Source organism: Rhinolophus ferrumequinum, chromosome 19 (assembly GCF_004115265.2).
Source record: "Rhinolophus ferrumequinum isolate MPI-CBG mRhiFer1 chromosome 19, mRhiFer1_v1.p, whole genome shotgun sequence".
NCBI lineage: Eukaryota > Metazoa > Chordata > Mammalia > Chiroptera > Rhinolophidae > Rhinolophus > Rhinolophus ferrumequinum.
The window spans coordinates 56,831,042-56,970,294 of NC_046302.1; the positions used below are offsets into that span (position 1 = coordinate 56,831,042).

Here is a 139,253-nt window from a genome sequence, read left to right on the forward strand (position 1 = left end):
AGGAGTTTCCAAGGGGAAGCGAGAGAACACCCACCGGGGAAAAGAATGTCCGAGCTGAGACCTGAAAGATAAGGAGTGACCAGGTGGGAGTGGGTGGGGCAGGCGTAGCGTGTACATCCCAGGACCTTCCCACTCGAGCCCCACCCTTCTGTCCCAGCCTCGTTTTCTCCTATTCTCTCCATGCCTTGTCCTAGGCTATAATTGCACACAGCTAGGTATGTCATCATAGCATTTGTTCAACACGCAGATACTGAGTGTCTAAGGGCCCGGGGTGACATTGACAGATACAGTCACTGCCCTCAGAGTGTTCACTGTCTAGTGAGGGAGTGAGATCACTTCACCCAACAGTGTTACAAAGTTCCCTGTAAACCTTTATTCAGTGGGAGGATGCAAAGATAACTGTCCAGCACATGGGGCCCAAACCCAAGAACATAAGAAGAGCAGGTTTGAAAAGATAAGGAGAAGATGAACTTCTTGTAACAATTCAATTCAAGACATCCAACTGGCAACTGAAAATAAGGATTGAAGAGAGCAGTGCGGGTTGAAGATGGCAGCACCCTGGGGATCGCACAGCATGGTGGCACTACAACATGGTGATAACGTAAGACACTGACAGCACAGCACGGTGGCAGGATGACACAGTGCCTTCGCACCCACGTACTGGCATCAGACTGAACTGAGTTCAAATCCAAACTTCACCACCTCTTAACAGCCTCAGTTTTCTCATCTATAAAATGGGGATGCTAATGGAATTGCTTCCAGAGAATAAAATAATGATGGCTATTGTTATTTGAGGGGCATGTTGTTTATCATTATAGGATGACTTAAACTTACTGTTTAGCATTTGATACGAGGAAATAATTTGTCTCCTTTGAATTTGGGCATTCTTCATACCAGTTGAAGATAATTATACAACCCCCCTATGCCTTTCGATGCTGGCTGCTGGGAGACTGAGTCAACTGTCATACTCAGTCAGGATGAGCAGCTCTAGCACATTGAGCACAGACAGTGTTTAGCTTCCTCTGCTCCCCTATTGTTTTGATTTTCTAATTTAATGTTTTCCCTGAAATACTCACTTTATACCAACTTGCCGCCAATCCTTTTTTGGAAGCAAATGTAATATAATCATAAATATAAATAAATAAAATTAACTGATGGAAAATAATTTCGAGATATAAGAAAACACAAAATGTTTCTGCAATGTCTATTTGAAAAAATGCAAATGAAACTGCACTCCTTACTTTGACAGCGGCACTCTAGCACACCAGCACACACACACTCGTGCAGGCTTGCATGACTGCACGCTCAGCTGGCAGCACCTCCTCCTGGCCTGGGAGACCCTCTCCCCCCAGCGTGCTTCCTCAGCCCTCTCCTCTACCTATACTCTCCTCCTGGAGATGTCCTGTTTTGTGGCTGTGCATTTACAGAAGTAGGATTCTCAGATCTCAGTCACCAAGCTTCTCCCCTGAGCTCGAGTCACACATGCTTCTGGATCCTTACCTTTCCACTCGAGAAGATAATTATTATTTTAAATTCTACATGGCTAAAACTGAACTGTTGATTTCCACCTTGTCACCACTGCCAACCCCGACCAGACTGTCTCCTCCCACAAGCTGACCACTTCCGTTCGTCTGCACTATTTCAGCCTACCCCAAGCTGCCATCGTTGCTAATCTGAACAGCTGCAAAAGTCCCTCTCCATACAGCCGGGGAAAGCTGTTACAACACAGCTTGGTCCACAGCGTCCTCCGGTTAGCATCCACTCGCAAACAGCGTAACATCTGAGCCTCAGGTGCCCACCATGAACAGAGCAAAAGCTAACCGTCCTGCTGGAATCTGGGAGGTCCCACATAACGAGACACTGCCAGCTTCTCACTTTCCTTCTTCCTCACAGACTCCCACCAGCTCCCTGCTCTCTGCATCTCTCTCTCCGCCAGGCTCGGCTCTGTGTCAGGTCACTGTGGTCAGAATGTTCTCTGGGCTCACCTGGCTGCTTCCTCTCCTCACCTGGATCTCTCAGCTCACATGTCACCCACTCAGAGAGACCCTGCTTGTGACACACTACACCTGCCCATTCCTGTCCAAAGCATCACCTGACGTCTCTGCTACCTTTCCCACTTCGGGGAACTCTCAGACTGCTATGTGAAGGTGAAGACATGAGAAGGAGGTATTCATTCTCCTGTCCCTGCCGGAGCTGGGACGCGTGCCCATGACCAACTGTGTCCCCACCCAGGACCCTCCCAGGAGGGACTGTCCCCCGCTGAGGGTCAGAGATTGGGGCTTTGTATGGAGCTGAGACTTAAGTGCTGGCCAGTTTCCACCCTCGGCAACGTGTCGCCGAGGCCGGAGGAGAAGGCGCCCGCAGCGACTGAGCGTGGTTTGTACAGCGGGGTCACGGTGGCACCTCCCTCCTCTATTCCTGGCGTCGTCTAGTAGATGCTCTGAGCAGCCTGACAGGCCTCCAAACTCCCTCCCGCGTCAGTGAAGCAATGTGTGTTGTTGCTCTAAGAACTCTGGGTGGTTCATACTTATCATTATCTAAACTATCTGGTCTAGCTGTTTGTTCCCATGTTTATTATCTCTCTCTCTTCCCCTCTAACCGGCAAGCTCAGGGACGGGAACTGTCATCACCAGTGTGACCCCAGTGCATTCTGGGTTCTCAATAAATATTTGTCAACTGATTGGCTGAAACGACCCTAAGTCTCTCATGAACAGAAATACTGTGTATTTCATATGTTCCCTTATAGCCCCTAATGGACACATAGAGATTTAAAAAAAAGAAAGACACCAATTCATGTTTAAGTCCTGGAGAACGTAAGATTAAAAAAAGTTTTGGAAGAATTTTCAGATGGTAAAGAAACTGAGGTCAAGACCAAAAGCTGCCTATCTCTGATTTTTCCATGTGAATTCAGGCCAGAAACATTTAAAATGAACTACAAGCCTGGGGACTGGGAAGGCATCTAACATCTGCCAGTACAAGCCATTCAGCAGCCATGTCCGGGTGTCACAGGCTCTGTCTACAACGTCCTTTCTTGGGGAAAACAGCACACCACACTGTGAAGCCGCCATGAGCTTTTGCTTCTGGTCCCCATCACACTGAGTGACATATGAGGAAGAGCGGGAGCAGGACGGATAGTGAGCCGCGTACGTGTCCAAACATGGACGGTACCAGGCACACTGGCCCTGTGTGCCCTCGCCTCCCGGGTTTTCCAGCACTTTCCATATTGGTGCTCACCCAGAAGACTGGCAGGTTTAGAGCCACGCCCTCAGGATGCTTCAGCCAGGTGAAATGAAGTACGCTGCTTCCAGCAGACCAACTGGAACTGACCACAACAGAGATCAACTAAACTGGAGGCTACACAACTGGGGACAATACTCGACTCCTTTACCAGAACTACAGAGCACCAATCAACCAGCACAGAGTCAGACACGCTGTCAGCGTTAATAAAAAGCTACTTGAGGAAATGAATAAAAAACCAGAGTTTGCCCAGCCCTCCCTACGTGGGGGCACCTCCCTACTTGAGGGCACCTTACGTGTTTTAGGTCACAGAGTCCTTTGAGGGACCACAACGACTGCTATAGAGCCATACTCCAGAGAAGTGCACATCGGACAACCTTTACGAATATGTCATACAATGCAAGTGCCGTCACAGTAAATCTGAAGCAAATCCTGGAGTCCATAAGGTCTTCAGACCCAGTTTCAGAACCCACAGCCCAGATTCAACCGACATGAGAAGAATATGAGGGAGGGAGGGGGAGGTGGGCTGGGGGATGAAGGCACGAGAATCGGAGCGTCCTCAGTCTGCCCACACTTGCAGGGGGACGCTGGAGGGACCCCTCACTTTCAGCACTTCATCTCTCTTCATCTGTAAAATAATGGCAGGTGGAAGGAATGATTCCTTCCGGCTCCCAAATCCAGCGACACTCCACAGTCCTCGCTGAAACTTTTTCTCTTTGTCAAGCTGTCATCACGTTGACAAAGTTCTCCAGGAACAACAACAAAAAGTTCTGAAAGTCTCTTACCCTTTTAGGAAAAAAAAATTAACATTTCCAAATATAAAGTGTCCCCTTAAATCAGGGGTGTCCAAACTGCGGCCCGAGGGCCAACTGCGGCCTGCAATCCATTTTTAATTGGCCCGCAGCAAATTCCAAAAATATATTTAGTTTACTTAAATAAACCAGGTGAGGCAATACGTACTTCACCTCGAGTGAGTGGCCCGGCTGTTTGAGTATTTTACCGCCTATGGCCCTTGGTGAAAAACGTTGAAAAAAGTTTGGACACCCCTGCCTTAAATAGATACCTGCCTGTCTCAGTAGGATTTGTTACTCAGAAATTAACGTAAAAGAATCAATCAAGAAGCTTCCTAAGGATGCCAGCCCCTTGCCTCCCACCAGCTCTGGGAAGCACTGAGAAGCACCCACGTGAAGAAGCGCCCATGTGACAGCAAACACCACATCTGTCTGTCTGTCTTCTCATGGGGAGGTGACTGCAGAGCCAAGCGCGCTACCTCGAGTTAAGTGGTGGCAGCAGCTTCAACACCCAGTTCCAGCCAGAAAGGACTCCAACTTGTGTCAGAAAGTTTGTGTGACCTGGAACACAATGCTTGGCAGGTCCTGTGAGAAACTGAAGTGCGGTTCAGCCGCACAGGCTAACAGGTCCCACAAAGTCTATGGAGCAGACGCCAGCATTAACCTTGACGTGTGTGACGTGGTCTTGCTCCACGGGAAGGGTGCACCTGACGTTACCGTCCATGGAGGCTAACGTCGTGGAGACGGCCCTGTCCCTACATGTCTGCACTGATGTTTTAGGTAAACGTAAATATACGTTTAAAGGATCTCTCTTTTCATATAGGCACTTTTGAGGAAACAAAAACTGAGATCAATCCATCGTCCTAAGAGTAAAAAGTAGTCAGTGAAAATTCCCTCATGTCATGTTTTCCTTCTTTCCTCGCGGGTGTTATGTTCAGACCAAGAGTCCAGTGGTTTCACCTCCACGAGGCTTCCAGTTCTAAGTTTGTGGCGTTTCCTTTCACAACAGGTCCCATCGCGCCACGGGGCTGATAAATAATAGCAGAGTTCCCTCTTCCTATCACTCAGTTTTATTTCCTAAAGAGAGGTCCCATGGAGCTGCTGGCTCACAAACAGTCATTTGTTTCAGGGCTATCAAGGAGTTTCCATGAAAATAAATAGACCGAGGCAGGCATCATGTTTCTAGGATGAAAAGAGGAATTTTCACGAGATGTAGAACAGTGGAGTCAGCGGGCAGGTGGAGGGTCACCCATCCTCCCTGGGCGTCCCTTGCAGGGGGACCGCTGTCACACTCAAGGCCAGGTCAGGGCGCTCAGAACTGGTATGCATCCAGGACTTGTCTAGTCATGCCAATCGAGCAGTGCTGCCCTCTCCTTCCTGCCAGTCTCACCGGGTCTCTCCCTCACTCTGAGAGGCTAGATGGCTCAACTGAGTGAGAAATTCTTTGGACAACATCGGTGCGGTGTCCATGGGCTCAGCACTGTACAAGGCACAGGAAGCTCAGAAACAAACTAGACACACATGTCCAGGGGCCGACAATCCTGGTTGGTGCCTGGAGTTGCAGGGAAATGTTAATACACACACAGTCCCCAAAATGGACGAGTGTGGACTGTAAGCCATCTGTTCATCCTGAGCCCGTGGCTTGGGCCTGTCTCTACCCTACTCCCTCACCCTGTCCTCCTCCAGACGTGACCTTAGGGACGATCTGCTTCCACAGCTTCGCTACTATGACGAGTGCCGCCATGGATTCAGCAGTGCTAACACTGCTTTGAGATCCCGATTTCAATTCTTTTGGATAAACACTCAGAATGGGATGGCTGGGTCAGGTGGTGGTTCAAGGTTTAATTCTTTGAAGAAGCCTGACTCCTCTTATACGAGGTCAAATTCCCATATGCAGAGAGCAGGCCGGTGGTGGCCAGGGGCTGGGGGAGGGGCACTCGGAAGTTACCCATCAATGGACGTAAAGTCCCAATTAAGCCAGATGAGCAAGTCCTAGAGCCCCGCTGAGCGGCACTGTCCCTAGAGTCACCAATGACGTGTAAGTGTTCTTACCAAAATACAACTGAAAGAGAAAAGCAAAAGGATTTGACAACTAACTCACGCAAAGGTGTTAGGAGCACTGGTATTCATGAAAAGAAAGGATTCTCAAAGGATGGACCCGCAGGATTTCAGGCAGGGCTTGCATCTTCCTGGCACGCCTCCAAACGCCCATGAAAACACTCCTCTCCTGCCAGCACAAACTGTCCCCAGCAGAGGCTCAGTCCATGCGTTATCCCCTGCTGCCAGACAGCCCAGGTGACACAGCCTCGCAAAGGGAAGTTAACCAAAGCCAGCAGCTGTCTCAACTTCTTGTTCAGTGTGCCAGTCAGCTGGTCCGCTGGTCAGCGGCCTTCACTGACCACCCACCCTGTGATGCAAACCTTCCAAGACATGGAATCCAGCAAATTTCATGGTGAATTTCGAGATTCCACACCGTACGTACATTCTCTGAATGAAACATGCTTCCATATGATGTAGCACATCTGACTAATTTATGTAGCTTTCTTCTAACAGCGATTATAAGGAAGCAAAACGAGTTTGACGGCAGAGGGCTCAGGTCTAGAGGTAATTTATTCAGACTTCACACTCTCTAAGGATAATAAAAGGCTGTAAATCCTCTGCTAAACAAACTCAGCAGCAGGGAGCCTCAAAATGTATTCCATTCTAGATTAGCAACGATTAAATCATACCGTGATCTATTTTAAAATACAGTGATTTTCAGGACGGCCTATGTTTAAAACATTCAGTTTTCTCCTTCAGCCTAAAATGAAGAATACAATTCCTTCATTTCCTCGAACAATTGTTCTTCGATTTTTCTTCTGCTCCACAGCTGAGAAGGCGCTTTCTGCCTGGAATACCACTCCTGACTCCATAAAGCACGTGCATTTATCCTTTAACCATCTTGCATGAGATATGCATGGCCGTGCATACTGGGAACTTTCCGAGAACTGAATGAGAAGTTGAAGAGCCACCTGCACAGGTCAAGTGAAGAGATGGATTATTAATGTAGAGCCAGCTAGAAAAGTGGGCTGCAACCCTCCACCCCCCTCGATGGCTCCTCGTCGTCTTGCACAGGCACGGAGGAGGACATGGAGAGGGAAGCAGTCCAGTCTGGACGGAGCAGGAGCGGGATGAGCTCTGAGACCCAGAAACGAGGGGGACAAGCAGCTGGCGGCTGCTGCCTCTACCAGCTGCCCGCCGGAGCCCTGACATCTCCCCCAAGCCCTCCCACACGGTTTAGCTCTCTTCATGTTGCTACTGACATGGGGAGCCCTTTGTACCCAGCACAGTTCTCAGTAAGTATGACTGGGGTCTAATTCGCTGCCACTTGAGAAACGTGAACTGAAGAGACCAGAATTCTCCCGAGGCCTTTGTGCTGTGAGTCAGACGATGTGTCAACACCAAGTGCAGTCAGTGCATGTCCTCATGTCCGTTGGACACATGTGACACTCGCCTACACGTTGTCGTGTCCATCAGACACTGATACTCGCTTACTGGTGACGCCATGTGGTGCCATGCACACACGTTTAGGAACACTCGGCTGACACACGGCCATTTCTCTGTCCTTTCCGGCACCACAGGACTTCCCACACCCCACCCTCCGAGGCTTTCCATCCAGTGACCCACCCCCTCTCCACATAGTTACTTCAGGCCTAATTTATGGTAATTAGGGCAATGGCATTCTATTTATATCAGACCCCCATGGGAATCTCTATAGTGGTTTTTATATATTCACTGTATAGCAAAGTTAGGTAGCTCTTGTTTTACAATATGAGTTTAGTCCCTCTCAACAAAGCTTTGTGTCCTTTTTCTATCAAGTCCCAGTGTAAAGAGCCTTCATCTCAGTATTGCTAACAGGTAGTAAAGACACTTGGCCCCCAAAGCAAGAGCACCAGGTACTTAACAGGTGGGTTTGCTACTCATTATCACTGTGAAGTATGGACCTGAAGACACACCTCTGGTGGGAGGACTCGCCAGGAAGTGCGTGGAACATATGATTTTCCTCATAGTGTCTCAAATGTCCCACGTCCTATGTCCAAAAGCACTAAGGAACGTGTGTTAGGTGACAAATGAAGAGATACTAAAAGAGACTTTGGGAAAGTTCTATAAGTGTGTATCTGAAGTGGCTTAAATACAATCCTTCTTAACGACAGGACAGTGCCTAGATGACTTATTAAAATAACTCCTCACAGATGTATTCCTAGGTACAAAGACGGCTCAATATACACAAATCAATCAATGTGATATATTGCACTAACAAAATGACAAAAAAGAACCATAAAATTAATCACATGGTAATCATATGATTATCATATCATTATCTCAGATAAAAAGCATCTGACAAAATTCAACATCATTCATGATAAAAACTTAACAAATTTAGCATAGATAGAACATATCTCAACATGATAAAGGCCACAAGCCCACAGCTAACATCACACTCAATGGGGAAAGGTTGAAAGCTTTTCCTCTAAGATCAAAAACAAACAAGGGTGCCCACTCTCACCACCCTTATTCAATATGGTACTGGAAGTCCCAGCTGGAGCGATCAGGCAAGAAAAAGAAATGAAAGGTATCAGAATTGAAAAGGAAGATGTAGAATCACCTCTATTTGCAGATGACATGACTTTACACATAGAAAGTCCTGAAGACTCCACCAGAAAACTGTGACTTGTGGATACCAGAGGCGGAGGGATGGGGAGCATTAGAGCAAGGTGGTCAAAAGGTACAAACTCCCAGCCATACGATAAAGAAGTCCCAGGACTGTCACGTACAGCGTGGTGACTACAGTTAACAGTGCTGTATGATACGTAGGAATGCTAAGAGAGTAAATCCTGCATTCTCATCATAAGGAATTTTGTTTCCTTTTTTCTTCCTTTTCTTTTTATTGTGTCTATATGAGAAAATGGATTTTAGCTCAACCAATGTGGGAATAATTTCACAATATATGTAAATCAAACCATCATGCTGTACATTTTAAACTTACACAGTGATGAACGAGTATGTCAATTATTTCTCAATAAAATGGGGAAAACAAAACTCCGTACAGTAATATATATGTAAACCATTTCAAACCAAAGCATTCTAATTTTTAAATGCCCTACAAAAAAGATTCTACATGCTTCCTTTATAAGCTCTTGTAGCACTTAACAACCCATCCTTGTTCTGCTGTTAGTAACAGTAGTAGTGGCAGCAGTAGCGGGGGTGGTAGTAGTGGTGGAAGTCCTACCTTTAATCTGCAAGTGTTTCTTAGCTTTTCTGTCACTCATACACCTTGTTGAGAACCTTTTCAAAGCCATGGACATCTTCCTAAGTGCGGTGGACTGATGTGCATACATAATTTGATTAAATAAATACAAACACATATTGATCGCCTGCTAATAAAATAAATGATATGGGTTGAACTGTGTCCTCTCACGATTCCTACATTAAACCCCTAATATCCAGCACCTCAGCATGTGACCTGTGGAGAGAGGGTCTTTACAGAGGTGAGCATGTTAAAATGAAGTCACGAGGATGGACCCTTATGCAGTATGACTGGTGTCCTTATAACAGAAGGAAATCTGGACCCAGAGACACAGGTAGAGGGACAACTAAGTGCAGATAGACAGGGAGAAAACAGATATCTACCAGCCAAGGACAGAGGCCTGGAATACACCCTTCCCTCAACACTCATGAGGAACCAGCCCCGCCAGAATTCTGCCTCCAGAACTGTGAGACAGTACGTTTCAGTTGTCCAAGCGGCCCGGTCTGTGGTACTTTGTTAGAGCAGCCTTAGCACACGAATACAATAATTTCGTGAGATCCCGTCATGTTGATATATGTACCTGTAGTTCATTTTCACTGCTGTCTGAACATACCAAAATTTATGTGTCCATTCTGTTGCTGGTGGATGTTTTCCAAAGTCCTGCAGTGTTGAAGGATGCTGCTATAAACAGAAATGCCTGCCTCCCAGTGTGTCTGTACAAGAGCTTCTCTGGAATGTCCAGGACTGCAAGTGCTGCATCAAAAGAGACATGTGTCTTTTATGCAGACCGTTTGGAAAGTGGATGTACCACTTTATGTTGCAACTGCCAGTGTATAAAGGGTTCCCTCTGCTCCTCAAACTTGCCAGAACTTCATATCATCAGAATTTTTCATTTTTACCCATCTGCCAGGTGTCAAATTGTATCACATTCATTGGAAGCAAGGAAAGAAGGGATGAAGGGAGGGAGGGGGAGGGAGGCAGGGAGGGAGGGAGGAAGGAAAGAAGGAAGGAAGGGTTTCATTGATTGACTTACATTTAATATTATCATCATTATTCGTCTTTTGTTTTTTTTTTTCAACTTGTAAAAATCATGCAATATGATTTAATGTTAGTATTTTGTATCTCAAAAGTTGTCAGTTTATGAATGAGCATAACTCCAAATAAGAGAACATTGTTCACTCCTAATGACTCCCCAAAATGTTTTTTTCCATGCAAAATTATAAGTTCAGGGTAGTAGCCACAATAACAAGATGCAGACCCAACCTGGAGAATTTGTGGAAAACAAGTACTATCTGATGTATTACTGTCTCAGTCTAGTGAGTGTTAATGCACATCTATGGCTACAATTTTTGGTTATTTTCCTAGAGATTCTTCATTAATGATAAAATGGTATACAGCCGTTAGAAATCCCATCTTTTTTTGATAATGTTATTCTTTGGAGAAAATCACCTCATAGCACTCTCTTGAAGTAAGAAGAAAAATTGCTCTTGATCCATACAGATGTAAAGCACACAGACAGGACTTAATTTCCCAGCCGTCAATATGCAGGTCAGTGGTAATATTTACAACAGAAGCCAAGTGCCGAGCCCCACTTCGCTGCCCCACGCATTAGAGGACACCAGTTCCCTTGGTCAGTATTTGCCTTCAATTCTCACTCCAAAGAAACAGCTTTCACACACTTCATCTAGTCTTCTTGACATGAACTTAAACTTACAGAATCGATATTTTAGAGCTGAAAGAAGCTTTAGAAATCACTCTAATCCAATCTCTCCCACCTTAAATATTTCAAAAACAGAAGAGAGAAAATGGCATCCCTAAAACCACGCTGCTATTTAGCAACAGAACCAAAAGAAGAACCTGGATTTTCTGAGTCCCAGACCCAGCCCCTCCCAGAGGACCACCTGTACAATTCACACTGTATACCAAGCAGCCCGACATTTCACCGTTAACACCTGTGAGAGAAAACCGTGGCTCTCTGGACAGGTCTGCATAGACCTGAATACGTAGCACTGAATGATGGAGATTGAAGAATTTCTCATTGGGTAAGAAATGTTGCATTACCAAAGAAATGTGCTCTGTTTGAGCAAAGAATCCCGAGAGCAGAGAAGCCCACGCCGACCATCAGCTAAGCCCAGTCGGGCAATGGAATCGTGAGAGATAATAACTATTGCTATTTTACGGGATAGATGACTAAGCCTTCATCCTCAGACACATTCTGTCCGCTTGAGTGTATGTCTGCGTGCATGAGCATAACTACTCCGTACTCTGTTTGTGCCACTTAGAAGTGCTTTGCATTTCCACTAACTACTCACATTCTTTTGTAACATGACTTCTATCGTGGTTCACGTCATGATTCCTTATTTCTGAGCAGTTAGGTGACCTCCACATACCCGCTATTACACATCCATAACGAGCATTCTTGTACACAAATCCGTCCATGGATATGTCTCTGCATTCTGCGGATGGATGACGGACATGTAATTACAACATCCAAGCGTTAAATACTTTTTATGGTTCTGGTCAAGTTGCATGGAATAAAAATTGTCCCAATTCCACTCCCACCAGCTGTGAAAGAGGATGCTAAACTCTGCCTCCGTGGTCTGACGACACCACATATTGTTTGTTTTCTATTACTGTTCCAATTTGGTAGATGCAAAATAGTTTCTAATTGTTGTTTTAATTTGCCTCTCATTAATACAGGGTTAGACCTGCCTTCGTGAGTGTGAAAGGCCTGTGGTCACCACACTTTGCTGCCTCAACCACGCAATAATGTCTTACGCAATGTTATCTGACACTCAAGGTTAAATGGACAATGCGACCAGGAAAACTACATGGAAAGAATATTCATACACGCACAACAGGAATAATTTTATAGTCGGGCCTAAAAAGTCATAATCAATTTTCCTGACAGAAGAACTTCACAATCCATTGATTTTAAATCACATGGATGGATGATAAAATGTCTAAAACATTTGTACCTATCTATTTGTTACCTATCTTTAGAAGAAACAGTAAATCATTTCTGGGCAAACCATTAATTGGGGAAATAAATTTCAACCTGATTAAAGTTCTAAAACACTTATTTTATACTACGAACTATTAGTAATGGGAACTAATTCTCAAATTCGTCTTCCACACAATTTTTAATTAAATTGAATATGTCTGGCCCTCAACAGATATTACAGCTAAACAGCTCCTGCTGGTGCTAAAGGTTAGCAATATGGTCAAATAAAGAGCAGATGTGAGCAAACGTCATTTATAATGTGATGTGTTAGACAAACAGAATTTTTAAAACCGCAATGCCATACAAAATATTTCTTTCATTTTGCCTCCTTTGAAATATAATAAACAAAGAATGAGAACATGTTTTAAAAGACTGAAATACTTAAATTGAACTGAAAGTTATTTTTAGGAGAAAGTCACAAATATAACTTTAGATTTAAGTTGCATTTTCACATTATTGTTAAGAAGAAAAACAACTAAGCTTTTGCTCACTTTCCTCCTCTCTTTCTACTTCTTGCACGCACCCCCCCCCCCGTTACATATTTCCCCTGGGTTCCAGTTCTGCCCTTGTCTTTTAGCTACTATTTATCACTGGTGTACTATGGAGGCTATCAGGCTAAGCTCCGTGTAGACATCAGTCTCTGCAGCTGTTTAATAATCACAAGAGCCCCAGGTGGCTGTCACTAGCCTCAGCTGACAAATGAGGAAAGTGAAAGTGAAAGAGGTTAAGAAACTCGGCCAAGTCACAAACACTGTCTCCCTGAGTAGCACCGTAAACCAGTTTCACCAGCTAATTCTAAGATGTGATGCCAGCCAGCTCCCATTCCTCCAGGGACAGACTGCATTCAGGGGACCCTTCCCGACGCCTGCCACACTGACTTGTGGTCCTGGGCTCCACAGTGTTAATATGTGTGGCGTCATCCCAGGCCCTGCCAGGTGAGCAGCGAGGGGATGGAGGACGGATTCCAATCCTGCAGGCAATTCCGAGTACAGACCCTTCACGTGAGCTGCCTTTTCTGTGTTTCTACCCGTAGGCCTTCTGTTTCCACTGCCCCTTCCAGCTCACCCCGAAGGTCAGCGTGTCTCCCTTAGAGGGCAGCGAGCCCGAGCTCGTGAGAAGGGGAGAGCACAGGGTCGGTCCCCGTGTCGAGGGGTCTCCACTGCCGTGCTGGGTGCTGACATGTCCCCAAAGAGCTCTACTGGCCCCTGCTGTGCCGAGGCAGCCATGTTGCTTGGAGGGGACCACGCTTCGTTGAGTCTTTCTATGGAGTCACCCCCTGAGGAGAGGGTCTGGGATTAGGGAGACGGCAGACGCCCATTCCTCCTGCCATGTCTATAACATGGTGTGCTTTGAGGTGCAGGCTTTAGAGGAAATACTAACCTAAGTGAGACTTCAGTTGCTTAGTGATTAATATCAACTGTAGGGAGCAGAGGGAATGTTCCAGAAGACGGATGCTGGCCTTTGGTGTCAGATAACCTGAGTGACACATACGACCTCTGTTGTTATCAGCTGTCTCATCTGTACAAGTGGGAAAAGCAATGTCCACGCCCCAGGGATATTGTGAGGATAAACTCAATAATCACATGGCTTGAAAGCATCTACACATAACAGGTGATGATTTCTGTTCTTTTCTGTTAAGCTCTACAGAGGTTTCTACATTTGCAGTCATTCCAAACAGCAAGTTGTTGTAAATTCTTCAAAGCAAAGAAAGGGGCAGTTTTTACCTCCCATGTAACTTAGATTGGGGAGAAAAAAGAGTAGGCACATATTCAAAAGTATCAAATGTGTTAGAAATGGGAGAAAATACTGAATCATCTCTAGACATAGACTCTCATGCAATTTCTATTGTTCTAATAACGCACTTTTCTGGAGAGATCAAGCTATCGTCAAGAAAATGGTATCCTGTTAATGTCTTATTAATAACAGCTACATTCAGACGCTGATGTGTAAGAATTCAGTTTGTTCAAAAAGATACATCTTCAACTGTTTCGTTTGGTTAGAAATGTTCTGGCCACACAATGTCCATAATTACTGTAATTCTCTTCCTTGTTTGAGTCTGAAATTACACTGCTGACATCCCTTTAAGTGACAAAAGCACTTTCAACAACCAAAAAGTTTTAGATACGGCTTGTGCGTCTCTTTTGATTGGAAGTTGGTCGAATGCAGCTGCAGTGTTTCTGAGTTAAGCTCTGTTCCAATGTCCTCATTCCGGCTGGAACATTTCAGTCTCTGTTGCTTTGATTGCAATATTGTCCACCAAGATGGGCTTATGATTAATCCACGTTATTAAGATGACTCACGCTCCTTTCAGATGGCAGTTGAAAATCCACAGCAAGAACAGCCTTGAAAGTGATTTGACTGCGGATTTAGGTGAGTGATGGTTCTGTACTTTTCCCTTCCATAATTCAGCAATGGTTAAGCAGGATACACTTAACATCCTGTAGGCTGTTGTGGGTTCTCGAGGGCCCTTCAAGTGGCTGGGAGAAGAGTCAGAACTGCCGTGTTCCCAGGTGGGGCAGGTGAATGCCTGGACACAGTCACTGACCAGGTAAACAGACTGGAGGCCCGGGCGGAAGTCAGAAGCAGGGCTTCTGGGGACAACACAGCTGCTGTGCCTGCCTCACCTGTGGCTGCTGCAGAATTCCACCCATATCGGGTTGGGGGGTGGCTCTAGGACACACCCAGCACTGTGCCAGGGTGGCCACTTGCTCCAAGTGGATCTAGGAGATGTTTTTTTTTTTTTACCTTAAAAGTTTAAATTAAAAATAAAAAAAAAATTTAAATAAAAATCCACCGAGATTAGTTTGTGCTGGGTATTATGTGAGCGCAGGTAGCGGTGGGGGCACATCTCATACCCCAAATCCACCTGTTTGCCAATGTTGTGAGGGGCAAGAGCCAAAAAGCCCACAAAAGTCACACAGAGCAGATGCACACGAGAAACGAGCTTCCTGGGGACAGAGTGCCCAGGACACTGTCTGCCACCCCCAAGGTCACTTCCTACAACTGGGAGCTACAAGACTCTATCATTACCATGGATCCTCACGTACCTCAAGACAGCATAACTGTGAAACCCCACGTACCAGAGCCAAGGGCCACCCCGCCCGCCCACAGCCACAGGACAGCTGGAGGTCCCGGGCGCAGCAGAAGGAAGCCTCCGTAACTCTAAAATGACCCGCACGAGTCCCTTGGCAGCTTTGGGTGTAACTAAGGCCTGAATCACAACTCTTTTTGGTTTTTAATTGGATGTTCTTCCACTATCTTAAAATTGCTTATTCTGGATAATGCAAAAGTGCAAAATTTGAAACCAGAACATGGGGCTCAACTCCTGGCTTTATCACTTCCTGTTTCTTCGTGATGGGAAATTACTTAATCTTCCTGAATGTCTATTTCCTCCTTTGAACAGAGAGATGACAGCCATAGGTGTCGTGTCACTGTCTGACTGGATGGTGTCCCAGGGGTTTGGTGTTTGTGCCTCTGGGAGCTGGAAGAAGATGTGTGGAGCCGGAGGCAGGCAGAGCAGACATAGTTTATGCACAGGCTTCTGGGGACACGGCCAGGGGGTTCTCACTGTTGTACACAGCTGGCCATTCTCAGGTTACAACCTATGGCCGGCAGCAGTCTCATAACTCATCTGCCCACAGCAGCAGCCCTGGGCACAGTCCCCAAGGGCCCATTTCTCAACAGCCCCGAACAATACAGCCCATGGTCTCCACCGTGTTTCTGCCTCAGCCCATTCCTGCCTCAGCCGTGTCTCTGCCTCCTCAGCCTCTGCCCTGCCCCCTAAAATGGCTGCACCCCTTTATATCAGACAGAGACAAAAGAGGCGCACAGCCAAGGTGCTTACCTAAGCGTATAAACAACATCATCTTCAAGATGGACGGCGCTTGTGCGACATTCTATCTTATTGGACCGGTGGGCCGGTCAGGGTCAGGGCCAGCAGCTGGCCGGGGAGGGAGCCTGAGCAATTCTATTTTCCCTAATATGTATCAGCTAGTTTTACTGTTACTTCCTTTATAAAGCTTTCTCTAATTGTCCAGGATGGAGTTGGTTTGAATGGAACTTGGTTTACATCTCTGTACTAACAACAGACACTGGGATAGCTGATTTTATGTGTCAACTGAACTGGGCCACAGCGTGCAGAGACAGTCGTCAAACATGATTCTGTGTGTGTCTGTGAGAGTGTCTCTGGGTGACGTGCACATTTGACTCAGCGCAGTAAGTAAAGGAGACTGGCCTCATGCCATCAGTTAAAGGTCTGAATGGCACACACACACACACACACACGCACATACACACACGAATAAGAAGGAACTCCTCCCGCCTGACGGCCTTTGAGCTGAGACATCAGTTTCTTTCCTGCCTTCAAACTCAGACTAACATATGGGTTCCTCCTGGGTCTGGAGCCTGCTGGACCAGACTAGAATCACACCTCCAGCTCAGCTGGGTTTCCAGCCTGCCAATTAGAGATCGTGGGACATCTCTGCGTCCGTAATACGTGAGTCAATTCCTTATAATAAATCTCCTTCCATAGAGATGCACATCGTGTTTGTTCCGTTTCCCTGGAAAATCCTAATGCAGACATACTATATTATAATTCTCTGCCTATTGGTTTTCTCCATCAGACTACAAGATCTACAGTTGTGGGAATTATTTCAAAAGCATCTTTGTAAGCACAACACAGCACAACATCTGGCACAAAGTAAGTGCTCAATAGACATCAACGAATGAATGCCCACCTCTCCAATTGCTTTGTGGCTGTTGGGAGGCATAAATAAAACATGTGGAAGAACTCTGAAAACAGTACAACTCGACACAGAGATTAGCTATTTCTCCGCATCAGTCCCAGAATCCAGTCTTACTGGAGAAAATCAAACCAAACTACGACTCGTGTATCTCTAACCTCTCTCTGTTTTTCACTAATCCCTTGTCACCACGCAGCAGCCTACCCACCTGTCTCCTCGTACCTGCCCCTAAAGAAAGGAGAGTCTGTGAGACGGATCCTTTCAGGGACTTTGCTTCACCTTTGTGCTTGCACCTTATGTTGTTGGGGAAACTGACCTTAAAATGGTTCCCTGCCATGTGGAACTGAGCTAAAATGGTGGCCCCAGCGCAGAGAGAAGTCCCCAGCCTAAGCCCCAGCCCACGTCCGCATAACCCCCTCCAAGCCACACCTTGAGCCAATCACCAGAGGACACCTACCCCTTCCCCGATTCAAGGAAGTCCCCAACCCATAAAAACCTGCTCAAAACCTTGCTAGGGGCTCAGTCTTTTGGGAAGCATCCCGCTGAGCCCGCCGGGCCAGCACCCTGCGTAATAAAGCTGTGTTCTCCCTGATCTCCGCGTGCCGCTTGAGCTTCTCGGTCCTCGCCATTTTTCTGCACCAATGTCTCCCTGTTTGGCCCCAGAAAGATGGCTGGTCAGCCAATGACGAGTAAGATTCCCCACGGTGGGGGAGCGGGGGGAGGACAACTCAAGCCAGGCACAGCCGATTGGGGACCAACAGGAGAATCCACAGGGTTCATAGAGGTGGGCAGAGCCCCCCACCTTCCCCCTGCTAAGCAGAGCCTCTGCCTCTGTGGCTGCATTCCTTCCCACAACCTTCAAGGGAAGAGATTCAATGAGGTGCTCTCCATCTGTTCATACGCATAAAGGTTTTGTCCCTTGGGGAAGAACGTACATCCTGAGACCTACGGTTCCGCTGCCTGCAGGCAAGGGTGACTGGCGTGAATCAGTTTCCTATTATGATGTATGGGATTCACAGATCTTGAGATTGACAAGCTTTATCTCCTTTACTTCCCCACCTAAGTAATAAAAACTATGCATAGGCCCCAGGGGGCTCAGTCCTTGAGGCTGCAGACCCTTGGCTCCGCTTGCACTCTATTCATGGCTACTGTCTTTTTTTAACCCTCCGACACCCTCCTCGCTCCCTACAACGCTCTTCAAATCCCTGAGGACAAATAAGGTGGATGAGGACCTGATCCCCCATCCCCAGGGTGGGGGCGAACTTTAATAAGTAAGCACGTAAACAAACAAGATCATCGCCACTGACAAGAACCAGGAAGGAAACAGTGCAAAGTCATCCTGGGAGCAGAGCCTGCTTTAAATTGCACCAGTGTACCCACTAGGAGAGCTGTCCTTTCCTGGTTTTTTCCAGTATCTTCTGAGCTCATTTTCAGTTTCTCCCACCTCAGGAAGGAACTTTAAGCAAACTCTGAATTCATCCAAATTAATGTTCCTAAAACAGAGTTATGATCACATCATTCTGATGCTTAAAAATCTGTGTTGGTTTCTCTTTTCCTACGAAGTAATGTACCAACAACTCACTCACACCCAAGGTCCTCCGCTGTTTGGTCTAAACCTGTCTACACCTTTCCATCTTGTTAATCTTTGGATATGCCGGCGCGCTTTCTATTTCCTGAACATACTACACCTCCCACCTCAACCATGACTTCACTCGCTCCACTCCCCGAGAAGTCCCTCCTTACGTCCTCTGACTGTCAGTCCCGCCCATCAGCACAGAGTCCAACATTTAAGACCCGGATTACACGGATAACGGGTCTTTGGTATGTGTTCTCTGCTTAGTGAACATCAGGTGCTTCCTTGCCAGCTAGCAGGCAATCTCTGCTCCGCCACGTCTCGTAGTGCTTGGTCCAAAAACTCCCTTATGGCATGTATCTGGCTCTGCCTTGTGTTATTATTTTTTAGGAACATGTCACATCCTCCATCTGGGTTATTACTTCCTTAGGAGAACAGACTATTTTATTCAACGATGTTTTTCCTGCAGTCCAGTACAAAACAGTCTTCAATAAGTGTTTGCTAAATGGATCAATTTGGTGAATAAAAATGGCACAGCAAGTAAAATTGGAACAGCCCAAACTTTTTTTCACATGTTTCTACTTCAGCTGCTGACATCATGTTTCTAATAAGTCTCATGTAGATACTCTGATCACTCCTACGGAGTCTGTAATATGCAGTCACCACAGAAGTTCTCAAAGTGAGGATCCTGCCTTTTTACCAAGAGTGACCACTTTGGTGACAATGCAGAAAATTATATGATGGGTATAATTATGAGCCATTTCAACAACAAAAAGAAGTACTTTTAAAGTTCTCTTTTACAAGAAGTTCTAAGTTTTTGACTGGTGAGTCTACTACACAGTTACCATGACAACATCCCCGGATAGGGACACCCAAGACTGGAAGCAGCATCGGAACATCCTGCCGAGGCTGGCACGAGTGGCCCAGTAGACAGCAGGCATGGTGGTGAGGCCATCTCAGGGGACCAACCAAATGACCACGGCCACACAAGGAACGCTAGGCCAGACCGGAAGAACCACTCAGTTCTCCAACTGTTGTCCCACAGAACCATAAGCAAGTAAAACAGCTGTTTTAGGCCCAGACTTGTGGGGAGTTTTGTTACGTAGCATGAGCATGAGATCACTGACTGCTGTCTATAACTAAGGGAATGAATAAGAAATACGTGAGGAAATGTACACTGTGGATCAGGACACTTTAGATAAAAGCAACAAACTGGTATATATTCAGCAAGATGAATAGATGAGGGAAAAAAGTATGAATAAGAGTGACATTTATAGATCAATACCATTTAGGTAAATTAAACATTTGGTGAGTAGACTAGATAAAATTTCAATTTTATCATGTTTTTTTTTTTTATCTCAAAAAAGTTATATATTTCTGTCTCTTCTCCAAATGTGCCAATGCATTTTCCATTACACACACACACATACATACACACACACACACACACAAGCACTATCCTTACTACCTGTCATAATTTTTTCTTTTTTTTCATTAACTCAGTAGAGGTCTCCATATTTTCACTTCATCTTGTCTCCTAAGAAGAAACAAGCAGCACTGCACCAAATAATGACAGACAGACCACTCCAAACACGCTCATATAAATAGCAGTTGTAAACATATTTTAAGAATGTAGTCTCATGAAAATATCCCTCCTAAAATTCTCAGAGTACTAATTACAGAGCTCAGCTAAACTAGGCAGTGTACAATTTTGTCATATCAATGCAGCGTCACCCTCAGCGTCCCCAAGCCTAGGGGGCCACCGGAGTCCCCCTTTCTTCCTGCACCCCCACCAGCAAAGGCAGACTGGCTTGTCACATCCACGTCACACAGTGGAAGCCACACCTGGAAGTACAGAACGTAGAATAAAAACATGGTGCTATCAGCTGCCGTTTTACACAACTGAGAAAGGCAAAGGGAAAGTTTAAAATCAGTGGAACTCGTCCACAATTCTATCATGGAAACAGACACACAACTTATCAGAACATGAAGCCCTTAGTCCAGTACTGAGCAGTCGGCCAGTCCCATGACGACTTAGTTTTCTCCTGTACATCCAAACTTTTGGCTCCACATCCACTCATGTCCTACCTTCCCTCTAGAAGAGAAAAAGAATGGATGGAGAGCAGGTGTCTTACCTACATGGTCCCTGGGAGAGGGAGTCACTCTTGGGAGGCAGGTGTCATCTCCTTTGGGCAGATGAAGAACAAGGGGTTGGAGAAGTGACAGACGTGACCCAGATAACATCGCAGGAACTGACCAGGTCACACGAGGAATCTGGGTTTGGTGAACTCCAAGGTGCCCCTGCTTTCTGCTTCACCCTCCTAACTTTATAGTTCAGCAAATTTCTCTAAGAAACACAGATGTTTGAAGTGACTTTATTTCAACGCACCCAACAGACACAGCCCAAGTGCAAAGCTGGGGGATACGGCTCCTCAATCTCCTCTGGGGTCGAAAGCTCCTCAATCTGCACATTCAGTCAGACTCTGTCCCCGGACCAGCCCCTCCTCACCCCACTCCCTCTGACTCTCCACGCCCCACCCAGCAGAGGTCCCTTTCTCTCCTTCCACCTGCCACCTCGCAGGTTTTAGCACCCAAAAGCATATAATGGTGCTTGTCCATTTCCCATCACCACTAATAAAATATGTGATCAAAATTATCAGGCCACGACCTTTCATTTATAAAATGTTCTTATCTTCTCCAAAGCACCTGGGGACATCATTGTATTTCTTTCCAGGTTCTTCGGGGTTTTCTGACTGATACTGAGCAAAAAAATGGTCAGAACCAAAAGGACAAGTCAGAAAATGAAAGGGGGGGCAGGCAATGAGATAACAAAGCTTTTTATAAGTGTGAAGCCTCGGGACCATCCAAGACATCTATTTGCTTCTCAAATATTAAACAGCAATTATCTCCTTGACCTTCAGAAAGTATGAGACTGTTAAGGAACTTGCCAAGCGTGCTAAAACAGGCTGCTCTTCGTTCAGAAATAATGGTCATTAATGTGCTACCCACTAAACCAAATCGGCCATGGTGGCAACTAATCATGGATTTCATTCATTTGTTCATTAAGTAAATTACATTTTTATTGGTCATTTACTGTGTGCCAGGCACCAGGGGTTCTCAGTGCTCCAGGGGGAAAGAAGAAGCCCACAAATCTCGTCTCCCTGGCTCTTCAGCCTCACTCTTCATCCAACAGATGGACTGGGCCTCTGGCTGTACCCAAACACGGAGGTGGGACAACTCTCCCGGGAGGCCAGATACCCCAACTCTCCAGTCCGCTTACTTCGCAATGCCCGTGGGGACACACAGCTGCTGCCACACTGGCCAGAGGACACGCAGCTCACGCCGCACTGGCCGGGGGACACACAGGCGAATATGAGAGGGACGCTTTGGGAGCTTTAGGAAGCCAGTCGCACTTATCAGGTTAGATGTTGTCCAGTATTTGCATCTAATTTTCCTCCTTGCCACTGCAAGGCAGCCTGGTCCTGCTTCCAGGCCCTTTACAGAGAATCCAAAGTTGCTGTCAGCACCTTTGAGTGTGTTTCTACCAAGTGGGCAACAGGAAGTGAGCCGTGGGGGCGCCCACAGCGACCCCAGGTAACTCACCCACCACCGAAAAGGACTCTGCAGGCTGGCGTGTAATGACAATGGGTAGTCTGACGTGTAATCACCGAATGTACAAAGAAAAACACATACAAGCAAGTGATGGAAATGTTTGCAATCACGTTATCCTCTTGTTGGCCTAATAAATGTGTATCTTAAAGCTCAGGCCACAGACTCGTTTTTCCAGACTGTTCTTAAATCCAGTGTTTGTATTTCAGGTTTTATTCAAGCTTCAGGTGTGAGGGGTTGGCATGGAAGGGCTGGGTTGGAGGGGATTACACGCAGTTCAGACAGTGCCTTACGTCCACATTTTGTTTTCACCGTGTTCCTGAGAATTGTCCACTGGTGTAGCAAATAAGATTATAGGTGTATGTATATTAATATATTGCTAAGGTTTGTAAAAATTTAAATATACCCAAACTTTATATATATTAAAGTACAATCAGGGAATCACTATTTAATATAAGTTTATGAAATACAGCAAGCCCTTACTAAGGAATACTGGAGATCTTAAAATTGAAGACAGAAGATAGATAGATGGATGGATGGACGGATAGATGGATAGATATGAATAAATGAAAAGATGGATGAATAGATGGATATATGATGATACATACTGATGATATTTTTAACTTCCATACAAAATATTTCAAGCATAATCACTTAGTCACTTCTTAATATTTTGCCATGTTGGCTTCATAACACTTTTTTTTTTAAGGATTCTCAGTCCCTTTACCATTCTTCCCTTCCCCTCTATCCAAATTTAAACACTCACTTGACTTGATATTTATCATTCCTATGGTTGTTTTTAATGGCTTAAAGTGCATTTTCAATAAATGCATGTTTCAATAAAATACATGGGAGTTGCTTTCAAAGGTTTTTAAACATTATATAAATTGAATCACACAGTAACACTGTTTCTGAGATTTATTCATGTTCTTGCATATACATAGCTCTGGTTCATTCACTTTAACTTCTGTATAATATTTGCATTTTATGAATATACCTCAATTTTTACTCATTTTCCTGTTGAGGAACATATAGGATTTTTCCAATTTCTTACCAACAGTATTATAAATATTATACATCTCTCCTTATGCAAACGTGCACAAATTTGCCACTGATACACTTAGAAACAGAATTGGTTAAGAGTGTGCAAGTTTTCAACTTATTAGACAATACAAAATTATTTCCCAAAGTGCTTGTACCAATTTGTACCCTCACCAGCAGCGCATACAAGTTTCTAGGCAATACATTTTCAGCCGGTAGTTGAAATCGTCAGATCTTCACATTTTTGCCAGTTGAGGAATGTGAAATGGTATCTCACTCAGGTTTGTTTTTTGTTTTGTTTTTGTTTTTTTTTTAGTTTCAGGTGTACAAAACGATGTATCCCAAAGAGATAACCCCCTCCCCCAATCTACTACCCCTCTGACACTGAATATAGCTGTTAAAATTCCATTGACTCTATGCCCTATGCTGTACTCCACATCCTGTGACTATACATTGTTTCCCCAAAAATAAGACCTAGCCAGACCATCAGCTCTAATGTGCCTTATGGAGCAAAAATTAATATAAGACCCGGTTTTATATTATATTGTATTATATTATATTATATTATATTATATATAAGACCGGATCTTATATTGTATTAAAATAAGACCAGGTCTTGTATCAATTTTTGCTCCAAAAGATGCATTAGAGCTGATGGTCCAGCTAGGTCGTATTTTCGGGGAAACATGGATACATTATAGTTGACATTCATTATTATTCAGCTTCAGCTTCAGGTGTACAGCGCAGTGGTCAGGCATCTATACCATCCATGAAGTGGTCTCCGTAATAAGACATGTGCCCATCACTAGGTTTTTAATTTGAACTCTGAGGACTCATGATTTGGATTATTTTTCATATGCATAGTGGCCACTCGTTCCTCTCCTGTGACCTGTCTGTCCACGTACTTTGTCATTTTCCTGTCGAGTTTCTGGTCTTTGGCTTATTGCTTTGAAGGAGTTTTAGTATATTCTGGATAGCAATTATTTTATCAGTCATTTTATCACGATTTACAAATACCTCTCCATCTGTGGTTTGTGTTTTCATTTGTTTATGATTGGAAGTTTCATTTGTATATAGTCAATTTGATCCGCATTTTCTTCTATCGCTTGTCTTTTTATTTAAAAATCCCTCCCCTACACAGAGGTCAGATATTCTCCACTGCTTTCACTTCAAATTTCAAATTTTGCTTATGTCTTTAGTCTACTAGAACGTACTTCTGTGTATGGTGTGAAGTAGGGAGTCTAATTTTAGTTTTTTCTTATGGGTCTCCAATTGTCCCAGCACCATTTTCTGAATGTCCTATAATTCCCCAGCTGATTTATAATGCTACCTTGCCATAAACTGTCTCCATTACGCATGAGTTTGTTTCTGGGTTCTCAATTTTCTGTGTTCATAAATCGATGTTTTACCCTCGAGCTAATTTCACAGTTTTAATTACTAGAGGTACCAAAAAAAAGTCTTAAAAGCATGTCCCACTACCTACTTCTTCACAACTGTCTTCTCCATTCTTAGCCTTATAGTTCTCTATTAGCTTATTAAGAGTAAAACATTTTTGCAATTAGATTGCAATGGTATTGAATTTGTAGTTTAATTTATTGAGAACTGAAATTGTTAGAGTGAGTCTTTCCATCTATGAAAATAGTTAACTCTATTTATTTACATAAGTATTCTCCATAAAGGTGTTCCATGTCATTTGTTGGTTTGTTCCCAAGTACCACAGAGTTGCTTTTGTTTTGGGTGGATTTTTTGACAGTTACAAATAATACATTATTTAATTAAACTTTCTGATTGTTGATTTTAAAAGGAATTAAATTGATTTTTTACCAAGATATTTTATCCAGGAACTCTTCTGAATTCTATAATTTTAATAATTTTCCAGTGGTTTAGTTTGGGGTTTTGATGTAGAAAATCAGATTATTTGCAAATAACAGTTTCTTTCTTTCTAAGCCTTATTCATTTTTTCCCTTTTTCCAGTCTTACTGCACCACCTCATATCTCTACCCAAAACATTTGCACAAAGTTCACAAATGGACAAAACTAAAACGTTTAGGAATGTATACTTAGATTATTGAAGTACAAAGAAAAATGAGGATGTAATTACCCGGAAGTCAGAATCATGGTTATCTTTAGGGAAAAGAGAGGGAGTTTTCTTTGGAAAGGTACTTGAGGACTCGTGGGGTTATGGCAATATTGGGAGGAGGTTATACAGGGCTTTGAATTATAGTAATTCATTAATCCGTACGTTTTTCCTTCATACGATTTTCTATATGTACTATAATTTACAATTTTACAAAGATTTTTAAACTGTTTAAAATGAATTGGAGAGAATTCTCTTTGCATGTGCTCTAAAACAGTTGGTTAAATATTGGTATTATCTGTCCTTGAATATAAAGTGAAAAATAAGCTTTGAATTATTTGAACTTGGTGGGTTTTTTAATATATGGTTTTTTGATTAAGTGAATTTCTTTAATATTTAATTCGCATGTTCCATTTCTTACTGAATCCATTTTTGGAATATTTTTCTAAAAAAAAGTTTCCTTTGTTTTACCATTGAAATAGATTAATGCATGATGCTCTCGTATTTTTAAGTCTCTGTCAAATAAGTACTTTCGTCCATTTTTTTATTGCTAATATTATTTACATCTACCCTTTTGAGGGTGATTTTTACTTTCCTTTGTATTTTGTTCTGTATTTTTTAAATTTCTTATAAAAGCCATGTATTTCTTCTATAATCCGTAACAATCAAAGAAGTCTATTTCAATTTTTAGAGGAAAAAAAATAAGGCCTCTGGGAATTCTTTCATAATGTGAAGAAGCACCTTATGAGGCAAAAAAAAAAAAAAAAAAAAAAAAAAAAAAACCTCCTCCTAATATATCTAATGAGCAATCTAACATTTCACAAAACAATGCACGTAGAGACGCGTGTTGAAGGAAACAGGCACCTTTGTATCTGCATCTTGCCCCACGGACGGCCTGACGCTGTGACCCTGCACGTCCTCACTCTCTTGGTCTCCTGAAGACTAAGCGTTGCTTTGTTTCCATCTGGGTATTGGAATGAAATTTTTGGCAACATACATAGAAAGATCACATCCCTCAATGGAAAAGAAATAGCTTAAAGCCTTTTCACCAAACCCTAATATTCTGCGAGACTGTAGGGACACCTACCTACGTTTGTAGGTAGAAAAATGATTTCATTGGCTTTCAAGCAGGAGTCACTTACCAATGACTTGAATTCATGTCATGCCCTTTAGCTGCACCTCAGTTTTTATTTTAAATAAAACGTAGTGCCACAGGATCTCCACTTATCTTTATCTTGTTCTTTAAGCTACAGAGCTAATAAGTAAAAACATCATCCTCCTAGGTCAGCATTTGACTGCCAATTTCTTTTTTACTTCTTAGGGACAGTCTCTCCACCTTGTAAGCCCATCTGCCACACTCCACGTACTCTGCAGTTGGTAGTTTGGAAGGTAATCCTGCAAAAGATAAGAGTGGTGACTTGTCACCTGTATGGTGCACAGACTGCTGAAAGAGGACTTCTCCCAGTGTTTCTTAGGAGAATTTCATCCCAATTACATACATCTTCAGAGACTGGCTCTGGAATTTCACGAGAGCTATGTTCCCAAAAATGAAGCTATTAACTTCTCTGGACACACACAGCTATAAAACCTGCCGTGAACAAAGACTTGGGTACAACCACTTGCCTCTGAAATGACTTGCAGAAGCACATAAAAAAGCACCATTTCTCTGAGGATAGAAGCGCTTGACATTCTGCGTGAAGTCAGGACAAAACTTGTAATTGTACTCACATCAGCAAACACATGGGGCTGGACTTTGGTTGTCTACCTACTATGTGAAGGGTGACATCAGCTCATCATTGTAACTTCTTTCCTTGGACGAACTTTCATCAAGTATGAAGCTTTATCAATTCAACATGTCCTCTTTGTAGGCTTTATTTAGCCTGGGGTCTTGGTTAACACGATTCTCTTCTGCATGGAATCCTAGAGGTCGCGTGAAGGCGAACCACCAGGTTAGAACCGGGACACAGCATCCCCCACGCCCTCCTCAGTGCCCAGCTGATGGCAGCAAACACTGTTACTGACGTCTGCGCAATCACAACACCCTTCACGTTCTAAAACGGAACGTTTTCAGCTGCATCCTGCCGTCCCCAGCCACACAGCTAACGTCTTCCTTAGTTTAGTTGCTGAAGAGGGAGAACGATGCTGCAGCTGGCTGTTATATATGTCGGATTTCCGATGCCAGGACGGGTGTAAGTGACTTCCGTTCGCATGGAACAACTTCTCTAAGATTCCAGTACAGCAAGTGGAGAGCAGAGTCAGGAACCCGTCTTTAATTCATGGGGAGTTTCAATTTCATCACTGAAAGTTGTCCGGGAGTTTTGAGCTCTGAAAATGTAGTCATATCTTCAAGTTAAATAGATACTGAAGGTTGAAAACAGGGAAATTACTGTTGAATCACAAACAAGTTTTATTACAGACTGTGGTAGCATAAATGTTATTAAGAGACAGGTAATCACCTGTGTGCGCTCTGCACTCAGTAAGCATCTCTTGTATTAAAGTCACGGCTTGGGAAGGAGACTGCATAAAGGCAGCTCTCCACTGTCACAGCTGTGGTGTCTTCTGCACTTGTGCCTGGGTCCCTATCCTCCACCGGACTTTCTCAGCAGGGAATGAGCTCCCACAGGGATTTCTCCTCTCACCTCCATGTGGTCTGTCACACTGTATGTTCACTGTGCCGATGGGACAGTAAGAACACAGTGAGCTACCTGAGGGCCTGGATTACGATTCAGAACCCTTGGGATTATCTGCCCAGAAAACTAACCCTGCTGATTTCTGGAGGAAAGATTGTGGAGGGGAGTGTGCAGGCACAAGATATGCTTGTGCCTTAAGGGTGGCATCGTGGCTTTGTCACTGAAAGCGATGACATTCACACCGACCTCCACCTCCCACAAATCTCCTTCAGGGATGACCTCCAGAAGGAAGCCAATAAACAGTTGTTGAGCAGCTATTAAAGGCACGAAATGAGACACTGGGGTGGGCAGCATGTAAGACAGAATCCTTAACTTGAAGGTCACTGAAAGTCATTATCATAACAAGAAATCTGAGTTTGACAAATGTTAATACATGCTGTTCCTCGTTAGCATATCAAATACTTCAGCAATTAATCCCACCCCAAAAAATAGACAAAGAATTATGCCTGGGGGTATCATCTCCTTTCCCAGCATTTGTGGAGAAACCTGAAAAACAGACAAGGAGTTCTACCCCAAAATTTTATTAGGAAGCTCAACTGTCAGAAACTACTAGGTACATAACACAGATGTTAAATCAGAAGTGCTTGTGCTCACCTGGGGGTGGGGCTTAGACGCAAGGCCATAGGTGAGGGGTCTGCCTCCTCCCTCCCCAAAGTCTTATCATCAAGTTCAAGGTTGCACACAGCTAGTTCGGAAACATGTCCTGTGCCAACTAACCAGCCCCACTGTCTGTGCGGAGAAAGTGAGAGGGGGCAGAGGACAGAGGCCTTGTCCTGCTGTGCCCAAGGCAGGAAGCACACAGGTGACAAGACCCTGGGCTCCTACTTAGCTTCAGGACCCATGCGGGAACCCTGCCCACCAGTAACATAAGCCTTCCCTCTGCCTTGTGGCCTCACCGCTCCAAGTGTGGCTCCTAGGAGCTGGTTAGAGATACAGAATCTCAAGCCCCACCCCCAAAACCACTGGATCAGAAGCTATGGTTAAACAGAATCTGCAGCTGCTTCACCAATGTATCAAGACCCACCGAAGCGCTGCCTGGTAGACAGAGTCCAGGTTTGAGCTCAGACAGCCTGGCGCCGGGCTTTCCCCTCTAGGCCACGGACTTGACACATGAAGCCTCCTAGACCATGAGCCACGCACGCCCTATCCAGTCTCACTGAGAAGATGGAGCATTGCACTTTTGCTCAAAAACTTGTTTTCACTCTGTTTACACAGAGGCTACCACGTGGCCTACGTGGCATGAGGTGTTCACATTCAGGGCCATTTACAAAGGAAAACATTATGGTTTAAGGCGTATCCTGTGTGAAATCAGAACTGGATGCTATAAATGATAATGAACTGTATAAAATACAAACTCTTCCCGTGTTACTTCCCGAAACTGTGCCCACCTGAACTGCTGGACGTGAACCTCCTATGCGGACAATTGGCTATTGTCCAGAACTCGGCACTGTCCATCGCCGCTAAGAACACACACTGAGTGTTTACGGCGTCTATGACAACTTCCGTATGTGCGACACAAGCAGCATGCACCGACTGGACCCGTGAACTGCCCGAGACGATTGACAAATATCAAAATAACATGGCACATATATCAAAGATACCTCCCTGTGCGCACGAGACAGTGTAAGAGGGTATTAGAATACCTGAGTCCTCTTAGGCAAAGAAGAGGAGCGTCTGTTTCGTTACCCAGCCACACCTCCCCTCCCCACGGCCCAGGGCACGGAGCGCGGTGGGGCGAGCCGCACGACCTATTCCATCAGTGAATGTGCGGAAGGTCCACCTTTGTGTCGCCAGCCCCCTGGGCACCTCCTGTACTGAACAGGTGCACGATAAATGCTGACCTTCGTTCCTGGGGTCGGTGGACATTGTTCAGGGGAGAAAAGATTTCCTACCCGTGATTTATTATAATAGAATGAGTGCCATGAAGTACGAGCAAGAATGTGCAACTGAAGTGTGAAGTACGAGCTACAGCTCAAGGAGAATTTCTAGGTCTCAACCCCAGAGCACGTGCGAAAGCCTGAGACCAAGAATTTGCATTCATCGGCTACATAACAATCTCACCCCTTTCACGTATCTTAAAGAACTGAAGTCAACCCTCGGTATCCTATCCAAGAGGTCATGTTCAAGTCCTGACACAGGACCAAGTTTCAAGCCTTAATGTGAAAAATTAAGGGACAATTTTCTCACATAGCCCAGCCACCTACAGATTTGGCGGTGGGGGATGGACAGGGGGCACGCCACAATGCCACACACAGAAGTCATGCTCTCTGGGGCTGGTAGGTTTTTAACATAAATCATAGTGATTAAAATACACAGTGACACTTGCTAATTTAATAACACCCTTGAGGACTAAACGTGAATGGTGACATAAATCCATGAGATTTCTTTACGCTCTATGCCTCCAAAATGAATCTTTTAACCTTTTCCTAATACCACTGTACAAGGCTTTCCATTTTTGCCCCTCCATGAAACAAAGCTTTGCCGTCCAGGGTCTTTTATTCTCAGACTGCTCTGAGAATCTCTTTAAAAAATAACTACAAACGTGCCACAATTATCTCCTTATGAAAGAGAGAAGTGCCCACAAGTCAGGATGGGCATCACGCAGGCCCACTTTAGCCCCTCAGACTGCGTGGAGTAAACAGAGAAACGTTAGCAGAGCTGTTCGAGAGGCCGGCTTCAGGAACCAATTTCTGCTGCGGGCCCATTCATTCCACTTAAGCAGAACGAATAATAGGGCAAATGAGAGATTTCGTTGTGGAACTGTGGCCAACAGTCTTATTACAGAAAGAAAGAATCTTGTTCTGGGAAACTGGGTGGATGGGGTTTATAAATCTGTAAGCAGATACGCTTAGTATCTTATTCCATGGCAACTGCAATTTCTTGTGCCCCAACCAAAGGCAAGAAATCAGGACGTGTTGGAAAAGCACAAGAACCAGGGGCAACAAAGGACTATGGGGGGCGGAGGGTTGTATGTAAATAAAAGATAAAATAATTTTTATCGCAGGCTCCACAATCTAGTTATATCAGAATTTATACAGAGTCAACGCAACTGCAAACTAAATTTCAGGTTTTTAAATATTGATTGCATTATGGCCACATTAATAGAATTACAAATGGAATGTACTCACAATGCCATGACTTCAACAAATCAAACCGCATTTATTTGTCCATGTTTCCTTCTAGTCCCTGTTATAAAAGTAGGTAAGTTTTGCTTAGCTTAAAGCACACTGCAGTTACAAAGTACTTGACATTTGAAGTCAATACAGGATGTTTTAACTCCACCATTATGACCCCAGGATGTTTACTCTATTTATCAATAACAATATTTTTCTCAGAATTATAGCAACATTAAATGCCATTAAACCAAAATAATCCTTTGATTAGTTTCGAGACTGCATAAGTAAACTGTCTGCATTTTTTCATTTTCATCAGGACCAATCCCTTTCCATGTAAATTTCACAACACAACTTTGATTGATTCTTTGGTCTCTATCAAACTTTGCAAATCAGCATTTTTGCCACTTGGCATTTTCTTAGGTGCCCATTACTCCTTCCAAGTCTATGGTTCTTATGGGAAGTTTCAGCTACTATCAATTTTAGGTTAGATTTATCATTTCCACCAAGTCTAAATTTTCCAAATGAGGTACAGTCAACACATCACTGCAGCTAAAACAGTAGAGTTCAAAAATTCGGGTTTATTTACACATACGTTATGTAACAAGACTTTCCTTTTCTTTTTCACTGGGATTGTCGTCCATGACTGCGTACATCCCCTAACAGACGCAGCCTGTGCTATCAGTCCTACAGCTTCTTCAGGTGATGCTTTGAACCTGCCTCCACTTCCCCTTTAACAACAACAGAGGCGGGGCCAGGTGGGTCCAGACTTACTCTGTGCTTTTCAGGTGAGGGCACTGTAGCCTCTCTTCCCCCACGGCCCTGGTAAGACCTTTATCAGGAAATATGTGTCTAAACAGAAGTCTGTTTCCCAGCTCTGTATCCTGCTCCATTTGTCTGCTGGTCCTCTTCTTGCACCAAAGGACTGTCTCACCTTTCCTGTGGCTTGACGGGAAGTCCTCCTGCACAATAGAGCAGGCCCTGCCTACTTGTGCTTCTGCAAAGTGCCTTGGTGATTCTCAGCTTTTTACATTGGTGTACACCAGGTTCATTGATTTAAGGCATGATTCTTTTAAACATTTTGATCCCTTCCTCACACTTCTCACCTGTGTTTGCTGACTCTACGCTAAATACCTACTTGATAATATTCTCTCCCATAATGGTCCTTCTACCTCCCAGCACCAGAGTCTGTAGCAGGATGCAACAAGTTAGGGTGCAGGCTTCAGAAACAGGCGAAGCCTAGCTCTGTCTGTTCCCAGACGTTCACCTCTGTGTATCTTAACCTCTCTGAGCTTCAGCTCCTCACTGTCCTACCATCTACCCCATAGGGTTATCGAGGATTTGAAAAGATCCAGGAAAAGCTGTTGCACAGTGCCTGCCACACAATAAGCTCCCAAGTTTGAAAAATCAAAGTTCTTACTTCATGGGGGATTCTCACGTTCTCCCTGGCCAACACTAGATCAGCGAGAGATCGCAGCAGTTTCGTCTTGAGTCTACAGGCACGTAAAAAGGAATGTATTTTTTACACCCATTTCACTGTGACTCAATCACGTGACTTACGTCAACCAGTAAACACACACTTGCCTTTGGGGCACTTTGGGAGTTCACTTTATAACCCCAAGAGGCTGGAAGGTAAAGTGAGAGGAGAGCTAAGGCCGCTGTCCAGGGTGAGGCGGAGCAGCCGAGAAGACTCTAACATTTCATGGTCCCATGCAAGACCCAACTTCCACACTTTTCTCAGACGATGCACTCACCCACGCATCGTTTTCTGGAACAAAACATAATTTTAGGTACACTGAAGTGATCGCGGTGGGAGCCTGGGTTGCTGCCTGCGGACTCTTTGTTTCTCTTGTTGCTTTTGGGGGCTGCGATGTCGTTTGAATCCTCCTTGACCCTGGATCAGCTTTTTCTTCCCGACCTTCCCGGGAGCCTGGTGACCTTGCACTGGTCAGCAGCTCTGAAACCTGTGTCATGACCCTTGCCCGCAGCAGCTCCGTTTCCCTGGGCACCCTGCTGTCCGCCTTTCTTTCCTTCTGCTCATTCTGCTGAGCTCACTCAGATAGCGTGGCTCTCAGCTCCAGTGGCTTCTGCAGCCCCGGACTAGACTGGCAGAAGTTCATGGAAAATGCAGGTGTGACTCCTTGAAGCTGCAGGAGACCACAGAAGACTTCTTCTGCTGAAATTGAGGGCCAAGTTCTTCCACGTACAAAATGCCCACTGTAGCATAGGACCCCCTTTCACAGCCAGTGCTTTCAAAGTGCATTTCCTTACATGACAAGCATAGGAAAAGCATTTTGCAAAGAGTGATTTTCTCATGTGCATACTTTCTTTCTGCAGCTGTTATAATCATTAGACTTAGGAGCTGTTTATGACAGTAAAACTATCAGGTCACATGTAAAAATCATAGCTGCTCAATCTTTGGTCTGGTTTTTAAACCAGTCAAGATTTTACATCTGGAGAACACACAGAATAAAAACATGTCCTTTGATTCTACACTAGTGTGGGTACGTTTTTCTGTACCTCACCCTTGTTTCTTTGCCAACTGCATAATTAAGAGTTTGCACCTGGTCCTGAGTTGACTGAGGATCCCTGCTTCTGCTCCTCGGGATGTAGTTAAGATGCCCCAGCACAATCACCCTCCCACTTTGCAGACAAAAGGCTTCCTCTCAGACAAAGGAGTGTGATTAGCAAATGTCTTTATTTCAAGTGTCTGACAACTTAATTTCAATACAAACAACTAAGATAGCCAGCCCCCAAAAAAGGGTTATTGGGTGTCATTTATGACACACAGAAGTAATATAATGGCAGTATTTTCATCCTTGAGGTGTCTCCCTGCCCTCACTGTTGATCCCCACAACCAGCAGTGAGGTGGGGTGAGGGCTCCTGGGGGCAGCCTGGTGTGAGAGAGGGGCAGCGCCTGGGAGGGCAGAAGGAGACCCATGCAGAGGGTTGGCTGTAAGGTGGCGAGTTTGGGAATCCGTAAATGCTGTCTTGCGCCAGTCTTGAGCTGTTGATGAAGCCCACACCCACCCACCGCCCTCAGCGGGCTCGCACCCTCCAGGGTCCCTCTGCGCCTGCTCCAATGGGCCCGGGCCCAGGCACCACCAACCAGAGACAGACAGCTCATATGCCAGGAGCCCCTGGAATTATTCAAATTTTCCAGTCCACAGGGAGCGTTGGAAACCTAGCTAACCCCAGCTGCTGGCCACACCAGAGACGCCCCCTGCAGCGCCAACGTGCTGTTAGGCCTTCTGCCTTGCCTTCCGGGGTACAGCCCCCTGCATGGCCCTGCCTGGGAGTGTTCTCTCCTCTGAACTGCCTGTCATCTTCCGAGCGCCAACATGTTGTGTCCTGGCATCACAAGCATCTTTAAATCTTATAAACAGTGGCCTACCGTGAGGTTTGTTTCCGGGCGGCGGCGAGGAGGCTGCACTGCAGGCGTGGGCGCACCGAGGCAGGAGGTGCCGGGGCCCTGGCCGAGCATCCAGTCACAGTGTAGTCAGAGCGGAGGGGAGGAGGAGAGGCAGGGGGTGCGGGGGCAACCGGAGACTCGTTCACGTTCTCTTTCCTGGTTTCTCTACCATGAACTTACTCTTTTTTCCTTTGTAAACTGGACTTTGTGGCAAGATACTCTGAGGTTCTATGTCAATACCTTCTCGTCATTACTTCACCCACCAATTTTAGCATCCATTGATGATTCTTGCCTAAATTTACTGTTACAGTTTTGCCAAATGGTGAAGACGAAAAGTTTTTGGAAAATGAAAACTAGTAACCTCAGAGATTTTGTGCAGGGTCGCAAACTACAACCTGAAGGCCACATTCAGCCCGCTGCCTGTTTTAGTAAATCAAGGTTTTTGGAACACGACCAGGCCCACTTGCTTGTGTGCTGTCTATAGCTGATTTCATGCTGTGATGCCACAGCTGAGTGGACACGAAGGACACCGTATGTCTCACGAAGCTGCAACTATTATCAGGCCCTTAAAAGTTTACCAAACCTGGCTTTCAAGAAAATATTACATTTCTCAAATAGGTACCGAATGTGTTATAAGAAACTAGAAACATAAAAAGAATTCTAATAAAGTAAAAACCTGATCATCAAAATAAATAAAATTCAATGCAAGGGTTGAAACACAAAATTGAGGCAATATTCCAGAAAGCTGAAGAAAAGACTAAAAGATGGAAGACAGAAGAGATAAGACACTTGAGATGATCAATCCAGAAGGAATGACAGTTGATTAATAAAAGTTACAGAAAAGACACAGAAAATACTGGCAGATTTTTTAATCCAAAACTGAAGTACTCAAGTTTTTAGATTAAAATGACCCATAACAAATGAAAAAGACCTACTTCAATGCACATCATTTTCCAAATATCAAGAAAGTATAGTAATTCTAAAAGCTTCCAGAAAGAGAACAGAAAGAGACCAGATCATATACCAAAGAACCACCAAACTGGCATTATACACGTCAACAACAGTGGGATAAATATAAAAAAAAGTCTTCAAAGTTCTAAGAGACAATATCTTCATCCTACGATTTGTACCCAATTAAACTATCCATCAGACATATTCAGAAATTCATGGATCCAAAATGTATCTCCCACCTCACTTATCTTAGACGCTGCAGGAGAAGGTGTGCCACTGAACAAAAAGGATATAAATTGAGAAAGAGGAAGACCAGATTCCAGAAGACAGACGATTCAAATGGCAAAGTCCCCAGGGTAAGAACTGTCCAGCAGGGCTACAGTGATGTTTATAGTAAAGCAAACAGAGGCAGAACTCTGGGAATGAAATAATCTGGGAGGGACAAAAAGTAGAATTCATACATTATTTAGAATGTTTAAGCATTTAGGGGAAAAAATATTAACCAACATATGAAATATTGAACAGAACATTAAGGACAATTTCAGGTTCCTTGAAAACCACGCAAGTAAAAAGGAAAGACAATTACTCATCCAAGAAAAATAAAATGTTGTAAAAGAAAGAAGCATCACAGTACTCTATGTGACCCTGCAGGGAACAGTGTCACAGTTACAGCAAATCATGACAACTTATCTAAAATTGCAGTGACTATTTGGTATGATGCAAGAGGGAAGGTGGCTGGTGTAACAGAGCTTATCTAGCGTAAGGCAACAGATGCCTAACATTGCTAAGTCCAGAAACAGCCACATTTCTATTTAAAATATGGAAGCAAATACGAGAAAAAACAGCTTTGAAAGGCTGAACATTATCTCAGACCTCGAAAGGGCAAGTGGAGGCAGAGTGTGTCTTCCAGCTCTGGGAAAAGACAAATGCCAGGACTATGAATGCCCTTCCTCTGCTTCACTCCGCCCTCCCCCGGCACTGCCTGACACCCTTTCCTTCAGAGTCAACTCAGCTATGAAGGGGCTCCCACAGGCATCAAGTCAGAATTGTCCCACCTCCTTCATCCTCCCTTATAGCAGTTTCCACTGATTCCGAAATAGCGACTGTGTATGGATTATGAGCCTGGCATCTTGTTAGGTGCTGGAAACAGAACAGTAAACAAGACATCACACACCTGCTCGCACGACTCTCAGTCCGGCGGGAAGACAGATACTAAGCACACGTTGAATTCAGTATGGACAAGTGTTGTGACACTGAGCCCTGCTCCAGGACTTTCCCCGGGTATCGCCATTCCGGAAGTACGAGGCTTCCCATTCCATCCAAATATCATTAAACTGGGGGTAAAGAGACGAGCACTCTTTCTCTGGCTCTATCTTGCTTCCAATATTTTCAGGCCATCTATTCCCCCACAAGTGAACCCACTGAGTTCAAGGAGTCACCACAGTGTTTTGTGGTTGCTTACCAATTCAGTCCTGCAGGTGACAAGTGGCTTCTGCCAAGCGCCTCCTGAATCTTGTCCTCTTCCATTGTGACTCACTGCTCAAGCCACTGCCTCTCCATCTGACTCTCACCCAGGTGGGCCAGGTGCTCTACGCCCCCTTTTTGGTGACACAATGAAAATAATGCATTATGACCACCTGTGCGCTCCTTCCTAAGGGCTCTGCCCCAGGCCTAGGAAGTCTGGAGGGTGCCAGCAGCAGGAATCTTTTCAACATTTTTTTGGCCAAGGACCTAACACCTGTCCCAAATCTTTGACTGCTGTCTTCAAGCTCTTTATCCTACACTCATACCACACACACCTCAAAAGAGAAAAATGATCAGATCATTCGCTGAGAGAAGAAGGAGAAATAAAGAAGAGGGACGTCTAAGTATGGGTGCCCCAGTGGGAGCAATATGGCATTTCAAAAATCACTTCTGGGAATAACTATAAGTGGAAGATAAAATATAATCAAAAAAGAATCAGTATAATCAAAAACAAATTTAGAACCAAATCCCTAAAAAGCGTATGCTTAGATACAGGATATGTTACCTCTGTGTGAACCGCAAGCATCTGTCAATTCTCTGAAAACATTTCTGCAGAGGAAGCGATCACACTCCCTCATGTCTGTCCTCACTGACTGGATCGCGTGTCTCAACCGCATTTCTATCACGCTCCGCTCTTTAAGCAGCAACATTTCTCCTGATGATTTCAGATACATCTTTCCTTGTGCAATAGGCTGTTTGTTTTGCTTTGTTTTATTAAATACTAGTAAATACCATGAAGTTGTATTTAAATATATTTTCATTTGGGGTTCTAACCAATAAAGAAAAAAAATGTGTCTACACCACACACATACACACACATACACACACACACACACACACACACTCACATAGACAGCGATTGCATGCTTAAGTAGAATACCTTGGTTTTTTAATTGTCAGGGCAGAAGAGAAGTAAATATCTTTTTCCTTTTTATTTTATATAAATTTTCATCAGAATGTGTTATTTTCATGTATTTAAAATTTAACTTAGTCCTCTAAACATTAACTTTAAAATGACCCAGGAATCATCATTTCTAATGTGAAATAAGAAGGCATCAAATGGACTACTGCTTTATTTTAACTTCCAACACCAAGAACAGAACTGGTTAGTCCAAAATAAACCAATAAACAGCAACATAATTTGCCAGCTCTGCTCGTATTTAGTACTGTGTCCCAAACCAGTGGTTGATTTTTGCCACACTGAGATAAAGGACCAGGCTGACGATAAAGTGCTCTTCCGTCTCTGTAATCCACACCAGCTCCATGTGCAGTCTTCCGGACGCGTCCGCGTAGTCAACATGATACGTCTGTCCCCAGAAATGAGGACCATCCGAAGGCCTGGGAGAAGACCTCATGCAAACGGGGGAACTGAAACACCAAAAGGGTTGCCCATATTCATCCAAAAGAGTCATGTCCATTATAGAACAACTCTACAAAACAAGCACAAATATTCACAAGTGTAAGGATAAAATGTCCACTTAGACCTGACTTTCAGGTCTAGTTAATAAATCGAGAAATGTACAAGTGAAGCCTGTCATGAGGATGATACGAGTCAAGTGAGAGGACGGAAAAAAGAATAAAACAGCAAGAGGAAACAGCATGTGCAAAGAGCGTGAGAGAACGTGGCACATTTGCTAGAAACGACTCAGTGTGGCTGGGCAGGAGGGTGAGTCGTGAGGGCCGGGCCGGTCAGCTCTGTCCATCATGGCACCTCTGCCACTCGCTTGCAGCAGCCGGTACCAATAAAGGCATGTTGGGTAAAGGAAGGACCGCACTACCACGGGTGGGAGCAGGGAGAATGGTGGCGTGGCTACTGCTCATTGTCATACTAGTGAAGAGACGTCAATTATCAGTGCTAGTAACTCACAGGAAAGAAGAGATGGAAGAACAATTTGCAAGACTAACTGAGCAGAAGCTGGTATCTGGAGGTGAGAGGAAGGGAGTCGGGGGTCTATCTCCTCCTCTGTCCCATTACAGAAGAGGAGGATTTGGGGAGAAGAAAGGGGTCAGGTTCAGACATGCTGAATCTACAATGCAGGGGGGCAGACATCACTGTTTGGGGACTGGACTCGGGGAAGAGACAGATGGGAGACACTGATAGTCATTAATATTACTAATGAGCTATATTTTACATTTTATTTTTGATTACGGTAAAATACATATGACATCAAATTTACCATCTTCACCATTTCCAAGTGTCCAGTTCAGTGGCATGAAGTACTTTCACATGGTTGTGCTACCATCATCACCGTCCATCTCAGAATTCTTTTCATCTTGCAAAACTGCAACTCTTGACCCAGTAAATAACAATACCCCACCCCCTCCTCCAGCCCCTGGCAACCACCCTTTTACTTCCTGTCTCTGTGAACTTGAGGACTCCAGGTACCTCGTAAGTGGAACCCTACAGTATTTGTCATTCTGTGCCTGGCTTATGTCACTTGACATAATGTCCTCAGGGTCCATCCATGTTGTAGCAGGTGTCAGAACATCCTTTTTAAGGCTGAATCATATTCCATTGTGTGGAGAGGCTCCATCGTGTGTGTCTACCCATCCGCTGATGGACACCTGGGTTGCTCCCACCTGTTGGCTGTTGTGGAATAACGCTGCTATGAACACGGGTGCACAATGTGGGCTGTATCTTCTAACACGTTCTATGTACCAGACATGAATCCAAGCAGGTTATTTACACTATTTTAGTTAGTTCTCAAGAAACTAGGCGGTAACAACAAGGCTAAAATCTACTAACACTTTTTCAGATATGGCTTATTATTCACCGTGACTTGTGCCCAATGTTAGCGTTTTATTAATGACAACACTTTCTCTTACAGACCAGCATAAACTGAGCATAGACATCAGCATAATTATAGATATCGAGAAATACTATAGATATCGGTATGAACGTACATTCAGAGGTCTATACGCTATTAAATGTGGATGAAAGTACTGACCATTTGGACCTGCATATGACCAGGTCAAAAGGTCTTGACTCAGAAAATGTGTATCTTAGAGAAATTTAAGGAACACAAACATTCCAAAAGTTGAAAAACATGAGACGTTTACTAAGTGATGGAGGTGACCTGGTTCCAGATCCAGAGGAGACCAGAGGGAAGACCAGCCCCGTGAACCTTCCCTAACCCCTGACATCAGAGAGCACAGATAAGAGCAGAAAGCTCCTCCTCCCACGTCAGGTGGGGATGGCCCGGGGGGCCTGGACCTCACTGCTGATGCCATGCCAGGTCCTGGAGCAGAGCAGGGCAGCCCCACGACAGCCCTCTCCATCGCACCCTCTGCTTCCTCTACAACAGGGACCACAGCTCACAGGTGGAGGAGAAAGGCCCCTCCACACTGCAGCCTCAGGGGCTGAGAACAGGGAATGGAAGCCGATCCTGAGAGCTGGGAGATGTCTCTGTCACTGCTCAGGTGGCTGGAGCCCTTCTGGAAGCGGCAGCTCTCAGAAGGGCCATTGGACGGAGGCTGTTGTGTGGCCATGACAACTCCCAGATAACCCAGCAGGTGATGAGAAGCCAAGCCTTTCTCTATCCCCTCACTCTTCACCTAACACTGGTATAATGGTCTCTTGGTTTTCTTATTAAAACCTCACCAAAACCCACCAGGACAGAGATGGAGTTCAGAATCAGGACCAAGGAGGTCTCGCCCATGGGGGCCGAACATTTCAGAGGAAGGTAGAGAAGAAGGAACCAGGAAGGATTCGCCAAGGGGCACACACTCCTAGACCAGGATGGATACACTCATTAGCCTCATGCCCTGCAGCAAATGACTTAGTGTCTCCGCTTTCAGCCCCCTCAGCTGCCCGATAGAGGTGTGAGCTGACCGTCCCCAAAAGCCCTCCAGTTCTAAAGTCTAGCATCATCCACTTCCTTCCCAGCCTAGAAAACAGCAAGGCACACGAAACCCTTTAATAACCTCCCACAGACACTGAAACCCAAATCCAAGTCCGTTACCATGGTGCTTAGGCCCTGCATGAGCTGCCCCAGCCTGCCCAGCTCCCCTCCTGCCATCCATCCCTCTCTCCGCACAGCAGGGAGCCATGTCACACCGGGGAGTGGCAGCCTGGGAGCTGGCACCGGAAGCACAATGCATCCAGGTGGGTGGATGACCTCTCCTGGGCTTATCCAACCTGCCTCCAGCCTCAGCAGGCACCCAATCCCGTGTCACAGGGCAGAGGCCATCTCCTCCTTTCTTCCGGACCGCGCGCCTTCCTCGTCCTGAGCTATCTCCTTTTCCATAGCAAATCACTTCTGTCCTTGGGGGACAGGGGAGGTAAGGCAGGGGTGTGTGCTTTACAACTGCCCACAAACCTTCTACCACTCACTCTCTCCATCTTTCTCCTCGAGAGAGCTGTTTCCAATATGTTTTCCTACATCAGTCTCCCTGGGCCAGACCTTCTACAATGCTCACCCCGAAGCAGGAAGCAGAACTCTAGTCCCTGGAGTAGTAAGTCGGTTTTTCTCAGCTGCACCCCACTTACCAGTGAATTCTGCCAGATTCAAAATTCGGCGTCTGGGAAGAACGCAGCGCTGGCACCCACGGGAACACCATATTCCTTTAAAGGTGTGGATTTTGCAGGCACCATCGCCTGTTATCACCCATTCCGTGGCAGTACTCATCAGCAAACTGGCCAAAGCATCTTTCTTCTGGGGGGAGGGGCACCACCACAGCAACAAGCTGACCCTGTGACACACCCATCGGCGGTTCTACTGAACTCAACTCGTAGCAGAGAGTAAACCGGAGTTGGACATACTGAAACACCCAGCTTAAATTAAAACTGAGGCCAAGCTCCACATAGGAGCCTAACAAAAGAATCCCCACCAATCAGCACTTCTGATAGGAACTGAGAGCAGACAGAGCAGGAGAGCATTTTATTTTGAATTAAACTGAAGACTGAAGGCGAGCTTAGCTGTTCCAAACAACAGTGAAATAGTGCGGTAACCAGTCACCGGGCGACTGCATGGGTTCACTACTGACACCTCAGCCGGTAAGCATCTCTACGTGTATCTGACATCATAACCTGGCTTAAGGAAAACAGGAAAAGAAGGATTTGCTTATCATGTGATTTTTTATGTTGAATAATCTCCCATACAAAATTATGAGCTGTTGAAGTTAAGACTCCAGGCGCTGAAGCTATAGCAACATCCCATCTGAATGACCTCCGTGCCAGGGAGCGTTGGCTGGGGACCCCAGCATCTGGGCTCCTCTGACGAAGCCGCTCCTGGGAACAGTAAGCCAGGGGGGCCTCAGAGATGCCTTCCTGACCTCGAATCACTTCAGACAATGTGATGCGGCAGGCGGCCATCCATCTGTCATCATTATGCATGTCACTCCCTCGCCGTCTGTCCTTGTGACCAGAATCACAGGTGTGGATGACGCGCTTTCTCACTGATCTGGGCTCTGACAAGCGTTGTACGAGACAGTCACTAGGAGACTCCTTTTGGGAGGCGGTTCTACAATTTCCAGGAGAAGCAAGGTTCTTTGTTGGTTGGTTTTTAATAATTATATGTTCCTAGGAAACTTGTTCTATCACATGCCCTTGCTTATAAAGAGTTTTTAACTCCTTGAAACTGATTCTTAGTACAGTTTAGTTTCCATGAACGTGGGGGTGAGGGGGGGGTCAGGTAAACTCCTGACTGCAGGGCAAAGATTAGGGACATGGCACCCCGGCCTGACTTCTGTTCTCTGGGAACTCGAAAGACATTTCAGTCTTAATACTGAACCCAAAATTACCGGCAGCACCATGCAAACTGGCCAGGGCCCAGGGAGAGGGCGCGCACTCTGCAGCAACTCTCACCTCCACCCAAAGCCCACCTGAGAGAAGGGTTTCGAGGGAACACTGTCCAGGGGACACGCAGTCCATTCCCGCATTTCATGACTCGAAATCCTGGGTTTAGAGCCAGCCGTTCTGGTAGAAACCTGCAAGCATGAGTCACACTGGTTCAGCACCATACAGAACCACGCTGTAGTTCGTACTGAAGCCCTACCCTCAACCACCGTCTCTGAGAGCTGCTGGAAGAAATCTGTCACTGCCTTTTGCTGCTAAACGCTACTGAGCAGTGGCCCATTCTGTGGCTCAGTCTGCCCTACATATCCGCCCACTGGGGACTGTGTTTTTAATGATTGGAGCCAGAAAGAAGCTTTGTTTCTCGGTATAATTACTACATTTCCCTTTGAGAACTAAGGAACAGCTCTCATCCTGCTCTCAACTACCCGAAAAGACAGAACAATGATTTTTTTAATTATGCTGACCCTCACAGTCTATTTTTATTTCAATGTTCCATTTCAGTGCATATTTTTATAAGACCCATCTAAATCCATTTTTGAAAGGTCAGGTCTGTGGTCTTGAACATTCTTTTGTGTGCAACAAACATAATCTTTACCAAAATTTAAATATTTGCTTACATGCAAACAGAACAAAATATCTCATTATACCAACCAGCAAGTGGCCGGAGAGTTGACACAGCTGACCTGAACAGCCGGGCTGGGACCGCACACGTCCACCTATACGTGGGTTATCTCCAATAAATACTGTAGATGTACTTTCCTTTAGATGTTCTTCGTAACATTTTCTTCTGTCTGGCCTACTTTATTGTAAGAACGCAGGATAAGACACATGTAACATACAAGATACATGGTAACTGACCGTCACGTGATCCGTAAGGCTTCCAGCCACCAGCAGGCTATGAGGAATTAAGTTTGGGGGGAGTCTCAAGTTCCACGTGGATTTCCAGCTGCGCGGGATTCAGTGCTATTCAAGCAGCAAGTGTCCTTGGGGATAGGTAAGTCCTTCTAACGCTCAGTGGTCTCACTGTCTGTGGCCTCAGTCCTCATGACTGATGGTTCTGACAGGGGTGCAGACCCGTGTGGCAAAGAAAAGCCACGTCACTGGAGGGTCCTGCGTTCACAGGACATGGGTCCCCCTCAATATGAAGATCCTATTCATCCCACACAAAAAAGCTGGGGAGTAACCAAACCAGGGGCAGCCGTGAGCACAAAATCCCAGAAGAAAATGAAACCATGTCACAACATCCCACGTCCTCTCCCTCTTCCTCCCCCTGCCACCAATTGCCAACCACTAAACCAACTCTCCCATCCACAGGCTAATTTTTGATAGGGGTATAAACTGGTTTAACTGTTCAAGGAAATGACTGTGTCCTGGAAGTCATAACTGCAATAAGTTTTAAATTGGTGGGTAAGTAATTAAGACATTTTGAGCAAATGCTTCTTTGCCTGGTCCAAGCCACAAAACGAACAGACAGAGGGGCCCCGAGCTGTGCAGTGCCGGTGCCACCAACGCTGCCCAGCCTGCTGTGGCACGCCCCTGCCTCCGCCGCTCTCCACGGAAAACAGAAGGTCCTCAGGAAGCATCTGAGGGACGAATCACCTGACTGCCAATGGCTGCGGACACACATACCCCTCCAGACGCCAGCACAGGAAATCCAGGACTGTAAAAGCTGCATCACACACGTGCATCAACAGACATTTTTATTCTACAGAAACCAGGTTACTTTAAGAAAAGAAAACAAGTTACCTTTATACAGCCATCAAAAACATCAGTTCTCCAGGAGAGGCCAACTTTTCCAACAAGAGGAAGGTGTTCTGTGTTATTTTTAAAATGGATCACAATGAGCTTCGCATATCCATTTTCAATATGTCCTGAAAAGATTTAATAGTTTTCAATTACTATAACCATGGCAGGACAAGCTGAGCCTCTTCAGGTTTGCCGCTCCATAAAGGATGGCTCATCTGCAAGGCCCAGAGTCACTGACGGAGGGGGACACTGCCAGAGCTAACCGGCGCCTAGCTTGAGGGCAGGGCCACGCACCTGCACCCCAGAGACAGAGAAATGAGGGGGAGCTCTGGAAAAGTGATCCCAAAGGCGAGTCAGGGAGAGGATGGCAGGAAGCTGGACTCCCACCCACCCCATCACTGGTAGAGAGCAGCTAAGGAGGCAAAGGTTCTGCTGATGTGTTAAGCTAACAGCAGTGAAAAGCGGAAAGCCAGAACTGGGGAACCGAAGAAAGCAGACCCCAGGAAAGGGCCCAGGAAGGGACACTGAACGTGAGGGAGCACGGAGAGAGATGTCGGAGGAAGGAGGGGTTTGGGAGCAGCTCAGCATGGGCGCACGTGAAGGAAACATCGCTGCACACGCTTATAAATGGGTCGGACTCCTCGCACATGCTCACCAACAGCTTGAGAGCAGAGGCCCTGCCCCCCCCCATTCTGACCAGCGCGCAGCTAAGAGCAACCTCGCCACGCAGGGCCCAGCACAGCCCAGGCACACCCGCCTTTCAAGGCTCTTGTGATGGGGCGCCTTCCGTACAGCTACGCTTCACACAACCACGTGCACACGTCCCGAAAAGCGACCGATAGCACCTTCGCTCGAATCAAAGACCTCCTCAGAGAGCGACACCTGAACAAAGGTAAGATGTAAGTCACGGGGCAACGCAGATGGAAGAAGGATAGAGAAGAGCAAATGTGTTTTGACCCTAGGTTGGTTATTTCACGGGACAAAGTAAAACCAAAGCTAAGCTGCCGTGGCAGCCAAAGCCCTATTCTAGAAATTCTATATGGTGTTCTCACTTAAGTGTAGCCAGAAGATTCAAACCAGGGTTCCCCCAGCCAGAGCCAGCGGCCTGTTCTGTGACACAAGGCACTGTAAGTGACAGCCCCCATTAGAGAGCGAGCGCTTGGGGCCCTGCAGGAGGGCGCGCTCAGCCTGGGCTACACACAGCCATTGCCCAGGTTCGCTTTTATTCCAAGGACAGAGGCTACCGAGTAATTAGCAGGAACTGTGAAGCTTCCCTCCTCCCCGTCGGTGCAGGAGTGAATGCCAAACGACACTGACCCTCCCCGGCAACAGCGCTCTGGTTCCGCGGGAAGAGGGAGGGCTCCGAGGGGGCACAGTAATGACAATCTGAGTGGACCAGATGCGGCTCCGTATTACTGCACAGCCATGTGCAAAAGCAAGAGGCCTCCGACTGGCCACGGCCCAGGCGGGCATGCGTGCTGGCAGCTGGACGGTGCCGGCCAGAAAACCGGCATTTCATTGTCCATGTGGCTTGTCCTGAGGACATTGCAAAAATCGGGCCCCAAAGTACAACAGCCAATAACATCTCAACAGCAACTGTCTGAGCTAATGAGCACGAATCTCGGCAGGAAGCAGGGGCTGCCGTTATTCTGTCATTACCAGATATGCCCCCTTAGAACAACTACTATGACATCTGCAGTGTCGGAAAAGGTCAGAGCCCTTTCCAGCAACCCTCTGTAACCACTATTTCTACAAGATTTTTAAAAAGGTAACGCTCTTTCCACATTTAAACAACGGGCACCCAGAATGTATGTGTGCACGTGTATTTAAACTGTACACCAGGCATGGCGGCAAGCACTTTGTATAGCAGCTGCAAAGACTGACACGAACACCTTAGATAACACTATTCATTAGGCATGCGAGTTTTCTGGACCCACGGGGGAGAAAACTGGGCACACAGAGGTGGACAGCACCTTGTCCAATGTCGTACTGCTGATAAGTGGTAAAGACACGATTCAAACCTTGCTCTGAGTTGAGTCCATGTTGTAATCGAAGAGAACACACAAAAAAGGGAAACCAATCACCTATTAGTTTAAGTGCTGAGAGTTCATAATATGGGTTTAAATTCTCATGAAATTGTGCTTTCATATTATGGCCAATAGGAAAAAATCTATAAATGAGCAGGCAAAATATGCTGGGGAATCATTTACAGCTCCCCAAAATGTTTGGTAATTTCTCCATTTGTGAGTCCCACACTCACTATTGCCCGTTCCCAACCTGCATTATAACTAAGTCAAGAGGGACCTGGATTCCTTGGCTGTGAGCAAACGTATCCTTAGTGAAGTCCTGTGTTTCTTAAACCATTCAGAAAAAATCTTAACCTTAACCTATCAATATATAAGACCATCCCCAAAACGTAGAAATGCCATTCGACGCTCACTGCCTTTAGCTTCCAGGGACAGGCACTTAAAGCATGGCCTGGAGAGTTGCAAAGACCTCATTGTAAACCCTGCCCAGCCACTCAGTAGCTGTGCAACCATAGTCAAGCTCCACGCTGAGGAAAATAAGGACACAAATAGAAAGGACTTTATAAGCCTTTGTGAAGAGGAATGGAACTAAGAATAAATATTAACATTACAGATATTTTATTACATATACCAGGCTAAGTGTGCTAAACACCTTATAAGCATTATCTCAACAAAATATTCTATCTAAAGAGCCAGTATACAGCTAAGCAGAAAGTAGAGATGTACCATGTTCATGGACTGCAAGGTTCAATACTATGAAGATATCCACTTACCCATATTGATCTATAGATTTAATGTAATCTCAATCATAATCCCAGCAGGCATTTAAATAAGTAATTTATAAATAATCAGAATTAATAAATAAATAATTAAACTTGACAAAATGATTCTAAAATTCATACGGAAATAGTAAGGACCTAAAACAGCCACACAATCTTGAAAAGAAGGAAAAAGTTGACTTCAAAGCTTACTGTAGAGCTACAGTGATCAAGACAGTATGGCACTTGCTATAAAGACCCACGAATAGAGAAACAGAATAGAATAAAGGCATTCAGAAAGAAAACAACACTGTTACAAGCAACTGACTTTTGACAAAGATATCAAAATAATGCAATGAGAAAACAAAGTCTTTTCACAAATGGTGCAAAAAAAAAAAAACAACTTACTATCCACATGGGAAACTAAAATGAACCTCAACTCTCATACTTTATACAAAAATTAATTAGGGATGGATCATAGACCTAAAATGTAAACACTAAAACTATAATACAACTGGAATAAAGGATATTTCTGTAACCTGGGGCACAACAAGCTTTTAATATAGAAAAAAGAAAACAATGACCATAAATTTTTACAAGTGATAGATTTCATCAAAATGAGAAACTTCTGCTCATTAAGAGATATCATTAAAACAATGAATAAGTAAGCCACAGACTGGCTAAAAATATTTCCCAATCTATCTGACAAAGGACTGGCATCCACAATACATAAAGAACATCTACAATTCAGAAATAAAGAGATAAACAACTCATTTTTTTACAAAGGCAAAAGAATTAAGAGATACTTCAAAAAGAAGGTATGCAAATGACTAATAAGCACATGAAGAAGTGTTTAACATAACTGACCTTCAGAAAATGAAAACCAAAACCACCATAAGGTACCACTACCACCACACAGAAGATCAACTAAAATAAAAGACGAATCACATCAAATGTTGGTCAGGATATGGGACAACCAGAACTCATACGTTGATGATGGGAGTGTAAATGGTGCAACCATTGTTTAAAAAAAAAAAAAAAAAATCTAAAAAAATAATTAGCAATTTCTTACACATAAAATTTTCTTATACATAAAAAAAAATTTTAATACATAAACCTACAATAAGACCCAACAATTCCAGTTCTAGGTATTTAGCCAAGAAAAATGAGAGCATGTGTCCGTAAGAAGAGACTTTCACAACAATTCTATAGCAGCTTTACTTATAACAGCCCAAAACAGAAAATAAACCATATTTCATGTCCATCAACAGGGAAATGGGTGAGCAAATTGTGGCATATTCAGTCAATGGAATACTACTCATCACAATTAGGAATGACTAACAATGCTGCAACAGGACAGCTGAAACACAAAGACATTTTGCTAAAAGAAGAGTCTGGACGTAAAAGAGCACAGTGAAAGAATCCAGGAACAAGAGCACATACTGCATGATCCCATTTACATGAAGTTCTAGAACAAGCGAAACTAATCTAGGGTGAAAAAAAATCAGAAAAACAATGTGGAAGTTCTTATACTAGTCTTGCAATTTTTCCTAAGTTGGAAACTATATCAAAATAATAAGTTACAGAAGAACTGGTACTCAGGACGGGTGAGCTGCTAGCTGGGTCAACCTTCCTGCAATGGCCCTTCTGCTTACTGCACTGGCTGCTCCTTTCCTACCCAACCTATAACTGGGCAAGCCCCAAATCTGTGTCCCCAGATCCGCACTCACCCTTCTACCTCCACTAATCTTGTCCTTTTCTAAACCCTACTGCACACGCTTTAACATTTAATTATACTGCACTGTTTCTGCGTGTTAGATCTATTTCCTCAAGTAACCTACACTTTTTGGGAATAGAGGTCACGTCTTCTACGGTATGTTAATGGCTTCTAATAACATTTCTCATTTCTCAGCTATGATTAGAGTTCATTTTGCTGCCTCATAAAGAGAACACAGAAAAGTTGGGAAATAAAGCATGTGGGGAGGACTGCCTGACTGACTGATTTTCCTAAGGCAAACAACGAAGAAGGGAGGGGGTTAAATTAGATCAGAACTGCCTGAAGCAGGAAACACAGAACACAGTTTAACTGAAGAGATAAACCCAATTTCACTGGGGAAATTGAATGGGATAGAACCCGAGGTCGCCATCTGAGAGACCAACTCAGTAACACACGAATAAATGGGACAGACATCAGTAGCCACGCTGAGGTGTGTGTAAATCTTGGGTAAAAAGATAGGGAGACCTTATAAACTCAAAAATATTTGCCAGAATATTAACATTTTACAGTTGCAGAGACCTGATACTGCAGAGGAATAATTAATAACCAGATAGTATAGACTCTGATGATCAAACAGAATCGGCACTAACTCTTACGGATAGAAAAATCTTTAGTATTTCCCCATTTCTGTTATGAGTATTTATAATATTTATGTTATGAGGTGTCCAACATAAATCTCCTCAAGGCACATACAGCACGGCTTTCCTCTTTTTCTCAGCTAATTATCTTCAGATGCCTCTCTTGTTTTCCAAACCCCTGAGCTACGTGAAATTTACGTAGCTATATGTAGACATAGATCACGGAATATCAAAGAGAGGTGGTCTCTGAGCATAAGGATCAGAACTCTCTCTTCCCTTTTTGTTTGTTATACAAGTTGCAAACGTCAAATGAACTGGAGCTGTATTGGTGAGAGACTGAAAAAATAGAACTTCCAATTCTTTAGGAAATTTCTGTCCCCAGTTCAGGCTTGGTGGATGTGATGACACCAATAAAATCTCCTATAATCTCGTGAGCCACAGGGTGTCTACTTCTTTCATATTAACTGGACCCTAGAAGTCTACATTTGCTGGTGGTATTGTTTCTGATACTGGTGACAACTACCTTGATTTTACAGACAATAAAGTATGTACTTAGACTCTTTAAAAATTCACTGTTCATTAATTCAATTGTGTTTGAAAATCGCTTTTTCTATTGATTTATTTAAATGTTCAGATTGGTATTTTCACAAGACCCAGCTCTCTTTTCCATGCCTTTGAGCATAAATTATTTTTTCTAGACTAGTCCTTCTGAAGACGTTTACGGGCACAGTATGTGGTTATTTGTGCCCTCCAACACCTGTCCTGCTTCTCTTGCTGAGCATTGTCCAGTGTTCCTCCGAGAAACACACCCAGGGAGGTCAGCCCCGTGCTTCAGGTGGGCAAAGGGAGGCTCAGAAACTCAGAATCCCCTTGTCCTGGCCCCAGGACCAAGTCAGGGACGATTCACGACCCGACCAGAGCCACGGAGATGCGATGAGACGAGGGCGCGGGACAGGGCGGGGAGTCTTGGAAAGGACAGCCCCAGGGGACACGCATTTACAATTGTCCCCAAAGAACTGCTGATTATTCAAGAAGTTAGAAAAACAACATCAAGGTGAGCAGTGCTCTGTTACCAAAACCTAAAGAAAATAAAAATATCATATCCTTCCTTTTGAATGATTACAAGAATTCAAATCACCGAAAAGAACAAATCGAAATCTGAGGTCCAATCTCAAACAGAAGCCAGAGGCCAGAAATGCAAGTAAAGATGGGAAAGGCTCACCTGAAGGACTCCAGAACCATGAAGCTCCTCCTTGCGTGTCCCATGTCACAGCAGAGGCAGCCCCAGGGACACAGCCTGTGAGCCGCAGAGGCGCCTGGCGGCTGACTGCTCTGCTGTCACCAGTGTGAAACTCTCACTCCTGTTCTCACGAGGAGCCCTGTGGCTGCACTTCACACTGGGCCCCACAAATCATGCAGCCTGTCGTGCCTACACATGAAGTACCACCTACTCCTGATGTGTTCTGACCCAGTACATGGTTACTGGGAACTCCTGGCCCGTGAACAGAGGTTTGTAATGCTGAGTTTTCATGGGTCACCAGATGCACGAAGCAGGAAAAATGAACTAACAATCAATGATGAAGATGCCATAAGGAATTCTCTGTTCTAATTTCTCTAGGTAATCACCACCCAGACGGGACTGCACTGTTTCTAATGGCTCCCTGTTATGATAAATGCTTAGAGAGAAGATGCTGACCTAGAAACACAGAAAGTAATTAGTATCAAGGAACAGAGGGAACAAAAACAGTCATCTGTTTTTAGAGTCGCAACATTAAAAATGAGATAATACACTGTATGTGAAAAATATCGGAAAGAAACGATGACACTCTAAAGGACTTTCTTAGAGAAGGTTACCTGGCCTTATCAGCTTGTGCTGCTAAGGACTTGACAACCCTGTTTTGGACAGGAAGAAAGAAGTTCCTGAGGCCCACAACTTCTTTTTATCCCCTCAACACTTTCTATTACGTCTTACAGAGTAAGCACTGAATATTTATCATTTAATCAGTATTTTAATGGAAAACATATTGCAAAACTCTACAGGACAGAGAAGAAATCTACCAAACATAATGGAAACAATCTGAAAGAATTAGTCACCACGCAACGCGAACGTGCAGCATCAGTGACTGGAGGACGGTACAGGGTCGACATAAGGAACATTTCTCCCAAAGGCCGTGGAGGAAACTGAAATCAATGGAGACAGTCCAAACCCCTCAACAAAAACATACCAATTCCTTCCAAATGAGTGTACACACTTCATAGAAATCTGATCAAAATCCAAATGAAATATTTTAAAATCTGGCCAAGTAATTATTAAATACATCTAAAATAATACATGGATGACAAAAACTGAGAAATCTTTGGTAAAAGTTCATTAGTAAGAAATTTCATATTTGGGGAGGGACATGTATTTTCATAACAAAACACACAGGTAAAGCTTGAAACATCCCGTCTGGTCAGGACACAAGCAGAAAGGGAGCTGATCCTCAACAGAGAGAAAGACTGCCGAGAGGGAAGGGTATGGATGGAGTCTGCAGGCTGTGCAGAATTTTCATGTGAATCAAAAGGAAGCATGGGTTTACATACAATGAAAAACACCGCCCGAGTGATCCAAAACAACATACTCGTATACAAGTTAAAAGGCAAAAGACAAAATGGAGGAAATATTTGCCAAGAATGTAAGTCGTAAAAATGCTGTAAGCATTTAAAACAATGGAATCCATCGAACAGAAACATTTAGAAATTCAGTTAGAAAAGAACTGTAAAAATAATGACAAGAGCAGCAACACATGCCCAGCGTCCTGGAGACACTCCTGATTGCCCCACTTTAGTCCTCGGGGACCTTGTAAGGTAGGTGATGTTACTGCACTCTGCGAATGAGGACGCTGGCTGCCCAGGGCCACACGCCTGTGGGAGGTGGTACTGACGCTGGGCCCGAGGAAGATGCCCCTGAAACAGCCCATGTGATGGCCGCGTGATAACTATGAACCTCTGCTATCATCAACTGGTTTTTAAACAGTCAACCTAACTTTCAAAGACATATGCAAATTTAAAACAGACGTCACTTTCACCTCTCAAATCATCAAAGATTTTTCAAAGTAATGCTCATAATAGTGCTACAGTCATGAAAAATGGAGACCATCATTGAGCGAACGGGTCAATAAATCATGATCAAACCAAACAATGGAATGTCATACAACTTTTCAAATCAAATTTTCAGAGACCACTCACTGACATGGGAAAATGCTGACAATGTAATTATACGGGGGAAAAGCAGACACTTCCCATAATATGGTCCACAGATAAAATCTAAAAATGGAACAAAATTATAAACAATCGTTGTCCCTGGGTGATTTTTATTTGCTTCTGTATAAACTTCTATAATTCAGAATTTCAAACCACAAAATAAGAACAAGATGTTAGTTTCTAAATGCATTTTTATAACAACGCCAATGAAAAGTCAAATGGCAGAAGCAGCACACTCTGTTACGTAAAAAAAACCTTTCTTTTATGCTTCTCTGTTCTCCCTCTCAGTCCTGATAAAAAGACTACAACACAGTGTACTACGCAAAACCTTTCTCCTTCAGCTTCTGAAATTGGTAATAATTAGTTTGATGCAAAGATCAAAATGCACACTCCTTCCTCCTTTGCATCACTGATCACGCCCTTTTTCAAGTTCTGTTTACACTTCTAGGACACAACCAGACTATTTCCGGTCTGCTCCTTCAGAGGCTGCCCCATTCTCTTAGCCAAGTGTTCATGGAACCTCTGTGCAGAAAACAGTTACGACAGCAGGCCTTGGCTGTCTGTTCTCAAGACGGCCTGCTTGCAAGGGTGGCCCCTGCCAGCATCTGGGGACGTGGACCCGCTCCTACCTGATGAGGGCACCTCCATGCTCCGTGCCAACAGGTGGTCTACAATCATCTTCCTTCCGGGAGTCTGCACTCTGGATAGTACCCCGCAGAGGGCACCAGTATGACCAGCCCCCAGGAAAATCCCTGGGCGCTGAGTCCCTGACGAGCTTCGCAGGCACATAACATTTCACACGTGTTCTCACAACTCATTCCGGGAGCAATAAGCACATCCTGTGTGACTCCCCTGGGACAGAGCTCTTGGAGCTTGTGCTTGATTCCCTTGGACATCACCTCATGCACCTGTCCCTTTGCCAACCCCGCTCTGCCCCCTCTCACCGTCATGAATCTCAGCCAACTCTATCCTGAGTCCTATGATCCTCCAGCGGTTCACTGAGCTGGGGTTCAGGGTTGGTCTTGGGGACCCAAGGCCAACAGTCCATCCACATTTCCAAAAGAACAGAAAACCCACAAGGCACTTTTATAAGCTTACCTCAAGTTTTCATTTGCAAATTACTCGTTCAGTATTTCCTTGTCTGTTTATCCTCCCCTCCGTCTTACTTCTCATAAATCCAATTCAGATGACAAAATATATCTTCACCTAACCTTCCTTTCAGCCTAATTATAGTGGCAACACACTAAGAAACAGGTAGCAAATACGCACAGGTTCAGGGATCACAACTTTTTTGAAAACAGATCATTGGGATCCCCTTCCAAAAGTCCTTAATGCAGCCATGACTTGTCAAAGTGGCAGAATACATACAAATACAAGGAGACAAAACTCCCCAGTTCTTGGGGGAGGAATCCGACAAACGTCCAAGGAGCAAGTCAAAGGAACCTTCAGGGAGAGAAGAAAAGCCACAGATCCTCTTAAGTGACTGGCAGGTAGGCTCAGAGGCAGACAGTCCTATCCCCTGACCAGTGGCTGGCTGAGGGGGAATAACGTAGGCACTCTAGTAGGACAGTATGTTAGGAAATGAGGACCGAGGCTTCTCCTGACACGCCACAGCAGCCCTGCTGGGACCTGGAAGGGCAGTGTGGGTGTCACCACGCCAGGAACCGAGCCCCCAGATCGTGCTGCAATCCAAAGCCAAGAGCCTCAGCCGTGGCTCTGTGTGGACCAGGACCGCACTGCCGGGAGCTAGAAACCCTTGAGTGTCTCCCATCAGGCAGCTCGGGTGTGACCAGCCCCTGTGACTTGGGAATCTCACCCCACGCACCAACAGTTAACCTGGGTCTCCTGGTTTGATTTTAGTAATATGTATTTTATTTTTTTAAAAAAACCCAAAGACCTTGTAGCAAAGAACACAAGACAGAGTTAAGAAAATAGAACAAAGGGGTATTTTGTTCCGAGAAAATACTCTGACCGTGAGGCAGAGAGCATCAGCTGGCTGGCACTCACTCCGAATGCTCCTCTGGGAGAGTTCTGTCTGAATGTAAACATGGCTCAAATCCTTCGATTATTTGTGGTCCCTGCATAGTTGAGTCTACAGATCTTTTAGTTAATCTTAAGTAACTTCTTCTACACAATGCATTCTATCCCAACACTCTAAAAATACATACATATCCTCTAAATGATGATGTACTCAGATATATAGATATATCATGGCACAATTAACTAAAATAGCTTCTAATTGCTTTGCTGTGAGTCCAGTATTTATCAGAATAATTTGACAGAAGAATCTGAAACCGCAAAAGATGTATACAGGTATTTCGCTCCATCCATCTGGGAATCTATTACTTCAGTGACGCCATACCGTTTCCTGGTTACTGTAGTTTATAGAGTCTTTCACATTTCATAAGGCCAGTCCCCTCTTACTACTCCTTTTCAAAATTTAATCAAGACCTGAAGGGGATCACACAGGTGTTTGCTTTATGATAATTTGTTTCATGCATTTCTCTATGTCATTTCACAATTCAAAGCAGTTTAATTAAAAAAGAGAAAAGCAAGGAAACAATTAACATGATATACAGAACAGCAGTGACACAATGTATAGAACTGGCAGAAAGAAAGGTACCTGAGAGCAGGAAGGGACACACAGGTGACTTCAAAGTTATCAGTAATGATCTATATTTTAAACTCTGTGGTGGCTACCTGGGGTTTTGTATGTTTTTCTGTAGCCTATACACACATCACACATAGAAAAGATTATTCCATCTCATAATGAAATTTTGAAAACAAAAATTGATCAGCCATTCCATATGCATATGTATATGCATATTTTTCTAAACGGAGTTTAGGCTCACCTTCGTTAAGTTTCATGATAAATTTCCACTGGGATTTTTTCATAGAACTACAAGGAATTTGTGGACTAAACTGGTACATCCTCAGAATTCTTATTTAAAGATGGAATGATGGGAACGGCCCCTCAAAAAGACCAAATTCGGGCTGTTTATAAATTATGTCATATTGAGAGCTGTGTCCTTTCTGCTCTACCTGACCCCTACTACCTCGCCTGGACCACTCCCCCTTGATCCGCGCAAACTTCGGGCACCCTCAGCTCTCCTTGGGCTGCCCTTCCTAAGAAGCTTCCAGGAATCCCATGCGCCTGTGACGTGGCTCAGCAGGCGTTCCTATACCCACCCCATGGAGGGCAGGCACCACGTCCCTGTCTGTTAGTGAACAAACCACATAAACAAGCCGGCCTAGTTCCCTTTACTTCCTGCCACTCCCTACAGACGACCTCCTTAGAGTCAGGCCAAGATCTCACTTCTCACTGATGACAGCAGATAGAGCCACTCAATTCTAGGGACAAGACGATAAAACAGTTTATCCTTGATAGAGAGCAAGTGTTCTTTAAAAACAGGGGCAGAGTGCTGTTGTGCCCAACTGCAATGACATAGCTGGAATTTACTAAATATACAGCACGGTACCACAAGAGAGTTTCTCAAAAACTGTAGAGGACGTTTGTTGTTGTACTTGGTTAGAATGTGAGAATGACTCTGATGGCAACAGCGCCCTCTGCTGGTTCCAAATCAAAGAACCACATGCAGAGGAAACGCATCTGAGTCTTGTAAAGTCTTATGGTGAAAATTTGTTTTCTTGCTGTGAAAACAACTGATGAAAGGTGAATTACCCCATCTCAGTTTCCCATCATCCTTCATTTTACTTAGCCTCTTGCACATTGTAACAACCATCTAATCTCCATGGGGGTTTATCAGCATTACCAGAAAATTGGCTTAAAGCTGCTTCAGAAGCCAGCTGACAAGGCCCTGTGTGACTACACTTCCGATGCCAACACGTTAGAGAGAGAGCCACATACACTGAAAAGTACAAATACACAGGAGACAGTGCGGCCGAGTGGTTGGCTCTCAGCTCTGGGGCAGCCGCCATGTGTGAATGGCACGGAATTGGAGCGCCGAGCGCCGCTGTCGGCTTCAGCCACTTCGTCAGTAACAGCATGGGAGAGACAGCAGGACCCAACGCCCAGGCCTGCGACTATGAAGGGTAAGTTCAATATTAATGTAAGTATAAGCCGCTTGGTGAGAACCTGTGTGTGCCCACAGTGCTCCCCCACTTGCATCTTCCTCACTATTAAGGGCACAGCTTGGGTAGGAGGAAGGCACACAGAGCTACGTCAACATTAGCCTGTATTTGCTGAGAACTCAGAGAGGGTGAGTCCTCGCCTCTGAAGTTCTAGATGCCACATAAGACACACCTAGACCTAACCCCTGGAGAACAGAAAGACTGCTCTCAGGAGACTGCAGATCACATCTGACAAGAAAGGCTGGCAGTGAGGGGCACGTGAGGACAGGAGGTTGGAGCCACCGAGAGGTGAGACTCAGATCTCGGCTACCCCTAGTGCAGAGGGCTAAAGGCGCTTGTATCCTGGGTGTAGACTGGGGTACGTTAGGAGCACACCCAACAGCATACACTGGGAAGAGGCACGAGTTCTCTCATTTAAATAACAGAAAAAAGGGTAAATGGGTCGAAGTCCAGAGAAACTAAGGAAAGGCAGAATCCTATGTCTTCACACCTAAAGTGGGGTGGGCTGCTCCCAGGGCAGGGCCCTGACCAGAAGCTGCACAGTGAATTCAAGCCCAGGGGGGTCACTCTCTAGATGGCCTTCCAGCTCCTTCCTAATTCTGAGAGTCCAAGATTCTGGGCACAGCAAAAAGAGCACCGAAAGAAAACTAGAAAACTTGAAAATTAAACAATGTAAGCAGTCAATTCAAACAGCTATAAAAACAATCAAAAGGAACCCAAAAAAACCCAAATGATTTTCTAGGAAATCATATAAATACTAAAAATGATTCAGTGAAAAGTAGAAAACCTGATTGCAACTGGATCAGAAACAGATAAAAGAAAATTAAAACTATAGATGTTCTAATCTGTGAGTGTAAATGAAAAAACACTAAATGCCAAAGAACTGAAACCAGTAGCTTAAAAGTCAGCACACACATGACACGAGGAGCTTGTCTTAGGGATGCTAGGATGTTTACTATTACAAGATATTTTAACAAAATTCACTACATTAATAGTGTAAAAGAAAAAAACTTATGCAGATCAATAGTTGCCCAAAATGTTTGATAACGTTTAACAACTATTTGTGAATTCTTTTTAAAAAATATCCAACTTTTCTAGGAATAGAAATTTCCTTAACTTGTAAGAACACAGAACAAAAACCTAGAACAAACATACTTCAGAATAAAACATTTTATTAACCTAACACCCCCATTAATTGGAAATACACAATGATTCAACCTCATCAAGGGGAATTTGCTCGTGTCTTTCAAGATTACATATGCATTCATCTCTGGACCTAGCAGATGACCACTGATGGCACAATCCTCTGTCTAAGACAATAACCCACAGACAAGCTGGCAAACTATGAAGCGAGCTCTGAACAGAGTTGGCATTGTACCACTGTCTGTAACAGCAAAGATTGCAAAGCACTGAGAGAAACCATTAACAAACTACCTACATAGCTGTTGTGTTTATTTTATTTTACTTATTTTATTTTCAGAATACCTGTTAGAAAAAGAAAGGTATCTATCTCACTGTAAAGAAAAATCTTCAGAATGTATTATTAATTGGGGAAAAGCAAGGAACTTAAAAGTGAGTATAGTGAGCCTCATTAAAAAGCTGGGAGGAACATGAATATGTTGATGTATAGCATTTTATATTCAAAAAGAAACATTTAAAGAATAAGCCAAATACTCATAATAGAAAGGGTCACCTCTGGAGGGAGGGAAAGAATAGGGGTCAAGGGACAAGGAGAGAAGTAAACCTCTCTGAACTACTTTGTTTTATACTTTCAACTTTGGAACTATGTAAATGTGGTAATTTAATGTACCAAAAAAAAAAAAAAAACCAAAAAAAAAAAAAAAAGCAATCCTGAAAAATAAAAAATCAACTGAAACAAACAAATTGTATATCAAAGTGGTAGCATAACCACACAGAGAAAGATTATTTTAGGTAACTTAATTTTATATCTCTAGGATGATATAGCATAAGCAAGGAAATTCTTAATTAAGAGAGTATTCAATAAATTCATTACTAATAATGATATTGGTTTTGTTATTTTGAAATTATTATATATTGTGATGTTGTTTAGAACAAACACGTTTAATCTAAGAGAAAAAATACAAATATATAGTCAAAGAAGTAAATTAAAAACCCTAAGATCTTTAAACAAATGCATGATTTATTTCTTCACATTATAAAATCTACAAACTTCTTAGCTCTGTCTACTGAAAACTCTAAAAGGAATGAAAACCTAAGTAACGTGCGTCTCGAGGATGCAGACTGTGGTCTCTAAACACCATAGTGTAGTAAGAACTGAAACGAACCAGAGCTCCGAGGGAAAATGGCCAATCCCAGGTCTAGACAGGAAACAGACAAGATGAGCCCCAGCTACTTTGTCACGCTAAACAGGCAAGCCACCAAAGACAACTAGAGTCATGTCAAGTCACAGGAACAGATGACCAACCCATGACAGGACAACTTGAACATTACAACAGCAATGTACAGAATAATGACTGCAAATAAACTAAAATACGTCAACTATATTTTTTAACCCACGATTTCATAATAACACCCCCACTGCTAGAGCATTAACTCACTATTCTGTAAATTAATAAAGAGAAGGAATCAGGCATATACCTGGCCTTTCCTGTACTAATTATACTTCATGGTAACTAAATAGTTAAAAGAAAATGCTCCTTTGTAGAAGAAGCCTGGCTATTAGATGTAGAAGGAATGGCAGAACTAGGGAATCACCGTTTTCCAATCGCTAGTAACAACGGACACAGGTACCCACCAACTGGTAAACCATCTGGTCAACATTCATGGGAAAATTCATAATAAAAGGAGCAGGCTGAAAAATCCCTGAACTTAAACTTGAATCTATGCAAGCTTTTACACCAAACCTCAAGTCTACAGGATACAGAGAAATGATGTCAAGAGTAAAGAATCAGACAAAGCAGAGAGGGGCGTTCTTTCCCTTGGCTGAAGCCCCTCCAGTCCTTGCCTCAGCTCTGGTGACCATAAACACTGCTGTGGAATGTAGAGGGCTGGGCTGTGTATTCTTATCCTAGACAGACAGGTGCTGCACTGGCCCTATTGCCAAAGTCACCAAATTCCCTGGAGAGAGAAGGGAAGACATTGGGGGAGAGGGCATGGTGGGGCACAACAATAAGGAAAGCATCAGTAGAGGTGAGTGGAGAATATCCAGAAGGCAGAGAGATGGTGGGTGATGAAGGAGACAGCCAGAGCTGAGGAGCTTAGATCTGGCTGAGGGATTTCACAAGTCCCAGAGTGCACAGGGGTCTGGGAGGATACAGTGCCAATGGATGATAAGTGACCAGTTAGGAGGACAATTCTTAACTCCCATGTAAAAACTGGTCCCCTGTCCCCTCCAGCCTTTCAATTTCGTGCTAAAACAAAAACTCAGTTAAGTGTCACCTTTCTTGGTAAAGAGATTGCGAAATGTACTACACAGGTAGAAAATTCCACCGCTGTGCATATCAACATGGAGTTGGTAGCCATGCAGTCCATACTCTGGGGTGTCATCCAAACGGGGGGTATGAGGAGGCAGCTCGTAGGGGCTAAAAGGCAAAACAGAACATACACACAAATTTGTCAACACCAGAGATAAAAGAAACTTGAACTGCAAATACTCTTTAAAAAATTCGCATCCATCCACAGCACCAGCCCCTATCAACCCTCCGCGGTATCCCCAGTAATCTGCAATACCATCAACTCACTGCTCCGTGTTCCTTCTAGCAACTTCTATAAAAACAGGCAAAGACAGGAGTCCGGTAAGTATCCACCAGACCACCGCGGTGCACGTTTCTGAGCCCTGCCTGGGACAGCAGCTCTGCAAAGGCCACCCTGCTCCTCGGTGGGCACAGATGCCCAGCAGAAAACGCACCTCCAGACCTGCTACTGCAACAACAGCAGCCCTACCGGTCAGGGGTCTGGACGGAGTGGTCAAGGCCCGATGAACAGAGTCGTGTTCAATCCGGAAAACCTTAGTTACCTTACTACTAAGGTAACAGTCGCAGGCCTTCAGGAGCTTTGCGGGTACTGTTTATAAAGTGAGTAAGAGAGCTGTAGGAAGGTGGGCAACCTGTCCCCACCTGAAGACCTTCGAAGTCCTTAGAAGACACACAGTGGACAGACCAAGCACAGCCTCCTGCGCAGGCCAGCCGGAGCCCCCAGGCCACGGGTCTGCGCGCAGCCTAAGCGGGAGCCACCTCAGCGCCTTCGCAAGGGCCTTGTGCAGTAACCAGGGGACCCGCCCTGGGAATGACGTCCTCCGGGCCCCAGCACAGGTGAAGCAGCTGTGTGCTCATGAGTAAGTAACATGGTAGCAAACGCTAAGGACGTGCACCTGCTGGCCTGTGTCTGCTGACTGAAAACAGCGTCTGCAGCCACGGTCAGGGCGGGAAGGTGGTTTCGGTCTAACTGTGGGCCCTGACGTCACACACTCACACGCGGCGCACGGATACATACAGAGCAGCCGAGCCTAACGTGCTCCTCTCCGCAAGGTGATGGAGGTGCAGATTCGCAGTAACAAAGGCCAGCTCTTCCTCCCTCTGAAAGTCAATTAGAAAGAATACGTTTTTCAAAGGACATAGTTGAGCCTTTCACAAGGTCGTCGTGGAGACGGCAGCGCGTTCACCGTCCACACGACTCAGTCCTGACTACGAAGGCTGCGGTCACCACGGCGCCGACGCACTACCGGTTCCTAAGGAGACGCGTCCGTCACGTGCCAGCAGCCCACGTCCCCCCGCGTGTGCAGAGCGTGCAGTGCCGAAGGGACTGACTCCCTAGTGTTGGGAGAGACCAAAAGCCCGAGGGTGGGACACGCGGTGACTCTGAAACTACATCTCGGCAGTTCCGAGCTGTTGCAGACTCTTCTCAGAGATGAAGATAATTCTGCTAAGAGCTTCACAGACACAAGATTAATTCCACAAATACTTAACATTCGTGGCACAGCGTTCCTCCCTCAGAAGTACCTGTTTGAGCTGGCAAACCCAGTGGGGATGATCAGGTTCCAAGTCTTCTTCACTTGCCCGTCAGGGGGACAGACAGGAAAATGTGACTGTAGGGGACCTGACAGCCATCTCTCCCCAAAGGCACAGCTGATGCGGCCCCATCTGAAGGGGCCGCTCCCAGGGGCCAGACGGAGGCCAGTGGGTCAGCCAGAGCCCCTGTAGCTACGCAGGCCGACAGAGATGGATGGATTCGGGTGGAGAACTACAGGCGGGGAAACTGTGGCCTGGCCCACTGGTCCCCTCACACAGAGAGGAGGGAGAGACGGACGGCGTGCTGGGCTGTGAAGACAGGGGCAGGAGACGAACCATGTGGAGGTCCTGGCTCTGCCTAGTCCTTGTATATAAAAACACACTGCTGTCGTCAGAATCACATTTGTGAACTGCTATCTTCAAATGTCCGCCGGCCAAAGCCACAGAGGAACCTGTGGTGTACACAGGACATCACACTGTGCTCCTCACTGAAGTGACCGCCCAGAAAAGAACCCAGAGGAGGGAGCTGGCTCGCAGCCTGACCCTCATGTGGTGGGAAAGGCAAAATCCTCAGCCACTTTACCCTGAAGGGTAGATGGCACTCGGTGCCCCATCTACAGGAACACGTGGAAGACACTCCTGGCTTAAACAGACAGACTTTGGCAGAGAAAGGACATGGCAAGACCAAAGAAAGGAGCATGGATTGACCGGAGGAGAAGGGAAGAGGCCTATGATTCAAGGAATACATGAGCAAAATTATCCAGGCAGGACAGGTTGTCTCTTGTGATGGCAGAGTGGCAGAGGAGCCTCTCGTTCAGCTAGAAAACGAAGTTGGTAAGGTGGCAAGATGGAATGCACTCGGTGAAAGGTCTTAAAGGACTGTCCCTTGACGTGGTGCCCAGGGGTGAGTCAGTGTGGGGTTGTGAGTGAGGAAATGCCACAGTCCACGCAGGGGCTCGAGTCTTACCTTCCACAGCCCCACCAGGAGGCCTGGGTTTAGATGGAAGATCCGAATGAGTCTGTCACAGCCAATCATGGTGGATTCAGGGAAATGACTCAGACTGTACTTTGCAATTAGAGAGTGCCATCTAGGTCTTTGAACATGCGTGCCAAAGAAAGGAGAGAGAGACGTGAGCGTTGGCATCTGCAGCACTGTCCATTCTACGGAATGTATCTAAAAATACTCTGGAAGAGCGTGCCAGTAACGTGCGCGTGGCTACTAAGGGGCACACTGAGGAGCAAGGCACACAACAGACATAAATGAAGGGCCAAATGCGCACATCCCAATTCTCACCCAAGTCTGTCTTCCTTCTTTCTCCTCCCTCCTACTGTTTACTCCGTGGCCCAGGCAGAAGTAAGCTGAAGAATCACGCAGGTGAGGAAAAGGAAGAACCACCCGCTATTCTCTTCCCCTCAGATCCGAGCACAATGCTACAGTGTAAAGTATGTTCTCTCCGTGTTTCTGATCGGGTGAAGTGATGCATAAGCCAAGGTGAAATACTTTCGATGACAAAAGAGCAGGTGGCCTCAGAAGGCTACCTGAAAGGAAAGGCACCTTCTAGAGCTATCCTCATATCACTCAGAAGGTGAAAGCTGTAACTTAGAAAATAAATTTAAACCACAGCCATGAGTGTATTCCTGAGGAGACACACTGGGACTTCTATGAGAACCAGTGCTAACAGTCAGTAACTCCACTGTGTACAAACGCAACTCAACTCCGCGACTCTTAAGACTTAAAACCAGTAGAGTGAAGTACTCTAGAAGCACTGCAATCGTGGACAGATGTCTGTCATCCCAGGAACCTAGAGAAAGTTCAGGAAACATAGGGAGAGTAGAACTCAATGGTCCTTTAACATAGCTTAGCGAGGCCAAACTCCCTACGAGGCTGGCCCCTTGCATTCAGGAGTCGCCTCCAACCCTGAAGAACAAGCCAGCAGGGGATAGGGATTCAGAAGTTCACCCAGTAGGATAACGTCCCTGTGGCACTGTTTCCAAGTGAAGGGGGCTGTGAGTACCAGAACCAGGCTCGGCCCCTCCAGAGTCCAGAGAACTCCTGTGCTGCGAACCTCCCCGGTGGTTAGGAGAGGTGGTCAGTGAGCCCCATCTGCCTTGCCCCACAGGTTAATGACACGGAAGGGAAGGTGACATTTATCCAACACTTCTCAAGAATTAGGGGAGTGACAATATAAGCAGCAGAATGGAGAGCACTGGGGCAATGAAAACAATTTAACGAGTCTGACTAGAAAGGTATAAATTACAGGGAAATTCAAATTGCAAATTACATAAATACAGCTTTCATGTTCTTGGAAAAAAGTCCTCCTGGAGGAAACAAACAAGAAAAAACACCAAGCCTCAGCTTTGCTGTCACCCAGAAGCTCACAAGGATTGTGTTTCTGCGAGATGAAAGTATCCGCTTACAAACCTGCAATCAGAGTGCCAGCAAAACAGATTCCTGAAAAACGCTGTCAGTGTTAGCTCCCCAGTGGATCAAATGCTGGCTGAAGTCCACTGAGTTTTAATGGAAATAAATTACATTCACTGAATTTTCCCAGTGAATTCTAGCGTTTCTGTCACTGTGCCGTAGGTAGTATTCCCGGCCTGGATGACAATTTTCAGGACCATAGATAGTATCTTTAACCGAACTTTACAGTTCAACACCTTCCATTTAAATGAGTCTTTCATAATCATTTTCATCCATGCTAATAGTTGTGTCTAGTTCTGTAAACAGAATTTCATGATATGCAAGTAACATCCTGTCCAGTGAATCTCACCCTCCAAACATAATCTCACGGTGGCGCACAAAACCTGAGCGCTGCATTAGGAAATTTCAGAGATTTATCCAAATAAAGGCACCATTTTAAAAAGTAACCGTTAGCAAAATAGCTTCAGTGATATACTCAGGGGAAATGGTTCACACGTTTTTCATCAGGGCAGTAAGGATATTTTCAGAAAGCAATAAAACCTGGATTTCCCAGCACTGAGAAGCTCAGTGCTTGTCTTCACAACATGAGCACTAGATCAGGGCTCACTGAAAGGATCCTCCAAGAGCCTGCAGCAGGGAGAGGAACCAAAAACAAGGTCCCAGGTGTAAAGTTGCACCAATGTGTCTGTACCAGGGAAACCATGAAAGAATGGCATCCCTCCCTGCCTGGAGACAGCAGGCCCTGAGGTGAGCATCTCAACACCTTCCATAGAAACCTGGGGGGGAGGGCGTGGCGAGGGGGAACTGCAGCACACAAGGCCCGTGAAAACCATGACGTGCAAATGGCACCTTAGGGACAAAGGACACCGAGACTGTGAAGGAGGTGGTCCACCGGTGGAGGGCAGGGAACCAACACTGGAGACTGCAGCTGTGAACTTTGTAAGCTCCGGATGCTACACATGCCATAGACCAGCTGTTAGGAGAAAACGACTAATGGTGAGAAGAGTGAGCAAGACGCAAGCCTTGTGATGAGTATGGGCTCAGAGCAAAGCCACCGCGGACAGAGTAATAAGTACTCAGGAAGCACCAGCAATGTAATCGCACGTATCTGCTCTGTGCATCTGACAGTGAAAGCCTATGATCTTCACAGCAGCCATGCCTGCGAAATGCGCCAGTGTCACCCCCCCTTGTTACAGATGAGAGAATGGAGGCACAGAACGAGTAAGCTACCTGCAGAAGGCCACAGAGCTAGAAAAGCACACAACAGGAAAGCACACAAAATTACTGGTAATTATGGCTTTATGATCAAATGTTTATACTATGGTTATTATGCCATTTACTAAAGAAGGAAAATATTATAATAGATAGATTTATATATCTTTGTGTTACAATGGTTAAAGCTAAAGACCTCAAAAGGTTAGCCATCAATCACCTAGGAAATTTTGTTAACTGGAATGTCATCCCTAACTGTTACAGATCGCCAAGATATGAGGAACCTAAGCTGAGACCTAACGTGATGAACCCATTCTTTTCCTGTTCTACAGTGACCCAGAAGAAAGAGAAGTCGCTAACATGCCCTCCAATTAAAAGGCACTGGTGGTATTTTTAAATTACAAAGTCATACTAACTAGTATTTACACATAAGATGTTCTCACCCCAAAGTTCTGCTGAATTAGTACTTACCCATTTTTGGTGGGGATTTTGGACCGGTCCATAAAAACTGGTGTCACACCACACAGATTTAAAGTTGACAATGTGGCTAGACGTGGCCAATTTTTGCCATACCACACAATCGTCACAGATGAATCATTTACGGAAAGCTCAACGTGGTCCATGACATATTCTCTTCCACTCTTTTCTTTCAATATAATTACCCAACCTAGACCAGATATTCTGCAGAAAGAAAAGCAAGCTAAAAATGTTTGCCTCGTTGAAAAAGAAAAAAGGAAAGAAAACAAAAAGCTCAAGTCTACCTCACATATCATCTCTGAAGCATCTAGTTCCCTAAAACCAACGCCAGAGTTCTGAGAACATGAGTTTTCATTTCACCAACAGTTTTCTCTTTGGACCTTGTTTCCGCACCTAACACATCCTCACTGAACATCCACCAGGCTCTCGGCACTGGCAACGCACAGGGAAATAAGACAAAGGCTCTGCCCAGAAGGAGAAATGTCTGCAGTGCTCTTTCCTTACTAGAGCACATTACTAGGTTATTTCTGCTTTTCATAAAAACTTTAGATCATCTGTATGGAATAGGAAGATACTACACATCTTACAGATGCACAGAAACACATAAGTATCTGGAGACAGCCCCTCTCGGTATAAAGTGCACATATGTCCTATCTGCACAGTTGTCTGAGCTTATGCCACCCTTCATTTTAAGGTGAGCTCTACTGAAATGTTTAACAGAACTCTCGAGTAACCGCTATGCCCACTGGTAAAGAAGACACGCGTACCTGATGGCCTCTTTGGTTTTCACCGGAAGGCCAGTGTAAGGGCTAACAGGTTTCAGAAGCTGAGCTAGTGCTGCTTTTACAGAGGCTATTTGTTTTGTGATATATTCTTTCTTCCAATATCCAGCTTCTTTATCCTCAACTGACAGTAAGTTCGCAGACACGGCGGTCTTCGCTACTGAATTAACTTTCCAACTAGATCTCTTAGGTGAAAAGGCAGTTGAGTAGATTCTGATCCAAATAAAACTGGGGGGGAAAGAGAAAATGAGTAAACTGTCTAAGAGACATTGTCACGGACCTGTAGTTGCAATATATTAGTTTGGAGGTGCACAGGAATTTGTAAACGGTCTAATTCTAGGAATATTCAGACTGAACATTTACAGTTTTTCCCATGTCAAGGTGAAGTGCAGTCTGAGGTAAGTGCTGCAGATTCGCCAGCCCCACAAACACTAACTAAAAGGAAAAGCTTGTTTCCCAGCATCAAGTTAAGGTGAGTGACCATCCAAACCACTGCCGTCTATACCAATAATTGAACAGCAGGTCTATTACAGAAAAACAACAAGAAAGGTGTGGTGTGATTCCTATCTTGTTATTTTGAATACATTCATGGTTTTAAAAGGTCAGAAAGGAGATATATATATATATAAACACACACACAGAGAACTATCAATAGTGTGTGACTAAATTGTTCATTCTTTTTGCTCTCTGTTTTAATGTTTCAGCCATGTACATGTACGGCTTGCACAGAGTTAAAAAACAGATCGTTAACAGCTCCAAATGACAGTTAACATTTCTGAGCACCTGTGCTAAGCACTGAGTCTGTGCTTTGTACACAACCATTCATTTAACCCTCACAGCAAATCCATGAGACAGCTACTGCTACTGTCCCCGCTGAACAGACGATGGACCTGAGGACCTCATGTGCCCGTGCCTGTGGACGGGAGCCAGTGGACCCGGGACTGAATCCACATCACCTGGATCAGACCCCACACCTCAGGCCCTGGCTTCCCCGCCTCTGCAGTAACAGACAGAAATGGACTCAAAGGACCTCAGCAAGTTATCCCGACACAGCCAGCCGGCCACAGTGCCGGAATCCAAACTCAGCTCTGACCCAGTCTCGGGTCCTCCAACTCCCCAATGGCAGGCCATAAGAAGTCACCCAACAGCACAGTTTTGGGGGCCAAAGCTGAGCCAGGGTGCCTCTCTCCTAGCCCACATAAACTTCCCTTGGGGAAACTGAGGCAGAGGTTAAAACCAGTTTCCTAATGTGAAAGGTGATATTCACATAGATAAATGTAATTATTTGCTAATTCAGGCCTCCACTCTCTGTTTAGTGCAGAGTGGATGCCAGCACCGATGGCCCAGCGGGAAGGCAGACGGTGACTCCCCTGCAGGAGGGGAGGCCCTGGCCTCAGCTGCCTGGGGTAATGATGTCTTGGTCATTCAGTAAGAACCGCAGCGGAAAAGGAGCGCTTCTCAGACACACGGCTTGGGAGCACATCTGGATCAGACACTCCACGGACTTCCCAACAAAGTCACTGTGGGGACAGAGCCAGGAGTGCAGTTTCTAGGCTCTCGGCCTCACGTGGAAAGGTGCTCATCAGGTAGTAAATGGCCATCAACTGTGATCGGATGGCCATCAGCTGTGGCTAGTTGGCCGTCAGCTGTAACCAGTGAGCCATTGGGCACTAATATAACTGCTGTAGCTACGCTAGTAGGAAGTGCGGGCTAGCGAGGGCGGATTGTGGATTGTGGATTGCAGAGAGGCGGATGCAGCCAGCGGAATATAGCCGTATGACTCCCGTATCTATGGCTCCGTGGGTGTTCCTGTTTGGCCTCACCACGTCCTGCGTTCTTGTGTGGGGAGTGGGACCAGAGACCCCGCCTGACACCCTGCATCACAGTCACACATGATCAGACCCCTGCTGACATCTCTTCCTAGGATGAGTTTTTCCAGTAACTTCTCATCCCACAAAACCATTTCACACCAAACTTTTGCCTTAAAGTATTTGTTTTCAGTTCGGAAGTCTGACATGATTCCGTACAGACTCCAGCATTCACGAAGTACAAAACTACACAGGGCCGTGGGGAGGGGAGCAGAGCGTGAAGCCCACACGTGCCCCCTTACAGTTACCACGCCTGAAGTGTGTATGCTGCACCACTGCCACACACGTTATCTCACTTTCCTTACTGTAAGTGGAGCCTGGAGAGAATAAAAACGTACTAGAGAATTCAAGTATTCTGCGGATCGTTTCCCTTGATTATTTGTGAAATACAAATGTCAAGTTTACGAGGCTTGCATCAGTCTCCAAAACCCAAACACATTCATTTCCTGATCACAAATGTTCCATCCTGTTACAGAGCTAAGGCGAATTTGAGGACAAGACTTTATTTATCTAATCTGACTATCGTCAGGCACAGAAACCTTCAAACGAGTTGTTCAGAAAATGGGGCCAATTTAATGTTCGGATAAACAGCGTTTCCCAGAGCGCTGGAAAACAAAAACCCCACATGATGCTGCAGATCCAGCCTGAGTCACACGTCCCTGTCACCCCACGCGGAGACCAGTGCTCCTGCTGAGGGCTCGATACACACGGCAGGGAGGCCGCCCCCACCGAGGTGTCCCCCAGAAGGCAGCAGTGTAATTGGCTACAACACGTGCTCCCGTCCGCTCTTCAGAAGCAGGGCTTAGCAAACCCCACTCACTTCCAGAAACACTGTTGTTATCCCATTCAATTATCAACATGTCCTTTCAATGAAGACTGACTGACACTTGTAAACACAATTCAACTTCCACAATTAAGATGCATCCTCTGAAAAAGAAAACAAACATGAGGGTAATTTCATCAGAACCTCAGATTTTTAAAGGACAACTTCCAAGAAGTGGGATGGCCCACACGAGTAATATTACTCGAGCTGTGGCCCCAAATTCACTGAGAGGCGCAGCGCCTGCACCCGATGGGCCTTGCAGTTAGGTGGGGAGAGGCGATCTTTACAGAAACAATTCATGATTTATCAGCTTATCTGAGTACTCGGAGTTCCAGCCTTACATACAGTAAGAACCCTCCAAAAAGGGACAGTTTGGGCCATTGAGTTGACCCCTTTGTTGAAACATCTCTCGCTGCACTTTGCTTCAGTAAACGCCTCCAGCTCTTGTTCATGGTCATGAAGAGACACATGAAAATGGCTCTGCATCCATTCTAGAAAGATTGCTACGGCCATGACTTCACATGATGTGTGTGTGTTTACTGACATAAATGGACAGACATCTATTCCACACACAGAAAACATCGGAAAATAACATACTAAGAAAACGGCCCTTCCCACCCGGGGAATGGTTACTGTCCCTGCTAATTGTAAGAACCTCAGTGCTCACCGTACGACCCAGACACATTTTTAAATGCAGATTCCACAGCACAGAATTGAAATTTCCAGAAATGCAGGCCAGGGATCCGCGTTTCTCGAACTTTCCCAGTTGAGCCTAAGCAGCCATCCTAGACACTGGCGCTGAGAGGCAGGGCACCACACGGTTTCCCGCCCACTGTGTCCCCGGGTTCCACACGGCTACCACCCTCTCTCTGCCATCCGCCACTTCCTCATCTATTAGACCACCAGGGAGACTGGCACCCCTCACCTTGATCTTTCCCCTGGTTGATATGTGTGTTCTATGTGGGATCAGTACCTGTCTGATCTTCAGATGCTGAAGGAGAGAGGGACCTAACAGCCAAGATGTCCAGCTGTAGCCACGAAATTCTCACCATAAGTTAGGAGGAGCCCCCAGCTCACCCCCAACATAAAATTATGAGTTGCAGACAAAGATCTGAGCGACAACACAAAAGAAGGCTTCACTCCTTTTTCCACAGATGCCCGACTAGCCCAGGTGAGCTGGGTAAACCTCATCCCTGGTTCCCGCCTCCAGGGACAAAGCCTCTGACAGCACGCTCCCAGCCTGTTTCCTATGCTGCTTCGTGTTTCCCCCTCCAGCCAGGTCCCCCACCCAGCCAGGTCCCCCCTCCAGCAAAGTTCCCCCATCCAGCCAGGTCCCCCCTCCAGCAAAGTTCCCCCCTCCAGCAAGGTGCCCCCTCCAGCAAGGTGCCCCCTCCAACAAGGTCCCCCCTCCAACAAGATCCCTCACCCAACATCCCCTAACAAGCAAGGTCCCTCCAACTAGAAAGGTCCCCCCTCCAGCAAGGTCCCATGGCTGGCAAGTCTAGGTTCTCCCACAACCCAGCCAACAGAGCCCTTTCCCCTTCTTTCTCCAGGAGCTGCCTGACTGCTGGCAGAGCACACACATCCTGTTCTGCAAACCCAGGGCCAGCGGCAGGCAGAGGCAAGTCCCACAGTGCCTGAGACTGTGTAGGTAGGTCTGTCCACTCCCGGGGACAGGATAAGTCCTGCCTGCTGGCCAGCAGACCAAAAGCCACCTTCTCCAGCAGCGACACCAATAACAAGTTCAATCTTTTTCAGTTCATGCAAAGAATATTCCTTCCTTCAAGCAAAAAAATAGAAATTGTCAAAAATATTACACAGCTGCTTAATGCATTAGGTATATCTACGTCTAAAAATTTGCTTGAGATTAAGTCTTTTAAGTTTTAAAAAATGGTTAAAAAGGTCTTACTAGTTTTCACGACTTCTATCAAAGCACCACCAAAACACGACAGGGACACCTGGTTTTCTCCTTACTTGTCATTGGCCAGATGATAAAAGCGCCTGTTCACACAGCCAGCACACAGCAGGGTCACAGCATCCAAGTAAGACAGTATCTTCAGCAAGATTTCCGGAGGCATGCTGAGGGAGAGGGCAAAATCAGGAGTGGGTGAGCTTTACCCTACACGCAACCGAGAAGACACACAACAGGCCGTTCATCTGCAAAGGGGGGTGAAACACAGACCCTCTGGACACAAGGCAACCTGCACCCTCACCACCACTTATTTTCTCAATTGATATGCTCTGGTTATTACAATTCTCAGACAGAAACCAATACAGAGACCCCAGGTACAAGGAGCCAAGTCTCTTGGCATTTTAATCATGTGCTCACCCTGACTCAGTGAGCGGGATTTCACTGCCTCCCTAATAAAAGTATTACTTAGTGAGATAAATGGAAATAAGAGACAGAATGCATTCTTAGCTATCAATAAGAAAAACACAGAATACCCCCACCCAAAACAAAACAACACCACAACCACAGGTGGAGTAGGAAGTGTCCCTTACTTCCCACCTGACCTAGGCCACTGTCACGCCCCCTCCTTCTGCAGGTCCTCACAATGCCACTGCTTCCTCTGGGCTTCAAGGAGACACCAAGCCCTGCAAGGTTTCCGGAAGTGTCTTTTTCTTTTTCCTTTATATGCCTCAATAAATAGGACGTTGAGATGTACTCTCAATATCCCATGCATTTCTATGATTAGAATTTTACAAAACACTGTCAGAATCTGAAAGTGGCTAGAATGCATCACTGGTGATAGCAAGGGAGGTAGGGGTACGTGTGAAGCTCAGGCTAAAGGACCCGTGAAAAGGAAGCTACAGGAGTTTGGCGCGGGGTGTCTAGGGGCTGGGGACTGGAGGGGACAAAACCCTCCAGCCAATTGAAAATGGCTTGCCAATACTCTCGAATTGTGACTTTAACTACTTTAAGTGTTTAAGTTATGAAGAAAGTCAGGATATCAAGCCTTTCATAGGGAAATAATCACTCCTAAAATTCTGATAATATTGAGAAGGAATGCAGTAGGTCCTCAGACAAAAGATGAGCAACACGTGACATTTGATCCGTGTCACTGTGTAACTGCTCTCCCTGCCCAAAAGCCTCTGGGACCTTTAACCAGGCTTTCTGGGAGTTTAAAGGCGCTGCTTTGCTTGGGTGAGTACAATGCAAGTCCTTCATTCAGAGTCCCTAAATGAGATGCTCTTGGTGACAAAAGTCCTTGAATGCTAGAGGTAGCAAAGCTGCAAGCAAACACATTTTTATGAACCATTTGGGTGACGTACTGCATGTCGTTTTTATATTTTGATTCAACTATTTCACAAACGTTCATGGTTATTTTCTAAATCAGTGTCATTTTTAAAAACGTAGAGTTGGACTGAAATACTTCAGAGAGGTATCCAACAGGTGTAAGAATTATTTAATCAGAACAAAATCGCATTCAGGAGGGACCCTGGAGAGCCCCATCAGACTAAGGTAACAACGGAGGAGAGGACTCTCATGTCTGCGCTTCCGGCAGGAGGAGGAAGCTGCCACTCGACAGTGAGAACACCTGAGACCAAGGACACTCCCAATCATTCCCCACAAGGATGTCGCAGCCAGACCGGGTCACTGTCTGCCGGGTTCTAGTGCTTTCCCACTGCACAGGGTGGGCTAGGGGAGGATGCGAAGAGAAAGGAGAGAGGCAGGACGATCCCAGAGGTTCAAAGTGTGGGGACATGAGAATCTGCGTTAGGTCCCTGTGCTTCCCTGAGAACGGACGTTGGCGTGTGTGTTCACTAACAGGACTGTGGGAATTCAAGTACGAAATGCCCTTGTCCCTGCTCCATCCTGTGGATCCACAGCAATGTTCCTGCACTCACCGCTTCCTCACTCCCTGTTCCATGGAGGAAACTCAACCCTCCTTGCAAAACCACTGTCTGGACCCCAGCACTGGGTCCCCAGCCGCGTCCACTCAAGGGCTGCCGCCTTCCGCTCCCGCCTCCCTCTCCTGCATCGTTCCCATCAGCCTCTGAAAGGGCGGACATCCGCGCCCTAAAATGACCCTCACCCTGACCCCAGCTCCCTGCAACCCCCAGCTCCTTCTCACTGCTGAGCTTCCGGAAAGAAGAGAGAACACAGCCATGTACACCTGCTGCCGCCACTGCCTTGCCTCCCACTTGCTTTTCGTCTTTCACATTTCGGTGTGAAGTAAAACATACAAACTAGATACATATAAATGAATGCCAGCGCGTCCCCTCCCACTGGGCTGAAGCGGCTCTTGCAGCTGCCCACAAGCTCCCTGCCTCACAGCTGCTGCCCCCGACCCGCCCTCCCTTGGCAGCACCTCAGTTTGCACCATCTCCTCTCTGGCCACACAGCGCACGCCTGCCAGTGCTTGGACCTCGCTGGCCTTTCCCGGGGCCTTGGCTGGTTTTAAATGTCCCAGCTCCTCCTCCACGCCTACTCCTGAGCCTTTGTGCGTTCACCTCTGTGCTCTCTCCCAGGACACAGGGTCCACGTCCACGGCTGCAGACTCCTCCCAGCCTTCCCCCTGAACCAGGCTCAGAGGCTCGCACACCCAGGCGTCGTCTGCGGCTCTTCTCTGCCCCGACCCCTGTGCGTTTCCACCCCAGTAGCAGCACCCCGCTTACCCATCTGCTCAAGACTGCAGGTTCCGATTCCTACTCCCTGTTTCCTCCTCACATCTGCACCTAATTCCCACAGGAATTGTGTCACTTATGCCCCAAGTATAGCTCAAATTTGCCTGTGTCTCTCTAGCTCCCCTTCTTCTAGAGAAGGCAGACAGGTAAGCAAGCAAACAAGACAGTCTGAAAAATCAAATGGCATCGCACCTCTGTGCTTAGAATCCCGTACTGTGACTGCAGCCTACACTCCTCCCCAGGGCCTGGGAGGCGGGGCCTGAGCGGGACCTCCTCTCCTGCCGTGGCCCAGGCCCGCCAGGCTCCAGCACCTCTGTCCACCTGCTGCCCCTCTCTGGACACACTTCTCCACACTCTTCAATCTCAATTTTCAGTTCTCAACTTCAATGTCACCTCCTAGAGACAGCTTTTTTTTTTACCATCCTACCCGTTATTCTGGATCACAAAGTCCATTTCTTTCCTTGAAAGCATGTATCCCAGTTTATAATTTGTTATTTTCTTTAATGTCTCCCCCACTGGACTGGAAGCATCATGAGAACACGTGAGCGGCTCACCATTTGTGTCCCAGCTCCAAGCACAGAATCTGGTACAAAGATGGTCCTTGAATTCGATGGATGGATTAACTGAACTGACATTTGTTCTCTTTCTCATATCATATTACTACATGGTAGCTTCTATTCCCAGAGTATAAGATTTATAGCTTAAATGATGTCCTTAATTAGATCTATTTTGGCTTTTCATTTCTTTTTAAAAACACGCTAAAAGTATGTACACTGTTAGCTGAGCTAGTTATGATATAGTACTAAAAGCCCAAAACTTGAAAGCAGGCAACTTCCGTTTTCATCTGAATGTTACCACCTGCAGATTACGTGAGCCTCCTTCCTCCACTGTGAAATGTCTATGGTAATGCCCAGCTTGCAGGCTCCACACAGCGCTCAGCACACAGCTGGTGCCGTGTTACAGAATGAATCCACAGGCGAGACAGCAGCCATTTCATACAGTCATTTAAAAAAAAAAACCAAGATTCTACAGATCTCGTTGCTGGGGTCACTGTACAGAATGTTGCCATGGCCAAATGGGTTCCCAAAATACTGAAAGCTAAGACATTCAGACACCTCCTGAGCTTTCAGAAGAAGATACTTTCATCCTCTTTCTCCTTTTTCAAGGGAGGGTTCTTATCCACTGGAAAGTGAGTGACTGAAGAACATTTTTTTAAAAGGAAAATTAAATTTACTTGTCACTTTTAGAAGTTTCGCTTCATAAAGCTGGTCTAATGATGATGGTGGTGACAGGCTGATGACTCATAAAACTTACCGTGTCGTGCATTCTTCCTACACAAGTCTATTCTTGGAGCGCTCCAAATGGCAGCCTGCTGCATGCAGCATTATAACTTTCTCTAATAACTCCATTTCTAGAGCCCCCCAAAGGCTGGCAGAAGACCTCTGCTACTTACCCATCCAGGGACACAGAGCAGGCAGCAGAGGGTCCCTCACACTTCCTTCCGCACCTGGCATACTGCTTCAGCATTGTCCAGCCGGCAGCAAATTCCACCCCGGCTCCCTTTCTGAAAGTAAACATGGAAAATTCAAGTTACTGTAACGAAAGGCGAACCATCTATTCCCCACTACAAAACTTTAAAGGATTCGTAACCTCCAAAAATTATTCAATGAGGAAGGACGGAAGGAAGGGAGATGAGTCACGAGCCTAAAAACTGGACTTACTCGGATGTGTTAAAGCTAAGATTTAACACGTGTCATCTTATAGGCTGTCAGAATCAGAGGTGCTATAAAATGTGTTTAATAAAAGCAAGAGGGGAAAAGATAAAATGTATTGACTGGCCAGTTTCAGTACCATACTAGAAACCTAACAAAGATAACATCAGTAGAGTAAATTTTTAAAAATTTAAAAACCTAGATTAATGAGCCGGAATGCCAAAACGATCCATGACTCTGCTGACCTCTAAGGGACGATGACTGGCCCCGACTCATAGGTTCCAACTCATAGCCACCGAAGTACCAAACACTCACCCATAAATTTCCCCACATTTTAACAGCTCACATTCAATGGAATATATACTTTAATTGTTCATCATTTTTTTATTTTAGTGGTACATAAAATGTGAATCTTATAATCAATGGCTTTTAAGATTTGATGAAATGGTATGTAGTATTTTATACAATTGGTCCTTTTCAGAAGTTCCCAAAATAATTGCTTAAAATCAGTCCTCAAAATCAACTCAGTGACAGGTGGATAGGGATCTGAAACACGCAGAAAGTCCTGAGCCCAGAGCCTCCCGCTTCTAGGAGGCAGCCTGCAGAGAGCTGCTGGTGGATGTGCTCTTCCTCTTGGAAGAGGTGGAAGTGGCCTCTTTACCCCACACACTTCAGTTACTGACCCTTCTCCCGGCCAGCACGCTGTTTACGGGACTACAAGCCAGAGTGCACTTATCTACGTGCTCATATCACCAGCCTCATTGCTCGGGTATGTCCTTTGTTCACGAAGAGTTTACCACCATCAGCTTTTTCCACCAAGCTGACTCCCTGGACATATTTGGACTAATGCTCAAAGAGGATATGGGCGATCACTGGGGACAAAAACAAGCGATCCCAAGAACTTGGAAGGAAGGGCAATAATCTTTCTAGAAGCGGAAGGATTTTCATCCTCATGGACCACCCTGAGCACACGATGGCCTCAGCCACAGCACCACAGCAGGTAGGAGCCACGGGGAGTGTGTCGCCCAGGGACTCGGCGTAGCCCGATGCCTACTGCAGACAGGCACAAGATGGACACCTGTCAGCAAGCATTCAAATTACCTGACATTGCCCATGTGCTTCTGAGCAACCAGAGACTGAATTTCTGTCCCCTCGATATATTTTTCTCTTCAGAAACAAGCACAATGGCTGGCACATGACAAGCCCTCGATAAGCTTTAGCCGGGATCCCAATTCAGGAGAGGCTAAACACGGGAAACCTCTCCAGATCCTGGGGGGTAACAAATTCGCCAAGGTTAAAACCACTGAGCACCCAGCCTGTCCATTCCAGCTTCAGCGAAAGGCACTTAGTGTGCCTTGATCTTATCTGACTTTCAAACCAAGGTGTACTTGGAAAACGCAGAGCAGTTGGGCTGACCCAGTGGTTTTCAATCTGCTCTGCAGACCAGGAAGGAGAGGGAGAGAGGGCAGGAGGATGCTAATCTGGAAAACTTAGCAATGCTCACTCCGCCTTTAATCAGAGAACTCCACCTGTGCTATATATTTTTGTACTTCCGTTGAAAAAAATTTTAAGCAAGGGTTTCCATGGCAGAAAAGCTTCAACTCCACTGACCTTGCTCTCACACAGTCATCAGAGGTAAAATACAATTTCCTAATTGTGTTACTTTCCAAGAACTGCCTTAACAAAGTACTTCAAACTAGGTGGCTTAAAACAACAGATATTTATTGTCTCACAGTCCTCGAGCCAAAGGTCCAAACTCAAGGTGCTGGGACGGCCATCCTCCCTTGACAGGTTCCAAGGAAGAACCCTTCCTGGCCGCCTCCTAGCTTCCGTGGCTGCCAATAATCCCTGGCGCTCTTTAGCTTGTGGCAACATCACTCCAATCTCTGCTCCATCTTCCCCGTATGTCCTTGGATTTCTTCTCCTAAGGACATCAGTCATACTGGATTTAGGACCCACTCCAATCCAGTAGGACCTAATCTTCCCTAATTACATCTGCAAAGACTCTATTTCCAAATAAAGTTACATCCTGAGGTTCTGGGTGGACAAAATTTGGGGAATGGGGTGCAGTATTCAACATGATATACAATTTTTTAAAGTATACATTTTTAAAAAATGTTTTATGTCAGTATAGTTGGTATACAATATTATATTAGTTTCAGGTGTATAACACCATATTTTGCCATGTATAATCCACAATTTTTGCCCAAATTTGTGAGGGAAAAATAAGGATGCTCATTATACATGGGTAGTACTAATTCCGTACCTATATAAATGTTTTCAGTTCTTTTATTTATGTGTATGAGTTAAAAGTGTAACTCTAGACGTCAATAACAATATCCGTATGAAAAATAATACCCTGGAATACGACAATCGGTTTTGTTGAACTTACAATGAACCTACAACAACGGAGTTCTTGGCCTTCTATGATGCGTAAATTTGTTACCGGTGCATAAAATTTCTTGTACCTTGTAACTGTTCTTGTGTTTTGTAATTATTTGTTACATTTCTTGTACCGTAATGTGTTAAAAAATAAATGCTAAAATTCTTTTTAATACAAAAAAACAAGTACCTAAATGTAAACAAATAAAAATTTGAATTAACAAACTAAAACGAAAGATTTTTTTTCCCCTGAAAGTTTGGGCCAAAAAATTGGGTGTGCATTATGCACGGTAGTGCACTATACGCGGCAAAATATGGTAAGTCAATATTTTTATACCTTACAATGTGATATTCCCACTAATTCTAGTAATCATATTGACGTCACTGTGCAAACTTATCACAATATTATTGACTACATTCCCCTTCCCCTTTTCACCCATCCCCACCCCCTCCCTTCTAGTAACCATACCTTTGATCTGTTTCTATAAGTCTGTTTTTGTTTTGTTTTGTTAGATTCCACATATAAGGGAAACCATACGGTACATTTTAAAATGATCAAAAGCACTTCTTATTTTAAGTGATTAACTATTCTTATAAGTTCTATATTAACCTGTATCACATACTGAAAGACAAAATACTCTCAGTTGACAAAGGTTTCTAACACATAAGATTTACGTAAAAGGAATTTCTATTGCTCCTCCATCAAACAACAATATCTCTAAGGAGTTTCCAACTGGTGTCCTGTCAATCCTGCAAGTGTGAAGGGCCATGCCAAAAAGTTTATACACACATTGTATGAAGATGAAGGAATGTCTCTAATATTTTAAACAATTTTGTTTAATTAGTGAAAACCATTGTGGTTAATCAAAAATAATTTATTTAAAAGCATTACTAAATTGATAAGTTTTTTTTTTGCCATTATGTATTTCTTCAGTCAAAAGATGCCAAAAAATAAAAACTATTACCTTAGCCCTTTCCAAAGGAACTGAATAAAAGTAAGTTAAGGTGTATTGATCAGTTTCAATCTAGCAAACTAGCAAAGATCAAATAAATGCCAAGGACTCGTGTGGGGTATTGCAGATAAACAGGCATTCTCATTCATGGCTGGGAGCAGAATTTGGTACGTTTCATATAGAAAGCCAAGTCTGGGGGTGTATGTCAAGACTTTAAAATGCAAGTACATTTTTTACACCAAGGATTTCACTTCTAGAAATATAACTTAAGGCAACAAAATGTGCCCTATTACATCACTCAAGAATATCTATCTCAAAGTTGGGTGCTGGGACAAAAAATACTAGAAACGGTGCAGAGATTGGCTAAGTTGCATGGCCCGCATATGGCTACTGATGTTCAGCCTGTGAAAACGCAGTTTTAACACAGGTGGAAGCATTTGAAACAAGTTCATGATGTCTTCCAGACGTCTGTATAACTTGATCCCTCACCTCTTTCAGGCACTCATTCAAATGCCAACTCACTGAGAACTTCTGGCCATGCTCTAAAACTCCAATCCATCACTCTCTCTCACACACACACACACACACACACACACACACTTTATGCCCCTTCCCTTTCTCTCCTTAGCACATGTCACCTTCCAACACCACACATTTTACCTATCTCCCTTGTTTGCTATCACTGGAACGTAAGCGCCATACTGGCAGGTATTCTGCGTGAGTTTTATTCACTGCTAATTCTTCAACACACCTGGCATGCAGAAGGTAGTCATTCAATAAATATCTGCCAAATTAACAATATATCAATTAGTAAAGCAGGTTAAATCACTATACATTTATACATGATCTTATTTTTGTATTTTTCTCTTAACAGAAAACATGAACGCATACATACAAAGAAAAGAGGTCAGGCAGGAAAGACAACAGGTGTTAACTGGTAATGCATGTGATTCATAGGATTACAAGGGTTGGTGGTGTTGGCTGCCTTTAAATGCGGGCTGGAGGGATTGAAAGGACAGAACTCTGTGTATTTTCTAATATTTCATATACTGAATACGTAATAAATTGTGAGGGGGACTGTTGTTTTAATTTCAAAACTGAGAATCCCATAGACAAGAAGGTTTGGAATGAGTTTAGAGCACAATCCTTTCAGCTGGAGCAGGGGTTCCAGAGGCACCCACAGTATCCTGGGGCACCAGGCCCTCCGAGATCTAGGGGCACAGCCTGCGGAAAGCGCAAACCTTCTTAGAAGTCTCTTATTTGATCTTAAAATTCAATGCAAATGTTGTCTTCTACCAGATAACTTATCTGTGTTTATCTCATTATAAAAAGGGATTATACTGCTTACCCAGGAGTGTCCAAACTTTCTTCAACGTTTTTCACCAAGGGCCATATGCGGTAAAATACACAAACAGCCGGGCCACTCACTCGAGGTGACGAGGTGACGTACGTATTGCCTCACCTGGTTTATTTAAGTAAACTAAATATATTTTTGGAATTTGCTGCGGGCCAATTAACAATGGATTGCGGACCACAGTTGGCCGGCTGGCCGCAGTTTTGACACCCCTGTTGCTTACCAGTTAAACTACAAAACACTTGGCCCCCAAGCTGCTGCACTCACTTTCCATGTGGGGAAATGCTCCATGCGTTCCCTGCCCATTGGCACCTCTCCGCTTGAGAAGTACAGCCCGTATGTTGGTGTTTGTTTTTCCACAATTAAAATAGATCTCATAATTCCCTCATTTCACAGAAGACTAAGGCGCTTACTAGGCAATTACAGTGACTTGTTTGAGGTCCCAAGCTGGAGGCCGAGAGCCAAGAGACCCTCACCTCCTGCTTGCCTTCCAGAGCTTTCTAACATATTACTGTATCGCACATCTCATCAGCACGGCTTGGGGTCTACTGAAAGCACATCTCCATTTCTCCATAAACTAAAGGCACGTTTTTAAGGGCCACCCAAGTAACACATCAATAAGTTCCATGCCTGTCCTCATATAGCTCTTCATGTCTACAAAGTGCACATTTAGCTGATATAATTAATAAGGTGAGATTTAGTTTATAAACATTTTTTTTCCAAGCTACACATTTTACCTGACAGCTTTGAGTAAGTTCAATTATTTTAAAAATCTATTTCCTACAATAGCCAAAACTTGGAAACCAAAACGCCCCTTGGTAGACGACTGGATTAAGAAACTGTGGTATATTTATACAGTGGAGCATTATTTACTCAGCTAGAAAGAAAAATGAAATCTTACCATTTGCAACAATATGGATGAACCTAGAGAACAATATGCTAAGTGAAATAAGTCAGTCGGAGAAAGACAAATACCATATGATCTCACTTATATGTGGAATCTAAAGGTCTGAATACATGAGCAAAGTAAACAGAAATACTCTCAGAGATATAGAGGAAAAACTGGTGGTTGCTAGATGGGAAGGGGATAGAGATGAGGAAGAAAGGGAAGGAATTAGACAGCATACATTGATAACTACAATATTGCCACGGGGATATGAAAAACAGTTTGGGGAATATAATCAATAATGTTGAAAAGATTTTGTAGGGTGTCAGATGGGCACATGTCTTATTAGGAAGACCACTTCATGGACAGTGTAGATGCTTGACCACTGCGCTGTATACCTGAAGCTGAAGTTGAATAATACTGTATGTCAACTATAAAGTAACATATACAGTCATGGGATATGGAATACAGCATAGGGAATAGAGTCAATGGAATTGAAATAGATACATACAATGTCAGTGGGGCAATAGATTTGGGGATAGGAGATTATCTCTTTGTGAGGGGTGAAATGTCTAATTAGTGCATTGTTTTGTACACCTGAAACTAATAAAAAAAATTAAAAATAAACCCCCACCACATCTGGAAGAAAAAAAGAATACCAACTTATTAAAAAAAAATACCAATTTATTAAACCATAGTGGGGGACACCAAAAAAAACAACAACAAAGAAACAAACAAACAAAAAACTACTTCCTGGGCCTTTTAATACCTGCTAAATCAAAGAAATTAGGCCACGTAGAAATTAAGCTGACTTGATATGCTTTCTGCTATATTTCTTAGAGCTTATATTTATTCACATTGTGTTTAAAAGGGAACCACTGACTCCATATTAACATCTAGTCTTTCTGCATTGCAACATGAAAAATAATCGCCTATTTAGACCATAATCATTCCTAGCACCTGACTTTTCTTTACCAAAAACATGTATGTATCACCGAAACACAGGCTGACATGCAGGCTCCCATGCCAGGCATAAGGCCAGGCCCTCTAATTACATCATTTCACCAGAAAATTCAGTCAACTTACAAAGTAACAAAAAATTCATCAGATAAAAATCATTCTGCTTCCTACTAACAGAGAATGATATATAAAGACTAATTTTAGTAATAGTGGCAAATTGATTTCAAGTTCCCTATTTAAATTTGTCTTTCTCTCCTACTTAACAGAATTTTTGCAGGCACTGTCACCAGTTTATTTGTCACAAGGCTTGTGGTATGTCTAGCATTACAGATATTCACTTAAGAACCAACTATTATCATTACACTAAGGGACAGGGCCCTGCTTCTGAACCCAGGGTAAGCGAGGAGATGGACGCGTAGAATGGACATGGGACATAGTCCTGGAGATTCAGGGGAAAAAAAATAATAAGTCATTTGGTATATTAGAAGGCATAACATGCATGACCTTTTATATCTATAAATCAAGAAGACTTACAAGCAAAAAGATAAGCCTCAAGAATGCAAACTGTCCTTAGCATTACCCTCTGTCTGGTGAACTAACTGGGATGATGGGTCCAGAGCTAGGAACAGTGAAAGGGACTGAATAAGATACCACGACAGCACGTTGATACTTCTGACATACTGGATCATTCGCTTTGTGAAAGGAGCCATTACCCTTGAGAGTTAAGCTAAAGATCTTTCGGGACAGCAGCCGCAGCCTCCTGCTCGCTGCCCCTTCCCCATCTCACTCCGCAAAGTTGCCTTCTCTCACTGTTGAGGACCACTTTTCAGCTCCGGGGTTCCTCAGAAGAAATGGAGGAGACAAGACTATCTCAGGCCCCAGCACGTGAACAGGAAGACGGGCAGAACAGGATTAGGAGTCAAGCACCAAAGGAGTGGCCGTCTAGAGCCTTCCCTCAGTGTTTGCTTAGAAACGCAGCCTTGGCCTTGAGTCCAAGTGCAGAAGGTGCCACCCAGGAGGGGGCGCTCCCAGACCAACCTGCCTGCCTGCCAGAGGTATGTGCCTAGGGGTGCTGTGTCCTCCGTTGAATCGTGGGAGGGAAAGAAAAATCATAACGTTTTCATGAGTAGGTAGATTCTACTGCTCCAAGTTATAAAGTCATTAAAAAGACAAAAGGTGATTCCTGGTCTCAGAATAAGCAAGCAACTTTGGGGACGCTTTCGGAAAGCTATGCCCTTTCAGGAGCTGCAGGTGCACCGGTGAATTTGCACCTGTCTCCGCGGGCGGAGCTCATTCAGGCGGCGGGGTCTCCGCGAGGCGAAGCTCAAGGGTCGAGGGGCTTACCCCCCAATGCCTATTAACTGAACGGAAGAAAGAACATCTCCCCGAGAAACTACTCTATTTGTGTGACTTGGGGTAACCCCCCGTTTCCAAGTTGAAGAGACTTCCAGACCTTTCCCCACACTCAAAAGAGCCCCCAAGCGACACGCCCGGACCGGACCAATGAACATAAAGGGGAAAGGGCGGGAGGAGTGAGGGGCTTCCCTCGTGGGGGCTCCCCAGTCACGCACCCCCGCCAGGCGGTCCCCACCCGCGGCCCCCCGACAGTCACCTGAACCCGCCGCTCCCGGGGGCCGCGCCGACGCCGCCAAGCGGCAGGCGCAGCGCCTGGAGGCCGAGCCAGTGCTGCAGCAGAAGCCGGCCGCGTCCAGTCGCCATGGAGACCCGGCGGGAAAACCGGCGCTGCGCGAAGTCTGGAGAAAAAGGCGTGCTGCCCCAGGCCACGCCCACCCGACGCCGGCTCGCTCCCCGACACGCGTGCGCACAAGCAGGACCGGGGTGGAGGGTGGACCCTTTGATGATACAGCTTATACACCCGCTGCATAAGCGGTTCTAGAAACTTCCGGGGCCTGGCTTTTTCTCATGCACGGCCTAGAGAACGCTGCGCGGCAGGTTAGCAGCTTAGAGCTTTTAACACCTGTGTGGCCCGGTGGGGCCTGGTCTCTCCCCACGTGATGGCCCTAGAATAGTTGGCACTACTTAGTCTCGTTTCCTTGGAAAGACACTGAAATGCAAAGGCTGCATCATTTGCCCATAAGGAATGGCATAGCCGCAATGAGGCCCTGGAATTTCCCACTTGACACAGTCCTCTCCAGAGGACCGCAAGAACAGGCGGTTTGCAATTGCTAATTTGACTTTTGCAAATTCTTCTTCAACTACTCTGCCTAGAGCGCCAATCAGCCGATGCAGACGGCCCCACCTCCCTGCCAACTAAGCGCAGCGCATGCCTAGGCGGGCCCCGCAGGTTTGTCTGGGAGCCGGCGGGCGCTGTGGCCGCCTTGCACTGTGGGAGATGTAGTCCTTGTGCCTTTCCAGCTGCAGCAATTCTGGGACGAGTGAAGTCCTCAAACTACTATTACCAGTACTCTTAGGGATTTCCCAAGTTACTTTGCAAAGGTATGGCGGGGAGAGTGTGAATGTCAGCATAGAAGGTAATCAAAACACTTGAACTCAGGTGAAAAGAGGATCTAAGAGAAGGGGAGGTGGATTTGTCATCTTAACATAGGCTGCTGGAGCTACCGTTTTTGCCGAACACGCCGTGCAGAATTACAGGTGTGAATGTGTACACTTGAGTACACGTCCGGCTGGGTGTGTAGTGGGTAGTGAAGCTTTGCTAATTGTAGTTCGCATTGTCCCTAAACGGAGCGGTTTTCTGTGAACATGATTTGTACTTTCCTACGAGCTGTACAATATACGGAAAAGCTGCACAGGTCCTCCGGGAAGCGGTTGTTTTTGCCACACTTTGTACTTAATAACTCTTGCTTGAAGACTGAGCCCAGTTTGAGATGGCTGCACCAGCAGCAAAAAACGGTGCGACCTAGATGTATCTTAGGAGTCACCCCGAAAACCATCTGGACGCAGGGACCGAGCCCACAGAGAGAAAAGGAAGACAGCAGCAAACAAGTGTCTGTGCACAGTCCGAGAGGGGATACCGCCATCTCAACGTCACAGAAAGGTAAAAGGGAAATCCAGGATTGATCAGTCTTTCAACAAACGTGACAAGAGTTGCCAAGGCCGTTTTATAGAAATTCAGTGCTAAAAATGGGAGAAAAATGCACACAAATTAAAGGTAGAACCGCTCAACATAGTTTAGAATCAGAGAATGTAGGTCTACAATTTTCTTCATAGGTTTGAAGTCAGATTTGAACGTTGATTTTGATATAACTGTTGAATTATATCTAGAAAATTTTTCTCAACTTTTATTAGTTTTGATGTGGAAACAGATATATAAAACCATTGTTTAATACCTTATAGACAAGTGGATTGCCAAGATGTTATTTCATCTATTTGAATCTCATATTCACGCCTTCAAACTTTAGTACTCTCATGTATGAGACACACTTCCCCAGTTTCACACAACTGAAAATTAAATGGAAATATCCGTACTCTCAGTTTTCTAATATCCAGGCCAGTGCTCTGTAGGACAACCATTCACGAGTATTTCTTGAGCTTCCATTTTCTCCATGCTTAGGATTTGAACAGATGGTAATGGGTGTGCCAAAGAAATCCTAAACACAAATAATTTACCACTTAATTGGGAAGAAAATAGATACAGAGTGAAACAAATGGTGAAAAAAAGATTAGTTGTGCAACAAAGAAAGAGTACTAGAGACCATGATGATAAAGAGTAATTGGACAGAATAAATACAAAAGAGAGATTACTGAGTCATCGTAAGGGTTAACTCATGTAGTTCCACACAAACACTTCTCTTGAGTGGCTGCCATGTGCCCAGAGACTGAATTGGAGTCTGTGTACTACGGAGTTAAAGATGTCTAAAGCATCCCTTCGTGTGCCACGTGCATCACAGACACAACTATAAAGAACTATGCAATAGGAAAGGTTAAATGTAATTTTGTCAGGGAAAGTCAGAAGTTTTCACAAATGAGATAAAGCATTTTGATTTATTATTTCTTCATTTCACAAATAATTTCTAGAAAAAAAATAAGTAAAAAGGAAGCACAGAAAGCAATTCAGACACCCATGATTGTACCAACAGGGATGACTATTGTTAATATTTTGATTTCTGTCATTTCGTGCACATACTTTTTAACAATTTTAACAAAAATGTAATTGTACCTTCCTAACTGTTTTTGTAATCTGGTGACTATGTCAAAAATATAATCTACTTTTTTCATTCCTAATAGCCTGGACAGGGTTTTGAGGGATGATTAAAAGTTCAGCACGAACCAACAGCCTGTACGCAGAGGTCAGAGGCATCAAACAGCATGTGTCAAGTGATCTGGCTCCAGCGACAGCGCTGCTTACAATGGGGCAGGGCCTGCCACTAAGCCCTGTTTGATCTGCACGCCATTCAAGGGTGAATGGGTGGTATCAGCTAAGACTATGTCTGTCGCTTTTTGTTACAAACTCTTAATACTGAATTTAACAGTTTGGGATATTAACAACTTTATTGGCAAACATCATTTTTCATTTCAGTTAACTTTAAAAACAATGCCCTTTTTTAAAAATGTGAATGGATGGGAGCAGTATCCCCTAGTGTGGACTGTGTTGCTTCCAGGTTGGAAGAGGCCGTGTCACGCGGTGGGGTGGGACGAACAGGATGCAGTGTCCGTCGTGGGATGGGGGTCCCAGTGCCCACACGGTGCATTCCTAGGTTAGCTTTGCTAACCTTCGTTGGGCTTGAACCCCACACTTGGAGTGCACGTGACTCATCAGCTTCCCGACACATGCACCCCTTGTTACTCTCCACTCTTGACCAACGTGATGGCATCAAGTGGACAGATGTGTTCTGCAGAACACGCAGGAAGCATGGTCCCAATAAGACCTTGTGCAGTGACGGGAACGATCGTGTGTGAGCTGTCTCCATATGGTCACTGCTAGCCCCCTATGGCGACAGCATGTAAAATGGTGCTAGTGCGGAGGAACTCAAGTTTTATTTCATTTTAAGTTACCTGAAAGTTAGGTTACTTTTAACAGTAAGCTGAAATAGTCACGTGTGGCGTGTGCTACTGTATTGGACATCCCAGATCCAGAATGTCCAGGTCACTTAAAACTATGTTATGACAGGGTGGGAGACTTGGCAAATCCTGGGCAAAACCATAAATATACACTGCTGGTATCTGTTTCATGTTACTACAAACTAGTAGTGTTCCTTCTCCGTAGAAGTGGAAAAGAACGCATTCTCCACATCAATGGCCCAGACCGTGAGGCTGTGCTAATGAACGTCCGTAAAGTCACCATCTGTATGGGGTTACTGCTTGGTTCAGTTTGCAGTGGCCCCCTCCTCCTCCGGGTCTGTCTGGTTTTCCTAAGAGAAGACGGGACAATTACATGGGAATGTGGCGGGCCCACCACCCCTGTGTCTTTAGGCCTTTTAGATCAGCACTCTCTGCCATCCCCTCTTAGATGCGACACTGTTTCTGATTTGGTTCTGGTTCACAGGGAGGTCCCACTTGTTGGGTCTTGAGTCCTCAGCTCACCTACTGCAAATACTGAAGGGTCCCGCCTGTGTCCCACACGTGTGACTCACTGGTGTTTTCTCTTTCTAGTGAAAGAAGCTGGAAGAGATTTTACCTACTTGATGGTGGTGCTTGTTGGAATCAGCATTACAGGTTGAAAACACAGCAAGTACAATCCCCCAGATACCTTTTCGCTTAGTGTTTGTCTCGTGCTGGCTTTGCTTGATCTGTTTTTTCTGTGACTTTCAGGTGGCTTGTTTTACGCACTTTTCAAAGAACTTTTTTCTTCATCCAGTCCTCACAAGATATATGGGAAAGCCTTTGAAAAATGCAGATCACATCCCGAGGTGAGTCGCCAAGACTGAGTTGCACAAACTCTGATACCAGGGAGAAAATATCAGGGATTGGGGGAAGTGGGCCGAACTCACATACTGGTTCTGTCTGGTGAAGTTTATATAACCACACGGAATGGCTGATTTGTGACTGTGGCATTAGCGCTTTGTCCAGAGGTGCGTGTCAGGGTGTTTTCTTCCTAATTGTACGAGAGTCGTTTCATTAGTTGTCAGAGATAATAAGTGGACCAGAATGTTCCAGAGTACTACACCCCTGTGATAAGTGTCTTGTCTTCTCTTAAAAACCTGATTTGTGACCTCATGGTCCCAATAGTCATTCTTACTGAGAGCATATTATCAGCCAAGGACTACTCCACGTTTCCGTGCATCATCTTCATTAAATCTCATAAAAACCATTTCTGACAAGTACTGCTATTATCCCATTTGCAGAAGGGGAAACTGACACTTAAAGAAATTAATGAAGTCGTAGCATAATTAAATGTTAGGATGCATCTCTGAAAGGATGAAGAGTTGCCACGTTACTCACAAACTCAGCCTTTCCTAGAGCTTGAGCATTTTGAACAAAACAAAGTACACAGAATCAACGCAAAGAATGGGATGTTATTAAAGTCATAGCTGAATTTGCTGCCTAAAAGAGCTCGACAAATCATAATTAAACTTGAACAACTCAATCTTGTCTACATGTATAAAGGGCCTATTCTTTGCCAAGCACTGTGCCTGCTTAAAAATAGAAAACCCTAACGTCCTGAGGTGTTAATCTATTAAATTATTTGAAAAGGTTTTCCATTTGTTTCAGCCACACAGTTCTTAAATATCTCTCATCTTACACATGATTCCTTTGTATTTATGCCTGAAAACTATGACACTAAAAATGCCCAACACAAAATAAGAAAGGTTTTATAGACTTGAGGCAATATTTGTTTGAGTTGATATCAAATTTGTGTTTTTTTTTTTAAAGGTTCCAAAATGTTTGCAGTTTAAATTCAATAAAAATTACATTTCCACTTCATTGTGAGTTTTCCCATTGGGAATAATTGATTCCCATCTCTGGCTCTGGTTTGTTTTAAATAGAACCTTATTACTTGTTTGTTTGTTTGTTTGTTTGTTTTCACTGTGTCTCATGACTAATTAAAAAATCGTTTTTGTCTCATAGCTTTTAGTATTTGACCCCATTGATAAATTCCACTGGAAATGTTCAGACACTTAACTATTCAAACACTTTGTTTTATTGTGTTTGTTTTTATAAGGGGTATAGAAACAGCTCCATTTCAGCCTACACTGTTCTGAAAGTACAAGTAACATCATAATGTTCCCTGTATCAGTCTCTGCCCATGAAACGTTGATTTATGGGATGATTTTTGTGGAATAGCTCTTTTCCCCATCATTGGAATTGTCATTTTGAGACAACTCAAAAATATTTTTTTTCTATAATGAATCACTTGGTTGGTCAGGAAATACTTCCCCAGGAGATTTTTTTAAATGACACTTGCGAAACACTGCATTGTCTTTATTCTGCAGGTTATAAGTGTCTTTGGTGAGCCTTTGAAAGGCTATGGGGAGACGACAAGGCGTGGTCGAAGGCAGCATGTCAGGTACTGCACGTCACTTGAATCTGGAAAGCTCGGGGATAATTTTTAAAGGAATGGAATTTAGACCTGTGTTCTTACATTATCTTGACAGTTTTATTGAATATGTAAAAGACGGGCTGAAACACATGCGTGTGAAATTCTACATCGAGGGCTCCGAGCCTGGGAAGCGAGGAACAGTGCATCTTGAAGTGAAAGAGGTGTGAGGACCGTGGTGGGCAGACGCGATCCTGAGTGCACCGTTACGGAAAGTACTAGAAAGAAAAATGACACCTTGAAATTCTTTTCTTTTTCAGAACCCAGAAAGTGGCGAATATGAGTTTCGATATATATTTGTAGAACTTGAAGCCTATCCTAGAAGAACTATTGTCATTGAAGATAATCGAACCTAAGAGAATTAAAAGAACCAGCAAGCATGCTGTTTCTTGAGGGTTGAATGCTGCAGACCCTCGAGTCTGATCTTCACAGCTCTCCCAGAGGCGGTTTAGAGTAACATAGGGAAGAGTAGAACTCATAAAAGTGAATGAAACTGGGCGGTTGTTGCATTTAGACAGACTGCATTCGAGATGTTGTCTTGTAGAGTGAAAAATCATGAAATAGATCACATTTTACGTTATCTTATTGGATCATCGATCAAGGGCAGTATTACTGCTCTACTAGCATCTTCTTTCATGGTTTAATAAATTTTTGTTAAAAATTTTACACCATGTAAATAAGAAAATAGAGTTCAGTATTTTGTGCTTTTTTTTACGTTCTATCGCTGTATAAAATAAAGACTATGTGAAAGCTGTCAGAAGCAGCTTCCTTCCGTATACTTTGGGATCTGACTTAGAATTGTAGGGAACCAAAGCATAAACACACACCCTTCAAAACGGTTACAGAAGGTACACGTTGTGTGAGTTTCAGGAATCTGGTAGAGCTCCGGTTTCCCACCAGTTGGGGGCGTCGCGTGCAGTGGGAACAGTGGGTGCTGTGAAGTGGGGTGGATCGCACCATTCTCACCCGGTGCGTGGGCCTGTGCAGGGACCTTCACCTCGTCCAATCTCGCTGTCATGCTTGTCAGGCAATGCATGGAGTGTCCCCACCCCCTTAGAACTAGTGCTGATACTTTGCCAAAAGAAACGTGGAAGTATTGAGAGTTGTCTGAGTTTGTGTAATGCCTTTTTTGGATGTGGATCCCCTATTTTATCTGACTTATTTACAGGGAATTTGGAGAAAAGTGACCTTAACTTACAAAAGTGTAATCGCTATCTGCGTGAAGTGCTGTATATGCTGGGAGAGCTCTAAAATGTCCTTATCTCTGGTGGCTTCAGCTTTGAGGTACCCCCTATAAAACGCTGCTCCCTCAGAACTTTCTGTAGAGCAATTTCTGATGTGTACTTGAAATTATAGGATATTTAGATTAGACGGACACCCAGGCAAGCTATCTCCCCTCTTTAGGCCATCTCCCTCTTAATTATGAAAAATCACCAACATTTAGGAAGTACAGAAGATACTACAGGAGACATGCTTGTCTCCCTAACGGAACATATTTTACGTGCCTGGGTAAACTCTCCTCTTGGGTTTTGTCTCCTAACCATTTTTTCCTCTCTTTGGCAGTAGAATGTCCATTTTCAGTATCGTGGTCCTTGGCTGAAATGTCAGCATTTTACAGGATGAGGTCTGCTTCCTCCCCTCTGCTTGGAAAAGCAGCCCTACTCAAGACCTGCTCAGGCCACAGCTCGATGGAAACGGGCCTCTGAGCAGCTCAGGCTTTAGCCTCCTGACCTTATTTCTATGGCGTAGGGCCAATTCTTTTCCATCTTCATCTTTATGTACCTCCCACTTGATATGCCCATGCCCCTTTCAGATATGAGCTTATCAAATTACTTTTATAATCAAATAAAACCTTCAGAAGGAAAAATCTCTGCTCAGGTTCTTCTGTACAACCATGGGAAAATGTAACTGCAATTTTTTAGATGCCTTTGTTTTCTTTCCCTATGATAATTTGATACTGCTTTTTAGAATGTCTTTTTTAAAAGAGCTTCTTTAGTCAACTTTGGCATCTCTGATTCTAATTTTGGCATCTGTCCATGGGCTTATTCCCATGTTCGAAATTGTTTCTAAAATCTAGGGTCCACATCTGACTGCTTATGCATAGTATCCCCTTCTGTCATTTGTATGAATTTGTCATCTGCTTCCAAGGCTTTTGTTACTTCATCCCCAATTAGTGAACCCTTTTGTCAGAATTAAATCTAGAGCAGCATTTCCTCTCTGTCTCCTTAATGAAGAAACTGTTGGTAAGACAAGCCAAGAATTTGTCAGGGCAGCCGGATGGCTCAGTTGGTTAGAGCGCGGGCTCTGACCAACAGGGTTGCCAGTTCGATTCCCACATGGGCCAGTGAGCTGCGCCCTCCACAACTAGACTGAAGACAACAAGCTGCCGCTGAGTTTCCGGAGCGGTGGCCGGACGGCTCAGTTGGTTAGAGCGCGGGCTCTCAACAAAAAGGTTGCCGGTCCAATTCCCACATGGGATGAAGGGCTGTGCACCCCCCCACACACCTGCAACTAAAGATTGAAAACGGCGACTGGACTTGGAACTAAGCTATGCCCTCCACAGCTAAATTGAAGGACAACTACTTGGAGTTGATGGGCCCTGGAGAAACACACTGTTCCCCAATATTCCCCAATAAAATTTAATAAACAAAAAAATGTGTCAGAGTTTCTGCTTTTAGCAAAGAGATCCCCAGCATATCTACCTCCTTCCACGACGTTTTGATCAGTGCCCATAACCATTTTCTTCTATTTAGTAAACGGCAATGACATCACTTCCGTTTCCCATATTCTCATCCAGATATGGTTCCCCAACTCCTATTTCATGGATTTCCAGTTAGGGTCATATTTAATATACTACTATATAATGTACTCAGTGCAATATTAATGTGTCCCCTCTGTTAGATTGCATTCATTCAATAAATACTTGAGGACACACTGTATGTCAGACTCTGCTACGTGCAGAGAACCCTAAAATGAAAAGCAACTACCCCTGTTCTCAAGGAATGTCAAATAGATAAAATACAGCATGTGATTGCTCATTGGTCTTATACTGGGTTTGGGCAGTGAGTCGGCCGGGGCAGTCAGGCTTCAGACAGGAGGCGCCATTAGAGATGAGATTGGTGGGTGGGTAGGAGCCTACCAAGGAGAGGACATTCTCAGCCAAAGGAAGAGCATGTGAAAAGGTCCAGAAGCTTCTACGAGCACTAGATAATTGGCACGGAATACAATGGAGCGGGGAGGGGAGCTACTGATGTGCCAGTGGTGAGCAGCTGCAGACCCGGCCCTCGCCAGGGAACCCTTCTCTGCTCTGGGGGACACTGTGGAACCTGTACATTGCCCTTGCCTGGAAAAAGTTGAAAATGTACATGCTGCATAACCCAGGACTTTCTTCCGTTCGTGTTTACTGTAAAGAAAAAAAAACAAAACCCTGGCACACACTGGAGCCAATTACAACATATATAAGCACAAAAAACTGGCAAGTGTGGGCAGGAGATTGATAAAAAATACTGTGGTATACAATTTCACTTAGCACGTGCTATGGTCTTAATGGTTGTGTCCCTCCAAAATCCACACTGAAATCCTACCCCCCAAGCTGATGGAGTTAGGAGGTGAGACCTCGGGGGTGATGAAGTTGTGAGGGTGCAGTGCTCGAGAGTGGGATTCGTGGCCCCTGAACGGGACTCCAGAGAGCTCCCTCTTCCCTTCTGCCCTGAGGACACCTTGAGAAGCCTGCGACCTGACAGGGGCCGCCCCCGCCCGCCCCAGCCCCACGCTGGCGCCCTGATCTCAGCCTTCCAGTCTCCAGATGGAGAAACCAAGTTCTGTTGCTTATAAGCCACGCAGACTGTGGTAAGAATTTTGCTATAGCAGCCGGGAGCAGGTTAAGACACCACAGAACTATTCGAACGGAGGAAAATTTTCCGATAGTGTATGTATTTCATGCACCGCCTGTATTTAGGCAACGTGAGGGAAAAGGGACCAAGGACAGCCACATGCGTCAGCACAAAGGAATCTCAAATATTTTGAGCCAAAAGGCAAAATAATACATGCATTTTGACATTATATAAAGTCCATAAATAAATAAATAATAAATATATATATTTATATATGTAAATACATATATAAATATATAAATAAATATAATTTATATAAATATAATTTATATAATATAAATAATTTGTATAAATATAATAATTTATATAAATAATTTATATAAATTTAATATTTAAATTGTTTAATAAATTATTTAATTTATATAAATATAATTTATATATAATTTATATAAATAAATGTATATATAATACATAATATAAATAAATATTATATATATGCTTATACATATGTGTGTGTATATATATATATATATATATTAGTTGGAGATACATACATATGTGACAAACTCAATGAAAAAGCATAAGAAAAGAAAGCCCATATTCTAGAGAACGATGCTGATGGGAGAGGGGGTGGGGGTAAACTTGGTGGGGTTGGTCCTCAGGCAAGTTCTTCACTGGGAAGGTGGGGTCCACGGCTTTTCATGCTTTTGTTATACTTCACGCCTTCTACTACCCACGGGCAGATCTACCCAGAAGGTAATGAAGCTGAATCCAGACTCCCTCACTTTCCCAGACCCCAAAGGCCAGCACCTAATTTTGTATTCATAATTTTCTATTCCGCTTTTTACAGAAGTCTCCAAAAACTGCCTAAGCCTCAGGGTCCTCAAAGCATGGAGCCACCGCTGCATACAGTGACAACTTTTATACAAGCCAAGTACCCTAAATTTTAGAACGGAAAAATCAGACCACTTACCCTACCGGGCTTGTGTTCCAGGCCTGAGTGTACCTTCAGGCTCTCAGCCTTGGGCTTTATTAATGTTTAGCTTGTTACATCGAATCCTTGTCTCCCCAAACTCTGCATTTGTGTATAGATTCTACCTGAAAACTGGTGTTTGTTCTCCACTATAACATCCTTACATTTATTTCTCTCAGTGATGTTTTTGTGTGTCCTCAGTTATACCTAATTTTGGCCACCCTTTTTTCCTCCTTCCTCATGGTAGTTTTTAATCCATGTCCTACTCCCTGTTCCCCCTTCTCCCTTCCCCATGTTACGTGCTCCTAGCGGCTGTCAGCTGGGGAGTTACAATCATCTCCTCAGTCAGGTCTCTGCCCCCGTTTCACTCCAGGGACTCCTTCCTGCTCACAGCCAAGAGTAGCTTTCTAAAACTCGGATCTGACCACTCTGAACCCACCCACAGCCTCCAGTGACCTCCAGCTGTCCTGAAAAGCTAAATCCCGTCAGTAGAGTCCTGATTACAACCTCACATCTCCATGTTCTGCCTTAGAGACCCCTCCCCCAGCCACTCTGGGCAAGGTCAGACTCCATGGGCTTATGCTTTCATACCCTGACGTTCAACATTTCCACTCCTGGGTCCTTAAGACTGTCCCATGTGTTTTGCTAGTTAACATTCTCAGCTACTTGGAGTTGTCTTAATACTTAACATCAGGCCACGTACACACTCCTTTTTCACCAGGTCAGTTGTGGAAGTTGCAGTTTTGTTGGGTAAGGTTCCTCCTTCCCTCAGTGGCATTTTCAGAATTCCATAAAATTCCACATACCATGCTTCCCCAAAAATAAGATCTAACTGGAAAATAAGCCCTAGCATGATTTCTCAGAATGACATCCCCTGAACATAAGCCCTAATGCGTCTTTTGGAGCAAACCTTAATATAAGACCCGGTCTTATTTTTGGGGAAACATGGTAAAAATCAGGGCCACAAGACATTCTTTATGGCTCATAAGTATTGACAATGAAGTTACCGGGCCCAAAAACCACCAGGCAGTTCTCCCACAGCCCCGGACCCCTTATTGGTGAAGCCGAAAGCTTACCAGACATTGTCTCCTTTGGTCCTCGCAGCCACGTGGGGTGGACCAGGGGCTCCTGCTTTACCGATGGGGAATGTGGGGCTCTACTGGTCTTTGGGAACCAATGCATCCAGTCTTCTAGGGCTTTTTAACACATCCTGTGTCTGCCTGACAAGGAACAAGAGCAAGAGGTCACCACCCTCTAGGGGACTGGAACTGACCTCATCTGATTCCCATCTGGGTTCACCTCCCACCGCGCCTCCCAGACCCTCACCATGTTACAGAGCCATGTGAACAATATGCCCCCAAAACTGAGGGAGAACCGCTAAGAAAATAGCATGTTCCTTCCTGTTTAGTGTGGTCGGCACAGAGCTGGTAGACACTGGGCTCATCGTGTAAAGAAGTCACAGCATGTGCATACAGCCGGGGCTGAATCGTATCCCCTACCCTGAAATCCAGTGGGACCAGGTCCGCGGCTGTGCCGGTTCGAGGCTGAAGCAAATAACGCAAGATGAACTCATCCTCACCAGATTCTCAATTAATCATACCTTTGCCTTAGAAGATACTATCCACAGGTTCTGGGCGTTAGAACATGGACATATCTTTTAGTGCCCACATTTCAGGAGGCAACCAAAAACGTCTGCAAAGTCAGTGACTGGCTCAAGGACATCTGCTTTGTGTGACCTCGGACCCGGGTAATTGACACCAGGTCTGTCTGAATCTCAAATCCTGGGAATTGAACCAGTACCTAATGTTGCCTCTACCCTTTCTTTAGCTCTCCACAGCTGTTTCCTCATGGTTCACATGAGGACAACAATATGACCTCAAGGTCTTTACAAGAATTCCACGAGCTGGTACGGAAGGCGTTTCAACAGTAGCTGGCACTTCAACATATTGCAGCAGCCGGGGAATCTCTCATCTTCCCTTCAGGTGGTAGATAGAGAAGGTGTCATTTTCATTTTTGTACCTCCAGTTCTCAGAGTATGTGGAAAATATTATAGCAGGTTCTCAAAAATTTTTGTGAAATCCAAGCCTTAGAAACATCTATCGTTCTAATACATGGGCAACACATTACTCAGAAGTGACTTGGAAAGCTGCTGAGTTCCTGGTATGCCAGCTAGGAGAAACAGAAGGCTGCAAAATTAGATGCAGTCCTGTCACATCCCAAGGCAGCCCTGCATTATTAAGACAAAATTACAGCCAAAATAACGTAATCTAATGCCTCTAGAGGGTTGGAACAACCCAGGAGCAGGGTTGGCACAAGGAAAACATTTATATACATGAAACAAATATATATAAAACATATATATATATATATATATATATATATATATATATATATATATATATATATATATATTTGGCAGCAAAAAATGGTTTATAGAACGAGCTTGTACAACCACTTACTTCATAATATGACAAAACAAAAATGCAAAGAAAAGAAAGTAAGATTCTGATCAAATAGATAGCAGGACCTCAGTAAATGCTTTGAATTGAGCCTAGAGAGAGTTTTGTGCACTTTACCATGAATGTTTTCATGGTAAACCATTTCTTTGATGACAGTGAAAAGGATGTAACTATTTACTTGAAACTCCCACTGAAGCAGCTCAGAACAGTCATTTGCATTAAGCAGACGTGTTGGATATTCCGTAGTTACCAATTGACTGTCCGGACTGGCATCCTGACCCCATGTTGGTTTTCACTGTGCAGCATGCGATGCTACCAGCAGCCAGTTGTTTATATGGCACTCGTAAGAAAGGTTCTTCCCCAATTCTCCCGACAGCCAGGTGACTCACGTAAGGCACTCTGCCCCTTTTCCACCTATTTCCACATTCCCCACCGAACCTAAGAAAAGATTCATCAGTGCTCCACTGGTGTACAATCATAATACTGAGATTTCTGATAAACTATAAAATGCCTCGCCCTCTCCTCTTTCTGTCCTCTTCCCTTTTTCATGGAATTTGTGACGAACTTTTGTTAAAAACAGTGCACAACAGACATGCAAATGCCTCATAAGATATCTAACATGTACCGACACCATTTGTTACTTTGAGATCTGAGGAATTAAATAGATACTAATAAAAGAAAGCATAACAAAGTGACAGTTTCATTGAAAAGGCCAAATTTATCGAATTGCGAATCCTGACTTCACACCTCGCTATTGGTATCAACAGCTGTGTATACTGTTCACACTTCTGATGGCATCGCATCGTGGCAGGGGAGGCACATCAATGAACGCAGAGAAGGATCGAAATGATTTTTGTCCACAATGATACTCGAGTCCAAAGGGGAGTCTCACTTATGAGAAATTGTCACAGTCATTCACTCAGCGTTCCCGCCACATGAGAATATGGCGAGGGGAATGTTCATTTATTTAAGCAAAATTGCCAGAAGTAAATGCTATCAACAAACAAATGCTGTACAAGGCCTATGGCTTTCTGCCTATAGAGGAGACTCAAAAGAAAAGTGTATTGATTTCTCTGTGAACCAAACAGGATGCCTTGTCTTTGGCACAGATGATGAAAATCAACTCTGTTTTTCCTGGAAGCCACCAGCTGCTGTGTGTGATGGACTGCCAGTAAATGCTGCTGATTTTATCTAGGAACAATTCAGATAAAAACCCTAAACTTATTAAGCTAAATGTCACAGTAGTTGATATCAATTTGCATTTAGCTGAAAGAGTTATGAAATGGACATAATACATAAAAATAATATATGTCCTTCTAAGTAGTTTCAAATAATATAATTGGATCGTAATAGGTTCCTTATTTTTCATGTCAAAGAGTTATAAAAATGTTCATTTTTGTCCTTATCAAATATGATGGCATTATCATTTGTTATTATTAATACTGATTTATTTTATTTCTAATTTATTTAATCCAGAAGTGCTAATGTGTTTCCTAAGACCCAATGGGAAGTTGTCATTCACGATGCCACCCAGTACCTGAAGCTCTTTCCGTGCTCTCCTTATGGGGTAGCAGTGGGGACACAAGTGCCGCTCGCACCTTGGCTGCATGCAGACTTGGATGTGTTCCTGATTTGGTTCCCTGTGGTTGCAACCCTGAGGTCATTTCTAAGATGGCTGCTGACATACCTCCTACATGACAGGCACCTGCACACTCTAGAGTCTAGACTAGAGACTTGGGATTCTGGGGTGTGGGAGCCCCGAGTAATAGTTACAGAGGGGCCAAACACTTCCCTACCAAGGTGAGCACACAGAATATCAAAGCCACCCCTCTCTGTCCCCCCACCACTAAAAGGATGCAGTTTCTAACTCTCGTTTAAAATCCATCAAGCCTCAGGTTCCCGCCCCCACCCCCACCATGTTTCTTCTCTCTTGTGTCCCGTTCTCTCCATCACTATCTCTGACTCTTTACCTCTCCTCTCTAGTGTCCCTCTTTCTTACTCCATTTTCTCATCTTCTCCCTATTATCTCTTTAACAGTCTGTAATAAAGATATCTACCTACCTATAAGCCATCTTGACACACCTTTATGTTCCTTCTTCTGGATTTAAATCAGGCAAGATAAATCTTGTAGGTCTCACTGGATCAGGAGAGACGAGTGTGACTGGTTGGAAGAAGCACAGAATTAGAAATGAGCCATTTCATTCAGTCAGCAGAAGATGCAGAGAACCCCACTGATCTCGCCACTGCTAGCGCCAGTACTCCATCTTTTTCTCAGACCAGCTCCTCAAATGTTTAGTTTCTTATTTGCAGTAAACAGATCCAAAGACTCCAACTACTTTTCTTAAGAAGCAATACAGTTTCTGATCAAGCATTTTTGCTCGAGACTCAGCCAGTCTTAGCTGAGTTAAAGTCCAGTTCTGCCCACCACCATGACAGGGAATTTACTTCACTTCTCTGTAAAATGGGATCCTAACAGTACCAATTTCATAATTTCTTCTGAGACTTAATTATATGTAATGTGCTTAGGAGACAAAATACCTACAGAGTAACACATCAAGAAGCATCAAGAACTTCATTAAAAACAACACTCTACAGAGGGAGGACAAAAAAGCTTGAATAAAGGAAAAAGGTATACTCTATTCTTGGAGTAAAATATTAATTCCTTATGTGGATCCCTTTCCTGTGTATGCACCATTGAATCCACTAAGCGCCCACTGTAGTTTGTAATGGTTTTCCAAGTCACAGGATGAATTGGCAACAACCAGCCAAAGGAACGTCCACCATTGTCTGTCACGGCTTGGGCAGCCTCATCCTTCCCTGAGTTTCCTGTGTGTGCTAGCTTTGTCTCTCTCAGTAGGCTATCTTTTTACTGGGGACACCACCTTAGGGATTCAATAAACACACAATCATAAGATTGCGATGTCTCTGAGAGACGCTACGCAGGGTTGTACTTCAACATCTCTTTCTCCGGAACTCAGACGTGACTGTCCTAACCAGTTCTGCTTCTCAGGGGTCTGCTGCCATCTGTTCACATGTCATCTCTGGTCATGTACTAAAACCCAGCACACAGAAGGAACTCCGTTTCTGAAGGATATTTAACCGGCTGCAGAGGTAAATTATTTGCCTGTACGTGGTGAGAGCAAAGAAAGTCGCCCCGAGCACAGCTTTCGTCAGGTTCCCTGTGTCCTGAGGGGAAGTAGGAAGCTGAGGGTCAGGCACGGTTTCCAAGCCACTTTCCGTCCAGCTGAGCCCTCTCCGTGCTCCAGGCACTGGGGAAAGAAAGGGGGAAAGAGAGTAGATTATAACTAAGTACTCCAAAAAAATCTCAGCTTCTATAGAGCTGTCGCTTTTTCCCCTGAAAACCATAAAAGCGCAAATAATTATTTGACAATTACGGTGCTCTGTAATATGGCTGATCAGATGCCAGGAGCCTGCGTTAGAAACGACCACAGGGACGCCACAGTAGATGGTGGCCAGTCACCCATGTGCTCAAGGTTAAAACTATAGTGAATTTCTTGAGTCCAAAAAAGTAATTCAGGTCTTTGTCCACCCAAACTAACACCTTTTTCTGACGTTACCATGAAGTCCTCGTGACATGACCGCCAGCGGGAAAGCTCGCATGTGATTTTTCTGCCTACCTGCAGCGGACTTCAGAAATGCCCTTTGGCTATTTACGGAAACGATGACACTCTGAAGGCGTATTTACGTAAATCAGCAGTACACTATCATTCGCAGGCCAGCCTTCCGAGTTGAACGTATTTGCAGGAGGAGAAGGAAGATCGGATTGTTCCATGTGCTTGACAGTTTTAGCTTTATTAGATTCTGTCTTTTGGTCAAAATAATTTACATAGCAAAAAGGAAATAAATCCTTGGCTCAGAAGCATTTTTAATATGCCATTCAAATACCTAGTTTGAAATTATATTGAGCAGAACTATTTGGAAAAGTATTGACACTATTTCCTCTGTCCGTTTTAAAACCTTGTCTGGAATTAAGGTCTGGAATTATCACTGAAAAGGAGAGATGGTTTCTTTATGCTACGAACTCTTTTCTCACACACTGCACTCCACATAAAACCTTTTTTTTCATCACTACTATCTCCCACTGTCCTTGATCATTATTAGGATTTTAGTTGCAAGAATCCTGTTCTGCCCTGCTCTGTGATTGCTTTCACGTGTGAGAGGACATCAGCTGCCCAATCACAGAAGCACCAGGAGTGGGGGAGGTGAGATCCCAGTGGACTGGGGGAGGTGAGGTCCCATCTCACTGGGGAGGTGAGGTCCCATCTCACTAAGGAGGTGAGGTCCAATCTCACTGGAGAGGTGAGGTCCCATCCCACTGGGGGAAGTAGGGTCCCATCTCACTGGGGAGTCGAGGTCCCATTTCACTGGGGAGTGAGGTTCCTCTCTCACTGAGGAGGTGCGGCTCCCACTCAGGGTGTGGGACGAGACCATGAGCCCAGCCATCCAGCTGGCTGGATAAAGAAGATGCTCCTCCGTGAGGTTTTTCTATGTGTGGCTGCAGAAACGTTGTAGAAATCAATGATCAAATAACCTATATTTCCACTCTTTAGAGAAAGAAGTCTTCTGAGAAATTTTGATAATACTGCAAAAATCAAGATAGAATTAACCATGATTTGAAAATTATGAAACTTCTTATGGTCAAGTATTTAAGGGTACAGGTTGAGAGCTAGACAAACCCAGGAATGAAATCCGTGTTCTGCCACTGACTGGTGGAGTGACGTGGATTATTTTACTTAATCTCTCTGAGTCTCATTTCCTTCCCAGGTGACATGGGGACCAAGAAATGTGAGGCTCAAAGGCAAACATGCATATCCCACTGAGCATGAGTCTGGAATATGGGCAGTTTATAATCTGCAATTACCACTTCTGTCTACGTACCTTTGCTCAAAACTGTTCACATTGACTAAGACAGATGTTTTGGAATTAAATGCCACATTTTTTTACACAGTGGAAATATGTGACCCCAAAAATTCAATTTTGCTTTTCAGGGACAGACTAACCCATGTAACCAAGTATGCAGTGTGAAAATGCCATATATACATGAACTCTCCCCACAGATGCCTGAGTCGAGTTTCTAACTACCAAGTCTCACTAAAAGAAAACAGAATTCTTTGCAGAAATGAATGATTCCCGGCCTGGGGCAGGCAAGGTATGACATAAGTCTAAAACATCTTATGCCAAAACACAAGAAACTGCCAAAGAATAACAGGGATATATCAAAAGAACACAGAAGCCAGCTTGAAGGGCCAAATCTGGGACAGTCTGCACATCAAAGTAAATAACAGTAGAGTAAAACCAACTGAATAAAATAGGAAACCCATACTGATAGGAACAAAGAAATTGAAAGTTTCAGAAGGAATGGGACTTTTACATAGTCTCACAGTACCTCCCCACAACACTCAGTATTTATTAATCGCACAGCAGGTGGGGAGTAACTTTGTAGGGGAGAAACCGACAGATCCTACCTTCATCACGTGGCTTCAGTGTCAGCAATGGGGCAAATGGAAGGAGGCAGTGAGGACACACCACCACTTGTGTGACGTTCCTGCCACAGATGCATAACATTAGACATGTCCAGATTCAGGGATATTCTACTAAATAACTGGCTTGTGATGTTCAAAAGTATCAAGGACATAAAAGTCAAGAAAATAAACACCCTGAGAAACTGTACCAGGCTGCAAGAGAAGAAACAAGACAGCCAAATGCAACACGTGATCCTAGACCGTTTCATTATAACAAGGAGTATTGGAACAACAGGCAGAACTTAAAAGGAGTCTGAGAATTAGACGGTGGTACTGAGTCTGTGTTAATTTCCTGATTCTGGTGGCTGTTGTATGGGGGTTGTGTTTGGTGGTTGTGAGGATGTAATAATTTTCTTGGGCTGCCATAGCAAAGTGCCACAGACTGAATGGCTTAAACAACAAAAATTTAATTTCTCACAGTCCTTGAGACTGGAAGTCTGAGATCACGGTGCCATCAGAGCTGGTTCCTTCTGAGGCCTCCCTCCGTGGCTTATAGAATACCGTCTTCTTCCAACGTCGTCACATAGTCTTCCTTATGTAAAATAATCGCCTCTTCTTACAGGGACACCAGTCTTATTGGACCAAGGTCGCCCCCCAATATGACTTCATTTTAACGTAATTACATCTTTCAAGACCCCATCTCCAAATACAGTCACTTTCTGAGGTCCTGGGAGCTGAGACTCCAACATATGAATTTTGAGGGGATACAATTCAACCCATAAAAGCAGGAGAATATCCTTGTTTGTAGGAAATATGCACGACGAAATATGGATGCAATGTGACATCATGCCAGCTGCTTATTCTCAGATAATGTAAGAAAGAAAAAAGAGTTCTTCTTACTCCACTCACTTGCAACTTTTCTGTAGGTTTGGAGACTGTTTCAAAAACTTGTTAAAGAAAAATAGTCAGTGAGGGGCATTTAAAATTTTGTTAATAGGTAGGTGAGTCTGCCAGAATGAACTAAATGATGCCATAGCACTTTGAAATCTCTGAATTTATTCGAGCTGTTTCTTCCTATCCTTTTACCAAGATAAATGTTGCACTAAGCATAGCATTCTTCAGATAAGCCATGATCAAATGTTAGCATGAATTCTTAATATTCTGAAAGAAAATGATCCTGGAAAGTATAAAATATTTACAGCCCGCTCACTGTCTGTTCTGCCTCACTTGAGGACAATTCTCATCTGTACACAAATGCTCTTTAGCATTTGGGAACAGATGGCGGAGAGTAATAAAAAGATTGAAAAATGGGATGGCAGGAATGGGAGCACGATGCCCAGCAGAGGGAAGCCATCTTCCACGCGGAGCCAATGTGTTTCTGTTCTTGAGATAAAGATCCTGAACTGGTATTGCAGCTTTAGGCCTCCAGACTCCGTCCGTTACTCCTCTGAATTTTATATCAATCTCCCGTTTCCTAAAGATGTGCGCTGACTGAGGGAAAGTGTCTGACTGCACGCTAATGTTATCATTCCACGGGGCCTCTGCACAGGGAGGTGACACCGAGGCATCATTAATTCCCTCACCTCTGCAGGACAGTGACATTAATGAAGAGACCATAGGTGCCTTCCCTGGTTATGAGCAGTCCGTGCAAAATGCCGTCACCTTCTTCACTCACCTTTGTTCTAGGGATTGCCAGCAGCCCCCACACCATGACCTACTCCGTCTTCCTTTCTTCAGATCCATCGGACCTAATCACGATATTGTAATCTTAATCGAAATACGCAATCATGAGACTCCACCATCACATATGAAGCTATGTTTAGGATTTCATTGATTCATTCACCTCAGCAAGACTATGAAACCAGAGCACATCCGTACTTCACAAATAGATATGGACCTAGAAAAAGAACCACAGACATGCACACATATACTGACATTCCCTGACTTTTTAAGACCAATAAAAATCAAACATGCCTTATTATATTCACCCTACCTTTGGGTGCATTTGATAGTAACTTATCCTTCCTGAGCAACCTTACAAATTTGCAGACTTTCACAAATTCATCTTATTTGAATTAAGGGTGTCATTGTCTTTTTGATGCTGAAATTGTTGTAATTAAATTAGCAAAAAGTCCTTTGTGCTAGTTCCTTTGTCCTGAGAACTCCAAATATGGAATATATCACCTTTCTAGGAGCACTGGTTGGGGGGAGTAATGTTCGAGATTATCACCGGAGCTGTGGAAGTTGGGTGAGTGAAAGCAATGCTTCTGCTGCCCTTATTGGGCCACTTCTCATAATGAAACAAGAAAATACTTATTTTCAAGGTCATAATTTTAAATTAAGTTTAATTTAATTCAACCGATTAAAATTGAATTTAAGTTTAAATACTTTAAAATTTTAAAGCTTTTTCTAAGTTTCTGTCTTATTTCCTCTAATACTTACATATTTTAATTTTTAATCGTTTTTCCAAAATGGTAACCATGTCTCCTTCTCTTTAATATGTTCCACATTATTAGCTACCGTTCTGTAGCCAGTCTATTGACATCTCCATTCATGAAGCTAATCATACTTGTGTTTGAGGAAATCAAATCTTAAACCGAAGTACTAGGGCTCAGAGTGTGAAATAAAAGGGCCCAAGCCAATGGGAAGGGAGGTGTCTTAGAAGAACAGGTCTTCCCTGTTTACCTAAGTGCCCCCCCCCCCAACTATGGAGCCAGTGACTCTTGCCATCATCACAGAAGAAGGCTCAGGATTCTCCCTGGAAAGTACCACCCTGAGGACTTCTCAGGCCATCATCCCAACTCAGTGAGGCCAATCCCCAAGCTATTCTCTGTCTTACAGAAAATTAGCAGAGCAAGATTCTTTCCTTTGGTTTCCAGAAAGCCAATGTAGCAGGTTTCACCTTTCATGTATTTTAATGAAGGGAAATAGCTTTTAAGTTTGTCAGGCCTTCATAAAGCTAGTGCACTAGGAGTGTTATATTCACTAGGAGTGTTTTAGAAGACCTTTTTCAAGTTGCCTCATTACTCTTTAACACATACCTGTATGGAATTGAGCTCTGATTCTTAGAAGAACAGGAGGGAAAAAAAAAAACCCTCTTCTGTAGGTTTGACCACTGACAGACTTGGAAGGTCAATGTGCTTTCTTTTATTTACTTCTACTTACTGTTCTTCTCTGAAGAAATACAAATGTGCAATTAGGCAGAGTGAATTGCAACGCAGGTCTCCTGTCTTCACCAAACATTTCAACTTAGTTTCTTTTAAAAAGCAAAACCCCTGACTGAACTTGGTGATGCATTATATACCACGGAACATTATTAATAATCATACAGAGGCATGACGCACTGATTTTCAAAGTGCTCATAGCACAGAAAGGTAGAGGATGCAGGTCTGATCACTTGCATTAACTGATGTCATTCCAGGTGGAGCTGGGGCCTCACCTTCTGCCGAATGCCTCAGAACACTCCAAAAGTTCTGGAGGATTGTCACACAGGGTTACTTTCAGTTCCCTTCCAGAAGGACAATCTGGTGATTTATATCAAAATCCTGAACAACATGTTTTTTGGAGCAGCCTAGCTGCTCCTCCTCTGTACATTTATGTTTAAAAAAAAAAAATCAGAGGTTCTCTAAACCCCAGACTTGTCAACTCGAGTTGACAATAACTGCTGTTAAAATTTAGAAGCATGTTGCATATTTTTACAATGTCACCATTTCAAAGATAAAATACTTCCCAGATATCAGAAAATAAAACTTAGAATCAGAAAAAAAAAACTGAAAGATATTAGAGACAAAAGTGAAAAGATGTTATTACTGAATAAATATTTGGGGATGATGAAATGTCAGGGAAAGCATATGTCACATAATTCTCACAACAACAGAGAATGAGGTTGAATGTATTACCACCATCTACTTCCTTGTCCACTGTAATTGATAAATTTCCTGAAATATTGCAAAAGGGAAAACAAACAAAAATACTTTTAGCCAGTTATTTTATCCTGGAGACTTTGAGGTCCTAATTATTTTGATTAATTTTTTTAAAACTTCTAATTGGGCTCAGTAATTTGATTTATATAATTTAAACAGAATGGTTTTATGTTTTTTAAAGTGTTGTTGTTGGGGGAAAATCGCATTTCAAATTTCCTAATTCTCACAAATGTGCTTTGTGGGCCATGAGTGACCGGGGCTAACCTATGTTAGCTGGAGTGGCTTCTTGGATATTCTCATAGATTTCTAAGGCTACACACTACTGCCTAATTTACCTTTTAACAGGCATAAAAAAAATAAATGGAAAGCTTTATTTGCCTTAGCTTTTCACAAAAAGAAAAAAATCTCAACCCAAGGAAACGCAACAGATGTTCATTAATGAATATCATGGATCCACATCGGGCAGGGTATTCGATGTCAACTCCAAAAGTAATAAAAATGAAAAAAAAGCAGAGTGGCATTTCCAAAGCATTTCACTTTTCAACAACTTTGATTCTCAAGCTGCCTTGGTAAAGGATAGATGAGGGTCTAGAACAAGGGTCCCCAAATTGGGTGTGGGGGTGGGGGTGGGAGAACAATAGAGCAAACAGCACTGAGGCATGAGGTTACAGAAAGATGCACGGTGTCAGCAAGGCTTCCGCTCAGAGCCCTGCCCCGTCAGCCACCCATCTCACAACATATCATCACCCTGAGCGGTTCTGCGCAAAAGCAAGCGCTAGGTCTTCTTCCTCTTTCTTGACTCTACGCACTGGCTTTTCCCTTGACTGTTGTTGGGGATTCTTCCACATAACTACCTCTGGAGCTGTTTCTTTCTGGTCACCCACTGCATAAGAGGCCTTTGCATAGTGCGACACACATGTCTTCTCGTCCTCATCAGAGGTCCTTGCCAGCCCTTTGCTGTTCAAACAAAGCTGTATTGTTTTAGCTTTGATGTCTCCCCAACTGGGGAGTCCAAGCCTCTCTTCTCAACCCCACACACCAGTCGCTACTTCCTCCAAGTCCTGGCCCTTGAGCTGTGCTGAGCATCCCAGCCCACCCACTGAGTGCCACGCAAGGAATGCTGGAGACCAGGAGGCATGGCTGCCCTCTGTGCTGCTGTCTTATGGCTGAGAGTCTCTCGGAAGTTTGTTACGACTACCTACACTCCCTGCTTCCTCCCACAGCTGAAAACTGCCATTATTTTAATGAGATGAAAAATGGTAAGAGAAAATGATCATGTTCTTCAAAATACAAAGGATTTCTTCCTTTGGGGGATCTTTCTGTGGCTCTTTCACTATCTCCATTCTTTTCTTCCTAAATGGGTATCCATCTGAGTTGTGTGGCACCCTGACTCCTGCCCAGTGGTGGGAGACTGTCAGACGCCATCAGATGTCAGCTTTCTCCTGTGGGACAAAATGGAGCGAAGCCTGTGACCCCTTCCATAACTCAGACCAAAGTGGGGCACAAACCAGACACAGACACACAAAGAATGGAGATGCACACACAGAATGGAGATAAGAGAAAAAGAGGGACACTGTTTTCAAGAATATCGTTTTCAAAGAAATACCTCACAGTCCAACAGGACAGGGATCTGTATAGCAGCAGATAAGGAACGGAACAGGGAGAGGCAAAGTCCTGTGTGACTAGAATGGAAGCTCTGTTCCAATGACACACCCGTCCTACGTAGCCAGTCCGTCCCCAGAGGTTCTGAGAAGGGCAAGAAATTCAGTCACATGGGCTCTAGAGAGTTCCAGGGAGATATGGGCAGGGGATGGGTTGGAGACAGTTGGTGACTGTTCTTACATACCGGGGTGAGAACTTAGACTTTATTCTCTGGGAAATGCAGGAGTTGTTAGCACTATAAATACAATTTTAAATTTATTTTAGGGAGGTTACTAGTGCTCAGCTGGGACCTTTAAGTGATCTAAAAATGCAACCTTCTTTCTTATAAAAGCAAGATGTACAGGCACACTCAAATATTTGGAACGGCCCCACTGTCAGGGAAAATTCTTTGATATTAAGTCACGGCTTTGTTTTGTGACGAATATTTCAATTGCTTCATGTCTTGCTACAACTATAAACTATAGTTGTTTCTTCATGCTTATCAGTTTTGTCCAACGTAAATTATTTGTCACCCTTGTAGCATAGGGTTGTTGTAACCTTGTGTTCGTGGTGAAAGACGTTTGCCAGGTACCAGAAACACCTGCCTCCGTGTTTACAGACAGAGAGCTAAAGAACACACCCTTCCCCAACCACGAAAGCTTCATTTTCATGGCATCCGCTTAGACCATACGCCCTCCCGAACCACTGTGACTGGGAAAGCACTGTGCAGAATGGTTTAGGGAGGCATTCTTGTTCCTCCCTGAACCAGTAAACTGTGTGGCACCTACTCACAACCAGAGCTGGGTTTGGATCTCTATAAGCTCAAACTACATGGTTATTAAGTTATGGGGAGCGTGAAATGGATCTTAGGGAGGCAACGACAATTTGCCAATTTCCCCATCTAGTTATTTTTCCACTGTATATTGGAAATACATGTGGCACGAGGAGTCTACAGTCTTTTATCCTGCCTATGCGGGCTACCATAAGAGAGCATACAAAGACTGGTGTGGTATTTGTAGTGGGTAGGTGTCCTCTAAAAGTTCACGTCCACCCAGAACCTCAGCATCTTGTTCAAAAATAAGATCTTCATAGATGTGATTAGTTAGGCTGAGATCATACTGGATTAGGGTGGGTCCTAAATCAAACATGGCTGGTGTCCTTATTAGAAGAGGAAAGGGCACAAAGACAGAGAGAAATAACCAAGGAGCACGTGGAACCACCAGAAGTTGGAAGAGGCCAGGAAGGACTGTCCCCGAGAGCCGTCAGAGGAAACACGCCCTGATTCCACACTCCTGGCCTCCAGAGCTGGGAGCAAATAAATATCCATTGTTTCAAGCCACCAAGTTGAATAAATATTGAATAAAGAATAATACACAGATTGAATAAAGAGTGGGAAAAGCTTTCCTTCCAAAAAGATTTGGAAATGGCACATAAATATTAACGTAATGGGAGTGGCTGAAACTACTGAGGGAAATGGTAGCATGAAAAGAGGACAAAGATTAAAAAAGAAGAGGCTAAGGGAGTGCTGCAAATAATTAGCATCACGTACTTAATGACTTGGGGCTTCTGCCTGGATTCAGGAAATGCCAGCTTGAGCTGCCCAATGTGAAGTAGAAGGTTTCTTTCCAAGTAGATAATCTGGCACGACCTGTCTCACATGTGGAATAACTTTTTGCTCTTGTTTCTATTTCATCACTTTCATTTAACTCTCTACAATAAATCTAACTCCCCACTTTGAAACAGAAAGGAATAAAACAATTTTTTAGCATCACTACATCTGAGCTTTATAGTGACTATTTGAAATTTGGCCAAGTCAAGCAAAAATGTAGAACGGTGTCCGTAAGAGAAGCCATTTTCCATCCGCTACTGAGACAGCTCTCATAACATGTCCTAGGGTTTGGACAATGATTTCACTCGCTGGGGTCCACTGGTGAACTTTGAAAGCATACCTACTTGGAATCCAAGATGAAGAATGTGTCTGATTGCTGCTGGCAGGTCCCTCCCCACTTTGTATGTGCAACGTGTGTGTGCAACATGTGTGCGTGTGTGTATCTGTGTTTCCATTTTGTTCACTAAAAACTGTGGTGGGCAATATTAGTACCTACCCATACACCCTCACTGTCACCAATTTAGTGTCATTACCTAGTATTAACTGCCTGCACCTGTAAATGTTGGCAAATCACAGGTAACAAGTTCTGAGGCCCATCCCAGCTTCTGCCATTTGGAAACCGATTCATTTTCTATGGCTGCCAGGACAAATTGTCAAAAACTTAATGACTTAAAATAGCACAAATGTATTATTTTATAGTTCTGTGGGTCATTAATCCAACATGGGTCTCACCAGGTTAAAATCAAGGTGTCAGCAGGGACACAATCCTTTCTTCAGGCTCTCAAAGAGGATCTGTTTCCTTGCTCATTTGGGTTGTATGCAAATTGAGTTCTTAGTGGTCGTAGGACTAAGGTGTCAAGCAGGGCGGCCTGCAGGGTCTCTGGTCCCACTCTCCACATAAGAACGCAGGATACGGTGAGGCCAAAAAGGAACACCCATAGAGCCATAGATAGGGGAGTCATACTACCATATTCTCGCTGGTGGCTGGGCTGGAGACCCAGGAAGCAGGAGCCACATAATCCACAACCTGCCGTCCACTTATGTCTACCAACCCACCTCACTTGCTAGCTGCAATTCGCCGTGCTAATTGCAATCCGCTCTTGCTAGCTCAGCCACCATCTTCTCGCTAGCCCCCATTTTCTGCTAGCGTAGCCACAGCAGTTCTATTAGTGGTTAATGGCTCACTGGTTACAGCTGACGGCCAACTAGCCACAGCTGATGGCCATCCAATCACAGTTGATGGCCATTTACTACCAGAGCCAGCACCTTTCCATGTGAGGCCGAGAGCCTGGAAACTGCACTCCTGGCTCTGTCCCCAATAAGATCACCGTTTTCTTGCTAGCTATCTTGTGGGGGCCATTCTCAGCTTCTAGGGGTGATTCCCATTCCTCAGCTCCTGGTCCCCTTCTTCCATCTTCAAACGCCTTGCACACTGTGACTCTCTTCTTTCTGACCCAGCCAGGAGTGAGCCTCTGCTTTAAGGGGTCACATGACGAGGTGAGTGATGAACTTGGCCCCGTGTCAGGCACCCAGTAAGTAGGAGCATCTGGTTTGAAACCCAGGTATTTCAGCTACTGAGGCTGGGCCTTCACCACTCAGAGACACTCTTTTCCTAACAAAACTCATTTTAGGCAAAGAGAAAACACCGCCTTGACGAGCAGCACTGGAAACTGAGGTGAAAAGGAAAACCAGCACTACTGAGCCTACATTTATCTAAAATGTTGATATTCCATTCATCATGGATATTTTGTATTAATTTTTAATTTAAAAAATGTATCTTAAATCGTTTATTTATCTTGATTACTGTGTTTTTGGCACACACACACCCTTCCCGCCCTCCCCTGCCACACTCTCCTCACCACCCTCTCAGAGCCCTGAGAGAACACCCGGCTGATTGCCCTTTACTCAAATCTACGGGTACAAACAAATGCCCCAGATCCAGACTTATAAGCTGCTTAAAGGAACAAAATGATTCTACATCACAGAAAATGAAAAATGGAACCAAAAACTATTCATAACATTCTGAAATGTATGATGTAATAATTCAGGAGAAGGGGGCTCTGATTTTTGTTTCCCCAGCACGTAAGGTTTTGGGGTCTTTGTTTTTACTTTGTAAAGGAATTGTGTGGGGTCAGAGCCCCAAAGAGCAGTTTCCAGGCTCTCGGCCTCACGTGGAGGGGTGCTGGCTCGGGTAGTAGATGGCCGTCAGCTGTAACCAATGAGCCATTAGCCACTAATATAACTGCCGTGACTACGCTAAGGGGTTGGCTGGTTGGCAGAGAAGTGGACGGCAGGTTGTGGGTCATGTGTAGCCTGCTTCCTGAGTCTCGAACCCAGCCTCCAGCGAGACCATAGTGGTGTGACTCCCCTCTCTATGGCTCCGTGGGTGCTCCTTTTTGGCCTCACCATGTCCTGCGTTCTTATGTGGGCAGCAGGAGCTGAGACCCCGCATGACAAATAGTGTTAAGGATTCTATGACAGTAGGCCAAGCTACTGTTTGAGTTGATCACACCTTTGCTGCCCGAAGCATTTGTCTTGAGCCGTTGTTCTGGTCTGTCTAACGGAGAGTTTCTCCTGGTGAGCAGCCATCTTGAGAGGAGTTCGGTTTCCTGAGCCTGCAACTAATGCTTTAACCCTTTGGGGCCACTAGAGGGCCACTGACATCCACTATAATGAGTTTCATATTCATGGAAGTTAATAACTTGGAAATTATTTACTCTATAAAGGCATTCTTTAAGACAGTTGTTTCTTTGGGATAGTCTTTTAAAGATATCCATTTCTTTAGTATTCATATTATATAGTGTTTATTTAAATTTTAAGATCCCCTCGTACGTCCAATTAAACAAAAGTTATTTGCATAGCCTCCGTGTATTCAACAAATAATTAAATGCCGCAGCCTGCATTCTGTAAGATTCTGCACTAGACAGTGAGGCCACAAATTAAGAAAGGCTCAATCCTTGTCTCCAAGAATAGATGAATTAGAAGCATAACTAAGTCATTACAATGGATGGTTAAGGGTCAGAGTAGACCTAAGCACAGAAAAGGTAGGGCTGGCGAGACAGTAACCCACTAATGACGTGGAACCCAAACGGAAAAGGACCAGTACGTAAGGCAGCATGCATTTGCTGTGGAAAGGGATGCAATCTAGCCACTCTTCAAGGTTTAAAGTCTGAAGTCATTCCCACACTTTCCCAAACAAAAGATTTTGTCCACCATTGGAGTTTTCAGAGAAAACAAACAAACGGGAACTCCCTAAGCCCTGACTGCACCAGAAACCTAAAGTGACCTACCGAACGCCATCGCGATGTTTTACCCCCACAAGAAACTTCACTTTTTAAAACCCTTTAAAAAATATTTTTAATTTTAGAAAAGGTAAAAGCAAAATGTATTTTCTCCAAAAGCCATGCCTGTTGCCTGGTCAGGGACTCCCCTCCGCTCACTCTTTGAGAAGCCAGAGCCATTGGAAATAGGCCTGGTTGTCACTGTGTTTCCCACTGAGTGAAGTAGGACATATTTTCTCTTCTGTTTTGCATAAGGGCAGCTGAAGGGGCCATTGAACAAATGGGGGCACAACGGGAGCTGGAAGCTCCTGCCACTCCAGAGGTCTGAGTGCCACCCTTTGTCCCACTTTCCTGTGGCTCGGGCTTCGAGCCAGCTCAGGTCAGAGAGCGGTCAAGGCTGCAGCAGGACTTCGTTCAGCGCCCTCTGTCCCCAGGAGCTCCCTGGGCTGTAAACTGAGGACAGAAGTCAACAGGATGTATAGATAGAGACCAACCTGGAAAAGAAAAGTCTTGCTCTCAACAGTCAAAGCTTGACCCTGAGCCACTGGGGATTCGCAGGCAGAGGGAGAGACCAGTGAGCCAGCCCCTGGGAGGGTGTAAGCAGGTATCATGCTGAGGAACGCCGAGGGAGTGCAGAGGGACAGACAGCCACGGAGGGACAGACAGACACCCAGAACGCCACAGTTTGGGCTCCTGGATGCAAATGCTGCTAAGCTTTCAGGCAGGAAGGGCCCATGGGCAGAATAGGGGCGGCTTACGGAGCTCTGAGCCAGAGGATGACCAGGGAGAGAGGGGAAACAGTGAATGAGGGTGCCCCTGAAGGGAGGCTGCCTCGATGGCACCATCCAGCAAGGGAGTGACCTCCAGGCCCTACATACTGGCACCAAAACCCTAGGGCCCTAGGGAGCAAGGCCTGAAAACACACCTAAAAATCATATCAGTTACGTGTGGTGTGCAAAGAATAAATGGCTTTGCAACAGTTGGCATAACTGGACAAGAGACATATGTTCCGGTATAATGATCTTATCTCGTGACAGTCAGGTTTTGTGCCAGGGGGCACTAGGCTCTCACACTTCCTCCACCGGCTGGCTGTGTAGGAGGTAATAAGCCCCACTCTTCGAGACAAGAGCGAGGAGAGGGCTCCATGGCAACGGTTGAGATTCAGCCAATGGGAGGGGCTCTGCCGCCACTGTCTGCTCTCTGTCCTGCAGAAGGAGCTTGCACTGCGTGGCCATCAGCCACGTTCTACCCACGGGAGGCCTGATGCGTGCGTGGTCTTCCCTGGGTCCTGGGGTCTGGGGCGGGCAGGGGGAGAAGGTGCCACCTGTTCACAAATCTCAAACGCATAGGTCTCTTTATTTTCGTCTGAAGTGGCTGGTGTAAAGAGTGCTCAATTTAGCCAAAATCCATGGGGGAAAACAACAAACTTTTTTTTTAAATCTGGGAGAAAGCAAAAAATGGAAATATGGTGTCTGTAAATTCTTCAGATTACTGGCACAAGGAACAGAAAACGGAACGGGAAGCTGATCATAAAATCTCCCCTTCTTGTCGCTTAGAATGAAACCTATTGTGCTGGTCACCTTTCTCTGGAAGGCACAGGGTCTGCAGGTCAGAACTCGGAGCATCTGTGTTTGCTGAAAGGCTTGTTACATAAGGCAGACAGCTTGCCCTCCTTCATGTTCCTCTTCTGATTTGCTGTACTTCGCATACTCAAAATAAAAGGTTTGGATTCAGTCTCCTTCTGTTCTTCTGTCCCCCCCAACAGCTTCTCTTTCTGTTCCCAGAACTTCAAGTCACCCCGAGGGTCAGCTGGAAAGCCTGGGTAAGCACAGAACAAGGATGCAGTGGGTCCTGTTTCCTCTGCTCTGAAAGCGCCTGGATCCTGAAGCTCCCTCTGCGTATGCGAGAGGATTTTGCAGCATCTTCACCTCGGCCTCCAGCCTGGCTGGCACCAGGCAAGGCTGCTGTCACAACCCACATTCATGCTTGGGTATCTCCTCCTTCCCTTATAAGAACACACAGAGGTGGTTGTGGAGAAACGTGCGTGTGTGTGTGCTCCAGGAGTAAAGGTGGGCTGCAGGGGTGCAGAAGGGCAGGTGTGAGCCCTCTGTGGTGGGCTGGCCCGTAGGCGGAGGGGCACTGGCTCTAAATGGGACAGAATGGCCTTTGTGTGCTGGCTCTGCACCTCTTACAAACTCAAATCTGGAAAATTACTCAACTGCTCTAAACTTGGGCTCACTCATCTGTAAAACGATGGTAACTGTTAAGGGTTAGTTATGTCCCCCCAAAAAATGTGTGGATGTGGCCTTATCTGGAAATAGAATTTGCAGATGTAATTAATGTGTAAATTAAGGCAGGTCCTACTGGATTAGGTGCACTTTAAATCCATTGACAGGTGTCCTTATGAGAAGAGGACACATATAGGGACACAGGGCAGCAGGAGGCAGAGACTGGAGTGATGTGTGCATACGCTGAGGGGCACCAAGGATGGAGGTGACACTGGAAGCTGGAGAAAGCAAGGGCAGACCCTCCCCTAGAGCCCTCAGGGGAGTGTGGCCCTGTGGACACCTGGATTTGGGACATCTGGCCTCCAGAAGTGTCAGTGAATAGAGCTCTGTTATTTTAACCACCCAGTCTGGGTACTTTGTTATGCAGCCTGAGAAACTCATACAGTAATAATCCTAGTTCACAGGCTACTTGTGGGGATTAAATGAGGTTATATAAGTAAACGCTTATTAAGTGTTAGATATCATCCCTTTTCTTTCCTCTTGCCAGGGGCTGAGAATATAAGTAAACTCAGGAAGGGCTTGCATAGCCCTGCTGTCACATGAGAACCCAAAGGTGAAAGCTCCTGGGCATCCAGTAATCTGATTTGAAATGTGCAGCCAAATGACACAGAGCTGCCGCCTGTTTCTGCTGACTTCCTGCGCACAGGACAGGTTCTTGGCCTCGGCTGGTGGCTGGAGGCTTCCTTTGGCCCACGGCGCGGCCAGCTTGGCAGGAGAAGCTTGGTGATGATCGCAAAGCTCCAGAGCTGACCGTCCTGTTCTCGATGGCACAGAGAACCAGGCCAGTCCCCTCCCAGGCCTCCAGTGACATGTCTGTAAGACGAGGCACACCAGCCAGATGACCTCCAAGTCCCCTTCTACCTCTGGCTTCCACGGCAGTGTGAGTCCAAGATTTGGGGGTCCAGGAACCCAAAAGTCCAGGCCCCAAGGTGGTGGCACCTGACAACTCATGTTATTCCAACAAGAACATCTCAGAAACATTCAAATCATCTGCGTTGTGCCAGGTTTTGAGACAAAAGTATCCAACTTATTTGAAGATGCAAACATATCCAAATATAAAAAGTACTAGCGAAAGCAAATTAATGTATCAGGGAGCGACTGTAGTTTCTTATAATTGAGCAGTTAAATAATTTACAACAGTGAAAGACTCCCCAAAAGACGGTTTCTCTCGTGAACAAGAGTCATGCAAGTGAAGCACTGCTGAATCACTGAAATTCAGACAACAGCCATGTGCTTCCGTCACGGGCACCTCAGCTTCCTGGATTTCATTGCTGAAGGGAAAGAGGCCTTATATTGAGCTTTTGTTAAAAAATAAAGAAGACACCCAAGTAAGTTGAAGTTTGAGGTCCCTTTAAGCTTTGAAAAGATTTAGTCAAATATCAGTCTGAGAAGAAGGTTATCCTGCATCTATACCCTGGGAAAAAGATCAAGTACATTCTAAGAATGTTTCTAAAAGTAAAGTATTCAAGAAAGATAAGTTTAACATCTCCTCATACATCTTTAGAAAGCAATCAACTCATCTTAAAATGTAATTTAACAGTTGGTGAATATAAGAACAAGTTTTTGCAAATGGCAGGACTTCTTTCTCTCATGGCTAAATAATACATATACATAAATGACATTTTCTTTGTCCATTCATCCATCGACAGATGCTTAGGTTGTTTCCCTGTCTTGACTGTTGTGAATAAATACTGCAGTGAACATGGGGGTGCAGTCATCTCTCCCATATCCTGATTTCATTTCCTTTGGATAAAAACCCAGAAGTGGATCATACAATAATTCTATTTTTAATTTTTTGAGGAAACTCCATACTGTTTTCCACAGTGGTTGCACCAAGTCACATTCCCACCAACAGTGCACAAGGGTTCCCTTTCTCCACATCCTCACCAACACTTGTCACCCCTTGTCTTTTTGGTGATGGTCATTCCAACAGGTGTACGGTGGCATCTCGCTGTGGTTTTCATTTGCATTTCCCTGAGGAGTAGTGACACCGAGCATCTTTCCATGTGCCGTGTTGGCCACCACATGGATGGACCTTGGGGGTATTACGCTCACTGAAATAAGTCGGACAGACAGAGACAAAGACTGCATGGTATCCTTACGTGTGGGTTCTTAAAAGAAAGTCAAACTCATAGAAACAGAAACCAGAAGTTGCCAGGGGTCAGGGTTGGGGAAAGTGGCGAGAGGTTGGTAAAAAGGTATCAACCTTTAGCTATAAGATGAATAAGGTCTGAGGATCTCATGTAAAACATGGTCATTACAGGCGATAACACTGTACTGAATACTTGAAATTTGCTAAGAGAGTAGAACTTAAATGTTCTCACACATAAAAAAAGATAAATATGTGAAATGATGGTTCATTAACTAGATGGGAGAATCCTTTCACAGTGTATACATATTTCAAATCACCGTGATGTACACTTCAACTATCTTATAATCTGATATGTCAGTTATACCTCAGTAAAGCTGAGATTTTTTTTTTAAAAAAATGTTTTTAAAATTTGTCTAAATGAAGGAGGGTGGTATGATACTAAGAAAGGTGCTTAGGAGGGTGGTGTGCTTCACAGATTCCAGAGGAAAGAAAAAGGGAAGGGAAGAATTTGCCAGCTTGTGTATTGTGGGCATCAGCAGCACAGTGATGAGAAGACGTGTCCCAGGGACAAGCACGCTGTACCCCTCCCATCATCCAGGTCCCTTCTCACTGACATCTGCTCACCTTCTAATCATTAATTCAGTTTCTCGGGTCAAACATAGCAGATATACGTGTCTGTATGCGACTCGGGAATAAACTGACATTATGCCTAACAAATTACTCTTGTGTAAATCAGGCTTTGGTAGCCTCAAGTGTCAGAAACCAGCTCAAGCAAGTTTAGGCATAAGAGGAATTTAACAGCCCTTGGAGCCCCAAACAAGCTTAGACAGCCAAATGTTAGGAAAGTCACAGATGCAGCTGGGCCTCAAGGACATGTGAGGCCAGGCCTTGACACCAGCAGGAATCTCCCTGAACTTCGGCTCCATTCCCTCCCATTGCAGCTGGCTTCCCTCATTTCCCAGACACAGCTGCACCGCTCTGGTCTTGGGACCTGCAGCCCCCGTGGGACCCGCAGCCTCCGTGCTCAGCGCCCGGCTCCTCCCCGCTGTCCAGCAGAAGTCCCAGGAGACAACCCCACATAGCGTCTGTGCTCTTAGTGGGGGCCTACCAATCCCACTAGAACCGAGTGCTTGGACGTGGGAGTGGCGGGTGGGGGTGCCCAGAGGAGGGGGGCTGGTTCTCATCAGGCAACAGAAGTCCACGCACCCTCCAAGGTACAGATGGCTGGCAGGAGTCACTGCCCAAGGCCCAGTCATCTCCCATGTTGCTGACTAGGGAGGTCACCCGTCTTGAGTACTAAGAATTCAGACCTTGGATAAGGATGAAATGAAATCGTCAGGGACCCTTATCACAAAGTCTGTCTGAAACAGCTCTGGGTCTTGCCTGTCGAGTTATGACGCAAATTGGACTGTGTTCTCCCAGTTTCATAGCAGCATCAGAACTGTGAGAAGTCTCACTTTTTTTATTTAGTATCTGAATGACGAGTAAGTAAGCTCACTTGCGGTGTTTGTTGTTTTAAAGACAACTTCCTGGGGTCAGAACACACATACTCTGTCTTCTATGCTTTTTCACCAAGAGGCTCTACATTGAGACCAGCTATTCAGAAACACCGTTCTCTCAACACCTAGCATCTTCCAGGTGTTATGACACATGCTGAGGGTCCAGAGGTCAGAAAGACGGGGCCCTCCTTAGGGAGACTTCTAACTTATTGGCTAAGTCACTGGGGGAGCTGGCCTCTCAGAACCTCGGCTTCTTCATCAGAAGAGCCGAGGTAATTGACACCCACCAACCCCTTTGTAATAAGGTGATACACAGCCTTCTGCCCACTACTCTAAAACATCCAAGATGGGTTATGTTCTCTTAACTTTTTGATGTTAAGCATGCATTACTCTGATTTATTTTCATTTTGGAAATCCAGTTACGACAAATGTCATTTACCTTTGGTTTTCCACAATATTCAATTTATAATCATAATTGTTATAAATTCCAGTAACATTTGACATGTGACTGACTAACAGTTTGGGACAACTTCAGTTATCTCACTAAATGAGTTAATTTACCAACTATATCATGCTTCAGCTATTCTGAACAGAGGCTTATAGTGATAATAGCAGGATGAGAACAATTAAGTCTTTGGAAATGAAGAAAGGAGCGTTTGAAAATAATTTTTAAATATTTTCAAGTTTTTTAATGTGAATAAGGTCACTCGAGTATAAGAAACTCCATATGAGGTGCAATGGGGCAGACTTTGGCCTTGTCGATGTGTTATTTTTTTTAGTCAAAACTAAATAAGTAATCAGTGATGGTCTTCAGATTTTAAGAGCACTTTTGAACATCATGGAAATTAAAAGCTGTCATATTTACGTGTTTTGGGAGTGAGCAACTCACTGTCTCTTAGAGCCATGAGATTAGTGGGAATTTTGTCTTTCATGAGCTAAGACTGAGCACCCAGGAATTCCTTCTAGAAAATTCTACTGCCTAAAGGCAGCAGTGACGGGGGATGGGAGTAGGAGGCAGTGAATAGTAGGATTTCCTGCAGACATTTACACCAGGGTAATATCATCAGGGGTCAAGTTTTTCTTTTCCAAAGAGCAAATGTTTTACAATCTTGAATGTTGTCAACCAAAAATAAATCAGTATGGAAGAATGAGAAATGGCATTCTACCAGAAAACTCTACCGGAACAACTGTAATAATATTGGAATATTATTTCTAAGCCTGTGACACATAATCAAAAGAGGGTACCATGTCATTCTAATAATAGAAATTAAAAGGCCTGGAAAAGACAAAGCCTGTCAGTGTTTGGTTCAGTGAACAGTGAAATTGCTCAGTTCAGCTCAGTGCTAGAAGCAAAAGCAACTTAAAAAAAATGAATACCCACATTTGATAATAAATATGCTGAGTATTTACCAATAATTTTACCTAGTTCCTTGTAAGTATGCATCCGTAAGACGATACAGGTTTATTATGCTGGAAGCACTCAGAATTAAGATCTTCATAGAAGAAACCTAAGCCAAAAATAACAGAATTATTACATATGTTTAGTGCCTGCTGTGTGTAACTCATATTACTTTTGAAAATGTGATTGTATATCAAAATAACCAGACATAGCTTTAACTGTGGGGAATTGATGTTATTTTTAGATTTGCATGTCCAATAATGGTTTTATTATTTCAATCCTGGCCAGTTATCCAGATTTAGAATATTTTCCACTCTCAGAATAGAGCATGTATTGGTGTGTGAACTATATCTCAGTAAAGCTATTAGAAAACAAAATAGGGACTACAATCACAGAAAAAGCAGGTATACCTTCAAGCACTATCCCCTAAGCTGTGGCTCATTATTTGGGTCTCCTCAGTCTAAGCATGCGAAAATTCCAGCACAGAATATGAACCTACAGAAACATCACCTTACTACCAAGACCCTAAGAATAGCTAACGTTTATTAAACACTTACTAAACACCATGAAATGTTCCAAACCCTTTCCACAAACTCATTGAATTCTCACAATGACTTGAACACGTAAATGAAAGAGGAAACGAAGGCACAAAGAGTTTGTACAAATTGCCCAAGGTCACCCAGTGAGGGACAGAGCTAGCTAGTATCTGTGCTCAGGCAGTGTAGCTGCCAGTGCAGACACTTGGTGCCGGCCTAGGTTAGGACAGCCCGAGAACTGGACACCACATGGCCGAGCTTGCTCTGTCATCCGGTCCGAACCCACCTGGAGGCCTCTTGGTGGACCAGTGGTCACACCCCTACACCACTGGGCACCCTTTCAAAGCACCACATAAAGACACCATGGAAAGGCGCTGAACTGGAGTCAGAGTAATGGGCCCTGGAATAAAGTCGCTGCAGGGTGGCCAGGACACCTCCGAGAACTGCCATCACTAACGTCTCACGGCCCTGCAGACGCCATGGACATCATTCTATCCATGGTTGATGCAGGTGAGGGTCCCCTCTAGGGCTGCATTTGGACCAGGGACTCTGGAGGTGACAGGTTGCGAGGCAGGACTGCCTGACTGGCAAGTGAGCAGGGGCTACATGGCCCTGTAACTGGAGGGCTAAATTCAAGGGCCTCTAGCGGTAGTGGCCGTGACCTCTGTCCCCCAGGGCCAGAAGCCTGGAGGATGAAAGCAGTGCCTGCTCCTGCCCTTTCCTGGACCCCGGAGAGGGAGCTCAAGAAGTTATCTATGCATCCTTCCCCTCTGGCAGTCCTCCCTAGAGTGGAGTGACTGCACTGACCCACATGGTGCTGTGATGGGTGAAAACTTTTTCTAGAGAAGTTACTTGGCTGGACCCCAAAAGATACACCAATGTTTAGCTATAGGAGAGATCCCTACCTAGCCCTGAGCCCCCTTCAAACCGTAATGTAAAACAGCATAAACCTATAAAAGTGCTGCCTTCTTCCCCCTCTGCTCCAACCGCCTGCTGCTGCCCTCACTGTTGCTTTCTCACTCACATTCAGACCTTTTTGTTAAGATTTATTGATATTTACCTAATTTCAATACCTCCCCCCAGGTGGTCAAAACATGGCATTACTCCTTCTTCAAAGCTTCTCGGTTGCCAAGAAGGTGAATACACTGCACTTGAAATACCACTCTATAAAATAAAAGATGGTAGATACACAGAATCTGAAATACTGCTCTATGAAATAAAAGGTACAGGAGAGCAACGAAGTGAGCGTCCAAAGCCTGAGTTTCTGGCATATATAATGCTTCTGTCATCTTAGCTCTGCTCACAGAAGCTATGTCATTGTCACTGCAGAAAGCTGCAAATATTACAAGGACAGACACAAAATCAGCTCCCTGGACAGCAGACTTGGATAAGAGGCACATCTTTTTGCCACTTCTACAGACTGCATTTAAAACACACGTACACACACACACACACCCCAACAAAAAGAAAACTCCCTCTTCTGGATTTACTCTGGATCTCTTGCTCTGAAACTTTAACTTAGTAAAGCTTTTTTCTCTTATATAAAGATTGATTATACCGTTATAAATACTTAACTTACAAATACTTTTTGGCCATTAAATTAGTCTGTAGTATCTTAACCAAATAGTGAACAAAACAAAATAAAAAAAGAAACTTTAAAAGACGATCATGGTTCCCGTTAGTGCTGTTGCTGCAAAACCTGTTCAGTGAAGAAATAATAATTTTTAAAAACATAAGTAACTTGGGTGATTTTTTGGTTTGATTAAATTAGGGATAAAATATAGGATGTCCTGCTTAATTTGAACTTCAGATAGACAACAAATAATATTTCAGTAAAAGTATGTCCCAAATACGGTATACTTTACAAATATTGTCTGAGACCTACTTATGCTAAAAAAAAAAAAAAAAAAAAAAAAAAAAAAAAGATTCACTATCTACCTGCAGTTTCAATTTATCTGGGAGGACTGTATTTTCATTTGCTAAATCTGGAAACCATAGGTTGTTCCTGTGTTTTGTCACAAAATATTCTTGACTGGTAGAAAATATTATTGAGAGCTTTAGAAATTAATTAACACTAATATGTATAAGATGCAGAAAGCCCCCAAAAAAACTTGTTTTGAGCTCAAAATATATTTTTATAAGTCAATAAGACTATACACGCAAGTTAGACTTGAGAGCTAACCCAACAATTGTTTCCAAGGTCAATATGGAGATAAAAATGACCTAATTCTAACTGGGAAGAGTTTAATATAGTTACAGAATTAGTGAACAATAAACTAGATTTCTTTTTTTAAAATCTTGAATGCTGGGTTTAAGAAGAGCCAGTCTTCCCTGACGCATGCAGAGTGCCACACACCTGAGAAGATGGAATGGAATCTAGGGCGTCATCAAGTCTTCTTGACTCACGGCTACACCGTTTCCTTTAGAGAGGAATGGTACCATGCTCACAGTCAGAACAATTTCGACTCTCAAAAGAAGCAAGCATTGAACGTTTAGGACAAGACAAGGGTTTCCCTACCAGGACTGGGAGAGAGGATGGATGGAGGAAGGAGCTTTTGTATTCCAGCGGGAGGAAAGACAGTGTGAGGTGAAACTAACTGGCCTTCCAGAGGGAGGCAGCCGGGACAGACTGTTTCTCACACTGGCCACCAGATGGTGGGACAGCCCTGGACAAGTGGCTGACAGGGCATGGGGGTGGGGGCAAGAATGGTCTTGCCCCAGAAATGGAGACTCTGATGAGACGAAATGTTAAAAAGCTAAATTTCCACATTAGGAAGTGATCATATCTCACACAGCCCACAGTCACTTTACTGTCCCTTTTGAGCCTTTCAGAAACGTGCATCAAAGTTGGCATTTACTGATAAGGAGCGGTGGGTTTTGAAAATCTATAAAAAAAAAAAAACAATTGGCTTCCTACATTCCTCTCAATTTGATTATTTAAAATCATGCTCTGTGTCTAAACCAATACATTTGGAGGTCCAATGTTATGGGAGAAGTGAGCATCAAATGGTTCCTGTCCAGCTTTCAGTGTCGCTGGACTCGAGGTGATCTGGTCTGTGATGTCTCTGGCATTAGGTCTGAAGCCCTGGCTTTGCCTTCCTGGCACCTTGAATTCGCGATGTGGTCTCCGCCTCCATTTCCGCAGCTGTAGAGTGAAGGCGCAATACCTACTGCATCAGTCAGGCTCAGAGCCACAGAGAGGGCAGTCAATGCGACAGGCTTTGCCAAGCAGGTGATGGACCTCAGAAGCCACTCCGCGCTCAGGGAGGCACAAGCTGACAGAGGGAAGGACGGGGACACAAAGGGGGGAGTGGCGTTAGGGGCCTCACTGGGCTCACTGCCGGCCTCAGCAGCGAGTTAGAGCCTCAGCGATGCCACCTGAGTCTGAGTCAGGGCAATGTGCCCTGTTTGTCCCCTGCCATCCTGCCCAGTGCTTCCCAATGACTGAGGTTGGCCAGAGCGGACCACCTGGGGACACCAGGAAGCACACCCTGTCTGGAACCTGTAAGAGTCACTCTCAAGTGACACAGAGCCAGACAGGGGACAGGTGAGGAATAGACCAATAGCAAAAAAATGCCAAGGACAAGACCTTGCGTGGCAGGCTGGGACGACCAGAATCCATAGAGCTAAAGCCAGTTGTGCTCAAAAAGCTGAGCTCTGGTGAGCATGGACCCTTAGGACCTGAAGCGGTGAATGAACTTGCAAGACTTGTAAACAGAACTACTGGATGTGACTAAGCAAGAGGAATGAAAATACGGTGTCGGGACAATCGAACAAGCGAATACTATAATATTTATGTCAGGTAAGGCATTCATGAGTCCAGATGGGCTGTTCTGAACACAGCAGACACCCTGAATGTGCATACAAAGGAGGTAAGCGTGGGCTTGCTCTGGGGAGGGGTGTCACCCACTGACCCTCACATGCATCCCTGGCCCTGAGACACCTCTGAGTTCACAAGCAGGTGACAAACTACACAACGGTAAACACAGGTCACAGACGTAGAGTTTGGACAATTAAGTTCGCGAACTTGTTGCAATGATGTTGATGTCGCTAACTTTTTTTGCTATCAGAGGGATTATTAATTATGAATTTATCCAACTGGACAGTTAACCAAGTTGACTATTTGGAAGTGCTGAAAAGGCTGCGTGAAAAAGTTACACGACTTGCACTTTTGGCCAACAATTCATGGCTCTTGCATCACAACAATGCACCAGCTCACAAGGCACTGTCCATGAGGGAGTTTTTAGCCCCTCATGTCCATGAGGGAGTTTTTAGGAACTGTATTGGAACACCCTCCCTGCTCACCTGATCTGGCCCCCACTGACTTCTTTTTTACCCAAAGATAAAGGAAATATTGACAGGAAGACACTTTGATGACATTCAGGACATCAAGCGTAATATAATGACAGCTCTGATGGCCATTCCAGAAAAAGAGTTCCAAAATTGCTTTGAAGGGTGGACTAGGCGCTGGCGTCGGTGCATAGCTTCCCAAGGGGTGTATTTTGAAAGTAACCGTAGTGATATTCAGCCGTGAGGTATGTAGTACTTTTTCTAGGATGAGTTCAGGAACTTAATTGTCTGACCTCATAAAACACCTCCTTTACAACATATCATTTTCAAGACAGATCAAATATTTCAAAAAATATCCTGTTAAACCTCAGCTACCACCTGAGGCTGGAATGGTGGCAGCCAAACTAATAAAGCTGCTAGAGGTCTTAAGGTAACCTTGTCTAATGAGCCGCCTCCATGCAACACACTAATTTCAGGAGAATGAAATCACACATACTGCATTCAAAGGCAGGTACAGTATTGTAATTCCTGATTTTTTTTTCTTCGCTTCTTCCGCCTGCCCCTGCCCCCCACTCCGGTCACCAGTCGGTGGCTCACAGCAGCTCACCGCAGCTGGCCGCTCACGATGGCCACTGGCCACTCATGGCAGCACACGGTAGCCTGTGGCAGCACACAGCACCACATGGCAGCCCATGCCAACCTCCAGCTGCTCACGGTAGCCCAGCCGAGCTCCAGGGTGAGCTGTTGTTCACAATCTTAGCTGTAGAGGGTGCAGCTCACTGGCCCATGTGGGAATCGAACCGGCAACCTCGGCGTTAGGGACGGTGCTCGAGCCACCAGGCCAGCCCCCAATTCCTGGTTTTAAAAGTACCATTTCTTTCCTTCTGTAAAGGAGACCTGTTAACCACGTTTTTCTTAAACTGGCTCTTGGGCAACAAAATGTGGCTTGTCCATTATTTTTGGATTGAAGAAATTTGGACCCAAAGAAGTTGTGTGACTTGTTGCCCAAGCCCACACAGCCAGTTAAAGGCAAAACACAAATTACAAACCCACTTCTCCTAGCCCCTAATCCAGTGTTCTTTCTGTTTCAGCCAGTGGTGGTGCCAAGGATGACAAATATGAGCTCACTGATGGCCTAGGAGGTCACAGTGAAGCAATAGCATGTCCCTTCTAAGTGTCCCTGAAGGGCAGTCAGTCCTGCTGGCCATGGCACCATTCCAGCCTGTGTTGCAAGATGGCTTGAAACACCAATTAAAATTGCAACATACTGGACTTTGAATGAAAACTTTGAGAGGTCAGACTTTGGACATCTCTAGTTCTCGTTTTGGAAAAAAAGCATGTGATGTTTCAGGTTCTACGTGTCAAGTGCATTTAGTTTGTCTTTCATCTGCCTCATGCTCCAGGCCCTCCTAGATCATGCGGCACACTTGTCCCAGCACATATCCCACTCCTCCATCTTCTTTTGTGTACACCCTTCACCCCACCTGCACTGGCTATTTGCAGTGTTGCATCTCCTGTAACAAATGGTTCCAACACAGGAACACTGGATAAATATTTGCTCAATAAATGAGTGGAGATCATGACCAATTATCATATTTTCTAGAGGTTGACAGTTCCTATAGCTGTACAGGTAATGTGTCACGTGATCTCTTTTGCTGATATATTCCATCAAATAGGCAGTATATGTGAATCGGAGAGAAATTAGGTCCATAGTCTTTACTACAGAATTCTAATAAACGAAGAGCTGACAAGTCTAATTCCTACAATACCTGTTGGAACATGATTTAGAGGCTTGCTATTATCATACAATAATATGAAGTATGTTAGTATGCCCTTTCATGTCTTGTTTTGAATGTATTAAGATTTTATTAAGAGCGATTTATTTCAAGTGTTGTTTCCAAATAGGCAAATGAAAAGGTGAAGCCTGTGAGCATGAGCACGAATACAGACTTCATGGGACCTGCCAGTGCAGTTGAGGTACCACCAGAGAAGTCTGTGTGTCTCAACCTAGGTGTTCCCTGCAAGCCGACCCTGGGACAAGCCTCGGAACAGTTGATGTGGCAGGTGACACAGAGAAGGGAGGAGAGGCAGCGAAGTTCGAGTTCATGAGGGACGTGGTCACAGCAGCTGGGGCCCAGCTTGGCAGGGGACTGCAGAGAGGGTATAGGGCATGCCTCATCACTGTCCCCAGAGAGGGAGGAAGCCAAGCTATTTGCCCACTGACTCCTGCGTTCTTGATGGAGTCGCTCCTAGGACCCTACCCCCCTGTCCACTAGTGGGCCAGCCATGGTCCCAGGCAGAGCCAGAAAATCCCTCAGGCAGAGACGCAGGAAGCCAAGCGCTCCAACCAGAACTGAGCCAAAGTGGCTTCCTGGGTAGGCTGGGAGGACACAGGTAGGGCACTAAGTACCCGCTCTGCCCCAGCTAGGGTTGGGGACCTGGAGCGTCTACACAAACCTAGGTGTCATGGAGACCTCCTGACAGGCAAGTATCAGCTGCAGAAAGCTCTAGCCAATAGCTAGCCAAGGCACAAAGGCTAGCTCCTGCCAGCATCTGCACAAGAGAATGCAAAGCATACTGGCCCACCAGAAGTAAAGAGAAGAGGGGGAAAGGCAAACTCACTGGGGAAGTGATGCTCCAAGAAGAAAATGGGGAGACACTTGTCCTGCCAGTCTCCAGGGCCAGCTCCACCTTGAGCCACCACACACTCTCCTGCCTTTTCTTTACAATGTCCTGACTCGACTTCTATGCCCGAAAATCAACATGGTCAAAATTTTGCCGTGACAGGAAGCGTTGATGAGATTTTTAAAGAGCTAACAGAAAGCCTCCTCCATCACTGGCTTGAGAGGTGGTGTTAACGAGAAGGTGAGCACTAGATGTGAAGACCTGTCGTTTTTAATCATCGGTCACAAACTCAAACAAAACAGAGCTTTAGGCAAAAACATCTAACACTGCATCCATTGCGAATGTCCTTCTCCCCATTCAAGGCTGAGAATCTGAAGTCAGTTGGCCACTAGTGACCTTCGGGGAGGAGTTGTTTGACAGCCACCTACATAGGCACCTGCCGTGGAGAAGGTGCCCCAGGGAGGACTGGCTTGATGGCAACTTTCGGCTGTGCTCCCACCTTGGTGCTGAGTCATCTGCACGGGGACTGCCAAACACGCAGGGCGTTTTCAACTTGGAATGGTCGCAGAGCCTGATGCAGCCACCGGTGGCACCAGACCGACCACATGGTGGAGACTGAACAGCGTAGAGGGCAGATGGAGGTTACTCTGGGTTCCACCTGCTCTCGCCTTGTAGCTGTGTTCTGTGTTCTGTGATAGCTGACGTGTGTTTCCCTTGCGCCGCCTGCCTACCTGCCCCGCTCTCACCTCACCTGGTTTTTCTAGGGATACCTGCAGCATGCCCAGGGTACCCATTCTGTGTATTCTGAACAGAAGTGATGAAGAGATGGCCCATTAGCCGTTCTCCTCTAGGAAGTAACCCTCACCGACTCTGACCCAGGGTCACCAGTGGAACGGAGTAATTGCCAGCTCACTACTTGGTGTTCAAATAAGCGTGATGTCAGACGCTTCCCTCTCGCTTGTCCTCTGTTCTTGGACTTTTCCAGGAAAGGTGACTGTGACACAGGCGGCCTCGCATCCACCCCCCAAATAGCTAATGCTGACCTCTTCTGGTCTGGGCCACAGGTTTCATACCTAGTAGTCATTTTGTTATCATGTGTCTTCTGATGCTGGAGATTCATGGTCGTTAAAAAAATTAGGTCCCAGGTTGCCATTCCAGCTTGCACGATTTTGGAGAAGGTTTTCCCAAAAGGCTTTCTAGCATATTTTCTCAAAAGACATCTCAGCCAATTATTTCTTGATAGCTACAGGTGAGGAGTTCATGTCCTCGGAAATTATAATATTTTGATGGCGTCCTATGCAAAATCATAATGTAAATCTTGTTGATTATGTAATGGTGTGGCTGTCCTTAAGACCAACCCTTTAAAGCAGGCTCCCTTGGTATCCAGTATGCCATCCTTCTTGTCTCCTGCCCACACAAGAATCACAGGCAGCTTAAGCAGAGCTGAGCGAGGCAAAGTGCTGCTTCATTCAGCCTTTACGCTCCAAGGGGAAGAGGTTACGAGAATGTGGGTCTCGTCTCAGTATCGAGCGCTACCGCCATCCGGAGCGATGTGACGCATACATGAGAAAGGCGAGTGCCAAGAGACGCTGGAAAGCTGACTCTCACTGTTCAACTCTCCTGCAGTTCTTCCCTGTCCGCGCTTAGACAGAAGGTGCATGGATGTGAACAGCTACTTGAACTCCAGCCCTGGTGAGGACAGCCGTTACCTAACTGGCATGTACCAACAGTTGAGCTGTCCTGGGAAGGTTTTGGCTCAGAAAGGAGCATGTGAGCTCATTGCTAAGGACAGAGTTTAAAAACCAACAAATAGGTCGGGGGAGTGACAGACAGGTGACTATGTTTTGCTAACAAACAGAGTTAAGTAAATCTCCCTGCCGGGAGAGAGGCCCTTTAGTTTGAAAGGTTTGGACTCTGAAAGTGTGTCAGCAACGTGTTTCACCACAGTGTTGTGTTCAAGGTATGATTTGATGATTGGGAAAGCAAGAAGTGCTAGCGGCCCCTGCTCACCTTTGTGGGACTGAGAAAAGCCCAAACTGTGTCTTCTTCGGTTTAGGAAACAATTGCTCCTGCTGGGGACCAGCTCCCATCTCAGCAAGACCCGGGTGGCAGTGAGCGGAACAGGCAAGTGGCCCTGCCCCATGCACACGGGTCCCCTCCCCCTTCCGCCTATGAACTCCTGCCTGCCCGCCTGCTCTGCCAGGAAAGGAGCAACAGTCAGGATGGAGGAGGAAGCAGACATACTTTGCATAGGAATTGCATATATGCCAACTCTTCCCCTAAATAAGCATATGCCTAAGACCTGATGAAACAGGACAGGTTAATACTAACCAGCTATGAGTTCAAGGTTACCTTACAGTTTATTGAGCAGCATGAGCAGGAAAAACCAACGCTCTAAACTGTGTGTGTTCTAACCTGGGAAAGCTTCCTTTAGCCCGCAGAACTGGCACTGGTCTCACTTAACTCACCCAAGTCCCTTCTGGCTACTCCCAAATATTCATTAAAGTTAAAAAAATGCCAACCTCTGTGTGGACCTTGCAGTCCCCTCCACCCAGCCTCACCACACTTGTTTCCGGCCATGCTGATGCTTAGGCTGAGGGCCCATCTGCGTCAGAGACAGCCGACCTTCCCCGAAGGTAGGTTTCCGGCCCCCCGATCCCCTGAGCCTGCTGACGTGCCCCACATGAAGGGGGGCTCCGAGAGTTAGCTCACGCCCACTTGCTCACCTGGCGCCACTTCAGCAGGGCCAGAAGTTACTAGGAAGATGGTTCCTTTGGGTTTCTCCTGCTGGGAGGCAGACTACTGCCCTCATAGAATGGCACTTGTTTGTGAGGCAAGGCGTGTGATACCAACACAAACTGTAAATGGAAAATTTATAACTTGAGCTTGAGATGGGTGACAGCAAGTCAACAGTCTAGATTCAGCAGTATAAATTATACTGGTGGTCTGTCAACCCATCTCTACTTAAACCAGTTGACAGATGAACCGTCTCACTCTCCTCTGAAATACACAAAAACCGACGCCCACAACACTTAAACGTCTGCCTCCTAGAATGCACCACCCCCAACAGGAGAGTGAGTGTTGATCACTCATGTTTGTTCCCAGTCTGCTTACTTTACCTATACCTGTAATTGCATTTACACTGTTTCATTGACTATTATCTAAGTTAACAAAAACTAGGGTGCAAAGGGACAGATATTCCAATAAAGACGGCAAAGGCTGAGTTGAAAGCTGTGATAAAGGGGTCGTTAAAAGGACTGCTTAGGTGTGGACACAACCACTGTAAGAGACCAGGTGGAAAATTCTAAAACTCTAGGAATGCTGAAAGCTTCTCTAGGTTGGATTCCACCTTGAAGTAGGAGAAAGAGGAATTTTAAATGACCCCTTGTTGATGCAGTCAGTGGGCCCACACCCAAAGAGAAGCTCTTGACAAATGAAAGGACATTGAATGAACTTAAAGCAGGTTAAAATAAGAGGACGATTTCTCCACTTTACCTGACTTTGAGTAATCACTGTCCAACCATACCATGAAGGGGGCTTCTACTACATTCCAGAAACAGGGAGATGGGACAGCCAACCTGAAATCAGAAAGGAAAGGGAAATGCTGTCAGCATTATGGACTGATTGTCATAAAGACAATCTCCGTCACAGGAGGTTTATTTTCCTCCTGTGGGACTCAGCACAGTGATAAGAATGGTCTCTGTGACGGGAAGGAGAGAGCTTTAAAGTGAGGGGAGTGCAGTGAAGACAACATATGAGAAGAGCCGCATGAGGAGAGAAATGAAAGAGTTCTGGAATCCGGTTTAAACTGGAAGAGGAAAGGGAACTAGCCAAGAAAGGACATAATGCTCAGCTGTGATGATTCTGAAAAATAAATCTACTCTGTGGTTTCCCTAAAAGCATTGTTTTCTCCAATACATGAAAGCTTCAGCCAAAACCAGTGAGTCGCTCTAAATAGTATGTGGTAGGAATTCTGCGAGTTTCTCGAGTCCAGGGGGATCAGTGACCACACTCATACCCAGAGGAAAGAGGAAAATGCTTCCTCTAGTTATTGCGAGACCTCAGTAGTTTAGCCTCGAATGCTGAAATAACTACCATTTTCCCAGGAGGACTGTGTCACTTGGGACCTTCTGCCACCCCATCCCCCACCCCATCCCCCACCCCATCCCCACCCTGCCTTGAAATCAATGGGTTTAGTTCAAAGGGAGGCTTTTAGGTACCAGGCCTCCTGCCAAGTAAACTTCACCGGCTTGGAAGAGTCTACAGAGGCAGGTCTGGGGCGGGTTTGCTGAAGTCACAAGATAATACAGCTAGGCAGAGATAAGAGCGACGTAGCAGAAATTCATCAAATTCAGGTCCAAGAGCACAGAACTTCCCTGACCTTCGGGCCCTGCCCTCCATCTGTTTTGCTACTGATAACCTTCCACCTTCTCTCACCCTCGCTGTCTTGGACAGGCTCCCAGATCCAGGCACTTAATGGAGCCTTCCACGGCACTTCACCAGCCAACAGGATCTGAGAACATCAGAATATTAGAGCTTGGGCAGACAACATCTTTCTCTGCTGCCTGCCAGGCTGAGAAACTGCTGAAGTTTAAACACACCTGGACTCCAGTGCAGAAACTGAGTCAGCACCCTGGCGGCAGCCCTTAGACTCAATGCTCCTCAACGGTCACGCAGCTCTCACTGAGGGCCTTCGGCACGGCCGTGGACTTGGTGCCAAGAGTGACGTCAAAGTAAAAATAATCTGATGATGATGGGAATAGAGACTAGAAACAGAGATGGGAGGTGGGAGACCAACTAACGGACTTTGGTCATTTATTAGTTTAGGTATTTAGTCAACAAACACCTCCTACGTCCCAGGAATTGGACAAAGCGCTAAGGATACAGTTATTTCCAGCATTGCCTCATGGCTCCAAGAATATTAAATCAGGCCACTTGAATGGCTCCTTAAATCATGAGGACCGGAGGTGGGATTTTTGCGGGCGCCCATTTTGCATTGGTTATGTGGAGGAGCTAAGCTGCAGATACAGCGAGTTTGTTTCACTTGCTGCTTTTCTTCTTTAAAGGAGATGGCGATACGATAGAGTCAACTTCAACCTGGTCTTAGAGACTCCAAACACCCCCAGATGCCAAGAGACCACCTGTGGGATCGAAAGGATCCACTGCCCACCCACCGCCCTTGGAACAACGACCCTTTAGGTCAGAAGTGCCACTTCCAAACTTCACGTGGCTTTGGTTCATACTGACTCTCATGACGTACCGGGTTCTTTGTGTCATCAGCCTCGGGAGGAAGAAGTGGCGTGATCAGGGGGATTCTCAGCCTGAGAGAAGAGTGGAGACGAGCAGGAAAACAAGCTATTTCTCCAGTCTTTAGGACTTGCCCTGGCGGATGCATCGTTCCCACCCACAACTTGGCATTTGCTTTGTACCTTGATAGAAATGTTCACAGTGGGCAATCAAAAACAAGTCAGACTCTGATTTACGCTTCACCGTTTCATGAGTTTGCGATCTCTCCAATTCTCAAAGCATTTGCTGCGAAGCATGTTTCCTGATAGAACCCTCTCACCACCACCGTCCATCACTATGGGAACACCCTGGCCACTTCCCTATTGCTTCTGAGACTGACGTCCAGGCTTCCTGCATAAAACGTCTTCCTGCACGGCTGCCCCTCCCCAGTCTGCCCTGCCTCTGAGCAGCTGACGGGGCAGATATACTCATAGAAGCCCAGCCCCGTGGATGCCATTCTGTCTTCACTTCCGGGCCCACCCCTCCCAGGCACACGGGAGAGCAGGGACCACCTCATCTCTCTCACCTCACAGGACAGCTGGCCATTGCTAATGCTGGTGGCACAGGAGGGGACCCTGATCTCTCAAGGGTGACTATTATCCAAGTACCAGAGCTCCCCGCCCTGATAAGGAGCCAAAGCCAGTGGCTCCTCGGATAAGGTGACAGAGCAAACACACATGACGTCAGAGAATAGCAGAAAGAGTTTGGAGACTGGGTGGCCCAGCCTCACAGAGATTCTGGTACCCGGACATGACGTGGCTATTATCTGTAACTATCGCAATTACAGCTAGTTTTGCTCACATTGCATACACCAAACCTCACCCTGATTTAAAGCAGCCTCTTGTCTACGACCCCTGGCCAGGGAAGTGCAAACATTCACTGCCAAGCAGAGGAGGGCAAGCCTGATGGTCATTTAGTTTCAGTCCCCACAACAACTGTAAGAGCCGCTGTCCCCTCACAACCATGGGGCAGGGGTAACTACAAATGGAGGTCTGAGTATTTAATGTTATAAATCTGCTAAATAACACGCATCCTCCTCCTCTCTTGACAAATGGCCGAAAGGCTAGGTTTGAGTTCAGGATCTTAGAGTCCTCCAAGTCCTGTGGCAGAAGTGGTGATACCAGGAGAAGCAGCCCTCAGCCCTGCCTTCCCTTCTTGGTGCCAGCTCCACGCTGTACTGCAAAGGACCCCGAGTGCATGCATGTGGACCCCGCGGGGGCTCCCACACTGCTCACCTGAGTTGTCCACATTCCCTGAACACCACCACCCCTGGCCACCATTCGGGCCCAGACCCACAAGGGCAGGCTGGGTCCATCGCACAGGTCCTCTGGGGTCAGGGTAACTGGAGCGTCGCTTGGAAGAGGGGCCACAGGCTGAGCTGGGTGTGTCTCCTCTGCCCCCAGACTCCTTGCCCCACGTGGAGGGGCACAGCCAGGGGTTCAGAGAGGGACCCTCTACTGTGGGACAGGGACCCTCCTGGCGAGGGCAAGTGCAGCACTGCTCATGAGTTATGTAAATGGAAAAGGAAGCTTCGGAAAGAACAAGGAAGTTCCTCCAAGTCACGCACCTAGTAGGTGCGGAGCCAGCTTTCCAGCTGAGGTCTCTGGGACTAAGGGGTCCACTGTCTTCGATCCTGACTTAGTACTTAATACTGCAGATGTTGTCCCGAAAGAGGGGGTGGTTTTCATTTTATCCATGCTTTATAATTTCAAAGACGCCTGCCTCACCTTTATTTAAAATCCGGACTTTTTCAGATTTAGAGTTTCCGACTAAACAGTCTCCTCCAGTTCAGGGGCAAGGAGAGTTTTTTAAAACAAATCAAAGACTTGAAAGCCATGAAAAATATCAATGACAACTCACCATTTAGTTTCAACTCAAAACCTTGAATGCTTCCTATGAGTGAGGCTATGTGCCGAAGCCTTTTACTGACAAAATCTAATATTTAATATGTTGAAAGAAATTTTTTAAAAAATCAGGCAGCCTGGCATTAAAATTGAGCGCACAGCATGAACTTCACTCTATATACCCCGTCCGTATTGTAAAATCACGTTTGGAACTCATACTGCGGCCAAAGCACGGACCTGAGTAGAGAAGGTGTGCCAGGAAGGAGAGACGGAGCACGGCACCACCATGGTCTTCACGTGCTTGCTTCTGTTACACCGTAAGAGGAGCTCAAAGAAAAACCTTTCGCTGTCCTTCAGCATTTTTCATCATGAATTCAAATATTTCCAAAGGGATCATGTGGGCCTATTTTAAATATTGACATTTTAAAAAGAAAGCTGAAACATCTCTCTTTTAATATGCTCAGTAGAATTTAAATATCAGAGCAACTTGCTGTCATATTACCCTTTCGTCAAAAAGGCTTAGTGACTCGACAGAAATTTCACATTGTCCCTTTGTTCTTGACCTCGTATTTCCATTTCTTCTCCCTAGGATTTTATCCTAATGAAAACTACTGTTACGACTGAAAGCCTTGGTCACCCTATCATACTTCTCTGCAATAGAAATATGTATGTATGTACCAGTAAGATAAAATTTTATTTTGATTTTCTGTGGACCCGGGAGAAAAGAAATTCATACTATTATCTCTCTGACAGTCCTCTTCCAGGACCATCCCTCTGGAAGGAGGCACGCTTTCAAGATAGTGACGGTATGGGAGAAGAGAAATCATTCAACTTGTCCTCACCCCACGGCCCCGTCTGTATCCTACCTGAACTGAAACCATCCCAAACAGGCCTAATTGCCCTATTCCTAGGCCATGCTTTGCTGTCACCAGAGATCCACGTCAGAACAAGCAAGCACAGAGCCCGGTTTGAGGTTCCAATACCTTGGATGAAAGAAGAGTCTCAATGAAAGAAAGCTTCCTAGACCCAGTATTTCCAACCAAACTTTGTTTGATGGAAGTTTTCACTCCCTGGGGCAATGCACAATATTAAAATATAGGATGGGTGAGAAAAATGCCTCTTTTCTGATCATCAGTTGTGAGTTAAAAGGGGAGTTAGGAAGAGCCGGCGTGACCACTGGCCCACTGCCGTACAAACTGATTTTAGGAAACCATGTGCAACGAGTTGTGTTCCACCGAAAGACATGAAGTCCCCACCCCCAGCACCTCAGAATCTGACCTTATTTGGAAACACATCACTGAAGATGGAGTTAGTTAAGATGAGGTCATACTAGGACCCCTGACCAATGTGAGTGGTGTCCTTCCAGAGGCAGAGAACAGAGGGATGCAGCTGCATGCCAAGGACCACCAGGGACTCACAGCCACCACCAGAAGCTGTCAGAGACAAGGGAGGACGCCGCCCTGAACCTCAGAGGGAGTGTGGCTTTGCTCACACCTTGCGTTTGGACTTCGAGCTCCAGAACTGTGAGATAAAAATTGCTATCTTAAGCCACCAACTTTGCAGTACTTCGCTATGGCAGGCTTGGAATACTATTAATTCCAAGTCGCAATTGAGGGTCTGAAAACTGATTCCCCTAACACCATGTGCATCTGCAGACCCCGTGGGAAGTCTTCCCTTCATAAGAGAATCAGCTTCCAGAACTCCCACTGGATGTTGCCTACACAACTCCGAAGGGAAGGCAGATGGCGCCTGGTCCAAAAAGAGCAGTTACCATGGATGCAGAGGCAGGGAGGGGAGGAGGCTCCGGGTGCCACCTGCTGCATCCTGTCCAGCCTGGGCGTGGTCCCAGGAGCAAGGCTGCTCAAGCTCCCGGCTAACTCCCCTTCCCACCAGAAGTTAAGAACCATAAACAGGGAGAAACGATAGCTTCAGCTTTGTGAAATCTTTAGCTCTCCTAACAGAGCAGCAGAGAAAAAAGGATCAAATCTCTCTTCTTACTTGAGATTCTGGCTGCACAAAATCAGTTAAAAATGTGATATAAACCACATCTTTCTCCCCTCTACATTGTTCCCAAAACAAATGAAGAAAAATTGACAAAGCAGCATATTGCAGAGTCAGTGATGAAAGTGTCAAAGTACAACTGTTAGTTATGGTTCCTAAAAACTAACGGATGTAATTGGCCTGCTTCTTAAAAATCATTTATAAGCCAATCCTTTCAACAGTCTCTAGGATATGATACATACACTTCATTTCAAAGCTGATTTAGGAGCAATGTTTTGAAAAGGACTAAAATTGTAAGCTTTGTAGTTTACAAGTGTTATAACTTATCAACTCCAGATTATAGCTCTTTGGTCTTCTGTCTTGAATGCTTTATTCCAATAGCACATCCTTAGCCATGTAAGGGAGGAGGGGAGTGGAAGTGAGGTGAACACAGAGGAGGGCGAGAGGAGGCAGCGGAGAAACCGGAAGTAGCCCAGCTCTGGGCCTGGTCAGATTCCTTCCCAACGCTGTGGGCCTGGCGGGAAGCTGATGGTTAGGAAACACCTGTGGGATCCAAGTACTCCAGACGTGCTTTGTGGCTTCCTGGTATACCACCAGTGACAGGGACTTGTGCAAACACTTACCTCCGTTATGAGACAGGAGCTCCCCAAAGCATCTGTTCTCTGTGTGTCCTTCAGAGCTCCTAGCACAGGCCTGCCCCGGCAGCTCAGCAAATAAGCATGTAACCTGCATTGATTCTTGGTCAAAGGAAATGCGCTTGGGAGTCACATCGAGTTAAGCTGTACTGTGTTTCCCCGAAAATAAGACCTAGCCGGACCATCAGCTCTAATGCGTCTTTTGGAGCAAAAATTAATATAAGACCCGGTCTTATCTTACAATATTAATTTTTGCTCCAAAAGACGCATTAGAGCTGATGGTCCGGCTAGGTCTTATTTTCGGGGAAACACGGTAATCCCAGCTCTGCTACTGCAAAATTGGAGTTCAGCAGTAATTCCGAAGACAAAACGAAGATTCCTGTAAACCTTGAGACAGTGTCTGGCACCCAATAAATACTCAAAAATGTCACTTAATAAAAATGATGGCAATATTACATATGACCACAATGACCACATACTTTTTAACTATGATACATTAAATTGTATTCATCTGAATTTTCACTGACACTGAGAGTAGTAAGAGATTAATAAAATTACCATGACAATCTCTAGTATTAATGATCTCTGGTTCTTGACTATATACTTTAGTGAACTTAACTAATTTCACAACTAAACTTTTTCTAGATATAAATAAATGGTAAACTTAACCCACAAAAATATCCCACCTGGCATAGGTTTAAACTTGAATATACTCAAGAAAACTTTTCTAAGCACTTTCCAAGCTTTGCCTCTCTACCAGGGAGACGTCGTCAACTCTCATTAGCAACGGTTGACAGGAGTATGTTTTTACGTTACAGAAAAATCTGGTAGTAAGGACTAATTTCTTGCTTTAATGTACTCCTTTGGTTAGACTGCTTAGGTTGCAGACGCACACTTCAGAATGATGCTGAAAAACACGTCTTGCGCAGTTAACCAACTGCTCTCCCATCCCAGAGGAAAAGCTGACGAAGTTCACAAGGAAATCCTCGATGTGCGACCGTGAAAAAGCAGGATGAAGGCCTTAAGGTAATTTTTAGTTCGCTTCTGCACTCTCGTGAACAAACGGTCGTCACAGCACGTAGTGTGTATCAGCGCCTGCCGACCTGTCATGTCGGTGGACATACCAAACTCGGGTGAGTATTCCAGAGCACTTCAAGTCTATCACAAAAGGCGTGATTTCATCCCAGGGATGTGTTTATCAAAATTTGAATAAAGGATTCCCTGCAAAGTTCCTTCCCCTGTGATAGAGCCACCTTTCCCCACCCCTGACGTTCACTCTAACTTTCAGTGACAAAAAAAGACAAAGGATGATACGTGTCAATGGTCACGACAATTCAGACTCTGTGATAATTTTAAAAATGCCTTCCCAGTGTGTCTGGGTTATTTCTGAAGAACCCCACCGCTGGCCAGTCAGCCAGCATGCCGATGGAAACTTGCGCAATCATAGCTAACTACAAAGGACTTGGAGTCCACAAACCCATCCCCCAGCTTCCACATGAGCGACAGAGCACATGGGGCAGAGAAGAGAAGGACAGTGAGTCTGTGCTCCAGAGCCACAGGACGGCCCCTCACGGCTCACCACC

General features: G+C 44.8%; 2 protein-coding genes and 1 long non-coding RNA gene across 7 annotated transcripts; 1 reads left to right on the forward strand and 2 right to left on the reverse strand.

The window, feature by feature from the left end:
- Window positions 1–38,048: 38,048 nt before the first annotated feature.
- Window positions 38,049–84,286, reverse strand: FBXO15 (F-box protein 15). Of its 5 annotated transcripts, none has more exons than XM_033135626.1 (10): window positions 84,130–84,286; window positions 75,724–75,834; window positions 71,616–71,720; window positions 66,936–67,178; window positions 66,163–66,372; window positions 63,025–63,151; window positions 61,543–61,625; window positions 60,490–60,632; window positions 44,595–44,719; window positions 38,049–38,481 (listed from the first exon to the last, which is right to left on the reverse strand). In XM_033135626.1, the coding sequence occupies exons 1-10, from the start codon at window positions 84,234–84,236 to the stop codon at window positions 38,212–38,214; spliced, it is 1,524 nt and encodes a 507-aa protein (XP_032991517.1). In that variant the 5' UTR covers window positions 84,237–84,286; the 3' UTR covers window positions 38,049–38,211. The 5 variants fall into 5 exon arrangements, with proteins under 5 accessions (XP_032991517.1, XP_032991521.1, XP_032991520.1 ...); XM_033135629.1 differs by having other exon boundaries at window positions 38,283–38,419; XM_033135628.1 differs by lacking the exon at window positions 38,049–38,481 and adding an exon at window positions 39,238–39,638.
- Window positions 84,287–84,912: 626 nt separating this feature from the next.
- TIMM21 (translocase of inner mitochondrial membrane 21) lies at window positions 84,913–90,726 on the forward strand. Its single transcript, XM_033087801.1, has 6 exons — window positions 84,913–85,533; window positions 88,089–88,151; window positions 88,248–88,345; window positions 89,870–89,943; window positions 90,032–90,137; window positions 90,234–90,726. The coding sequence occupies exons 1-6, from the start codon at window positions 85,239–85,241 to the stop codon at window positions 90,327–90,329; spliced, it is 732 nt and encodes a 243-aa protein (XP_032943692.1). The 5' UTR covers window positions 84,913–85,238; the 3' UTR covers window positions 90,330–90,726.
- Window positions 90,106–99,380, reverse strand: LOC117011952 (uncharacterized). The gene is made up of 3 exons (XR_004421077.1): window positions 99,300–99,380; window positions 95,856–95,999; window positions 90,106–90,191 (listed from the first exon to the last, which is right to left on the reverse strand). It is a non-coding gene; the product is annotated as an uncharacterized LOC117011952 (long non-coding RNA).
- Between the last annotated feature and the right edge of the window lie 39,873 nt (window positions 99,381–139,253).

Excerpts from the sequence above, each read along its gene's own strand:
- FBXO15 (XM_033135626.1), bottom strand. The coding sequence starts at position 84,236 with ATGGCGACTGGACGCGGCCGGCTTCTGCTGCAGCACTGGCTCGGCCTC. Across the intron at positions 66,373-66,935 it reads AAAACCAAAGAGGCCATCAG|AATATCTGGTCTAGGTTGGG; the intron begins GTACGCGTGTCT and ends TTCTTTCTGCAG. Across the intron at positions 38,482-44,594 it reads TTTTTGATGGCTGTATAAAG|AGTTGTTCTATAATGGACAT; the intron begins GTAACTTGTTTT and ends CTTGTTTTGTAG.
- TIMM21 (XM_033087801.1), top strand. The coding sequence starts at position 85,239 with ATGATTTGTACTTTCCTACGAGCTGTACAATATACGGAAAAGCTGCAC. Across the intron at positions 88,152-88,247 it reads TGTTGGAATCAGCATTACAG|GTGGCTTGTTTTACGCACTT; the intron begins GTTGAAAACACA and ends TGTGACTTTCAG. Across the intron at positions 90,138-90,233 it reads TGCATCTTGAAGTGAAAGAG|AACCCAGAAAGTGGCGAATA; the intron begins GTGTGAGGACCG and ends TTTCTTTTTCAG.